At 38.5% G+C, this 144,179-nt stretch overlaps 2 protein-coding genes across 3 annotated transcripts in view; both read right to left on the bottom strand.

Moving 5' to 3' along the window:
* Positions 1–12,077, bottom strand: part of PPP1R17 (protein phosphatase 1 regulatory subunit 17) — a 21,247-nt gene extending 9,170 nt beyond the window's left edge. The window contains exons 1-4 of the mRNA XM_009203144.4: positions 11,972–12,077; positions 6,753–6,859; positions 3,634–3,786; positions 2,138–2,290 (exon numbers count right to left, since the gene is read on the bottom strand). Coding sequence (XP_009201408.1) covers positions 2,138–2,290; positions 3,634–3,786; positions 6,753–6,834 — 388 coding nt within the window. The 5' untranslated portion in view covers positions 6,835–6,859; positions 11,972–12,077. The remainder of the gene's footprint in view (positions 1–2,137; positions 2,291–3,633; positions 3,787–6,752; positions 6,860–11,971) is intronic.
* Positions 12,078–47,045: 34,968 nt separating this feature from the next.
* On the bottom strand, positions 47,046–140,197 carry ITPRID1 (ITPR interacting domain containing 1). Of its 2 annotated transcripts, XM_021935921.2 has the most exons (13): positions 135,803–135,987; positions 134,462–134,510; positions 134,082–134,125; positions 119,317–119,368; positions 116,977–117,063; positions 114,441–114,643; positions 110,733–111,304; positions 105,929–105,986; positions 58,819–58,901; positions 57,085–58,389; positions 49,332–49,459; positions 48,468–48,579; positions 47,046–48,000 (listed from the first exon to the last, which is right to left on the bottom strand). In XM_021935921.2, the coding sequence occupies exons 1-13, from the start codon at positions 135,963–135,965 to the stop codon at positions 47,689–47,691; spliced, it is 3,168 nt and encodes a 1,055-aa protein (XP_021791613.2). In that variant the 5' UTR covers positions 135,966–135,987; the 3' UTR covers positions 47,046–47,688. The 2 variants fall into 2 exon arrangements, 1 of the variants encoding a protein (XP_021791613.2); XR_004183243.1 differs by lacking the exons at positions 47,046–48,000; positions 48,468–48,579; positions 49,332–49,459; ... (5 more) ...; positions 116,977–117,063; positions 119,317–119,368 and adding an exon at positions 124,272–129,190 and having other exon boundaries at positions 134,462–140,197.
* Between the last annotated feature and the right edge of the window lie 3,982 nt (positions 140,198–144,179).

The raw sequence follows: 144,179 nt of genomic DNA, 5'->3' as shown, positions 1-144,179 counted from the left end.
ATGAGGTAATGACTGATGCAGGATGTTACTGAGGGCCAACAGATCCTGCCCAGGGAAATAATGAAGGCAGACCTCACAACCTTTCCTCTTTCTGAGCGAGTCATCTTCTGGTGTCCAATTTGCCTGACTGTGAGTTTTAGAGAAACCTCTTTTTCCTGCTTTAGCACCAAATATTTAATTATCTCTCCCACCTAGAATATAAACACCATGAGAGCAAGGACTTTATCTTTGGGGTTTGTTTTCCAGTGTATGCCCAGTACTTCAGCTATGCCTGGCACACAGTAGACACTCAATAAACATTGCCTGAGCAAAAGCCAAAGACATCACTGCCTTAGGACTCTTGGATTTATCTTTCCTGTCTCAAATACTCTGCTCAGTTACCCCCACGGCACACCCACATTTTCCTGAGGTCTCTGCTTAAATATCCCTTCCTCAGAAAAGGTTTCTCTGTGCACCTTGGAAATCTAAAGAAGCAATTTCTATCTCCCATTCTTCATCTAACTAACTTTATTTTCTTCACAGCATTTATTCCTAGAAGACTTTCTATCACGTATTTATCTATATGGTTATTGACTTTCTTCCAGTACCACTGCCTAGAACAGAGCCCAGGACATGACAAGTACTCAGTAAATATTTGTTAAAAGAAAGAAGACAGTTTGAAGATTAGACTTCTGCATGTCCTAAACTCCTTGTATTTTTAGCACATGTGCATGATCTCAGAAGCTTGCATGTAGTCAGTGCTTAGAAAAGCTGGTACGTAGAAATGTGTGTGTGTGAAAGAGATAGAGAGAGAGTTGTCCCTGGCATGACTAGGTGGGGTCATAAACCCACCATTCATCTTGGTATACAGGTAAGTAGTGAACACGAAGGGATGGATAGAGGTAAATGGATGTGGGAAGAGAAGAAGAGGTGGAGGAACAAGGACAGAAGTGCAGAGAACACAAATCCCATTGAGCATAGAACCAGAGCCTCTAATGTAGCTGGGGATCTCAAGCCCCTGACTGTTTTTGTCGTGATGTCTTCTTCTGAGCTGTTTTTTCAATTTTTTTCTTTATTAAATGAAACAGTGGGGAAATAGTTTTATAACAACAGCCAAATTTTATCTTCTCCCCAGAGTGTTTCTTCTATTCCTATAATGCTAAAATTCCAAACTACAGTGCAGATCAGTGAAAAACTGCCCGAAGATGAGATAGACCTGGGTTTGAGCCCCAATTCTGCCACATTTTAGGGTTTGATCTTGATCATAATTTTATCTCTTCATTTATCCATCTAGTCATCTCATCTGTGATCCAACCAATTAGCCAATTAGTCATCTATCAATTTTATCCACATAAGACTTTAAAGCAGATGAGTAAGTTAATTAAATTCTCTCAGTTTCTTAATCTGTAAAACGAGATAATAGCCTCTCTATTACATTAGTTAATTTATAAAAATCCATGAGACATGACAAACTGAGTGCCTAACATTTAGTAGAAACTCAATAAACATTAGCATATTTTCCCCTCTGTCACTCCCCCAATACAACCATCTGTATAAAATGCACACACACACACAGAGTCATACTCTAGTCATGAATGTACATGTCTTATTCCCCAACTTGCACTTGTCAAGGACAAGGACTATATCTCACAGAGCAGCTCCTTTACAGACTGGGGCTGTACTCATAGTTCAGTATAATTCTTTTTTGTTTGTTTGATTTGACACATATTAAGATAGCTATCCATATTTCTGCATCTCTTTTTCTGTCTCTCATTTTGAGGATTTGGCCAATTAGTCCAAGTATCTCAGGAGAACCAGTCATAAGACCCAAAATCTGTGGAAGCCTTGGGAGGAGGGCATTCCAGCTCTTCTCAAGGACCCACTGACATTTCTATTCCGTTGGCTCAGTGAATTCAGCCAGCTCTGCTGAGGCATGAGTAATGCTCTGACCCTTTCCCATCCCCAGATCAGCCCCTGGGGAGCTACTAGTGGAGATAAACCTAAAAGGTAGCAGTGAGTGTGGCTTCTCCCCAGAGCACTTCAGCACAATGCAGCTTGCTGGGCCAGGACAATGGCCAGGCCTTGGGGACCTCCAGATGGTAAGGCTCTTGACCTGTCCCTGTCACCCCCTGCAAATGCCCTGCACCAGCTTTTTTACCTGCCGCAAAGGGGGACATGTGCAGGGCAGGTGTGTCTTTTCTCTTTGGCTTTTTCTGTTCCAGGTCAGTGTTATGAAGAGCAGGAATCATTTTGCCCTTTGGATGTCTCTCTTGAACATCGTATCTTTTAATTAAATGTTCTGAAAACACACCTGCATGGTTAGGGGAACACAGAGAGAAACAGGGTCAAATACATATATCCTAATATATGAGGACTATGCATATTTATAGACATCTGGTGAAGACAGTCAATATAGCTTTCCAAACTTACTTTAATAAAGCAAGTCTTTTTAATAAGAAGCATTAGTATTTATTGAGGCTCCACTAGGAACGTTGTCCATACAAAAGGTTTCGCATGCTTGATTTTATTTTAGCCTCACAAAAACCCTGAGGAATTTAGTATTATGGCCACCATCACATAGCTGAGGGAAGTGAGGCAAAGAAATGTGCCCAGGGTATTACAGCTCATAGGTGTCCGACAGCAGTTGAGCCCAAGTTTTTCTGCCTCCAAATCCCATCCTCTTCAGTCAGAGAGGTTCATTTGATGTACTGCAAACTGTGTCTGCACACTTATGCCCTGATACCTCCACCCTCCTGCTTTCTCACCTCTACGCTACAGTGAAATTTTTCTCCGTCATTGAGTAACTCTCTAAAAACAGCCTCTTGCATAAAATTTTCCACAAATCACTACCCACACTGAGCCCCAATGGTCCTTTTTAAGAACTTCCTTATGATGTCACTTCTTACTGCATATTTCAGCTATTATGTGCTGTTGTTATTTCTTAGAAAACTGAAAGATCATTCCCAGAAAGATCTATGTTTCATTTGCTTTGCAACCCTCAAGGTGTGCTGTGAACAGAGATGACAGTAAATTAGTGACCAAGAGGGAGGGAGAAAAGAAAGCAAAGCAAGGCAAAACTTTTGAGAATAAGAGAATGTCATGCATCACATCCAAGGGTGTTACAGAGACATGTTAGCTGTTTGCCAGACTGCTTTGCTTTTCTCTTGAGCATTGAGCTGGACCCCTTTCCCGATTTTCCTCATTGTCAGGTGAGGCCTAGTGACTGATGAAGGCCTGGTTCATGTAAATCTCCCTGCCAGTCCTCCACTCTGTCTACCTCCCATGCCTGCTGGACGTTGGTACTCATCGTGACTGTGGAAGCTCGTGGTGACTTTGCTCACCATGTGTTTATGATGTCAAAACACATCAGACTGGTTCCCTGAATGACTCTTTGGAGCAGAGCTTGCCTTCATACCCCATGATTTCACTATTGGTAGGTAAAAAAATAAACTTTTATTGTATTAAGCCCCTAATATTTTAGAATGTATCTGTTATAGCAGCTTGCTATATTGTAACTAACACAGAGATACAGAGGTGGCTAGTGCACAAATTACTTTAAAATACCTGAATGTTTAAGGAAAAATGTGTACGACCAATGCAACCTAGTTGCAAGTGGCTCTCCTTTAGAGCTGTGCAGATGACTTTGTCCATTACCTGGTATGAAAGGCGGGATGTGCAGCGCCGGTGTATCTTTCCTCCTTGGTTTTTTTTGGTCTGACTCAACATTCTGGGTGGCCTGTACATTTTTTCCCTTTCTAGGCTTCTTTTTGAGATCACAGTCCTTAATGAACTGGTCTGAAAGATCATCTAATTTTGACAGGATACAAAGAAATAAAGAATATAACATGACTAAGGATCCAGTCACAAACTGTTTGGTTCCTAATTATAATTGATGATGGTGCAGAGGTGATTTGGCCTGAAAAGGAAAAGTGTTTATTTATTATGGCCTATTCTACAAAGGACTTTATTGGCCTTGCATACATTCGTATAACAAAATCGAAAACTAGAATTCTGTAAAACTCCAGATTAAGGGAACTCAAATGGATGGATCACTGAGGCAAAGAAAACTTAAAAAATATGGTCCAGCAAGCCACACAGTGGGTTTGAGTTAACTTTCTGATGGGAGAATAGGCTCTCTCTGCTGAACGTGCCTCCATTCTTTTTGCTCAAGACTTGCTGTCTTTAGAGACCCCAAGGGCCAGTACGAAACCTAAATTTCCCTCGATCTTGGAAAGGTTCCCTCGGTCCTCAGTGAATTTCTCACTTGACTTCATCATTGTGCCAGCTCCATTCGCCTGATGATCCAGGCCTCAGTTTTCATATTTGTCTTTTCACTGTTCCTGGCTTTGTAACCCTCCTATTTGCCCATCCTAACTCAAGATCCTACTGTCTTCTAACTCATTTCTTTACTTTTCTCAATCCTCTGCATTACCCCACCAGAACTTTGAAGACTGGCTTTTACATCGAGTCCATCAGAAGTCGTTATGGGTAATGAATCCAATCTGATCATGCCCTGCCCATTCAAGTCTCTCCTCTGCTCCCTCTTACTCCTCTGTCCTTTGTGTTGTTCTGTTTTGGGCTTCGCTGTCATTGTTTCAGCAATGGTTCACTGTTCCATAATGGTTTACCCCCTGCTCCAGACACAGCCTTTCTGGAGATTAAGGATTACAGTCTTTTTGTAATTTTATTCTTAATTGCCTCTCCCTCCATTAAATGGATGTTGAATGGTTAAGTGGGGTCAAGTTGATCTGAGTTCAAACATGGACTCTTGTCATTTTCTAGTTCTGAGAACTTGGACCTTCATTTCTAGAAACTTTAATGTTCTCTCAATATTTAGAGTGGGGATAATACTAATATTAAATCAGTGTGTGTATGTGTGTGTGTGTGTTTGTGTGTATGTGTGTGTGTGTTAAGAGACAGAGCTAAATTTGTTAATGTTTGTAAAGCATCTGATACATTTGATATATTTCAGATGTCCCAAAATATTCACTCTGGCCATTGCTCACCCTCTATCCTTCCTCTAAATTTAGGGGAAAGCTTCCCATCTTCATAAATCTATCTGTACTAACTCCAGTCCTGAAGGTTTGTTCTCATTTTCTTAATATTCACGGCATTTTTGTTCAAGTAACATATTTAAAAGATGATCTAGTTATTATTTCTGCATGTCTTCTCTGACCTCTTTACTGACAGGTGCCTTATCTTCTAACACTTCAGCAGCAATTAATAAATATTTGTTGAATGAGTGCTCGAATGAATAAACTGGAATATATTTTGTATAAGGAAACATTCTGTTAGGATTCAAAGAAGCCACAAGACAGTGAAGCTTTTTGTCTTCTTTGGAAACTCTAACTATGGCCTGGATATAGTCTGGAGAGATCTACAGATATGAATAAATATGGAGAAATTTTAAAAGAGTAATTGGATATTTCAGTTCCTTCCCTTCCCCTTCATTTCCTTCTCTTCCTTCTCTCTTTTTTATTTAAAAAGTATTCAGGTAAATTTCTCTCTTTCCTTCTCTCTTTCTTATTTAAAAATTATTTGGGTAAATTTCCTTAAAATGTTGAGGATTAAATGTGTTAAACTTTGGTGGGTCTAGATGCAACTCTGTTATTCATTCATTTATTACCCCTTTTCTGATTTTTCAATGCCTATGCTTCATCAGTTGTTAAATATGTACACCATGCCTGAACATATGATTTCATTGAGTTCTCCTGCTAAGTCTACAAGGGTGTTATACTCTTTTCTCCATGTTGAAGATGAGGAAACTGAGGCTCAGAAAGCCAAGTAAAAAGCTGAGGGGTACACTGCGGGCAGGTTATAGTATCAAGATTAAACCCAGCCTCTTGGGACTATGTATCCTAATGCCCGGCGGCAAACACAATTTTAAAAGTTTATTGCCACATAGCACAGCTAATCTTTCCCCAATATTTTACATGCCGTAGTCATCTGTTGAATAAATGAATGCTGCTCTGAATGGATACTGCCCTGCTGTGGGTCTCTGGAGGTACAAACCTGTCATGGGCGACAATTCAACCCCAGGATGCTGCTCAGTGCACAGCCATTTGCTTTAATTTTGACTTTTACTTCAATTGCACTTTTCCCCATTTTTGGAGAAATCTTGAACATAAAATATCTTGATGGCAAACGGGGAGAGGGGAGAGGAGGGGGGAGTCATAACCAGGCGAGGCATAGACAAAGACTATGAATATGCAAAAGGCCCATCCATCAAAAGTCTGAGTGTCTCATTTTTAGAAATGGGTAGAGGCAGAAATGTTTCTGGTATTTTCATTACAAAGGTTATGCAAAAAGTCAGTTCTGGAAAGGAAACAGATTGACAATAAAGCAGAAAAAGGCTATTTAGAATTCTGTCTTGATAGGCAAAGAGAGATATTTGAAATATTTTATTGGCGCTGCACATGGGGTAAAAGTGTGTCAGGAAATACTGGAAACAAGCTATACTGACGCATTCCATTTATTGCCTCAAAAATGCTATGCCTGGGACTCTGTCAGACCCAGAAAAAGAGGACGATATTTCCTCTCTCTCTCTTTCTCTCTCTCTAATGAACTTCTCACTGGTACTTCAGCTAATATTTACATGGCAGACTCCACAGACCCATGGCTATTTGCCTGCCCATCTGGTGTTGGCTGTCACCAGAAGGCACAGACTATCAGGTTTCAGGGGGGCCTCTCTCTGACTTGCCTGCAAACCTAATGGCTGAGACACCTCTGCTCTGACTTCCATCACTGACATTCACAATCAATCATTTGTTTACCTAAGTGGCTGCAACGAGGGTCTAGCTTGTCCAGTCTGTCTTCTGAGAGTTCCAGTGGCTGCATTTGCTCAGTGGACATCATCAAATGAGGGTGGGTGGATATATTTCTTCTCCAGCAGTAAGGAAGGATAAAAACAGTGAATAAATATGGCTCTGTTTATTCATTCATTCATTCATTCATTTACTAAGTAAATATATTTGTTGAGCACTTGCTATTGTGTTCCCAGTTCAATCCTGTTTCTTTATGTATGCTTCTTAAACTTCCCTATTAGAAACTCTAAACTTGGGACTTAAGCCAAAATAAAATGAACCCTCCCACCCTCACACTGACAGATTTATCGGTAATTGTCATGTATCAAATGTCCAATATTTGCCCTCTCTCAGAGACACTTTTAGAGTTTCAGAATGAGCAATTGTCAAGTCTGAATGAGAAGTGAGTTAGCTGAGAGTCACAGAAAATCATGGTTAAACCTTGCCTATGTTTTTCTGTTGAGTTCTGCAAAGTAGGATTATGTCTACTTCACAGAAGAGGAGACAGAGGCTCAGAAAGTTTAATTAATTTAATCACATGTCTATTAAATAGCTAAGCCTATATCCAGGTCCAGTCCTGCTGACTTCCATTAGACACCCGAGTCTCTTAAAAATAAAATGAGTCCTTTGAACCCGAATTGAATAAGGCTTCTGTTGTGGGGTTTTTGTTTTGTTTTGTTTTGTTTTGTTTTATCATTACATTCTATAACTATTGTATAAAGTAAGGAGACTACCTCCCATCCACATTATGATGGTGGTAGAAACATGGTAGGAGAAAATCTGGGTTTTGGATAGATCTTTATTTTCTCCCTCGGGATTCCAGACATGAGAACAAATCTGTCTCCCTCCCCACCCTCCATTTTTCCTGGAAAGTTCATTGAACTTTCCAGAGCTATCAGTTATAGCCATTGCCCAGGAGCAGTGGAAATCCAGAATGGATATGTGTCAGGCCTGAAGGAGATATGCATTAGCTGAGATTTATAGAAAATCTTCATTAGAGCCTGGCTAGATTCTGTATCTTGAGTTCTTTTTAGATAATTTATTACTCTTGTCCTACCATAGCAAGAGAGGTGGGGGAGGAATGAATAAGATTAAAATCACCCAACCAATTCTTTTCTTTTGAGATTACTTGACAACCAGCATGCAGATGAACACACAGCCAGTTGTGCTAATGTTTCAAGCTCATAAAATGAGTTCAACTCTGTTGTCTTTTGAGGAATAAACCGGTTTTCTCTGCAAAGGCGGAAGAGTCTCTTCCTTTATGTGCTGAGATCACTGGATAGCAGATGGAGCTATTAACTGATCACTTGAGCACGGCTTTTAGTGTCACTCTGTGCAGACTGATTGTACTGAGTGACTTCAGTAGAAATCAATTCAGACCATTGTTTTCAGTGTTTGTATAGAGATTGTCAACTCCCTGCGACCATCAGGAAGTACGCTGTTAGCTTGGATGGGCCATGGGAACATCACTCAGGATGAGTGCTGAGGTCTCAAGGCAGCATCAAATATGGTCTTACGCACGTATTTAACCAATGTTCTTCCACTTCAGGCAAAGTCACAGGCCCAGTCATACACATTATGTTGAAAATTATCCCATAGAGGATCCGGTGAAAATATTCATTCCTCAGAAGAAGAAACTGAGGCTCAAAAATCTTGAAATGACCTACCATTAGTAAAACACTTAGGATCAGAGTCATCATTTGAAGCTAGGCACTTACTGTCTACTGCAGGTCCTATCTGGTATTAGTACCTTTCTCCTTCTCCCCAACCCTTGAAAGGTAAGGTGTTTTTTAACTTGGATCCTATGGCTGTTCTTATGTGCCTAATAGCAGATTATTTATTTTGAATCTGGACTCTTGAGTCAAATAGACCTAGGTTAAATCTCAGCTCTTAAACTGAAAAGCCATACGACTTTGATGAAGTTGCTAAATCTTAAAGATGTAGTGAGAGTAAATGGAGCCTAATGCAATAGCATCATTTTTGCCCCCTCTCCCCACAAGCTAAGGCTGCTACAATAAAATTTGCAAAAGCTAACATCTTTGTGGTGCCCACACAGTCTGGCACCCAGAAACATATGTCCCTCTCTGTCCCCTGAGCTTACCCTGAGTTTCCTCATCTGAAAAATAGAGATAATAATACCTACTGGGCGGAGTAACTGTGAAAATGAAATAGCATAGCTGCATGCTGAGCACATTGTAGGCACAATTCAACTGGCAGCTATTTTTATGTAGTGTTGTCTATCTACCATGCTAGATTTTTGGCTAAGGAAGACCTGTTGTATAATGAAAAGATTCTAAAAAGCAATTGAACTTTTCTTTCAGATGCTAAGCCATGGGAGGTCCAGCCCTCCTCTGAGCAAAGCAGCTATGGCAGCACCAGACTAGAAAAAGAAAGCCTGCCTCTGGCCAATGAATTAAATAATCAAACATGTCAGAGGCCCCTGGACAAGGCGAGGGAAACTAGTGATTCATCACAAAACTGACACATGCTTCCTCCACAGCATAGCTCATCTTGTCTATGGGAGAAACAACACTATTTTAAATCAGTGTGATTTAAAGAATGATGGTGGTGAACCAGCAAGACTGTTTGCTAAGGGGCTGAGAGACAATTTCCAGATCTGGGATTTTTACATTACAAAAATATCCCATGCTGGGCAGGGATATGTTTTGCTCATGGGATTAGAAGATACTTTTATCATGAATGATGTCATTACGGACTTCTTGGAAGAAAATTTTCACACAAAGAAAAGAACAAGTAGGTAGACAGGAAAGACATTTGGAGTTTAGTATTGGCTTATTGATAATTGTCATAGCCTGTTAGTATAATGGCCCCATTTCCCAACTCACTCTCCATTTCCATCCTCAGTGAGAAGAGGTGCTCTTTATGAGTGAGCTGTTGTAAGACATGAGCCGGTCTAATTCTTGACATAGGAAATGGAATATTTCCATTTCCTATTCCTGACTCTGCCCACGCCTTTCTCTCTTTAATTCAGTCTCTACCCCAAGCAGGTGTCATAAAGGGATGCTGTACCTGTTGGGCTGCCCAGGGAAGGTTTCATCATCTTGCTGTAATTTGGGAACTTTCTAAGCCAACAGCTCTTTCTTTCATGCCTAAATAGTTGGTCCTCTGGGTCTTCAGATTTCAACCAAAAGGCTAGGGCCTCCAGAGAGGCTTGTTGTCTAATACTTCACATATGGGGGTGTTTCATAAACTGTGTCTACTACAAAGACTTGTGACTTTTTAACATCCTGGTGCCACTTATTGGTTCAGTGTAGGCTCTGAATTCTAACACTCACACAGAGACGTGGATTGCCACTGTCATTGCAGTATCAGCCACCCACCCTTATGACAAGCCTGGAGCCAAATGTGCTGTGGAAATCAGCACTCTTTAAATTATATAACAGCTCTAAAGGTGTCTCCAGGAGCACCAGCAATCACATCCATTATTTCTGCAGCCAAACTATGAATATTCACACTAAGCGACATAAAAGACAAACCACAAAAAATTCACATTCTTTCAGGTCAGGCTTTGCTACCAAATGAGTTTGTGTTGAACTTAACAACAAACCTTTTGGTTTTCAAAATGTTTCAGATTTCTTAATTAGAGAATGAAAGATTATTGATCTGAATTATTCTTCTGGTGGTGGTTGCTTGACAGAATGTGGGTAGTCAGTGTAGCATGCAAGATACCAAGAGATATGATTTCAGGATTTGAGAAAGGATTTCAGGACTTCAGATTTTAAACTCTTGTGACTTGCTCTTACTAATCCTTACCTCCCTTTTCACAAGGGACAAAACCTTTCTTTTCACAGAGAGACACTTGTAAATGCAAATACCACTAAGAGCAGCAATATGTAAATTGCTGTCACAATACACAGGGATTGTTAATGACAAAGGTCACCTTCTCTTTTGAGAACAGGACCTGAAAGGGGGAAGAAACTGGGTGCTAGAAAAGGGACCCCACTATATTGCAGAAAGGCAGGCACACCAGCAGAGCTGAAACACATTAGTTGGTTCAGTGTGTGGTCAAAAGCTGGTCTGGACATTTTGTCTTTTCTCTTATCATTGAGCAATTTTCTCAGTTGGATGTGAGAATATGTGTTTTAACTTATGGGAAGAAATTTCCTCTCACCTGTAAGATTGGATGCTGTGAGTCAATATAAAGTAGAAGCCAAGGTTTGGCTGCTTGTACCACTCTCTAGCTGGGTGAACTTGGGACAGTTACCTGTTCTCTCCAAAATTTAGTTTTCAAATCTGTTAAATGGGAAAGATAGTGGCTCTTCTCCAGGGTTGTTGAAAGTATTAACCATAGAATGTGCATGCATGGAGCCCCAAGCCCAGGTCCTGCACACACATTTTCCTGAGTGTAAGGGGCCTTCTTAGATCTTTCAGTCCTCCGTTTGTGATTATATGTCTATCTAAATTGATCCACCAGAATTATCTCCTTAACCCATCTCTGGCCTTCTCTGAAGCTGGCAATGAGATGAGAATAGTTCAAGACAAAAACCAACCACAGAATACCCATTTCTAAGTCTTGGGAACATAATAAAACTGATTCTCAGAAGCAAGTTGACACTTAGCTTACCCTACGATATTCTAAAGAATATGCCCCAAAGTAATCAGGTCTTGATTCACTTGATGGAATTAAAAGGTAGAAGGTTGTATCCAGCCTATGTGGTGTCTCGTTAACGCACCCTCTGGCTATGTAAAATACATTTTCATTGTCAAACCTCTTTTTAACCAGAGGATTGAATTCAGGTCAAAAAGTACCATCTTTTAAAATCAGATTTGTTCATTTAGGAAACCTAAATTGGCAGTATTCCTGGAGGAGAGTCTGACTTAAAGTAGGGCATGGAGATGTGCTTTGAGACGCATACTTTCTGTACTTTCCCCAGCCTTGGAAGATAAACCTCTCTATCCTGTGTGAATATGCAGATACACCAACTTCATCTTGAAACTTTGCAAATGAGTTTGTGAGGACTCAGGCTTTTACAAAACACAGTTCCCTCCCTTGGAAGAATGACTTGAAAGTGGTAACTTTTTCTGCTCTCCACTCAACCCCAGCTTAGCCTTGCTCCCTGAAGCACAACCCCGTGCCACCAGCTACAGCCTTCTTTGTCCCAGTAACTTACTGGAAACTTGCTTTTCTCACCACAAAAGTTCTTGGAGTAAAAATCTGAAGCACTTACCAATCAGTGCAGATGCAGGGAAGAGAAGGCGAGAGACAGGGAGGGCGTGTGTGCTCACCGAAGCTGGGCCTGGCTCCTCTGCGGCAGTGGCTGCTGCTGGCCGGCTCCAGCTCCTCTTATCTAGGGACCAGCTGCTGCTGTTGCCATGGGGATGCTCTGTTTCACAGGCGCCAGGGCAAGGGGGATGGAGAAGGAAAGAGGACTAACATCTCCATCGCTGCTCTCCACAGCAATAATTGTATGTTACAAAAGTACAATATAGAGTCGTGCTTTGAGTTTCCAGTGTGCACACCAGAGAAATTCAGACAAACCAGCTACATCATTAAATTCCCATGCAATAGATTTTTTGGCCTGATTTTGTAAATATGGAAACTGAGGCACAAAGAAGTTAAGTGATGTGCCCAAGAGAGATCACAGCTAATTTTGACTCTCAAACCTGTTTGAGTTTAAATCCAGAGTACTTTCAATAACCACTGCTCCTTCTCAAAGTACTATCATGAGGAGGAAGAGAAGGGTAGCTACTGCCAACATTTATTTAAGGCTACCAACATGCCAGACACTCTTCTAGAGACTTCACACATATCGACATACTTAACCCTCATGCTAGCCTTGTGAAATGAGCTACTGTCATCATCCCATTTTATTGATGAGGAAGCTGGGGCTCAGAGTTACCAAATCATATGCCCGAGGTCTCCCCACAAGGTGAAGCTAGGGTTTGAATGGGGTAATGAAATGCTAGGGTCCACGCTCATAATCACTTTGCAATACCTCTCACCAAAGAGAGCATTTGAAACAGCACATAGCAAAGAAAGCAGCCCCCAACTTTATAGGTTATGGTGTGCAGGTCAGAAAAACTTTCCTCCTTCAAAGGAACAAAGCCAAGTGTGCCAATATTAGGAATACATAGGCACTCATGAGTGGATGTTTAAGCAAGGTGGGGGAGAGGGGTGACATGCTGTCTTCTGGAGAGGAAGGGTCTGTTTTGGGTCTGCTCACTGAAAGAGAGCCCACCCGGGTTTGGAGGAGCAGCAGTTTGGACTCCAAAGCAGGAAGGTCAGTCTGGGAGATCAGGTAGGCATCAGGACCCACTGGAAGGACTCCAGACCCCCTGATGGCAGCCAGTGGACCACCCAGTGATGCCCAAGAAATATGTTCTCACAGAAGATACATGAGCACCATCCACACATCCACATTTTTTCCAGCCTTTTCCGAGGCTCCCTGCAGTGCAGGTCCCTGGCAATTCCTTGTTGGTTTCAACTGCCTGCTTGCCACTGGCAATGTGTTTTGGTTGGTGCCTCCCTCCCACTTGCCAGAATCCCAAATAACAGGGCTAGAACCATAGTAAACTCACCAAAAGGTTGACTCCTAGGATTAGAATTTTGCCGTGGTAACAGAGAAGTAGAGAATGGACTTCTTTGCCTGTTCCATTTTGTCGTGATCCTTCTTGGGACCTCCTGGAAAGAGATGAGGGCTGCTGAAAGGTGATGCTCTTGGCTAGGAAGGGAAGGCCCTAGATGTTGAGAGACAGTGCCTAGAAGCAGGTCTGTGTTCCAAACTGCCTGCTTTATCTTCTTCATTTTTTAAATTTTATTTTATTTTAAGTTCTGGGATACATGTGCAGGACGTGCAGGTTTGTTACATAGGTAAACGTGTGCCATAGTGGTTTGCTGGACCCATCACTAGGCATTACACCTTGCATTACTTTATCTTTTTAACAACAGCCTTGTTGGCCAATGAGTTAGCATCTTCATTCCTAACCTGAGTGGAAAAGACATACTTTGCTTCCGAAATCCTTACATTCTTCTTTTGAATTATACTATTTTGAGATAATAGATCTACATGCAGTTGTGAGGGATAATACAGGGAGATCCCCTATACGTAAGCAGTTACAACTAATGGTAACATCTTATGAAACTATCCTACAATGTCAAAACCAGTACGTTGATATTTACATGATTATATACAGAACGTTTCCATCACCACAAGCCTCCCTTATCTTGCGGTTATATAGCCACACACACCCCCGCCCTTCCTTCTTACCCTCCTGCTCCCAATCACTTTTTAACCTCAGCAACCACTAATCTATTCTCCATTTCTATAATTTTGTCAATGCAAGAATGTTTTAATAATGGAATCATACAGTAGGCAGCCTTTTGGGTTTGGCTTTTTTTTTTTTTCCACTCAGCATTATTCCCTAGAGATCCATTCAGGTTGTTGTGTGCATCAATAATTCGTTCTTTGTTATTGCTGAATAGTATTCCATAGAATGGACCACAGTTTGTGTGACATCTTATATATACTCCTGGATTGTTACCAATGTTTGGCTATTACAAATAAAGCTGCTATGAACATTCGTATAGACAGGCTTTTGCATGAACATATTTTTTAATTTCTCTGGGATAATGCCCAGAAGAGCAATTACTGACAATTGCATGTTTCCTTTTACAATAACACCAAAGCCGCTGTAGCATTTCCCATTCCCACCAGCAATGTACAAAGAGTCCAGTTTCTTTGTATCTTAACCAGCATTTGGTGTTGCCAATATTTTTAAAAAGCCATTCTCAGAGGTAGGTTCAGTAGTCATATCTCATCGTGGTTTTAATTTGCATTCTGTGCATGACTAATTATGCTAAACATTTTTTTCATGTGCTTATTTGTCATCCATATATTTTCTCTGGTGAAATGTTACTTCATGTCTCTTGTCCACCTTCTTATGTGACTTTTTATATTACTGTTGAGTTTTGAACTGGATCCTAGATAGTTCAGATACTAGTTCTTTATTAGAAATATGGTTTGCAAATATTTTCTCCCAGTTTGCAGTTTGTATTTTTAATCTTTTCATGTAGTCTTTCACAAAGCATAGCTTTTAAATTTTTATAAAGTCCAATTCATCATTAATGAATTTTAAAATATATAATTTAGATTTTTCTGAGGCTCTTTGGAGAAGCTTAATTGTGTTAAGCATATTCTAGCCTGTAGATTTTAACAAATCCTTTTGTCACTTAATTTCCACAGTTCAAAGGGAATATTTTCAAAGAGAGAAGAGTATGAATCCCTTATTTCCCCTTTGAATAGACATGTCTACTACTTCCAAGTTCAGGCTGTTGTTGCTGTTGTTGATTTTTCCCAGGGCTTTGTACTCTTTAATTGATTATGCCCCTCCCCCTTTTAAGGCAGATGTAAACAGCAACTGACAGGGCAGATGGTAATGTAAATCTATACCTTGGAGAGTTCTAAATAACAACCACATATGTGCAGTGCTGAAGTCATAGACCCTCAGCCTACAGCGCTCCCAGCGTAAGTGCAAGGAGCCGTTGTGTCCACGGCATGATTTGTAGTCCAAGAGCCCTTTGATGTATGGCTGAATTCACTTGTGCCTTCATTCCTGATGGATGCCTAATGGTAACTAGCTTTAAATGAATATATTTTCACTTTAATCACAAATATCCCATCTTTATGAATAAGAATGTTTTATAAAATGATTGAACATTTCCAGACAACTTATTTTAGTCAATAATCTATAAAATGTTCTTGTAAAAGATTTGCCTTTCATAGCCAATCTAGGGGTAGTTTCTGTGTTGATGAGTGATGAGGCTCTACCTTCTCAATCCAGGGAGGGGGAAAGAGAGAGGGAGAGAGAGCACTGAATATTTATAGGCCTGTTTTATCCCAGAGATCTTGCTGGATCTCTTTGGTTGTCTCCATCAGCCTCTTAGAGAGGAGAGTGAGCTGTCTCAGATCAATATCCTCTGGTAAGTAAGCACACTGTCTTTACTCTGGGCAGTTTTGAACACATGTCAGGTCCTGATAATAGGGAACTCTTTAATCTATAAGAAAATCTGATGTCATTTATTGTCATTTCACTGAAAAAATTTAGAACATATTTAATCTTTCAGATATGAATTGTCATATTAAACAATAAATTCCTACTAAAATAAGAGGCAAGGTGAATGGTTGTCTTTTCCTATTTTATTTTAATTGGCATTTTAATTGAGATAATTGTAGATTCACATGTAGTTTTGAGAAATAATACAGAGAGATAGATCCCTTGTATATTGTGCACAGTTTCCCCCAATGGTGACGTTTTGTAAAACTACAGCACAATATCACAGTATCTCAAAGACAATATTGATATTGGTACAATCCACCTATCTTCAGATTTCCCTAGTTCTATGTGTGTGTACTGAGTTCTATACAATTTTATCATTTGTGTAAGTTCTTGTATCCAGCACCAGTGAAGATACTAAACATTTCCAACACCGCAGAGATCTCTCCTATTGCTCTTTTACAGCCATGCCCCCTCCCTTTACCATCCCAGACCCCATAGTGGTCCCTGACAACCACTAATCTGTCCTCCATCTCTATCATTTTATTGTTTCAGGAATGTTATATAAATTAAATCATACAGTATATATAACATATAACCACTGTTATTGTTTTTTTCACTTAGCATAATTCTCTGAAGATTCATTCAGGTGGTTTCATGTATCAGTAGTTCGTTCCTTTTTATTGCTGAAGAATATTCCATGTTATGGATGTACCACAATTTATCTAACCCACTCATCTGTCAAAAGACATCTGAGCTGATTGCAGTTTCATCTATTGCAAAGGAAGCTGCTGTGAACAATTGTGTACTTGTTTTTGTGTGCACATAAGTTTTAATTTCTCTAGGGCAAATAATCAAGAGTGCAATTGCTGGCCCATATGGTAGTTGCATGTTTAATTTTATAAGAAACTGCCAAACGGTTTTACAGAGCAGCCTGGCCATTTTTCACTTCCACCAGCAATGTGGGAGGATCCAGCCCCTTTGCATCCTCACCAGCTCTGATGCTGTTACTATTTTTTATTTTACCCATTCTGATAGGTGTGAAGTGATATCTCACCAAGTTCTTAATTTGCATTTTTGATGGCTAATGATTTTGAACATGTTTTCATATACTTATTTGCCATCTGTATATCCTCTTCTGCAAAATGTCTCTTCATTCCATTTGCCCATTTTCTGTAATATTTTGTCCAGACCAGAAGTTCTCTCTTTTCCTTTCCTATATTTAACAAAGGGCAAATTGTCAACAAAAATGTTTGGTACTTAAGTGGTTACTACATGCCAGACACTGTTCTAAGCACTTATTACCTATTTGTTTAATTTTCACCACAATCCTATGAGGTAGATACTATTCTTATCATCAACTTCTTATGGATGAAGAAAGTGAGGCCCAAGGAGGTTAAGCAAACAGCTAAGAATTGGTAGAGACAAGATGCAATCCAAGAGTGTCTGACTCCTGCATCTGTGCTCTAAACCACTGACCAGACTCCAAATCTAAAGCTGCTTGAGAGTGAGAGAATACATACAGTTCAGGGAGACTCACTTTCAAAAAGACACAAGAGGACATTTTGCTAAAATTTTAACTTGTTATGGTTACTGGTGCTGACTTCCTTGGTGAATTTCATCAGAAGATACCAATGTGTAGACTTATCTCCCAGGCCTTAAAACATCTGCTGTGGGCCAATAAAGCAGCAGCCAATTTTTGGCATCCAAGAACTGAAAGGGAGGTCTTCTCACACAAGAGGAATAATTTTATTCAATTATCATTCACTGAAGGTTCACTTGGTGTTGTTCCTGCTGTTAGGGAGTAAATATGAATAAGAGACAGCACAGATCTTTTAAGAGCCCATAATCTGATGGAAATAAGAGACAAATGCAGAAAAACCACAAGAAGGTGCGTTGAGTGCTCTACCAGAGATATGAGCCAAGTGCTCTGACAGCCCAGAGCAAGAAGCAAGAATCTGCTTCTGAGGAAATAAGTTAGGGTGGCTGAAGAAAGGAGAGATGGTTTTGAATAAAAGGAATGAAAAAGATAATCTAGGCAGAGAAATAATAGCATATTCTTCCATCCATCCAACCATCCGTCCATCCATCCATCCAACCATCCATCCATCCATCCATCTTTTCATCTATCCATCCATCCATCCATCCATCCATCCATCCATCCATCCATCCATCCATCCAACTGAACTGTGAGAAATTTCGTGTGGGTGGTATGTTAGGTACTGAGATTCAATGGTGAATAAAGTACAGTACCACCAAAATTTCAAAGTCCTTTGTGTGGATTGAGGCAGGGAAGGTGGCCAAGTACAGTCAAATTCTGAATGTTGGAAGAATGCAGTAGCCATTTACCTACCCCTCTCAAAAAGAACAAAAAATTCCAAAATATCTGTAGGAACAGTGTCATATGGTTTCAAGAACTACCAAATTTTAAGTAAACCATTAAATTATTTCTGATGTTTTGGCCTCAATGATAGCATTTCCCCCGGGAATGTGGGTGAATCACATTAAGTGGCTAGGCTAGTCTCTACTTCCTCAGGTCAGTTGGCTGGCCTGAATATCTCTGAGGATGCACCACTCACTTTTCAGGACCAGGCGTCAGAGCTTTCTGATGCTTGACTGGGAATCTGATCTGCAATTTGTCCCCTTTTTCCACACCTACCTTATCCTTTGTGCCACCTCGTTGCCCTTACACTCATTTTTTGCAGCTGACTCACTTCTAGGGTTTGGCCTATCCAGGTGTATTTATTGTCCAGTCTCTGGGTCCTGGCCTATACTGGTTTGTCTTGTCGAATGGAGACTCAGATCCATGAGGTCCTTAAGTATCATTGTGACCAAAGGGGCCATAGTCACACTGACATCGGGAACCATTCTGATCCAAGGGACCACAGTTACTCTGACCCAACTACCTTCCATTAAATTCCCACTATGATCTCCTAACTATATTCTGGCTAATGCTCATCACAACCTCATGAGGTATATGTTCTCACTTTATGTTACAGGTATAAAACCTGATTTTCAGAGACCAAGGTCCCTTGCCAATGCCACATAGCTAGTAAGAGCAAAGGAGTAGCTAGAACAGAGCTCCCTCTTCGAGTCAGTATTCTTTCTTCCACTTCACTCCATAAAAGGCTTGATGCCTTCCCCAGTTGGCTCTGCATTGATGGTCTTCATGCCCTTCTATTCTCCTGCATCAATGAAATGGGTAGATCTGACTCATCATTTACTCGCTCATGAAAACCAAGCTGATTTTATTCTTTTTGAGTATCATGTTCTCAAAGCTGGACATCTGGCAATTGTATGAAACAGTGATCACCACTCAGCTGAACAGCAAGGGAGCCATGTGGCTTTTATTCGGTTACTAATCCAAAACTTTGCTTGAATATTAATTTGATCACGGCTTCTCTGATGCTCAAATTAAGTAAGTGTACTAAAGATGAGACACATGCTGAAAATATGCTGACTAATGCAGCTCCTGGTTATTAAAGGGCACCCAGACACTCTTTGGTTCTGGTTACCACCTGCAGCACATGGGAATGTATAGGTCTGCAGAGAACTAATTCATTGCCCTCTTCCCTCGCTTGCTTTCTTCCAGCTAAGCTATTAGAATTTTTCAAATCTGAGAATTGCCCGGATTCTGAGAAATCTCCACCAGAGAGGCAGCACAATAAAGGAACCAAGCCTAATCCCCACTGTGTCGCCAAAGCCTGTCAAACATTACCTCAAGCATTCATATAAGGCTGCCTTGTTGGAGGAAATTGGCGAGGGAATTGATGTCAGCTACCAGATGGTAATAACGGCAGACACAACGCACTGTTTATGGGGGCTTCTGAACACAGAGGGAACAAACACATATATTTTCCCAAAGGGCACATAGAATTTTAAGGTATGTGCAATGTAAAGCTTTGTTGCTCAGACAGAAGTGCTTAGATATGAGTGGATATCACATTTGAATTGTAGCTGCAAAAATATTAATAAGTAAGTTCATTAACTCTCTATGAACATAAGGAAAAGTGTTGACTAAGGTTTTTATGATGTGGAAAAAATCTTTTAAAGTTTTGGGACTTTGCCTCTTTGGTTTCAACTGCATGAAAAATGACACACAATTTAGGAATATGCGAAAGCAAATTTTAAACCCAGCATGTATTCAAAATAGCGGCTATAACTTCTGCACTTGATTTCAAGAAAATTACATGCCTCATATTACTATACTCATAAAGCCCAGTGGGAAACTCTCTTGCCTTTTGCCAATGAGAAGGTCAGCTACCCAGTTTCTGGCAAGGGTATCTGTGCAGAGTTTTGGCTTTCTTTTCCCATCTGTCCAGAATACCCTGGCCTGGAAGTGGCAGCTCTGGATTGCCTACATAGGAGCAGCCCAGGGATGCATTCTGGTCGGAAAACGAGGTTAGAGGATCTGCCTCCGAGCTGTATTTACAAAGTAAGCATGTAGTTTTTACTAAATTGCATGTTCATTTGGATTTGGATTGGTGGCATAGACTAAGTCAACCTTGCTTTATTTCTGCCAGTGCTTTCAGGGAAACTTTTCTTACATCTACATCACAATCCAAGAAATTGTAATAATTCCTTTTGCTTTTGAGGTCAGTTTTGAATAACTATAACAAGAATCAAGGTTCACTTGACCTAATCCTATCTTACCTCTTCGACCTGGCTGCCCACTACTCCCTGAACTATTTCCTCCCTGATCTCCATACATACTCTTGTCTCACATATACTGGAAAAGAAAGCACAAGATTTGAAGTCATAGAGAACTGGGCTTAAATCCTGTCTTTTCTATTTATACTCTTGGTGACCACAGAAAATGTAATCTCTTAGACTTCATATCTCAACTATGAAATGGGAATAATAATACGTGTCTTACAGAACTGTGATGAGTATTGAGATAATACTATCAAAGTACCTGATACAGTGCTTGGCTCCATAGTAGGTACCTAATAAATACTCATTGTCTTCCCTTTCCTTTGTCTCGTCATTTATTCTTACATTCCCATGAATGGTAAACTTAAGTTTAAAAGTTTACTCTCTTCCCTCACCCTATTGATTTGAGATGTCATCTTTATCGTATACTTAATTTCTATTTGCAATTGAGTCTACCTCTGAATTTTCTATTCTGTTCCATTGCTCTGTTTTACCTAGTCAAGCACTAACACTACACTGATTTTATACCGGGTTTATGATATGATCTACTATCTGGAAAGACTATCCCCTTCTTTCATTGTTCGTATTTTTCTGGGTTTTCTGCTATTCTTGCTTGTTTATTTATTTTAAAGAATGTTACCTCCAGAAAAATGGTGTTTTTATTTGAATTCAATTAAATTCATAAGTTTATAAATCAAGTAGGGAAGAACTGACGTCACCCCTTTATGAGCTTCAAATCTACTTTTTTGTTCTTCAGGACTGATTTTTAGTCTTTCTCATAGAGCTTTAGAATATTTTTTATTAAGTTTATGTATATATTTGTGAGTTTATTTCATCTTTGCTATTATAGTTGGGACCTTTTATTGTATCTTCAAACTAGTTTTTATTTATACATGTAAAATCTATTACTTTTTACATATTGATTTTACAATCTACTATCTTATCAAATGATCCTGTGATTTTTAGCAATTTTTCCATTGATTCTTTGAGTTTCCCACATATAAAATTATCTCATATGTAAATAGAGATAATTCCATCTCTTTCTTTTCACTTCATATATCTCTAAGTTTTCTCTTTATGATAGCATTGTCTGATACAATATGATAATAACGCTTAATTGCTGAGGAAATTCCATAGCTGGCATTTCTATCTTGTTCCTGACGTTAGAGAAAAAGTCTAGAAGTTTTCTAATACATAGGGTACTATATTTGCTATTGCACTGAGTCATTTGGAAAGTATATAATAATTCTTATAGTTTATTGAGTTTTTTTCTTACATTAATGAGTTTTGAATTTTATCAAATACTTCTGCACCTGGGGAGAAAAAAATATGATCTTTCTCCTTAGCTTGATTAGTATGATGAATTACGTTCAAAGACTTTCTAATATTTAACAAACTTTATATGTCTGGGAAGAGGAATCACTTAAGTTGCAGTATTTTTTAATTTTGTCATTATAGTCTATTGGTTGATAGTCTAAGGTTTTTGCATGGATAGCCATAAGTGAGACTGGTTTATAGTTCTCTTTTTGGTGTAATGCTTTTCAAGTTTTGGTGTCAATTGTCTCCCTTCACAAAATAAATTTGGAAATTTGTCTTCTTTTCTGTGCTTTGGAATAGTGTAGGTAACATTAGTATTATCTGATCTTTAAAACTTTGGTAGAATTCCCCAAAAAACTGAGATCTGATCCCAGCGCTTATTTTGTGAGGAATCCACAAAACTCTTTCCTCTTTGTCTTCTAGGGAGATTGGCCTGTTTAGACTTCTGTCTCTGCTTTGGATAATTTTGCTGCTACACATTTTTTAATACATTATTCATTTCAATTTAGGTTTTCAAATTTATATATAGACTTGTGTACAGTTAAGGTGAGCATAGAAATTATTTTCCAAATCAGGACATTCTTGAGAGCTACAGAGTGCGGTTGTTGGATGGAATGCTGGGAGCATAGGCAGCCACTGCTCTGTGGAGTGGGACTAATGGTCACTCAAAGCCAAAGTCGTTTCTTCAGATTTGTTGAAAGTCCCTGATTGAGGTTATTTCTCCTTAATCATTTCCCCACCATGACTTTTTTTTTCTTTCATTAGGCTGGCTAATGAATTGTCTATTTAAATTTTATTCAAAGAAACAATTTTTGTGTTTGTCTACTAATTCTAGTATTTTTGTTTTCTAACCCATTAAATTCTGCTTTTGTCTTACTAGTTCCTTCCTTTGGCTTTTTAAATTTTGCTTTGTTTTCTTCTAGCTTTTGGAGTTAGGAATTAATTATACACACACACACACAAGCACACATATATGTGTATTCTTTATATAGCATATATTTTTCCCTTTCAGTGCTTCAGCTGTACGTCTGATATGCAATGTTTTCATTTTTTTTTGTTTTTAAGAAATTCTCAATTTTGTTTAGTATTTCCCTTTTGACCTAGGAGCTGTGTGTGTGTGTGTGTGTGTGTGTGTGTATGTCTGTGTGTGTGTGTGTGTGTAATTTTTAAAACTATTATTATTTTTAATTCATTGTTAATTTTATTTCACTGGTGTCAGAGAATGCTCTTAGTATTATTACTATTCTTGGGAATCTATTGAGGTTTTCTTTCTGATCTAAAATATGGACAATTTTCCTGAATGTTCTGTGTGCCCTTGTAAAGAAAATGTAGTTTATATTGCCAGGATTTAGGATTGCGCTGGGTATATCTTAGACTCTGGTTGACATTATCTAGTCCCACCATTTTGTTCTGACCGTTGCGGACACCCTTGGCTTGGCTGCACTGGCATATCTCTTGCTTTCTATCCTGGGCTTCTCGGCCATTGCCATGTGGAGCATCTGCAGGGGCCTACTTAGTCACTCTGGAGCATGTACAAAGCTGAAAGCATCACAGTATTAACAAGGCATTAACATGTTTGAAGGCAACTCTGGGAGATGGGAGCCAATGGTTACATACTCTCTTCCATGTCTCAGGTGGTAGATTCTGAGATATATTACACCCAGATCTTCAGGTGGATACCTTATCACCTGCTTTGCTGTAGATGCTGTCAGTGGGCTTAGATTGTGCTAATCTGTTGCCTATTTCCTTTCTTTCTCTTTTAGAAGTGGCTAACTTAGTGATAGTCAAAAATTATATTTTCATTGCTGAAATTTTCCAACAGCTTTTCTTTATAAATTTAGCACACATTTTTAGCCCTAACCAATGTATTATTTTACATAATATTATTTATTTATTATATTTATTGCATTCATATGAATGCAATTAGATTGTTGGTATTCTGCTGCCATTGCCTTTCTTTTTCAGATTTCTATGATTCATTCCCAGTGATGTTTGCGGTTGGGTGTATCAGTAAAGGAGCAGCCAGAGAAACAGAAACCATTCTGCATATGAGACAAAAGAAATTTAATACAGGATGTTGGTGGCATGGAAGATGAAAGATCTGAGAAGCCCAGTGGGGGATGTTGGGGCAAGCCAGCTATTAGCAACAACACAAAGCCACCACCAACACTAAAGCTTGGGTGATTTCAAAGAGGGAGTTAATTCTGATGAAATCTACATTAGCCTCCAGGAGTAGGCTCTAGGTTGAGCCTCCAGAAATGACTCCCAGAAATCATAGAACTGACCTTTGCACAAATCTGGAAGAAGGGAATCAAAAGGCCAAGACTGCAACTATTGAATTCAAGGATGTACCACTGTAGCTATGATCCAAGATCAGGAAATCATGATTGCAAATTGGCTGCAGCCACCAAATCAACAACATCTTGACAGCTCTGAAGTTGGTGACCAAAGCCTGGCACAGAGCCCAGCTACTGCTGCCAGTGCACCAGTGCAACTGCCCCCTCCACCACTCAGGCAGGTGGGCAACCAGTGGGGCTCTCCATTGTCTTGCTTGATGCAGAAAACAGCCCAAAGTAGCAAGCTTAAGCCTTTTTGCCACCTTCTAAATCCCATGTAAGTATACCTAAAAGATGAGATCTAATTTGTATCAACATCCTTAGCTGCTGGGATGGTTGGAATTTTGTTTGTTTATTTGTTTGATTTTTGAGATCTCTGATCTTTTGGGAGACATATCAGAAGAAAGTGGAAATGGATTCTGAACATCAGTCAACTACATCTAGCACATTTTCTAAAACTTTCACAGGTTTGCCCTCCCATTTAAATCTTTAAGTCATCTGGCATTTACACTGTTAGAAAAGAATATTATTTTATTTTATTTTTCCATGTAGACAACTAATTGTACAAGTATCATTTCTTAAAAAGTCCATTCTTTCCCCACTGATCTGCAATGCTCTTTCTGTCATAAGTAAAGTGTCTGCATACATGTAGGTCTATTTCTGTATTCTCTATTCTGTTCCACTGTCCAATTTTTCTATCTCTGTATCAACACATTGCATGGATTTATATATTTTTATATCTTTCTTGATATCTAGCAAGATATATTTCCTGATCACGATCTTCTTCAGAAGTGTTTTAGCTCTTTGTTGGAATTTTTCTTTTCTTTTCTCATTTCTAACATTTTATTATGTAAATTTCCAAGCATATAGAAAAGTTGAAAGCATTTTACAAGAAATAGTCAAATACCTACTACTCAGGTTTTATCACGGCATTATATGTACTTTCTTTATTGCATATCTATCTCTTTATACATTCTTCTATCCTTCCATCAAAGCATATTATTTTTCAAGCATTTCAAAGCAGTTTGTAGATGACAACAGACAAAGCAAATGTATGATGATGAAAAAAAATCAAAACAGTGATTGCCTCTGTAGGGTGGGCAGGGCTGATTGCGAAAGAACATGAAAGAACTTCTAAGGTAACTATAATGTTCCATATCTTGATAGTTTAAGTTGCACAGGTATATGCATTTGTGCGAAGTCACTGAATGGTTTATTTAAGATTTGTGCATTTTACTGTATATTTAAGACCAGAAAAAGTACACACATATTAAGCTTTTGTGAATGAAATGCATGCCCCAGCAAGTTTTTCTGAATTTTCTTTTCACTGCCCATGATGATGTTTACTACCTGCCCTTCTCCAGTTGGACTCCAATCATTTAAGGATCTGAAAGGCATTTTATCAGTTTAGAGTTTAATTAAAATTCACTCTCTGATATTACAATTTCATCAAAATCAAAATTCTTACTGGAAAATCCCTTGCTAGGGAATGAATATGTTTACCAATCAGTGATGTTGAGACAACCGAGTATCAATTTGGATTTAAAAAAAAATTAGTTTCTACCTTATACCAGCATAAATTACAGATAGGTTAAAATAGGAAATGTAAAGAAAAAAGTAGCACCATAAAATTACCACAGGAAAATACAGGTGAATATTTTAAATCTTTCAGTGTAAAAAAGAAATCTAATTAACTGAAATAGAGGTCATAAAAATGATAGCTTCTATAAAATTTTAAAACACATTAGAAAAATTCAAAACTTAGGATCAGTTTGCAATGTACAAAACAAATACAGAATCCCCTTAATCTATACTTAATATCTCAAATATTAAAGAGAGAGAGGCACACATCTTTCCCCTTCTAAGAGTCTGAAAATACAAACAGACAATGACCAGACCACATATAAAAAGAATTCTGACCCTCAACTTCTGCAGCAATCGAGCTTGGTCCAAATGGTAAGGACTTGGTCATGTCGGCTTCTCTAATTACACGTTCAACTTCATAAATCAACCAGAATCTTCATCTATAAATCATATAAAATCCCCTCCTTGTAGTTAGTCAGCCTCCAGCTTCCCTATGCCAACAGTTTGCAATTAGGGCATACCGAAACCTACTTTTTTTCCCCACTGTATTAGTCCATTCACTGCTATGAAGAAATACCTGAGACTGTATAATTTATGAAGGAAAGAGGTTTAATTGACTCACAGTTCTGTGTGGCAGGGGAGGCCTCAGGAAACTTACATTCATGGTGCAAGGTGAAAGGAAAACAGGCACTTCGTTCACAGGGAAGCAGGAGAGGAAGAAGGGGGAGGCACAAGACACTTATCAAACAACCAGATATCATAAAAACTCACTCAGTATCACAAGAACAGCAAGGGGAAAATACTCCCCCATGATCCAGTTGCTTCCCACCAGGTCTCTCCGTCAACACGTGGGAATCATAATTTGAGATGAGATTTGAGTGGGGACACAGAGCCAAACCATATCACCCTCACTGTAAAGCTTTCCCATTCCCTTTACTGCCCTTGAGTCTCTGACAAACAGGAGTGATGATGGCTGACGGCCTTGCTATGGCAAGCTCTGAATGGAAAGTCTCAGCTTCTTTTCATTTGAATGGTCTTTATTTATTTCTACACTTCCCAAAATATACTTAATAGAAAAATGGGCAAATAATTTGAATATACAATTAAAAAATAAAAAAGGAAAAAGAAGTCAGAGAAGGTCAAAAATGTATAACCTCATTACCATTCAGATAAATGCAAAACAAATTGATCAGATTTGCAAAGATTTAAATAAATGATAATGACTTAACATGGAAGGGCCGGGCGCGGTGGCTCAAGCCTGTAATCCCAGCACTTTGGGAGGCCGAGGTGGGTGGATCACGAGGTCAGGAGATCGAGACCACCCTGGCTAACACAGTGACACCCCATCTCTACTAAAAATACAAAAAATTAGTCGGGCGTCGTGGCAGTCGCCTGCCTGTAGTCCCAGCTACTCGGGAGGCTGAGCCAGGAGAATGGCGTGAACCTGGGAGGCGGAGCTTGCAGTGAGCTGAGATCAAGCCACTACACTCCAGCCTGGGCGACAGAGCAAGACTCCGCCTAAAAAAAAAAAAAAAAAAAAAAAACATGGAGAGGGTATGGAGTAAGGTTGTTGTAGGTGAGGTTTTCTTTTATATGTATATTGAGAGGTGATATTTTAGTAACAGGAGAAGTTATTTATATATCAATATGGGCGATCAGCAGGATAGGAACACAATTTATAAGAATACAATACAGCCATGAAACAACCTCCATAATAATGTTTTGAAAGGCCATATGAGGTATTTTCTCTTTTTGGTAAAGTTACTTTCATCCATCTTGCCAAGCAGTTTTTCTGACATTCAGACTTGGCCGAGAGTCTGAGACTTTTGGCTCCAGGAAAGGGGAAGATGGACAGTGCTGAGAACAAAAAGTCATAGTTCAGCTTTGAGCATTTTAAAGTCCCTATTAAGACAAAAATCATAAAAACAGGGCTTTAGGAAAGAAAAATAATAGTTTTCTAGAAAATTCCCAAATGGGGTTTTCACAAATCAGGATCAATTGTTGAAGCCTGAAAGAACAGAAGTTATGCCAGAAGGGACATTTCCATTACACAAAAGACCTTGTGGGGCTAAGGGTAGGAAAAGCTAGGTGAGAGAGGAGGAAAAATTAATCTCATTTTTAGTGTAGGCTTTGTGCCCTGTTTCCGGTGTTCTATTAGATCTCTGGGATTCCCTGAGAGGTTTGACAATCCCAGAGCTCAGGGAATTTACAGCTTGCTTTCCATATGAGATTCTGGTTGATCATCTAGCAAAGTGTCTTGTGGCTATGTGGAATGGGCACAGCAGGAATGCCAGCATGGTGGACTTATGTGGCGAGGGCCTGAGACAGGGTCCCATGATTCCCCCTAGTCTGAGCACGGTGTAGAAGATAGCCAGACATTCCAGTGTACCCAGTTTGGAGGGGTGTGGTGGGGTGGGACGTGCACAGCAGGTGACTGACAGCGAGAGCTAGTGGACCTATCAGGCTACTACCATGGCATAAAGCAATGAGTGATCACGGTGAGGTGCAATGTTACTTGGCAACAGGTGGTAATGAAGCAGGAAATTACCCTGACCCTTTCACAGGTGGGAACTGGAGTGCACAGGCACTGGCCTGGGCAAACTTCACTCACTCAGACTTGCTGTGCTCAACCCCTTGTGGGAGGGAGCACACAGGTAAGCCAAGGTGAGCACTTTTGGGTGCCATCAGGAATGAATCTGTGCTGGCCCTGTGGCATCACCTATAGGGATGCCTGCAACGCCTGAAGCACCAGAAGGAGTGTTCTAGTCAGTGCTCTTTTAGTTTTGCTGTCCATGGATGGCTTAAGTGTTAACAGCTCAGTGAAGGGTCAGTGTGACAGCCTTTTGCAGCCGCACTCAAGTTCCTGTCCAGTGTCCAGGAGGAATTAGGTTGCATGAACAAATTGGAGATGGCAAATGCAGGGGATTTTATTGCCAATGAAAGTGGCTCTCAGTGGGAAAGGGAGCTGAAAAGGGGATACAGTGGAAAGGTAACCTTTCCCCGGAATCCGGCTGTACCCAGCCAGACTCCTCTTTGAAGCTATCCCATCAAACTGTCCCTCTGAAGTCAAGCTGCTTCTCTCTGACATTCAACCGTAGTCTCTGACCTCCAGCTGCTTCTCCTGTCTGCTGCCAGTGGATCCTGTAGTTTTTATGGGCACAGGATGGGAGGCAGAGTGGGCCATGGATGGTTTTGGAAAAGGCAACATTCAAGTGGGAAAATAGGAATGTATGTTCTCACTTTGGGCTGTAGTTCCAACCTTGAGGGTTGGGCCCTTACCAGGAACCTACTCTCTTCTGCCCAGAATTTCCCTGTCTCCTGTCCCTATCAGTAAGATAGTGTCATACCAGTTCAGAGACAGGACTTGAGCTTAAAGTTCTAAAGCTACCTGCAAATCTACTTTAATGCATACTTCAACCTTTTTAGAATCCAAGCTATAATTGGGACAGGAATGAACAGTTAAAGGGATTAGGGGCACAACAAACTTCACAAGAGGATGCACAGCATTATGAAGGGTAGAACCTGGAAGAAAATTGCACTGAGACAGGAGCAGATTTAGAATTGATTAACAGGATCTGTAACCAGTGTGGGGGGGGGGGGGGGATGGCTCAGTTTTATAGAGAAATGAACATGTGGTACAGTGGCATCTCCAATTTGAAAGTCTAAAATCCCAAATGCTCCAAAATCCTAAACTTTTTGAGTGCCGGCATAGAGGTTAGAGGACATGCTCATTGGAGGACTTCGGGTTTCGGATTTTCACATTAGGGATTCTCAATTGGCATAATGCAAATGTTCCCAAATCCAAACAAACAAAAAATCTGAAATACTGAAATACTTCTGGTCCCAAGTATTTCAGATAAGGGATACTCAGCCTGTATATGAATGTTTGGGGCTGACTGAAAGACAAGGTGTCAAATCACTCTTACTTTCAAGGTTGATTGGCTCCTGATATAGAAATATCTGGGGCATCTGGAGAGATACCTTGGGACCTGTCACGGGATAGAAGGAAGGCTGGAGGAGTCCCAGATGAGAGTCAGACATTCCAAGGTTGAGCACAGTTCCCTGATATGCAAACCTCCTCTCTATTAGATAAACTGACAAACTCAAAGGGTAGGGGTTAGAGAAAATAAGGGGTATTTTGTCCTTTTTTACTTTTAAATTATATTTGATAATCAAAATGTCTGTAGGCAGCAATTTAGCCCTGGGGAAAGTGCCCATTGAAAATTGTGTTGAATAGCAGACTTCAAATCTCATTACATGAGTAATGGTCTAACAAAGCCTGCCTATTCTCTGCCACCCACTTTAGTTTGCACAAAGCAAATAACCCCTTGGGCAAGAAGAGTCTGATGTAAATTCTGTTTTTCTGCAGATGTCTTATTGTTCCTGTTCCAAATTTAGAACTGATGAATGTAGTTTATGATGAAGAAAACCCATTTTGTTGCTGTGAGCCAGGGAATTAGTGTGGAAAGAATTGTCAGAGACACAAAAAGTGGCCCATATTTTACCTTGACAGTGCTTTTTGAAGGGAAAAGTGAATTTAGATGCTAAATTGGGATAATACTTCCTTTATAAATACTATTTATATAAGAGTAGCTTAAACTTTTCAGTATTAACAGATTATTTTTTGTATATCTTGTTTAGGGTAGTAAAGATTAACAGTGGGTCAAATATTTTGGCTAGTGTCTTGTCCTGGGATGGCTCATGAGAACCGTTCTACTAAATATAAGGTGACCTTGCTTTTTGCTTATGAAAAAGAAAAAAGAGAAGAAAAAAAATCTACAGCATTTCTGAGTCTTACCCAAATTACTGCAATGGCTACTAGCTGGTCTTACTGCATCCTTTCATGCCCCCAGAGTAAATACCCACAAGGTAGCCAGACTACTCTTAAAATGCGTCACATCGTGTCACTATCTTACAAACTCTCCAGTGACTTCTCATCACATTCCAAATAAAATTCAAACTCCTGGCCATGCCTTAACAGACTTAGGCTGAACTGGCCCCTACTTCCTTCTCCTTCCTCAACTAACTTCAGCCTTACTGACATCCTCTCTGTTCCAAACATAAAGCAAATTCATTTCCACCTCAGGCGCTCAGACTTGCAGTTCTCTCTCTGGAAATGCCTTGCCCCTCAGGTGTTTGCATGTTGGTCTCAATTTTTTTTAATAGTTCATTGAGATATAATTTATAAACAATACAATTAAAGGGAACAATGTACTGGTTTTTAGTGTATTTACAGAATTGTGCAACCATCACCATAATCTAATTCATAATATTTTCATCATCCCCCAAAGAAACCTCCTATCCAGTCATAGTCACTCCCATTCTCCCTTCTCATTCTCCAGCCCTAGACAACCACTAAGCCACTTTCTGTCTCTATTAATTTGGCTATTCTGAACATTTTACACAAATGGGATCATAAAATACATTATTTTTTGTGGTTGGTTTCTTTCACTCAGTATGTTTATGAGGTTTATCCACATTGTTGTAGTAGACATCAGTATTTCATTTTTTTTATTGCTGAAGAATACTCCTTTGCATGGATAGACTGCATCTTGTGTATCCATTCATCAGCTGATGAAAATTTGTGATGTTATTTCTACTCTTTGATTATTATGAATATCGCTTCTGTGAACATTCATGTACAAGTCTTCATGTGAACACACACATTTATTTTCTTGGGTAGACAGAAGTGGAATTGCTGGGTCAAATGGCAGCTCTATGCTTAGCATTTTGAGCAACTGACAAATTATTTTCTGAAGTGGCTACAACCACTTTACTTTCCCACTAGCAATGTAAGAGAGTTCCAGTTTTGCTACAGCCTCGCCAATACTTGTTAATATCTTTTTGGATTTATAATAAAGTCACACAAAAGCCTAATCTCCTCTATTCCCTCTTTTCACATATTTACTTTATGTTATATAAAATGTAAATTTACTGAGCAGGGATAATATATAGTCCAGTTTTTCTCTGGTCCCCCTTTTCACATGTAAAAATGCAGATTTACTGAGGCTAATCAGAGCCTCACAAGAAAGTGAGGCTTCCTCATTGCCTGTCCTCCCTCTCTTTTTATTTTCCCCTCCTGCTTGCCCTTTGAATACTGAAGTTCCCCAAATCCCCTTTGGAAAAAGCACTGGTCACAGATCCTCCTGTGGCTTTAATTTTTTTCCCTAGATGAATCCTCCACCTCAGCTAATGAAAACCTCTATTGACTGAGACCTGCCTCAGTCATGTTTCAGCTTACAACCCCAATGGCAGAGCCATCCTAGCTCGATGAGCCAGTACAATATGACCCCTGCCATTGTGATCCTATCTTCTATTGATTATATAAAAGCACTTCACCATTATTTGAAATTTCATTTCTTTGCATATTTGTTTACTTGTCTATTCATACTCTGTCCTCCCTCACTAGAACATGAACCATATGAAAGCAAGACCTGTCTCTCTTGCTTTGCCTGTTGTGACCCTACTCTACAATGGTGCCCAGCATAGCGTATGTGTCAACAGCTATTTAGTGAATAAACCAGTAAATACGGTTTCACTATATTTAAACTATATTCTGACTATGTTGTTCTGCATCCAAATTAGCAAAGCAACGTATAATTATCAAAGCAAGTTTAGAAGAAAGTCCTTGAAATGCACAGTCACATAGGATAATGATTCCTCCTTTGATATAGTCTGTGGAATTCCACAGGATGGAGTCCTCCTAACTTTTTAAGCTAGGGTTAAAGACTCCTTCCCAAGGATCCACTGTCACCCCAGATTCTGGGCCTGAACCTAGTCAGTCACAAGAAAGGGGTATTCCGAAAGCTATAGGCCAGTAGGTCAGTCAGACATCAGTCACCATCTGCTTCTAGTGTGACCACCCTTGTGCCCCCATCTTCTGTCACCTCAGCTTACTCCTGTAACTGGCTTCCACCTGAGACCCCTGCCCAGTATCCATGTCCCTAATGCTTAGCCCAGATGGTCTTCCTGACTTCGTGTCTCCTATCCCTAATAGAACAGGGGTCTTCCTTCTCTGTTGTTTCAATGAATGGTACCTACTCCAACCCTAGCCCTCATGCCTAGACTCCTACAACCCACTGCTGGACTTTTGTCATGACAGTTTCTCTATAAAAGACACTATTAAATGATAGTCTATATACTCGGAGAAAATATTTGGTAAACAACATATATCTGGTAAAGAACTTGTATTCAAAAACACAGGACCAAAACCAAAACAAAACAAAACAACAAAAAAAGGGGACTAGATTTAAAACTGAGTATTGACAACAAAAAGGGGCATAAGGGGACATTTGGGGTGATAGAAATATTCTATATCTTGCTTTGTGGTGATAGTATATGACTAAATGTATTTGTCAAAATTTGTAGAACTGTACACCATAAAGGATGAATTTACTGTACGTGACTTACACCTCAATAACCTGACTTTAAAAAGCAACTAATTTCCTTCCTAAGAAACTAAGCAGATTTACATGCCAGATTTATTTTCCTTTTAGTATAATCAAACCTATTCATACAAATTACAGTATTAAGTTAATTGTGTAAAATGTATAATTTTCCAAATGATTTTAGAAAATAGTTTTATTTAGATACATAATAATTGTCCAAATGTTACTAAACTCATTAATGAGGGAACTAGCAAGATAATAAATCTAATTTAAAGGACAGCATGAGAAAGGTTTGTTTTATGATGAGTGAAAGACAAATGTTTGATAAAATTGCTACTTTACATAAAAGACCAGTTAATTTCTCACAGGCCAATAAGGTATACTTTAACTTTTTCAGTTTTCTTCATTGGGTTAATATTACTTGCATTTGTGATTAGATAAAAAGTCATTTGTATTTTATCAGGTTTCTACTAGCTAATATCCAACTTTGCGGAGTTGTTAAATACCTTGACTCTCACCAATAACAAGTCAAGCAAGTGTAATTTCCACTGAAGCATCAGATGACCCTGATGTCAATTTATAAAGCAGGTCCCCGGTCTTAGGACAAAGAAGTTTCTAACAACAAAAACGGGGCACCCAGCTAAAGTGGTTTCTCCCTAATCTTTAGGTTTTTCCATCAGAAGCAATAGTGCAGGTGGCAGGGAAGGAATCTTATCTGGGTCTTCCAATTTGCCTGAGTCCTGCACAGAGGTAAACTATTAATCAATGTCCACTTTTCCTAATGTTCAACCCCTTGGAATTGCAGATAATATATTATCTATATACATCAAAGGAAAGAGCTTCTTGAGTGGGAGTTTGTTCCTTTTAGAAGTTTCCCCTGAGGGCGGCCCTCCCCTGAGAACTTGCCCCTATCGAGCTATTCACCAAAAGGGTAGAAGAAGTATGACTGGATGCCCAGAAGTCCAGTTTGCAACAGGAGAGGTCAAGGTACTAGCAGGAGAGGACATAGTTTTCCTCGCCAAACTAAAAATTCCTTGTTGGATTGAACTGCCTTGTTTGTGCATAGAGATTGTTTATTAGTGTTAATATATTGATTAATTAATATTAATTAAGTATCTTATGAAATCCTTTGTGAACTTACTATGTACCAGGAAGTGCTTTAGGCCTGGGGATAAAATGTGGAAAGAAGAGAGACAAGTTTCTCTTCCATAAGGCTTACATTTCAGTAGGAGAGAGAGCTAATAAAGAAATAAAAATACAAATAATACATGCTATGAAAGAAACAAAATAGGGTCAATGGATATAGACTGTGCAGAGATGTGTGTAGGAAGAGCCTTGTTTTGGATATAATTGTCAACGAAGTCTTTTTGAAGAGGTGACACTTGAACAGAGATCTGAATGAGAAGGTACCAGCAATGTGAATATCTGGGAAAAGTAGAAAAGCAAATGCAAAGAGGCAAAAGCCCCTGGCATGAAAATGAGCTTTAATACATTCAGAAAATAGAACACCCATGAAGTCACGATGTTGCAACATAGTGAGAGAAAGGAGGAAGAAAATCGTATGAAATTAGGTCAGAGAGCTATGCAAGGTCGGGTCATGTAGCACTTTGCAGATCTTACAAGGAGTTGAGATTCCATTTTAAATGTGGATTTAAAGAGCCTTTGGAGATTCTTAAGTAGGTGGCCAATGTTCCTGATTTATGTTTATAAAAGGCCACTCTGGCTGTTGAGTGGCAAGTGAATAAAGGAAAGAATGAGTTAAATATTATTATGATACCACATTTATGAGCATGAATGTCTTGATCAGGTGAGGCAGATTGAGTTTCCCAAGCCACAGAATGGAAAATGTCCCTTCCAGCCATTTATCAGGGATATCTTCATGATCTGAAAAGACTCAATTAATCTCTTTAAAGGGAAAGGTTCCTTTGAGAGGCTATTCCTGTTGGATGAGGTCCTGTGCTGTTGGCAAAAGTTTATAAAGCACCTTTCCTTCAAGCCATCTCAAACGTGATGATCCAGGAGGATTCAGGTACTGCATCTTAATTGTTGTCATCATAAACAGTTGCATCTGGTTGTTGGGAGAGCCAGACATGTGAGTCTGTGTCCCATTCTTATGGCAACTGGAACATCATTTTCTATTATGTTCTATTTTGTTCTGACAGACAAATGATTAATTAGCACAATCATCATCTCTCCTTGAAAATGGCCATGGATCAGTGTGTCCCCCTCCATCATGTAATTGAATCAGGGCCCACACACCTGTTTCCACTTCCTTTAAACAAACACCTGCCCAATAACTAACACAAAGCAATATTAAATCTCAACTGACACTGTGCGTAAGTACATCTTTCAACTTGACCTAATCAATGCTGAAAGCTAGAACAACATGGGTTTCAGAGCAGACTGCTGCCTACTCCTCACCTGTAATTGGAATGTCGGTGGCTCTGGCCTAACTTGGGCTGCATGACAGAGCTGGCCACGGTTATACTGGACAGTGGTTCAGAGTTTGGTTCTGGAGTCAGACCAACCTGGGATCATACCTGGTTTTCTAGTTGTGTGACACTGAGCAAATCACTTAATCTCTGTAAGCTTCTGTTTCCTCATCTTTAAAATGAGGATGATCCTATTTACCAGAAATGTTTGTTATTCTAAAAAAAAGTTTGATAAGAAAATGAACAGAGACTCAAAGAACTGGGGGGTAATATCAGAAGTTATTACATTTGAGCTACTGTCATCCTGGAAAAAGAAGACAAAGAAATACGTGCAGAAATATATTTGAAGAAATAATGGTTGAAAATTTCCCAAATATGGTAGGTAAATTATGCATATAAAGAACTTAGCACAGTATTAGCACATGGTAAGCAAGTGTCAGCAATTTTTACTATAATAAGAATCTTAAATACAATTAGGTTGGGCAAATTTCATTTCTGATTATGACAGCATAAGTACATGCTATCTTTTCCACTAAGCACCATGAAAAGTCCTCAGAATATATGAAGCTGAGAACTCTGAAAAGTAAATAATAGCAGGTCAACTGGAGGAGAGAATTTAAAAACTCAAAGAAAAACAACTATGGAAACATTTCTGCTTTTTTATTTCCTCCAATATTTTCTGGCATAAATTCTAGAGCAGTCTGAATCTTGAAACTGTGCAAAAGGTGCTAACAGAAAAAGCTGCAAGACAAACTCTCTCTCGGGCCAGAGGATTGGGAAAGAAGCCCCTGGAAAGCAGAAATCTTTTGCTATCACAGTCCTACTCCCGACATGCATCGGTAACGAATGGCATTACAACGCGGTGGCAAGGGCAGCAGCAGTGGTGGAACTGGGGATAGCAGCTACAGCAGTAGAGGCTCTGCAGACTGCCTTGTCTTGCCACTTTGCCCTGAGGTAGACCCAACTGCAGGAAGCTCATGACAATGCAGGGAATCCAAAGCCACAGTTTTCTAGCCAGAGCCAGGAAAAGGAGCCCATGAGAATTGGAGAGTATGAAGAGGACTCACAAACAGGCAATAGCTGGATAGAGGACTGAGGAGCACAGCAGTGTCCCGCACTGGGAGTTATAAGTGGCATACAGGGTTTGAAGAGGAATTTGTACGGGATAAAACCACATAGGGGTGGGATCATGGGGATTTGTAGGACAAGGAAGAGTTAAGACTATATCCCGCATGCAATGAGAACTCATTGAAGACTTTTATGTTAGAGAATAGCACAATCAGATTTTTGGTTCTTTTGGTATAAATATGGATCAGAGGATAAATATTAGAGAAAAGAAATCACCTAGAGGAATTTGGAAATCATCTAGCTGTGGGATAAAAATGGCATCATCAAGGCAGTAGAAGTAGGAATGGGAAGAGAATTAAGGGTTTTATATAATTTTCTTACCGACTGTGGAAGGATTCAAAGATAATTCTCGGAATTCTGGATAAGGTAACTAGCATTTTAGGTTATTTACACACTTATAGGACAAAATCCAGCACACATACATGCATAAAGTCACACAGAGTCACATACATCTACACAACACAGACACATACACACACTCAGACACAAAAACACTATGAGTTCCTAATTGGCCCAGGTTCCAAATTCTTATTGAAAGTGCAGTGCCCACACAGGTGGGAACAAATACAGCCTACTGGGATATTTTTTCCAGGTATTGAGCTTCTTGTTGGGACACACAGTTAGAGATGCTTCTGTCTGTGGAGAATAGAGTCTTCCAGATCTAAGAATCAGCCAAATTTTTGCTTCATTTCATTTTTTTCTACTCAGGAGTAACCTCATCACTTTAGAATAATCTTTACTAAAATCTCTGCAAGTTCATTTAAGGAAATTTTAGTAGATATTGGGTTCTTCTGGTCCTTACTCAAAATTAGTGCCAGCAGGACCATATTCCCTTCCAGGGTAGATAAATAGAGGCAATGTCTGGGTGCCCTTGAACAATATCACTTTTCCAGCTCACTAGGGTTCCAGAAGGACTGGCACCCTACAAAAGTAAAAGTGATGACAGTATTACCTGATACAGGTAGCATAGGTCACATAGAGCTGGTTTAGAGAAGGAAATGATGACTCCAATAACCATAACCATTTGGAACGGACAGCAGAAGTCTTAGTTAGATGTATGCATATGTGAGCCATCTGCACTTGGAGAATCAAAGGTGGAAATGCGATTGCTCAGGAAAAATAGGAAAAGAAGAGATTCAAGGAGAGAGACTTAGGGAATATCAACTGAAGGGAGTAGGCAGAGGGAAAGGAATTAATGAAGTAATGAAGAAAGATGGCAAGTGTGATGGGAGTACTGAATTTTACTTAGAAGAATTAACAGAAACAACGGTATTTCCAATATTATTATAATTATTTTTTGAGAAGGAATTTTGCTCTTGTCGCCCCAGACTGAAATGCCATGGCAGGATCTCGCTCACTGCAACCTCTGCCTCACAGGTTCAAGCGATTCTCCTACCTCAGCCTCCCAAGTAGCTGGGATTACAAGCACGTGCCACAATGCCTGGCTAATTTTTGTATTATTAGTAGAGATCGGGATTCACCATGTTGCCCAAGCTGGTCTCAAACTCCTGACCTCAGGTGATCCGCCCACCTCGGGCTCCCAAAGTGCTGGGATTACAGGCGGTGACCCACCGCACCCGGCCCAATATTCCCAATTATGTAAGTTTTCTTCCAAAGACTATCTTTCCCTGTGGAGTCAGTGATTCTCAGGTGAATCAAGCACAGAAGGTAGCAGTCAATAGTTTTGCAATGTCTTAACATTTTCTTTATTATATCCTAGATATAGTGATATCATGCATCCTAGGTAGAAACACACTTTCTAATTAACATTGCTTTATAAACTACAGCAGCTTATTGGATGCTCAGAATAGGCAGCAGGCTATCATATTCATCAACGTGACTCTGAATGTGGAAAACTGACTGATATAGACTTTTTAACAATCACATACCTCTCTTCTGGTACTGAATTTCTATTTGTGGCTTTTACTGATATTACCTTTTCTTGAACTTATCTCTACCCTGTTCAACAAATCTGATTCCCTTGCAACCAGGAACTTCATCACATTTCTTTTTATCATCAACATTATTTCTGTTTCTGTTTTTTGTTTTTGTTTTTGTTTTGTTTTGTTTTTGTTTGTTTTTTGAGACGGAGTCTTGCTCTATTGCCCAGGCTGGAGTGCAGTGGCATGATCTTGGCTCACTGCAACCTCTGCCTCCTGGGTTCAAGCGATTCTCCTGCCTCAGCCTCCCAAGTAGCTGGGACTACAGGCGTGTGCCATCACACCCAGCTAATTTTTTTGTATTTTTAGTAGAGACGGGGTTTCATCCTGTTAGCCAGGATGGTCTCGATCTCCTGACCTCGTGATCTGCCCACCTTGGCCTCCCAAAGTGCTGGGATTGCAGGCGTGAGCCACCACACCCAGCCATCACCAACATTATTTCTAAGTGTTTTATTTGTAATTGAAACACTATATATCGACATATATATGTGTGTGTATATGTATGTATATACACACATATACACATACATATATGTGTATATTATATATAATATGTATTGCATGATTGACTTTCTAATGGTGATACTGGTGGTTAGTTTTCTCTAGATATGTATTTTCATCGTTAAATGAATATGTATGTGGTATTAATTGGCTTGTATAATGACCTGTGAAAGAGATCTGAGGTGGTTTACAGAAAGGAAAATAAAAAACACCATGGTGGAAAAAGATGAAGATATCAGAAGAATGGAAAAATAAGGGCTGACAAATAAGATAAAGTCAGAAATAATAATTCTTCAAAAAATTTTGTGCTCCTTTTATGTACAGTAGCCAGAGGTGGGCTACAAAACAGTCTTGGATTTCCTTAACCAAACCAAAACAGAAAAACAAACAGACAAAAAAATGGGGGAGGAACAAAATCAATTTTCAGAATGAATAAATCAGTTGCTCCGAAACAATCTAACCTTTTTTGGTAGTGATTTAAAAGAATTTCTATTATGTGTCTTTATAAAGGGAATGTTACATGATATAGTAGACCATGGCTTTACATAGATATATGTTTATATGTTTAGGTATTTCTCTTTGATCATAAACAAAGGAAATCCCCAAACATTGTTTTATACACAGAAAAGCAGTTTTTGGAAATTATTTTAATAAGCATTTATAGAAAAGTGACAATGGGCTAGTGTATTAGTCCGTTCTCAGGCTGCTAATAAAGACATAGCCAAGACTGGGTAATTTATAAAGGAAAGAGGTTTAATTGACTCACAGTTCAGCAAGACCAGAGAGGCCTCACGAAACTTACAATCACAGTGGAAGGCGAAGCAAACATGTCCTTCTTCATATGGCGGCAGCAAGGAGAAGTACCAAACAAAAGGGGGAAATGCCCCTTATAAAACCATAATGAGATTTCATGAGAACTCACTCACTATCATGAGAACAACATGAGGACATCCACACCCATGATTAAATTAAACTCCCACCGGGTCCCTCCATGACACGTGGGGATTATGGGAACTACAATTCAAGATGAGATTTGGATGGGGACACAGCCAAACTATATCCGCTAGGTACTGTTATTATCAGACGTTATGAAAGCTAAAAAGGTGAGTAAAATAGAGTTGGAAGTTTCTGCTATAGCTCTACATGATTTGAGTGTTTTGCAGAAGGCCACACAAAGTTTTCTTGCAATATAGAGCTTTTCAGAAGCAGACCACCAAACTACAAGAAAAGAAACTGAAGTTTCAAGGAACACCCCTATTTTAATAAGGAGTTTTCAGAGAAAGCAAATGTATGGCTCTACATTTATTCAGATTAAATGGAGAGTAGGGAATTGTTTTCTGAAACAAGATACAAAAGTCTACACATATAGTGACCAAGTGACAAACAAATAGCCTAGTCTACCCCTTGCACTATCTGGCCCTGAAGCCTCCAATGGGGGCAGAAGAAGAAGCACAGAGGCTGGTGGAGTTTGGGGCTGTGTGGAACAGACAGGGAAAGAGTGAGGCTGAGCAGGAATCAGAGTGCTGCTGCTGCCCCAGGCAGGAAATCTCACCTTCCAGTGTATTAGTGTCAATGTACTCCTCAAAACAATATGAAGTTCACAAGTTTCAACAGCTTTCAGCACAGCATATAACACAAAATGTAAGTAAATTATTCATTTTATTCATAGGAGTTGCTAACAAAGCAATGCATTTGACAAATGCCTATCCATGTCCATAGAAGGATATAAATTATCCAAAGTAGAAACAAGTGACTTTAAATATATATATATATACACACATACATACATACACACACACACACACACACACTTGGTTTTGGGGATAGAGAATACAGGAAACATCATTTCTTAAATCCTATCAACTACACAGTCATAAAATATCCCCAAATACTTTCAGTTTTTAAAAAGAAAAATATAGATATCTTGTGACTTTGGTAGATTGCCGTGAGCAAACAAGCAATTACTAGATGATCATGGGAATAAAGAAAGCGTTGGTACACTGAGGACATGGTTTCTTTCATTTTCCTTGTGAATGAATAAGATAAGGTTTGGCTCTGAGTTTTGGAGGGGATTAGCAGCATTGGATGGCATTGAGTTCTTAAAGTACTCAAAAACGAAAAATCTTCAATTGATTCTTATGATCTGAAATCGTTCTTGATGTGAAGGGTTCTTTCTTTTCTTAATTGGGGACAGATTCTGAGAGGAAGCACCCCGTACCAACCTCTGATCTACCAGTGTTTTAAGATTAGGCAATTAGAGGCTGAGTTTGGGTTAGAGAAGGGTGCCATCCATATTTTGGCTTCTGTTCCTGTTCTCTCAATTTTCAAGAAAAACAATTTAACAAGGCTTTTAATAACCTACAATTCTTGTACATCATGAACTATTTGTTGTTTTAAATTGCAATTTGAACTTATATATGCAATTCACCATTCCACATGAAAATACTCTGAAATTTTTCTTCTCAAAGGGATACCACTTCGATCCTCTAACCTCTTTACAAATGTTCTATTTGTTTGACTTGTGTTACACCCTGAAAACTGATTATTTTCCCAACAAAGAAAAAACAATTACAACAGACCAGAGTCTTGTGTCTTCAAAAAGTCTTTTGATTTTATTTTTCATCTTTAGCAGAATTATTCGCTTTTGAAGAAAAAATAAAAGGGCTCCAGCTCTGCAGAGAGTAATTCACTTATAAGAGAATATCTGCTAAATAAACAAAACCTAATGGACATTTTTCTGAGGAATATTTTTCTGTGGCCTAAAAAACGAATCTACATGGCCTATGCATACACTGTGGTTCAGAGCAAGCTTCAAGGTTTTATCTTTTTGTCTCCACGATGCAACTTGGGTCTTCACTCGTGCGTAACGAAATCAAGGAAAAGATGTGACTTGAGTTTCCAAGTATTGTTTCTCAAATTGATCCTACCTATTCAACGCTTTTGGCTCTGAATACTGAAATGGAATCTGGATGGAATGAAATTAATACAGGGTAGGACCCTGTGCTTTAATGTAGAAGGGGCCACATTTTCCCTTGGCTAATTTCTAAATTTGAAAATAATCACATAGTGTGACTTTACTTTGTCTTCTTTTTCATTTCCATTTAAATGAGATGACTCCAAACTTGAGTTTGGTCTCATAATTAAAAGGTTTGCTATGTTAACTTTCTGCAAATATTTAGTACAATGATACCATTTATTTTCAAATATGTGATCTGGATTTTCCTGAATATAGTCATCTTGAATATGGTCAATGCATAAGACAAAAAAGGGAATACAGGATCTTGGGACTTCATAATGGAACAGTAAGATTACAGAACTGCAGAAGGACTCTTGCCATTATTCTTGGCAGTGGGCAAGTAGTAGTAAGCTAAGAGTTGCTAGGATGATGGTTTAAAAGGATTCCTATGTGGCGGAACTCATCTCCTTGTATGAAAACAACTCAGAACCGATACCTGACTGCAAGCATCAGATGCAATTAGCACAGTGCAGTATTTTTCAAACTTTTCTATAGCAATGAGATCTTTTTTTTTTTTTAAATAAATTTCTGCTAATGTTCAATGTATAATGCAGACAGAAGCAGGACTCCTCTGGTTGACTTGGGCCTAGCAGTAGGCACCACATAAGCCCCAAAACTTGGCAGAGCCATGACAAACCACTGATTTAACAAATCAAGAAATCAGAGAGTCACCTCAATCCCTTAATAGTTGCCAGAGCTTAGACAACTTACAGTCTTTTTGAATGAGTGTGCGTGTATGTATGTGTGAGTGTATGTGTGGGTAGATTAATTCCCACTTTTCAGGATTATTGTGAAGATAAGTGATAATGCAAATAAGGCACTTAGCCCTGTCCCTTGCCTGAAGGTAGACATTCAAGAAATTGTTACTACTCTTGTTACTATCATCACCATCCTAACCATCACAGTACTACCATTTGCTAAGCACTAACCATGTTCCAGGCTTGCTGTAAAGGGCTCTGTATACATTAACTCTGTTAAATTACAGATGATGACACTGAGGCTTAGGGAAGTTACATACTTTATCCAAGACAAATAATAAGTAATAGAGTTGGATTTAAGCCCCAAATCCTGAATTTAACCCCAGAGCTCAGTTGCTTCTTATTAGTAATAAACTGCAGGACTCAGTATGTATTTTTGTAGGATAGTCTCCCTATATCTTAGCTCTTCCTTACTGTATTAGTCAGAGTTTCCCAGGGAAACAGAACCAGTAGGTTTTGTGTGTGTGTGTGTGTGCATGTGTGTGCCTGCACATAGAGATATATACACATACATATTTATATGTGTATGCATATATATGTGTGTGTGTATATGTATATATATGTGTGTGTGTATATATATGTATATAGTGTGTGTACACACACATTTATTACACAAATCAGGAAAGCCAGTGGTGTAATTCAGTCTGAGCATGAAGGCCTGAGAATCGGGGGTGGTATTTGGATGCAGCATCAGCAAACATTGTTCATCATGCACTGAAGATAGCAAAGGTCCTGGGTGGGATAGAGCAGCCTCTCTACATTTTGATTTCCCTTCTGTGCTCTTTTTTGGAGAATTAGGAGAGTAAAACAGGAAATACCATGAAATGTTTGGAGACCTTTGTTCCATTTGCTACTCTTCATCAGAAGATAATAAATGGTCTTTTCCCTCCTCCATCACATATGAAGTCATCTTTCTGACATCAAAACCATCCATAAATAAGTCCCTTTTTACAATCTAAACTCAGTTCCTTCTACAACATACAACCGTGCTTCTACCATAGCCAATTCATTCTCTTCATTGTCTCCTGAGACTGATAATTTATCCTCATCTCATTCATTCATCAAGCAGTAGGTAATATTCTTTGTGCACAAAGTACTTCGCTAACAGAGTTCTTTTCAACAGAAGGAAGACAGTAATTACAGTTAGCATTTATTGAGTTATTGGTACGTGCACTTGTAATAACAGCCAACATGCATTGAGCACTTACTATGCGATGGGCATTGGATTAAATACTGCACGGGATTCACTGTATTTATTCTGTCCAACAACTCTATGTTGTTTTTCTTCTCCCTATTTCACAGAGGAAGAAACTAGGGTAAAGAGAGCAAGTGCCCGAGATCACACATGATAAAGAAAGGAGTGTGTACTTTCATCCAGACAGTCTCTCTTAAACACAGGGTATTGGGTGCTACACAGTCCTCAAGTAGCTTTAAGTTTACTGGAGAAGATATGACCTACACGGATAATGGTAACACAAGACAGGAGGTTTTCAGTGTCCTAACAAAAAAGCAAAGTGATATAGGAGTTTCAAAAAATAAGGATCGCTTCTGCCACAGATCATCAAGGAAAGCCTGTGCAGGAGATGGGGTCTGCCCTAGAGCTTACTGGTGAGATACTTCATTTGTTTCAGCAAAGGAGAGGGAGCAGGAACACACGAGGTGGTTTAGGGGAATAGAATCGGAGATTCATCTGAGGGCAGAGCAGGAAATGAGACTGGTAAAGCAGATGGCTGCCAGGTGAGGGACATCCTAGAGCCAGGTGTTCCTTTTCATTCCGTAGGCATTACAGGGAAGGAGCAAGGGATAAAGTGCATGAGAGCTTGGAGTTTACGTGGAGAAGGGGAGGTCAAAAGCCAGATCTGGGTAAAGAGTAAAAAGCTTAGGAGTTTAGCAAGGGAAACGATTTGGAGGCAGAAACGCAATGCATCAGGAGTCAATTTGGCTGGAAGCTGAGCCATGACATAGGAGCCAAGATGGGGATGTGGCAAAAAGGAATGAGGCAGTGAAGGGCGAGGAGAGGGGCATAATAACTCCAGGGCCTGGACTTTCATTTCTGGTGGAAGGCTGCTCTGGGAAGTATGATCCTGTGATTTCTCTCTCATTCTCTGGGATATTCTAAAAGTACTTTCTGGGTATTCACTGTAGGTCCGGGAAATATGACCCACTTGGTGGCTAAGGGAGCCCAATCTGGCAGAGGCCAGTGCAGTTTGGAGAGAAAGCGGCTGGAGGCTGTTAGGCGGCACCTATGTTGCGCTGTCGCCAGGTAATTGGTTCTGAGGGGACTTCTGGGAGGTATTTTTTGGTAGTACACTCAGCACTGGCGTGGTCATTGACCAACTGAGCAGGGCAGGGTAGAGGGGCAGGAGACCATGCACACTGTGGCACTGAGCCTGCACCAAGGAGAAAGGCTGTGCCACTTACGGAGAGGATCAGGAAGATGAACTGAGTCAGGGCAATGACCAGGTCAGCTTTAGCTACGAGTGAGACATACAGCCAAGTCTTCCACGTCAAAATGTCATGTGGACAGTAGGGAATGCTGGGCTGGCATACTGGAGAGAGCTGGGAATCAGGCTCATAGATGCTTGGAGAGTCTGTGTGTACGCTGAGGACAGAGGAATGGAGAAAGAAAAGAGAATTCAGGACAGAACAGGGATGTCCACACTCTGAGGATGTAAGTCCATGGGTAAAATAGTGTGGTGTCCCAAGGATAGGAAGGCCCCACTGAGTCAAAGACTTTCCAAAAAGCAAGGAAGAGGAAGAGTGCAAACAGGACGTGAGATGGTTTTGAGTAGTGGGTGGTTTCAATAGAATTAGTTTCTGAGGTTACTTGCTAGGAAGTGACCTCTCCTTTGACCATCTTTTCATACAAATTATAAACTTCCCTCATGGCATTACTTTTCCCGGCAACTTTTCCTGACTATTCCATTCTGCATCTATTCCCCATTCCTTAGAGACCCAGTGCCTCTGGCCTTTGTGTGCCATTCCCTGCATTTCCACTGGGGTGGGAGCCTCACAAACTTCCAAGGCTGGATAGAAGCAACTTGAGGACATTTGCTTCTCACCTCGGGGATGACAGCAACAGCCTCCTAGCTGGGCACTCTGCCTCGCTTTAGGCCCCCAGGGATGCTTTCTCCATAAAGCAGCCAGCATGACTTTAAAACATAAATCAGATTATATGATGACCCTGCTGAAAACCTACAGTGGCTTTCCATTACCCTTGGAAAAAGGATTCAGGTGCAAAGACTTGGCCATGGCCTAGAGTCTGCCCGGCCCCCTCTCAGTCTTTCCCTCCCTCCATCCCCATGCCCCACCACACTCAGCAGCACTGGCTGTCTCTACATCTGGTGGCCCGTTAACTTTCCATTGCTTCTGCTTTGAATGTTCTTTTGCAAAATTGCACTTGGCTTCCATTTCCTCACCATTCAGATCTTACCCAAAAAGCCTCCCCTTCCACAAGCACCCTGACAAATGCAGTACAGTTTCACGCCACATCTCCCTTTGCAATATTATCACACTGTCTTCTGAGGCTCTTTTCAGGATTGTAATTATTTGCTTGTTGGATTTTGTTTGTTTGTTTGTTGTTTTCGGTCTTACTCTTCATCCAACTCTTTCTGAGTAGAAAGTCCATCTGTCTTATTTATGACTATCTCCAGCACTAGAAAAGTGGTCTGCACACAGTAGGTGCTTCATCGGTACTCCCACCGGCTGCCTGACTGGAGGGTTTTGGACAGTCTGGTACCTCTGAGGCCTGGATCCTCCTTCCTTCTTCTGTTGTTACTTCCTCAACCAGGACTGTCTGAACATTAATCTAAATCAGGCTCCCTTCTGTGTTCTCTTTCATAAAACCTTGTTATTTCCTTCAGAGTTTTTAATAATAAATGTATGTACATGTTATATTCTGTGAAAGGAAAATAAACCTCAGGACCCCAAATTATGAAGTAAAAGGGAAAAGTCAAGCTGGGAGCTGCATCAGGCAACCTGCCTCCCATTTTATTTCTAAATGAGATAGCTACAAAGATTTTTTTAAAAGCTACATACCTCCCTCACAATTTGCCCACTGGGAAACTCCTTGTGGGCCCTAAAATCTTTAGTCTAAAACAGTTCTGTTGAATTTTATCCTGACAAAGTACATTGATAGCTTCTCTTCACAGGTGCAGGACAAAGAACAGGACTCAAAGCCATCCCTCTGCTCCCCCGAAACAAATGCATATCCGATTGCTTCCTCTGCCCTATGTTTATTTTACCTTCTGTAAAATCGCAGATCCACTGAGCTAGATGAATGCGTAAGTGACTGTTCCTCTTCCCCCTCTCGCATAGAGAAAAGCTGATCAGACCCAAAAGAAGGCGACTGTTTGCCTCTTACGTACCCACACCTTTTAAAAATGTCTTCCTCTTTCCCCATTAGCAGCTCTTTCCCCGCTAAATGCTGAAGTCCTCAAAATCATCTTTGGAGAAAGGCACAGACCTGTCTTCTGGATGTATATTCTTAACCTTGGCAAAATAAACTTCTGTATTGACTGAGATCTGTCTCAGATACTTTTTGTTTGCAATTCTGTCTCCCCCACCACACTGTAAGTTCCAGCAGGGCAGAGACTGTATACTATTTAGTCACTGCTGCATACTCTGTGCCAGGGACAGACTAGGTGATCAGTTATTCTATATTGAATGAATATTAAAGCATTCTAAACTCCTCTTGGGTTTAATCATAGGGTAGAATATGAAAGCTATAGCTGACAATGGGTTGGCAGACCCTTCTCCTTGGGGAAAATTGAAATTTCCTTGCTACATCGATTCTGGACCTTTACATTTTGTGTGAAGGTTATCAAACCTGCTCTGATCTAGAGGAAGACATCTGTATCGTTTTCTCCCACAGGACAATTTGACAAAGGGGTTGGACCTAACTTTGCACAAGCTGATGATGAAGGAGACATCCTGGTGCTGTTCTCCAAGGTGGGTGGAGTGAAGGCAGCCAACTGGGTCCCACCTGAACAGGGAGCCTGCTGGCCATCACTGGGAGGAAAGACAGTCCTTGGGACCATGCCTGGGTGGATTTTAGAAGATGAAGTCTGGCCATTGCTTTCTTCTATCCAGTTATATTGATGCAGATTTGAGTAGTGTTCAGGTGGCTCTGCTGTGAGAACCTCCAGCTGCTAAAAGGAAAACAAGAGGGAAAAGAATAAACAGCACATCCCATTGGCACCAAACAGCTTACTTAAACTTGCGAGCTAGGCATTATGAGGTGGTCAGTTCTCTAGAATGGGCTCTTCGAGCCAGCAGCAGATTCTGATAGTGACTTAGCTTATATTGGCTCCAAAGATGAGCTTCACTGTGCCTGTGATTCTTATTCTTATTTGGAAAATGGGCTAATAAGACTTCTGTATGATGCACAGGGCAGGGGGAAGATTGGCATGACAGGTGAACTGAATTCTGATGCAGAATCACCATCAGCTGGCTGTGGACCCTTGAGCAAACCAAAGTACTTCTCTGTATACTTAAAATGAAGGCGTTGGCATGTAAACCTAGATTCTGAAATGATTGCACAATTGGGTTTCTCATTTAATGCACCTCTCCTGTGGTAGGCTGGATACAGTCAAACTCCACACCCCATCACCCATACCAGTAAAATCCCTTCTCTGATTTGCTGAGCCCGGTCTCCTAACTGAAATTCCAACTCTGCCACCTGCTGCCTCAGGGCCTCACGTAACGTTTGCAGTTGCTCGGCCTCCTCCCTGCAAGTAAATAATAGAAAACAACCAAATTTAACAATCCTTCCCAGGTGCACTCTTCCATTGTCTCCTCATAATATAGGTTCTTCCTTTGCAGTTTCTTAAAAGAGAATGTCATCTTTATTTGTGTCAGTTGCAGACATTACTAAGGTTGTCTTCTTTAAAAAATAAATAAATAAATAAAAATAAACTCTATTGCAGTATAACATAGTTCCCTTGTTTTAAGAGCACAATTTAATAATTTTTAATAAATTTACCAAATTGTGTAATCATCACCACTATCCAGTTTTAAAACACTTCTATTTCCCCAAGAAGAACCTGTATGCCCCTCCCTTTACAGTTAAACCCGATTTCCATCCCCAGCCCCAGGCAATGAATGACGAATCTACTTTTGGGACGTGTTTTCAATCTATGTGAAAATAATGCAGATTTTTGAAACTCTTCTAACTCCTCACATTTGCATTTGCACGAGCCCCATCCCATTGATTAAAGACATCCTGCTGGCAATGTCCCTGACTGCCTGCCTTTTGACCTTCTCAATAGCCCTTGACTTAAGGAATAAGTATTGCTATCTAGCAAATGGCTCTCACAGACTCCCACAGAGAAAGCAAGAACAAGACCATGAAAGCAAAGGAAAAGCTGGCCGGTTTCTCATTAGCTCTGCTCCAGGGTGCTCATCTGTCCTGCCCTGATTACCTTCCTTGCTCCAGGTGTGTGGGCTGGTACTTACTTTTATGGCTCCCTTAGGTAATTACCTTTCCTCCTCTGACATGTCCCTGGAAAAGAGGGCCTGCTGTCCCATAAGGTGCTGTTCAATTTCCTCTAAATACTCCCGGAAACTCTGGCATATCGTCTTCACGGCTTCCATCTCATGGACTGTGCACTGAGAACAATGAGAAAGAACTGAGAAGAAAGTCTTTTCCGATCTTCTGCAAGAGCTCACCATGGTGGAGCCTGTCTTCCCATTTGAGCTCACTTTTTTCGCAAACAGGTCCTACTGCTAATTTAAGGGGATGGGAATAGGAAAAGCCCAATATTTGGGTTCACAAAACAACTAGTGACAGTACTCATCTGGGACAGAAGGGCAGCTGTTGTTGGGTGGCCTTTGGGTGACAATCGTTGTGTCCCAGAGGCTGGAAGGCATTCTGGAGGCCTAGGTGATGTAGGGATGCAAGGATGTAGGTAGAAGAGAGGAGGGGAAGGGCCAGCATAAGGGTTTGTGAGAAGTTGAGTCTGTTTAATCTTGTTTAACTTTGGTGCTGGCTACTGCCTCACTCTGAGTATCAATAACATTGAACACATCTGTTCAGCTGGTATGTATTTGATTAAAGAAAATCTGCTTAGAATAATTTTTATTAGTCTTAGTCCTGCTTAGTCACAGTCCTGGATGTTGGAATCTGCAGGATCAGCTTCATCCACTGAACAAGCCCACCCTGAGGAAGGCAGGCAAAGGTTGGGCATCCTGTCATCTCCAGGAGTTGGAGTCTAGAATTGAACTCCGTCTACCCTTTTAATCCTTCCCATTGCTGCCGACATAGTCATCCTTTAAATCTGACTTTCTCTCTCAGGCTGTGCCTTTGCCTTGGTTTTCTAATTTAAATATATTCCTGCAGCCCCTGAGAACTTCGGAACTCTCCACTAACAGACTTGACCACCCTCCAGTCTGGCTCCAGCAGACCAGGGCTGTGTCCCTGGGATGACCTCAGCCTCCCCATTCCCCATGAAAAAGCCTGCCTGAGAAATCTGAAGGCTGCCAGGAAAATTTACTGTTTGCTTTTGCCAACATCTGACATAGGCCCTTTCTGAGAGGATTTATTAAAAGTTGATTATAATTGTAAATATGTATTTCTTACAACTCACAAGCGTCTCTCTCAAGGACCTGAGAGCCATTCCTTTGAAATGTAATCATCTGGAAGGTTTGGGCCTCTGTCCCCAGTCTCTTGGAGGGCAGAATCCTGACTTCAGTTACTGCTGGCTCACAAACACAGCTGGTCTAATGGCATTGACATGGACCAATTCTTTGTGATTTTTCACTTTTCTGGCTCTACTGAGTCCCTGCTCTCCACCCTCCCTTATTCTCTCTTTAGAATACCCAAATCACCTCTGCACAAATTGAAGTGGAGCTCAGCTCTTTCCCCTACTGTCAGTAGTTACTGAACACAATCTGTTTTCATGGCTTTAACTAAAGCTATTTACCTTTGGCACCTCCAAGCCCAGTCCATTTGCTGGCACTCTGATGACTTGCTGAGTTCTTACCAGCTATCCCCTTTGTTTTGCATCCTGGGTTGGGTCATGCTTTGAAATCCATGACCCAGAACTCCAGGGCCACTAACCAAACTGAATTTGGGTAATATTAATGCTTGTTGGGCCCTAAAGCCATCTCTGTCCGACCCACAGGCTTGGACCCCTTCCCAAAATCAGCTCAGCAGAGGCTGCTAGTTGACTATTCACAATCTTTTCCTTTATTCTTGTTAACAAGAATACTTTAGAGGCAGCCATGTGTCTAGCTAAAAAAATATATATTTCCCAGCATTCCTTGCAGAGACAATGGCCAATGAGATGGGAACAGAGAACATGCTGTGGGGCTTCTGTGACGTTCTTTAAAGGAAACTGATTTTGCAGCCTGGCTCTTTTTAACCTTCTCTTCTTCCTCGTTCCATGGAGACCAACCTTACAGCTAGGTGGACTCCTCTAGCCCTGTTTCTAGGAAGTCCCAGATTTCTTACCTTTCCTCTCTAAACCACATGGCCAACATCCTGGCAGCCTGATGGCTATTTTTACCAGAATTGTCATAATGAAAATACTTTCCTAAGAGTAATGTTTTTATATTGAAAACTCTCCATAGTTTGTTTTGGGAGTTTGGTTTTGATTCTATCCTCTAATTTTTATACTGAATAACATATTTTGCATAGTAAAGCTCCCCAATTACTCTTGCATCAGTGTGAGTGAATTTGAACCAGTTAGGGGATCTCTGAAGCGATACTGATGTTGGCAGGAATGCTAGATTATGGCTCTTAAGACCAGAAAAGATCTTGGAGACCACGAAGGGCATCTGTTATAGATACATGTTCTGACATAGAATGGCTAGTTAACTTGTCTGTGGTCAAAAAGTAGCACTTAGATTTCAAACCCAAGTCTCTTGGTTCATTTCTTTTCTTCTAAGATCTGAGTCACAGCAGGGACCACAGTATAGTTGAACACAAGGATAAGTTGCTTGTCCCTTAGTGGCAGGCTGTTTGAGTGGTTCTAGTAGCTTCCTATCAGGTAACCAAGACTTCCCAACTGGCTCAAATTCACTTCAAAGTTCTAGGGACAGTGACGCCAGGGTCATGGAAGTGTGGTGCTCAAATAGGCTGAACATCATAAACACTGAATTTTATGCTCATCTAGTTATTTTGGGGCAGCCTTTTGTGATTGAAAGGCATAAGATTGGGGTGCTTGGGTTTGGGAATAACTGATGGAGTGTTTGTTCTCTGAGAAGGGAGGGATGCGGAAGATTCTGAAACAGTGCCATCTTCTGGTCATTTGGAAATATCGAAAAAAACATTTTAGCCCTAGAATAAGTATAGAAATGATTTCATAATAAAGAAAACTGTAGGTAAGAAAAATAAATAAATAAAACTCCTCAAAAACAGAATGTTTTGAATGTTTCCTCCCCCTCCTCCTCCTCCTCCTCCTCTTCCTCCTCCTCCCTCTTCTTCTTCTTTTTTCTTTTTCTTACAATATAAAGGCTTGATTATAACCTAAATGCCAAATGCAAGTTCTGCTGTACTGACCCAAACCCATTGAAACAAACTTTAACTTCAATGGTAAGAGCACCATCACCAAAAGACAATGAATTTTCACTTCCAATATGCTCATATTACTTTTCCTTATTTGTATACCTTTATTTTTCTCTAAAACTAAATCATAAACATATGGAAGTACTTCTAAAATTCAGAAATCTTATTTCTGATAGATCTCATTTTATTTTCTGGAATTTTTTTTGAATTAACACTTTTTAAAATTAACAAATTATCCTGAAGAATTTACCTATATATAACAATTTAGTTATACCAAAAAACCATTTTTTTAAATTAACAAATTATTGTAAAGAACTCACTTATATGTGAAAATTTAATTATATCAACATCAACAAATCATTACCCTAGAAAACCCAAAGAGGCCAGAAAAATGGTATTTATCAATTAGTCAAATGTTTCTCTACAGTGTTATATATTGCTATTGCTATATTAGGGGGGTAAGATAAGGATGTTTTTGAGTCTTCAAGTCCTTTACGTAAAATTGCTCTTACTTTCAACATCTGCTCAGAACTCCCATTGTCTTCTTCTTCATCCTTTTTTTTTTTTTTTTTTTTTTGAGAAGGAGACTCACTCTGTTGCCCAGGCTGGAGTGCAGTGGCATGATCTTGCCTCACTGCAGCCTCTGCCTCATGGGTTCAAGTAATTCTCTTGCCTCAGCCTTCTGAGTAGCTGGGATTATAGGCACACACCACCACACCCAGCTATTTTTTTTTTTTTTTTTTGTATTTTTAATGGAGATGGGGTTTGCCATGTTGGCTAGGCTGTTCTTGAAGTCCTAACCTCAGGTGATCCACCCACCTCAGTCCCCCAAAGTGTTGGGATTACAGGTGTGAGCCAACATGCCTGGCCTCCCATTGTCTTCTAAGAGAGGTCCATCTCTGCTTATAACCTTCACTTGGTTCAAGAGCTATTTCCTGTTAATATTTTCATAAATAAATTTTCTAGCCATGTCTAGCACTTGGCATCTAATTTAAAGCCAATTTTCTTCGGAACATTTTTCAGGCCTTACAAACCCAGGCTCACTCATAGTAGATGCTGCTGCATGCAATATCTTGTTCTCTTTGTGCTTTAAATGTCTTTAAGCGGTCTCCTCTTAAGGAGGAATGCAATCCCCTATTTCTACTTGCTTTCCAGCACATCTGTCTGTGCACATATGGATGCCTGCATAGAAGTATAAATATGCACACGTATACGCATGTATGTTTGAATTGTTTCCTTTGAGTGTATTTTTCTGTTTCTTTGGATGTAAATAAAGGGAAATTCATTGTCATTTGGTAAAACCTTATATAGCATCCATTTCAGCAGGTGTATGATGCCAAATCAACTGGATATAAAAGTACCTTTTTTTGTATAATTGCAAATTCTAAGAGGAAAGAAGGTGAACGCAATAGGAGACAAGGCATTAGAAGCCTTTGGATGGTGGCCCTCACACCCATTCAAACTCCTACTTGTTTAAAATCTACCCACGTCTGAGGATAGTTACTGAGCATAAAGGGTCACAAAAACCTCCCTGTTTTCTGCAGAAGTGTTGATATGCCAAAGTGTCAAATCAGGAGGAACATCTATTTCCAGCTGCCAAATCTCTCCACACAGCTGGGGCTACTCACACCCAAAGCCCTCTTTTGACACTAGGCAGGAGGAATAAGAAGAGCTGGGTCCACACTTGGTCACCCTGGAGCTGGCCCAAGTTTAATCTTCTGCTCCTATTCTAAATAATGTCCTTACCATGATGAATCTGGCTGTAGCTTCCTGTGCCTGTTTCCCCAGGGCCACCTCTTACTCTTTCCAGCCTACCTTCCTCTGAGAAGCTGCAATCCTTCTACCTGCGAATCTGCTCCCAGGTGCTAGATGCCCACTCACACTTTCAATCCCCAGAACCGTGCTTCTGCAAATTCATCAGGACACCCCCAATACCTCACAGACTCTCAAACCTTTTACACTAATGGTCTTACTGGGCTGTGCTACTGACCAGTCATGGTCTCTGGATGCTGTGGTTTGCCTGATAGATTACACACCCTCTGGCACCTATAGTCAGAACCACTTTTAAGCCACTCTCAACCCTGGTACCTCTTTTATTTGCACTGATTTGTCCCAGGCACCCCAGCTATATGAAAGAACCTCATTAGGTAGGTCGTGTTTTCAGTTTGTGTCATGGGAGGCTGTGTTAGCCATTTTTCTTTTTTCAAGATATAGCTTTTATTGTTCAAGATACAGCTGTTGCCATAGATACCTAATTATAATTCTAAGGAATAAATTAAGTGATAGTACATCCCAAAGACAATTTGATGCAATAGATGTCTCACTTCTTAGTCTATGAATATATGTTTGTTATTTGTCTTCTGAACACAATCAATAAATTATTTATATTGTTTTTAAGAGTGGTGATGTAAACAAAATGTAGATAGTATCTTATTGTGGAATAAACATCTATAGCATTTACACTAAAAGAATGAAATTGGATATGTCTAGAAGAACCATTTCTTCTGGAGTTTTGAACACAATTTTGTTATTTTTAACAAAATATAAAACTAAATATGACTTAAAATCTTTGTAATGCTTGTCTTAAATGTAAATTAGAAAAATAATCTTTCTTCAGGATATGCATTCCTATGTTAGACCAACAACTAGTCTTTCTTTGTGGAAACTGGAGTACCTAATTCTAGGATTTAATATTTTTCCCCATACGGCCTCTCAAAATGTCACCTTCTCCAGCTCTCTTTCATCCCTAACATTTTTCCCTTACAAACTATGTGATCGAGTAAATGTTTATTCTCTTAGAGCTGAGTTTTGCAGCCTTGACACTATTGACATTTTGGGCCAAAGAATTCATTGTTGTGGTGGCTGTTCTGTGTATTTTAGGATGTTTTTCAGCATTCCTGGCCTCTACCCGCTCGTTGCCAGTAGCAACCATCCGCCTCCCATTGTGGCAACTAAAAATGTTTCAAAACATCGTGAAATGTCATCTGGGAGTTCAGGGGTGGGAAATTATCCCCAGTTGAAAACCACTTACTTAGGGCATTTAAAATCCCCTCAACAAATGATGTAAATAATGACGATAATAATGATGATGGTGGTGGTGGGTGGTGGTGGTGATAGTTATGGTGATGACGACCCTACTGTTATCCAGGACTTGAACCAAGGTCTTTTGATACTCAAGAAGGACCCAGCATACATTAGGTTTTGTTCTTTTCTTCCACTGAACTTTTGGAGAATATACCTAGTACTGAGCACTATGCCTAAATGAAGCTTTCTCTTACCTGTTCAACTCTGACTAATATTAGGTTCATATAAAAATATTCCAAATGCCTGGGAGTCTTGCAATTAAAAAATGATCTGATAAATTATTTAAACTTTCCTGTAATCATTTTCTTTATATCACATTTATGTAAGGCAATTTTCATACGTTGAAAGACCAAGTAGTAATTTGTTTTATCTTTCAAATAATCACTTTGTAATGTTAATTTTACACTTATATAGATTTAGATATTTTAAAGTCACTTCTTTGCTTGGACTGTAGCGTCAAGCAATTTACTGTTACTCAAATTGAATTTGAATTTGGACTTCCCACTTAGTCATTAGGAGGCATTGAGACAATTATTTAAACTCTCTCAGTTCTAGTTTTCTTGTCTGTAAAAGAAGAAGGACCTGGCATATATTAGGAGCCCAACAAATATTTATGGAATGGATTAAAATGAAGATTAAATGACATTGGAAAATGGTCAGCATAGGCACTCACTGAATATTTGTGGAATTAAGAGAATGGAAAGGTAACTGCAGGCACCAAACAGTAGGTGCTCGGTAAATCATGGTTCCACTTCACCCTGCTCTACCTACGTTCTCTGTGCGAGCCCCCTCACCTTTTCAACTCACTATACAAGTGGTTTTATGTGCAATAGTCTTAATTTTTTAATCAATGGCTGGCCTTGAAAGCCTAGATCATCTCTTGCCTTGAAAACTTGCTAAAAAGGAGAAACTGGAAGGGCTCATTAAACACTTACTGATGAATCAAGGGCTAGAGAAGGCTGGAGCCATTTAGTCCTCAGTAACCGTAGGGTCCACCTTTCAATAGATTGAGCAAAGGTGACCAAAAGCCTCTCTATTTGACATGAGAAGCTCTAAGTTCAAGACCTGAACAATGCAAAACAGTCACAAAAATTGATTATAAGAGTAACATACCCACACAATTAACATTACCTAGAGCTTTCCATGTGCCACATGCTGAGCTGAGTGGTTTACAGGGTTCATCTTATTTAATCCTAAAACAATCCTGTGTCAGTTTTACAAAAATATTTTTACAAAATATTTTACAAAAATATTAAATGGCTTGTGCAAGATTATACAGGTAAACAAATTTAAGACACAGAACTTCTCAGCTAGAACTGGAGATGAGTTACAGATGTATTAATGCTTATAACCTTAGACATATGAATGTATGGTTTTACTCCTCAGTTTTCCCGCCTGTAAAATGAAGACTAATAATAAAATTTGCTTTGCTTATTTCTAAAGGTGATTGATTGGAAGTATCAAGAAGAAATGTGTGATACTGTATCATAAACAATAAAGCGCTCTACAAATGTTATTCATGATTTAAAATAGAAACGTTTGCCCTGAGATCTTGCATTCAGCAAGGAAATATGAACATTATCCCTGAGGTGTTTATCATGGGTGCATTTGCCTCTCCATCTTTGCAAGTGTGAACACTTACGGAACATAGCTCCCTCACTGTAGTGTCCTGAAGGGCTTTCAAAGTCGTCATGAACTGGGCTTCCCGGTGACCAGTGAGTGAGCAGAGGGAGTGCCTACAGACTGAGGGTTCAAGGCCAGGGCTTTGCCTCTCCCAGTGGCAGTGGGAGTGGTGATGACAGCAGATGCAGCAGTGGGCGGGTATAGCATGGCAGGTGCCCAATGGGCAGATACTAGGGAAGCCTGAGTCTAGAGAGACGGATTTGGTGAGGGGCTGGGGCCCATGTGTCAAGGCCTTGTTGCTTGGAACTGAACAGAAATGCCACGGCCTGGGCTCACATACAAAAGTCTGAATGGAAGCATCATTGTACTGTCTTGCTTCTGTCCCTAGTCTTGGTTCTGTTGTGGTAACAGGATCACATATAGTGCATTCTAAAGATGTTCCTCTGGGACCAGTCCCCAAGGACACAGCACCCTGAGCAGCCGACACCAGGTTGGAGGACATCTGGGTCATTACAGACCTGGAGTTGCCAGTATTTAGAGGAAGGTTTTCCATCTCAGCTTCTGGCCTAGGTAGTATCTGACCCAAAGTACAAGACCTTGACTTCACCTGGGCAGGATCTCCAGGCAGTTTATGGAGGTGGAGAATGGGCTTTTCAGATGTTTGAGCAAGGTCAGTTGCATAAGGTATGATTTCACTGTGCTTGGGGACACACTGTGATGAGCTTTCTGGTGCCAGTAAGCTGTGGTTGGTGTCAGGACAGAGTCCACTGCTTTCCTCTTCTCTTGGGGCCTCAGAGTCAACATGGAGGAACTTGTCTTGAGTATGATCATTTCCAGGTGATCTTTGAGACTCATAGTGGTGGCTTTGCACTTCGCCAGCCCCCTCAGGCCTCAGAAAACTATCCTGCATTTCTGTGATGTGGGTTATCATAAACCCCAGAGGATGATCATATTTGGAAGTGGCTGTGGATCCGGTAACCTCATATTCATTGTGGGACATTGGCAGAAGCTGCTGCAGATGGCTGTCTTTCCTTGGGTGTTCTCCCCTCATGGTGGTCTTGGCACAGGCCATGTCTGGGATATACAGCTCTGGTGGCTCCTCCGTGGCCTCAAGCAGAAACTCTTCCTCCACCACAGATGCTGAGGCCTTTTCTTCCAAGGCACTCGTGTCTTGGCTTGAAAAAGATGCGCTCACCCTACTCTTGGAATCTGGCCCATCTGACTGTAGTTGACAGTCCTGGGATGATCCTACGCTGTGACTCTGATCTTTTGGTTTTCTACCACCATTCTCAGCAGGACTCTGGCTGCTTGGCAAGGAAGGCATCTGTAGAGGAAACCAGGACAAAGGGAAACAGGTCAGGAAGTGGAGGAGGCAACAGGTTTAAGGTGAGATTTTCTTCTTGTCATTGCCATTGACTTAGGAGTCAGGAGATAAGGGTTGCAACATTAGGTTTTGCATCTGTTTACCACTTTACCAAGGTCCTCCTCTCTAGGGGGCTCAGCTTCCTTGCTTACAAAAATCAAAAGGAAAGGAAGGCCACACTTTCTGGAACCTTGTCTAATATGACTCCATCTTCCCCTGCCCCTTGGGTGCAGGTGGTTTGTGCCTTCTCAAGCTTTCCAGCTGTGGCTTGATTTAAAACACCCCTCTTTCTGAGTTAGCTGTGAGTGAGGTTTGGGTGGCAGCCTGGTTGATAGGGCTGAAGTGGGATGTGAGGGATGAGCAACATGGCCCTGTTCCAAACCCTCCTACCTGGAGGGGCAGCGGTTCCAGCGGCTCCTCCAGGAACCCACTGCTGTCAGACTGGCAGCTATTTGCTCTATCCACCCTGGCACCTGCAGAAGGAAAAAGGTCTTTAGGTTATTAAAGGGAAAACATGCGGCCAGCAGGACTGGGATCAACCCCTCTAGGTGCCTGACACACCATGGATCCTGCAGAAATGCCCACTGTGTGGAAGAAAAAATAAATGAAGGAATTCCAAGGATGTTTTTTTTCTCAATTGTCAGAGAGCTCACATAAAATTGCATCACTGGTTTCCTGATACAAAGAATAAAACATGAAACGAAGGAAGAGAAACTAATGTCTCTCAAAACCAAAGAACAATATGGTTGTGAGATGAATCTTTACTAAGGGAAAGAAAATCCAGAAGGAAACACATATGCCTTAAATGCCACACTAATAAAATAATAAAAGACCACATTTTATATATTTGTGTGTGTGTATATATATATATTCTTGTTCTTTTTACTAAAATTTGGATAAGGACCCTTTGCTAGCTGCAGCTGTACTATTTCTATGACTACAAGTTTGTGCTTGTGTTTTAGATCACTGCTCGTGTCACCAGGAGAGGCTGGGACATGCAGAGAAAGGGCAAAGTCACATGTGGGCAGGTTATGACTTTGTAAACAGGAGCATCCATGAAATGTTAAATCTATCTGTAGATTCTTATGTAAATATTAAGTTATATATTGTGGGGGAAATAGTTGGCTACCAGAGTGTCTCCATGCTAAAGATTAAATTATGGAATTTTTTTTTCTTTTCTTTAATGAGAAATGCTTTCAGTTATAACACAGTATAGGCTCTAATAGGCAGTCTCTCAGGAGGAGGGGGGTTGCAAGGTGGCCTCCTCAGAATACAAGGAGCAGAGGGAGGAGCCTTGTCTGTCCCGAGAGAAGATTGGTTATGTGTTTGGGAAGTGAATTAAAAGGAAACAGTTCATTGTCCTTAGATATAATGCTTGAGTATTTGGTACCTAAGTGATAAATAGGGGATTTGCCTTTGCTTGAACAACTGCTGAAGAAGAGTTCAAGGGAGGGAAATGATCCTAGCCTCTGCTTAGATCTCTGCTGGACCTCACCTTGAAGGACAGTTCCACTCACAAGAGCAGCATCATTCTTCTCCCTTTGGGCAACAATCCCCAAGATCCTTAACGGTCCATGTGTCTGAGCAAAGACAGCAAGTGGAGACAGTCCCACAGGTGGCCGACCCAGCCCAAACCCCAGCTAGCTCAGCCTGAGGCCAAAGTCAAGAGAAAGTAACAGCTCAATTTTGTATAATTAAACATTATAAAGTCCATATTCTTTAATTCAGCCTCAAACCTAACTAAAAGCTAAAAATCAGAGGGCATGCATTTTAAAATAGCTCAATCCTAGAGAGATTGAGAAACTTTGAGCAAAATTTTGAGAATGCTTATCTTTGGCCTCACCATTGCCTCTTGTTACATAGTTAAGGGTAAAAAAATAGAAAATATTTGCAAGTCATAGATCTAAATGAGACTTCTGCTTCTGGAAAGCTGTAGTAATAGGGACTAGATTTTTCCTCCTACCCGAACCAACTGAAAAACTAGACAAGATATGTTATCAAGACAGTGGACCTCAGACAGTTATAGATAGCAGTCCTTGAGAGACAGGAATAAGTGATGTGATGTAAACCCTATAGTTACCCAGCTTAGTGCTTTGAGAGAGTTTACAGGTCTTGGCATGAGAAGGGGGAACCCAGGCAGAGCCTGGCAGACACATGAAGCTGAGGAAACAGAGCTAGGAGTCCAAAAAGACTGAGCCAGCTAGAGTTCAAATGGCACATAGAGGAGAAGAAGGAGCTGCACACAGAGAGAACTCTAAGAGAGTCTCCCTTGAGTATTCAGCTGAGTACTGATGAGCTCATGCATGTGAAAAACCACCAAAAGCTGGGAAGAGAACCACCAGAAAGGATCAGGGGAAACACTGCCCAGTACTCATCCAGAGCCTGGAATAGGGAATGCGCCCACCAGCCAGATGCAAAACCTTCTATTTCACAGGACATTGAGGGGTAGAATACTCAGAAGTGTTTTGCTTCAGGAGTAAGAAATAATTAGCCTTAGAATGACCACTGCTCTGGTCCCACCCAAAGAGCCTTAAAAGCAAGACCTGAAAGAATTAAACTGTTTCCAAGTAACTTAATTGTGTCCAAGATATAAGCAAAAGAATATTTATGGGAATATAGTACTATCTACCACCTATATGGTCTAACATATTTTACCTATATGGTAAAATCCAAATGTCTGGCATACATTAAAAAATATCAAGTGTGCAAAGAAGCTGGAACATATGATCCATTATGAGGAGAAAAAATCAATCAATTGAAACCACCCTATTACTAATGCAGATCTTAGAATTATCAATTGAGAAAGAGCATTAAAACATTTATTAAAACTATATCCCATATGTTCAAGAAGCTAGAGAAAGATGACCTATGTTAAGTGGAGATATGCAAGATATTTAAAAAAAAAAACCCAAATTGAACTTCTAGAGATGAAAACAACAAAGTCTCCAGTAAAATTTATAATGGATATATGTAGCAGATTAGAGATTGCAGAAGAAAAGATTAGTAATATTTCAAAGAAAAGTTTGTTTCACAAAGTCCAACTAACTCCAAGCACCAGAAACATGAAGAAAACTACACTAAAGCACATAAAAATCAAGTTACTAGCCAGGCGCAGTGGCTCACTCTTGTAATCTCAGCACTTCGGGAGGCCAAGGCAGGCAGATGACCTGAGGTCAGGAGTTCAAGGTCAGCCTGGCCAACATGGTGAAACCCCGTCTCTACTAAAAATACAAAAATTAGCCGGCATGGTGGTGCATGCCTGTAATCCCAGCTACTTGGGAGGCTGAGGCAAGAGAATCGCTTGAACCCAGGAGGTGGAGGTTGCAGTAAGCTGAGATTGTGTCACTCCACTCCAGCCTGGGTGACAGAGCAAGTCTCTGTCTCAAAAACACAAACAAACAAAAAACAAAAACAAAAGAAAGAAAAATTACCCAATGCCAATTACTTTTTATAAAAATCCTTAAAATCAACCAGAGAAAAGGAACATTAAATATAGAGTTAAAAAAGATAAGGATGGCAGATTTCTCCTTGGAAATAATCCAAGTAAGAAGACAGTTGAGTAACATCTTTAGGGTATTGAAAGAAAAAAATCATGTGGGTAAGCATTGAATATTTTATTTATTTATTATCTACATCTTTAAAAAAGATAATTGACTATTTAAACAAAAAAATTAACAATGTTGTGTGGGATTTATAACAAAGACCTAGAAGAGTCTACAAACATAAACACCTGTTACTATAAAACTGAATAATGTGTAGAAAAGGTGCTGCCTGAGAGATTTTCCTTTAACTCTGATGTGTGACTTTTACAGAGCCTTTAACCTGAGTAATAGAACAGCTGTTCACTGTTGTCAGAGGAAATAGCATATACTCACTATATATTTATTATAAGAAATTTACTAGTGTAATATTTAAGACTTCACCGCCGTTGTTATAATTAGTTCAATCCATATTAAAACTTTTCAATTTCCTTTAGGATTAGCAAAAATACCACCCGTTTTCTCCTTATATCAACTGTGGGTACAAAATTCATGATTCTTGTAGTAACCTTTCAAAAGCTCAATGCAGAACTTTAAATGTTTTTTCAGTACTATGCAAACGGCCCTGCACACTTTGATGGGAGCCCCTCTGCTTAATAACCTGTTGAGTGGGCAGCCCATCCTGAAGAATTTTCCACACAAACTTCCTGTTAAACGCTCCCTTTCTGTGCTTCTGGGCCCACAGCCTGTTAGTACTCCCGAGGTCTCTGCAGTAGACAAACTATGGGATAGGACAGCATGAGATAGGACTAACTTCCACTCCTCATTCCCACTCCTAGACTATAGAGGCATTAGGGGAACCAAAGATATTCAGCAGAAGAGGTTGAACCTTGGTGAAAGATGGACAAGACAGACTTTGGAACCTCTAGCTGTTTCTATATGTTTTGATGCAAGATTTGCAAAACAAACTGTGAAGCACTCTCCATGCATCATTATTGTTATTTCAAATTTTCAAAAAATTTCTAAGCAGTTACTATTCTTGAATATAAGCTTCATATGCAATGGTTGCTATTCCCCCTTTTACAATGCATGGATGAAATTTTACATTAGAACACTAGGACAGAGTGATATGTTAGAGCCCATTTGTCCATGTGCTGGCTGGTTTATACCAATCTGGTTGATATGGTATAGCTATGTCCCCACCCAAATCTCATCTTGAATTGTAGTTGACATAATCCTCACATGTCATGGGAAGGACCTGGTGGGAGGTAATTGAATTATGGGGGCGGTTCCCCCACCCATGCTGTTCTTGTGACAGTGAGTGAGTTCTCATGAGATCTGATGGTTTTATAAGCATCTGGCATTTCTCCTACTGGCTCTCATTCTCTCCCCTGCTGCCCTGTGAAGAGGTGCCTTCTGCCATGATTGTAAGTTTCCTGAGGCCTCCCCAGCCATGCAGAACTGTGAGTTAATTAAACCTCTTTTCTTTTTTAAAAAATTATTTTAAGTTCCAGGGTACATGTGCAGGATGTGCAGGTTTGTTACATATGTAAACGTGTGCCATGGTGGTTTGCTGCACATATTGACCAATCACCTAGGTATTAAACCTACAATGCATTAGGTATTTTTCCTGTTGCTCTCCCCTGACCCCCGCCCTCCCCTGACAAGCCCCAATGTGTGGTGTTCCCCTCCCTGTGTCCATGTGTTCTCATTTAAACCTCTTTTTTATATATATATAAATTACCCAGTCTCAGGTATTTCTTCATAGCAGCATGAGAATGGCCTAATACACTGGTCCAAATGAAAATAAACAACCACAAACAAAGGGTCCCTAAAAGGTAGAAAGAGTAATTTCCTCCAAAAGAGGTATACTTGTGATATAACTGTTGCCTTTCATTAACTGTACTTGTGTAAAGCACAAAAAACAAACCAATCTCTGAAACTCACTTAAGCAGTAAAAAATCAGACATTGAGAACCTCACTTAGATGATGGATCAAATGGTGGAATTGGGCATAGTTCTCCCAGGTGAATAGGCTTATTTATCTTGTGTTTGTTTTAGAAGTGAAATGCATGCATCTCAATCATTTTGAGAGATTCACCAAGCAAAATGTGGGCCAGGTTACTGATGGTTTAGTTTCTTCAAGAGGCTAAAAATCCTTTCTCCATATAGAGTACCTTTCCAACAACTAGACTATGTGCATCTAGATATAGGATTTCCAAATTCTAAATATTCCCGTAGGGTCATAGAAATTAAATGAGGCAAAGGATGAGAAATCACCTAGCTCAGAATGGCCATGATGGATTATTAAATAAACAGACAAATACAAATGTACATCGTTTATCACTCCCACACCCTCACACCTAATATGTAATACAATATATCACACCTAATATGTAATACATTGCCTCTGGGGGAGGCAATATGGCATCTGGCAAGAGTAATAGAAGTGGTACCAGCACGCCTGGCCAACCCCACCCAGTTCCTTCAGCTAGCTAAGCCAAGACTGGGGGAACTTGAGATGTCTCATTACCTCTAGTGATATTTTCCCTAGGCACTCAATATGCTTACTCCGCTCCAGTGGGGCCTTGACCTCCCACCTGGCACCTACCAGTCCTTTCCCTCCAGCTAGATCTTATCACCTAAGCGTTCTACTGCTGGCTGAATCCTTTTCCAAAACAGTTGTGTAAATGGAATCCTTCACCACCACCAAGCCCTGCACAATTTTTTTCATGTCTCCTTAGACTGCTGGTTCCCCCATCCTGCCTATCCCATAGCTCAAGGGGGTCCACTTCTGTACACCGAATGCTATTGAAATCTAGTTAGGCTCCATGCTGAGTCATCTAGAAAAGTCGAAGCCTGCTCTACTGGGGTCCGATTCTGACTCTCTTACTTAGAGGCTGTGTGATCTGGAACTTGTCACGTACTCTCTCTGAGTCTGTCTCCTCATAGGGAAAATAATGAATATGGTAATACTATGTTACTTGTGGGGTTGCAATAAGGATAATATCCAATAATGTATTTCTAATAATATATAGGCTATATAATGTTATATGTAAATTTTTGCTGCAGGACATCATTAATATCTATTATAACTCAATCTTCATATCATTACTAATAATCATGGTTAATATTAATATTAATTAGAAATTACCTTTTTCAGCACACAACTGTCTTCGTGGAGATAAATTTTTACCCTCCCAATTAGGGGGACCCTGCTTGGGACAGGACTACTCTACTGACTTGTGAGGGGGAAACATTTCTGCCTAGGAGACAGATGCCTCAGGCACTTTGATGAAATAATCACCAGATGGCAGCATTACACCAACCACACAGTGGAAGACCCTGGTCCCTGCCAAAGGACCTTTGGAATGGCTAAAATTAGTAAGAAAAGTCAACCTGCTTTTCTGGGCTGGGCTGGTAACAAAAGCTTCTGAATTCTAGGTGGAAAGTTCATGTTTAAAATAGTCTGAGTTCATAGAAGCCAGGAAATTGAAAGATACATAGGAAGAGGGAGAAAAAGCAAAGAGGTGACAGGGTGTGAAGCGTGATAAAGTTGTGTACAGCAAGAGAAATGTTTCAACCTCAGACTGTTTGAAGTTAACTGTCTTCCTCAATCAATTCTACTTTACCTATCTCATCGTCAAGTTCCTATCTCTTCTGTCCTCCAATGGCACAAAATTCTGTGACAGCTCTGTGGTGAAGCTGAGTCACCAAGCAAGTTAGCCTAGAGTTGGAATGGACATTAGATATTAGGCCAAAACCAATGCTTTTAGGAGCTGGGAGGTGGCATAAGTATGTGGAACAGCTAGGCTTCAGGACAATGGGCGGTAGTGTGAATTGTTTGGACCAGAGAGCAGTTGTTCCTTTGAAGGCATTTTACAAAATTAATTTTCAATGTTTCGTAGAACAAACAAAACCTCTCTATGTTCCCCAGGTTGGAAGACAGGATGGTGCCACCTCCCTTCCAGAACATTCCTTATAGATGGTTGTTTAGCTAGTGCTTACTTTTGGTGACAAGCAATGACTCCTATCTGGTCAGAGCGCATCATACTTTTTAGGAAATTTGTCTTTGTATTGGCCACCCCTACCTTAGCATTTTACATTTGTCGGTCATAGCTCTGTTCCTTGGAGTAGTGCAGAACGTGTCAAACTCCTTTCCCAAAGACAGCTCACTTGGACTCTCCAGGCCTTTCTCCTCAGCGTACATCTCCCCAGACCCTGCCGGTCGCAGTGGCTCACGCCTGTAATCCTAGCACTTTGGGAGGTTGAGGCAGGCGGATCACGAGGTCAGAAGATAGAGACCATCCTGGTCAACATGGTGAAACCCCGTCTCTACTAAAAATATAAAAATTAGCTGGGCATGGTGGCGCCCGCCTGTAATCCCAGTTACTAGGGAGGCTGAGGCACGAGAATCGCTTGAACCAGGGAGTCGGAGGTTGCAGTGAGCCAAGATCGCGCCACAGCACTCCGGACTGGTGACAGAGGGAGACTCCATCTCAAACAAATAAATACATAGAAATAAAAATCTCCCCAGACCCTTTAAATCAGCCCTCACAGGGCAGGCTTTTCAGGCTGTTTGTGTCTTGTACTTTTGAATAGGCTCTTACTTAATGCTTGCTGTAAAACTGTCACCCAGCTGGGCTTCAGTAGTAGGGATCATGGTCTGGCCAACACGGAAAGGAGGGGGACTGCGCTCTTTTCCTACTTCTAGATTTCACTTCCATACACACAGCCTAAGGCTGTGTTAGTTAGTCAGAAGTTGTGTTCCCAGTGTTGGGTTACACTGATAACAGTCTCTATTTTGAAATCAATAAATAAATATTTTGAAACCTAAGTGAATGATTTAGTTTATATCCTTGTGAAATTTGATCTAGCTTGTTTGGGAACATGGTTCCATCCTGTCATGGATAATTTTTATTTTTATTTATTTATTTATTTATTTTGAGAAGGAGTCTCGCTCTGTTGCCCAGGCTGGAGTGCAGTGGCGTGATCTCGGCTCATTGCAACCTCTGCCTCCCGGGTTCAAGTGATTCTCCTGTTTCAGCCTCACAAGTAGCTGGGACTACAGGCGCCAGCCACCACACCTGGCTAACTCTTTGTATTTTTAGTAGAGATGGGGTTTCACCATGTTAGCCAGGAGGGTCTCGATCTCCTGACCTCATGATCCACCTGCCTCAGCCACCCAAAGTGCTGGGATTACAGGTGTGAGCTACCATGCCCAGCCTCTGTCAAGGATAATTTTAACCTTCATTCTGAAATTGATTTGTGGATTTGTGTTGTCTATGACATTAAAAAACATTCTTGCTGTAGGACAAGTCACTGTTAATATTCTGAAGAGAATAAGCCACAGAGAAAGAGCATGGTGGAACCTTCTACTGGAAACCTTCATTCCTAGCAAGTGGTCACTGGGACCCGCAAGGTCCTACACTGTGCTAGATACTGGTCAGCCAGTGTCAACAAAGGTACCTGCCATCATGGAGCTTATATTTATCTTGACTCTCATCCTAAAGCTGAAGAAAGACTGAAAATATTAGTAATTATGGAAAATAATCCTGAGACAAGTTAATTCTTTTTCTATACCAAAAGTCTTGGGCAGAAGGGTCTCTATCCTATGAAGATTTCTACATAATATTTTAATAACTTCTATTAGCACTCTCCTGAAGTTTTGGTTTCAAGGTCTTACAGCCTAGGGATTCTTCCCTTCCTCTCTTCCTCCCTTCTTTCCTTCCTTCCATTGCTCCAGGTCTAGCAGTCCCTTTGTTCTTCAGTCAAAATAACCTTCCTTCATCATTTAAAAAAAAATCTGCTTCTCTAAAATTAACTTATCTTTGGCTCAATACTCTTGCTTTTCAGTATTATAGAAGTAATACAAGGTGGTAAAGAAAATTTGGAAAAATAAAAAATCATAAATAAAAAATAAAGATCATTATAACTTAACCATGTAAGAAAATGACTAAAATATTTCTATGTATTTTCTATGTATTTTGATTTAGGACATTTTGTTTGTGCACATTTATATGTCTGTGTTTTGTAAAATAATAATCCTAATACACATTTTGTATCTTGTTTCTTTTAATATAATGTGAATTTTTCTTATCAAAAATTATGATTTGTGTGTCTGTGTGTGCCGCACATGTGTGTGTTTGTGAGCACATGCCTTTTTCCCCAGATTTTGGTAGCATAATTGTGCCACTTCCGTAAAAAACAATTGATAGGTTTCTCTTTTTTTTTCTCTGCTCTTCAACAGCTTCTTGGAAGTCTTAGATAGTATTATTTTCCTATAATGTTAAAAGAGCTTAGCCATAAAACTGCTGACAATTGTATACCTTAAAAGATGAAACTCTTTAAAAACTTTTAATTTCTTCAATAGTTATTGATATTTCGGGATACCTACTTCTTGAGTTAATAACTTGTTTTTCTAATGTCACCAACTGAACAATTTATGTTCATTCTATATTCTCTAAAAAGACTGTTTCTACCTCTCATCATAGCTTTGACCTTACTTTATACATTTTTGTGTGTGTGTGTATATATATATATATATACTTTTTAAATTTAGCATTATCTAATAATGTTGTAATTCCTGTTTTCTTTTTGTTATCATTGATATACTTTTTGGTATATTTTGCCCATTCATTTTGCTTTTAACGTCTCTTTGATTCCTTATTTTAAATGTGGATAAAATTTCTTAATGACTTTTTGAGTCTTTTTCTTTGTAGGTTCATTTATTCCATCTATAACTGTTTTCATAAGCTATGTATTTATTCTTATTGTTTGTAATTTTACATGTATTTTTATAACTGATTGGTAGAGTAAATATGTGATATACTCGATGCAAATCTTCCCTCTTGTTCTGAAAGTAGGCATCACTAATAATCCATAATCCAGTCTTTTCTGCTGAGCTGAAATTCAGCCTCGGAATCTTTATTAGTTCAACATTACTAATAGCTAATACTAATCAATGAGAATTGGGACACAAGTTTTAATCTATTTGTCATCCTACTGGTGTATTAATAAAGACAGAGTATAACTTCACATTTAAGTAGACTGGATTTTGAACTATATCATAAATTGTTATCTCAGAGACTTAAATGAGGATTAAAGGAGATAATGTAAAACACTTAGCATAGTGCCTGGCACTCAATATTTGTTGGTATTACTAATATGATTAATTTTCAACGTTTATTCTTTTGCCAAGTAGACTATATTTTCTTTGATGGCCTTTTTTCCTCTGGTAATGTAGAACACATATAACAAATACCATGTTTTTAAATTTAATTAGTAGTAACATCAAAAATTCAAACATATTTCAAATACCAAGAATTAAACAAGTACCTATTGACTCCCCAATTAATCAGTATTTATTGATAATTTCATTTTCTTCTGTCATTCAGCTTTCTCTGTTATAATCTAGGATTTTAGATCTAGCAATTTTGTGTGTGTGTGTTTCTTCTCTTTTAAGAATATTCATGATATTTACATTATGTTTGTATATTTTACAATTCTTTAGACTTTGCCTAACTGTCCTTTTAAGCAAGACTTCCTAATTCAGTAGGCTGGTGTACATCTTTGACATTTCTTTTTCAGGAAGAATATATGGATGTTCTATTTCCTGAGGCCTTTCTTATCTGAAGTGTTCCTTCTTATGACAACTTGAAAGGTACACAATTTGTAAGTTGCAAAATTTCTACTTTAAAATGCAACTATGCACCTCCACTATCTTCTGGCATCTAATATGAGGATGCTTTTTGAGAGGAGAGTGATCTAGGAAAACACTCTCTATTGGACCCATGGTCTGACCATTGTATTTTGAAAGATAAAATTCACACTGCTTCCTCTGGCATCTTTTCATACCATTTTCTTAAAAACTGTCATATCAAAATACTACCATAAAAATTGTTGAAAAATGTCCTTTAGAGTAATATGTTCAGAGTGCGCAACCTAATGATAACTGTTCCTATTCCTCCTGCCTATAAGCTGTTTCTGCTCAGGGGAAGGAAAACAGGCCATTGTGCCTGGAGCTTCGTGGCATGGAGTAATCTGTGGTTTGGTCATGCAGGGACTTGTAATGAAGCAAGTTAGAATCTTAATCCAATTAAATATTTCTGAAACAGAACACTTACATGAATCTATAAAGATTGTATCGTTTAAACACACATGTCTTCTTTGTCTACATAGATACTTATTAGATATTCCTGAGACAAAAAGGAGGACAGATCTGATTTTGAATAGCAAATGTGCATACAATGTCCTGGAAGAATGCAATGACAAATTTTAATTTAGATCCAGTGCTTACTCATAAATTTTACAGAAAAGAAGGATAGAAGCTTCCAGGGCTGAATGAACAATGTCCCATGACCACTTGAGACAATAGATAGGTTTCAAATTTTGTAATGCCAATTTTTTTTTTGAGACTTTAATTTTTCTACTGATTCAAGTGCCATAGTTCTAGTGATAACCAGTTTAAATGTTTTTGTTTTTGTTTTTTCCTTTTGTGAAGCTGGCTGGGAGCAAACATTGTCCTTGTTGAGTTCACTGGTTGATTGGCAGAGATTACATCAAATGTTCAGACAGTAAGAAGAAATAGTCCTTTTACACAGTAGCCCAATTCCTCAAGTTTTGTTGTTACCAAGCTGAAGAACTAAAGTTTCCATCAAGAATTGCACTTATGCTTCTCTTCCTAGCTGCATTCTGGGGGACAGATGTGGGACTCCTGGGTCCATCAGAGTCAGAAGGCATTCTTAGGGAGACCAGTTATTTGTTTGCTATTCTCCGTTTGTCCTTCCTTACCCCTGTTATCTTCTATTCTGATCGTTCTCTGCCCTGCCTGTGCTCCAGGCTTTCTCTTGTGTTCCATCAATGGGAGGCACCAGTAGGAGTAGGAGATTGAAGGGCAGAAGAAAGAGCATAGATTATTTATTGACCACTCCCTCTTTCAGGGCACTTTTTGAAAATGACTGCCATCCTTTATTGTGAGAGCTCCTTTTGAGAAGTCTCTCTTCTCAGGCTCCAACTTTCACAGGCTCCAGTAGCTGGCTCCCTCTGCTTTTTTAGTCCTGGGGTGACAATGACTTTCTGCTCTTATTAACCTTAAGGTGCTTCCACATTTCCTGTTGGTTCCTTGAATCCCACCCACTTCAGTAAATAGCCCCTTTCTAAAACTCTCTTCAGTTAAACCCTTTTGGATATGCTCTTTCCTACCTGAATGATACTCATAGTACAATAACCAGACAACTTAACTTAGTATTCACTTAATATTGTATCTTTTCATTTTAATTCCAATTAATCTCCTTTTTAATAAAAAGGAAGTTTTTGTTTTTAGGGACATCAACCACCCAAGCTTGGAAGAAAGATGTGCAGAGGATTGAGACACTGCTTTCCATCTCTGTCAAGTTTAGTCACTTTCATTTGTGACCTGTTTACCTGCATTTTTTTTTTTTTTTTTTTTGAGACAGCGTCTTGCTCTGTTGCTCAGGCTGGAGTACAGTGGCATGATCACAGCTCACTGCACAGCGTTGACTTCCTGGGCTCAAGCAATCCTCCTGCCTCAACCTCCTGAGACGCTGGGACTACAGGTGTGCACCACCCCATTGGACTAATTTTTTATTTCTTTGTAGAGATGGGGTATTGGCATGTTGCCCAGGCTGGTCTTGAACTCCTGTGCTCCAGTGATCCTCCTGCCTTGACCTCCCAAAGGGCTGGGATTATAGGCATGAGCCACCATGTCTGGTCTTCACTTGCATTTTGATGATTCTCTAAAGAATATCTTCCATGATGTCACTCTTTTTTGTTTGCATCACCAGTATTACTTTTTACTGATTCCAACCCATTTTAAATTTTGATAAAATTATTTGATATAGTCTCACTTATTCATGTAACAATCATTTACTGATTGGCTGCTCTGTGCCAGGCACTGCATGGACAACGGGGAATACTGAAAGACACAGCCCAGCCATTGAGGAGCTTCTCCAGCGGACAAAATCAAAATAAGGATAAAACAAACAGTAATAGAAAACACTAGGAGTGCTTTGGAATTGTATTTGACAGTAATAAAAAATACTCCAGAACACCTTCCTCAACATATGTGTTTTAGACATACATAATTCATAAGGCATACCGCCTAAGCATTGAAATAAAATAAATAATCTTCAAGCTGGGTGACCATCCACTTTCTAGAAGAAAGCTTGCTATATTTATTTGTTTATCCCACAAATATTTTTCTGTTGGGTGCTTACTGTGTGTTAGGCAATGTGCTAGATTAAGGAATACAATGGAGACTAAGACTGTGCCTCTGTTCTTTCAAAGTTTATAGTCTAATGTTCTGAGAATGAACTCTGAGCATGTGTAGTAGCCCTTACAAAGATGAAAACTGCCACAACAAGAGTTTTGGGGGCACATTTAAAACTGAGTCCATTTGGGGATCCAGGAGCACTGACTCCTCCTTTAGAGCATGGTTTCACCAACATGTCAAAAACTGTTTTGATTCAAATGCTAAAAACTATTCAGAAAAGAAATTCTGAATAACTACTGCAGGAAAAAATATCAAATTAAACCTTTGTATCCATCTTTGGGATATTCATTACAGCAAAGGGAAGCATAATACAGAAAGGAAATAGTAAAATGCAAACAGAAATATAGTAGAAAAACTTACTTCTAAGTAGCACCAGATTAATGATAATTTTAAAAGTTATCAGTGACACTTCTTAGAACATAAGGTTACACACCCAAAGTTAAAGCATGATTATGGTCACTAGGTGACTTATTTCCAATGAACTGTTCAAAAGGAGTTACACAGTTGGCCTAATTTTAAACAAGACATTTTAATATCTTTAGTCACATAAAGTATATTTCATTACTTTATGTGATGCTCTGATTCTTTTTAAAAGAACTTTGCTTTTACAAAAAGAAAACCCAAAGATGCATACACATAGTCACAGATTTTTAGATGGGATTCGTTTTCCTTTTTTCTTAACAAAACATGTTTTCGCCAAGTTTACAACCCACTTGAACTTCTGTCTGTTCTTTGATTTTAGAATCAACTTGGACTCCTTTTAACACTGGAAAAATCACAGAGTTAGTCATAAAGTTTTTTTTTAAGTCTTAGCAAAGTTTACTGAAGATTTTTATTATCACCAAATTATCTGTAAATAAAAACCCTTCTTACTAACATTCAGTGTACCTGTATCTGAAATACAGTGTTTCAATTTTAGATGAGATCACTTTATTTTAAGCATTTATAAAATAACTTTATAAAGAAAAAAAATTTTTTAAAAAGACATTCTAAGAAAAGCTTATTCTAATTCTTTACCTTTCAAAAGAACACTCTTTACAAACTTGACCATTGATTTCCTCAGCATACATGAGGTAAATTTTGGAGACTGAAAATAAATCAGATGTTATTCTTATCAAAATGCTATGATACAGTAACTTTACCTGCTTTAAGCTTAGCTCTACACATATGGTTTAAACAAAGAATAAGTTAGGAACACGTTACACAGAAAAGTAATTAATTGCAAAATAATAAGAATTGAAAGTTCATCACTGAGGGTTCGGGGTCTGGATTTGCCACCAATCATTGTTGGTGCCTAGAACAAATCACTAACTTGATGGACCTTTCTTTCCTCATATGTAAATTATAAGAGTTTACCTAGAAATCTAGTCATTACGCCTTCCATTTTACAATGACAAAAATGTGATCACCTGAAAACAGACATAGAAAGGACACCTTGCCTGTACTTACAAAGAAAAGGAAGAGAACAAAAATTGCTTTTGAAAGACTAATAAAATGTTGTGATTAACATACACAGATTAAAGGTAATGTCACCACGCTTTAGAAATTGGAAGAAGACAAAGGTCAATATGGAATTAGGGAAGAGAGCAGAGAGGGATTTCCTCTCTCAGACACACTGTAAGGGGATGAAGAATCAGGTCTTCCACAGTGAATCCTAGAATGCTTTGAGTCACCTACTCTCTTGACACATGTGATAAACCATTTTATCCGCTTTGGCTTCTTATAACATGCAATCTGCACAGCAAAGTATACTTTATAATAAAGTGACATCCACAACTTATATTTGCAGCATAGAATTTGGGCAGGGCATGCCACTTGGAGTTAGAGGGACCTGGGTTTCATCCTGATGCCAACACTTGCCAGCTGGGTGAACTTGAGCAAGTTGCTTAGCCTTTAAGAGCCTTTGTTTCCTCACTCATAAGCTAAAAATAATTATTGGTAAGCCCTAATACTCAACTATAATGATGGGGTTCTACATTGTGACCCCATTAATATAGGGGAGTTTATGAAATCTGCTTTTTGGCCTTTCTGGACTCCATTTTGGTTTCAAAGCCTTTCCTAACATCATCTCTACCTTTTCTGAGAAGAAGGGGCCCCTGGAGGCATTTTGTCTTGGGATTAGGCTTTGGATCAGGAAAGAAATATTTCCTTTCTTGACCAAAAGATTCATGAAACTTGGGTGTCAAGAATTGGCAACGGCCAGATGCCTCTTCTTCAGTAGCCTAATTAGTAGTGGTGTGCATTAGCGGGAAAGGACAGGGTAGGAACCTCCCAAAGAACAATGTGAATTTGCTCCCTTTGGATTTTCTCATGACAATCCTAATTATTTGTTATGGGGTATTTGTTGTATTGTTTAGGGAGAAGTGAGGGGGCACAAATTGGGTGGTGGCTGGGGAAGGCATACATGAAGTGAAAAGGCTGATCTTAAGTTTGGGGAAATGGTCACACCTTTGATCTGGGTGACTTACGTCATAGTCTTTGCTCCTATCACAATCATGGGCACCAAGAGGGCTTTAAGGTTTCCTAAAAGTCTGTGAACCTGATAGGCTTCTGTCATCTCTCGGCTTCTTTAGGATCCCATGGAAGCCACAACTACTGGAAATGCTCTGATAGCATCAGTGGTTTCTCTAATGATAATAAATATGTGTGCTTCTAAAATTCATTCCCCACCATTTTCTTTACTACAAATAGAAAAGGGACTTTATTTTCTTTTCCTGTAATGATTTGTAGTGTTAGAAGTAAGTGTAAGTAACTTTCTTCTTAATCAGTCAAATGTTTTCTTCTGAAATTTAAATATTCTTCAAATATTTTATCTTCATTTTAATTTTATCTTTATTATCTTCAATTTCAGCCAAACTCATTGAACTCATTTTAGGTAGAGTAGTATCCTTAAAGTAGTGTGGGGGTGGGAGGGAGCATGAGTATAAACCAGAAAATGACAAGAGTATGGTGGGTTTTTGTTTTTTTTTTTCTTTAAAAGATGGAGCATTAAATCATTTAGAAGGTAAAAGTTGTCTCTAAAGAGCTGCTGTTATGGAAGAGACTAATCAGGATGTATTTTCTCTGAAATAATTTTGTCTGAAGTCTTATCTCCACTCACAGTGAAGTTGTTTTTTGTTTGTTTGTTTTTTACAAAAAGCAGAATAGTTTTGATTTTTATACTGATTCACATTTTCTTTTAATTAAACTGTTGGGGAGATTTGGTTATTATTTCAATGGCTCTCTTGCCTACCTCAGAAATGTTTAATACTACATAGAGGTATGATATCTTTGGCAATCTAAAATTTAACACTTATTCTTTAATAGCTTATCAATGAAATACTTGTTATTGAGAAACCCATTTATATTAATCATCCCCCTTGCAAAGATCTGTCATTTTAAAATTGTTGTTATCTCCATTCTAATTAGAACAGTGCCTCAAACCTACTGAGGTTATAGAAGAAATAATAGGATCTTCCCTTCTCCAGGCTTTCCTTCCTGAAAGATGCCAAATGCTTCAAAAACTGAACAAGTTGATAGATAAATTATACTGGGAGGAGCTCACCCACCACTGAAGTGCAACCATCTTTGGGGTAGCTCCCTCCAGCTGTTACCACCATGCAGTGGCGCCTAGGAGCAGTTTGTCATAAAGAAAAGAAGAATGCACTTGGAATATAAGCAACAGGGAGTTTGCAGAAGAGAAGATATAATTATCTAGATTGGAATATGACCAGGACAACTACACCATTCCCACAAACCACCAAGAAGGCAAAAAGTAAGCAAGAGAGGTTTGGGCATCTGACACTTGTTTGAATCACAATCACAATGTTTTTATGCTACCAAAAAATGAAATTTAGAAACCTTTTTGGTCTTGTATCTTGTTGTCTCATTCACGGGTACATAATCCTTATGCTGCTTCCTACTGTGGCCACAGAGGAAATCAGAAAAAGGCCATTGAAAACTACTCTTTAAGCTATCTGGGGAATTTACCATACGATCTAAGATACCATCTATTTCTAAAGTTGAAATAACATTGTGCCTGTGGAATCAATGAGATGATTAAAAAAATAAAAAGACTTAGTCAGCGGGTGGAGGGATGTGTTGATGGGCAGATTACTTCCTTCTCCTCAGGGTCCCACTCCCCTACTGTACTTCCTTAGAAAGCATCTTAATACATCACTTTAACACAAACTCTCCCTGAGGTCCATTTCTGGGGAATCCAACCTAAGACAGGTGGTAGGGATGATTCAGAACAAAACTCCAAGACCTACACATTTTAAAATCTAATTATTGAAATCAATAGGACCCAATATGCATATGTTCACTACTAGACCCTGAAGGGATAACCATAAATACAATAATTTTTTAGAGAGATAAATTAGCAATGGCTTACATTTAAATTAATAAAAAAGAGGCACAATTAAAAACCATGGTCAATTTAAGATGTTATTAATATATTTATAACAAATCACAATTCTTGAAAACTGCAAGAATTCCAATAATTTATATTTTTGCATGTACAGTAGGAACCTTGCAACATTGTCAAAGCATTGCATAGCAGCCAGGCCTTTTAACAGAAAACAGAATTAGAATTCTCAGTAAACTGTAACACACTACTGGTATTAGCCTTTAATTAGTCACTTAGATATGATCTTGGTCATGTCTAAGAATGAAAGACTATGTAATTACACAACCATTGTTCATAATACTCAAAGAATCTCCATTTTTAAACATCGCTTCATGTCTTATTTTGCTTGAGAGAGTACCAAGAACTATACATTGATAATCACTCACTTCTTCACATCTTTGTCCACAGAAATAGCATGAGAGAATTTGCAAATGACTTCAAGATGCATCCATAGTACTAATAGCTGCCATTTACTGCTTGCCATTATTGTTCATGGTATTCTGAACACATTGTCTGCAATCCTTACAACTGCCAAGCTGGGTAGATTTTATTATGCCCATCATGAAGATGGTAACATTGAAGTATGAGGGCCTCTAATAACTTACCATAGGTTACACAAGTAATACTTATGACCTGATCCTATCTTCATGTTTTTTCTATTAAAGCATGCATGTCAAATCTTTGATATTTCACTAGTCAGTCCTATATCCATGTCCAAAGAATAAATGGGAAAATATCTACAGTATTTGTTCAGCAAACCTACATCACCCTTTTTCCTAAGGGCTAAGTTCTGGATTACATAACTTTTAGAATTTTGCTAATTACTATACACTTTCTAGAAGTCACCTTTATTCTTTTTAAGAAAATTACTGTAAAATTAAACTGAAACTAAATTACATTCTCAAGGCTACAGCCTACAGCTTAAAAATAAATTAATCCCTTGACTAATGGTGATGGAAAACACTAGCAATGGACCCTCAGTGAGGTGTGGTGTTCATTCTTGCCATACCCTAGGGAGCAACAAAGGACATTCTAGGTTTCCTTGTGACCAAAAATATAAATGGGGCCCCCGAATCAGGAGTTTTCTCAGTGGCTGTTTGTGAAGTACATTTCATAAAAATGATCAATGGCTGTTCTCAAACCAGATAATGATGTTCAATGCTCTCTCCTCAGAGAACCTTTCCTGGCCACCCACTACAATGCAGCTCCCTGCGCCACAACGCTCTACACTCTACTAACCCATTTTGTTTTTTATAACCTTTAAAAACATGTGAAATTATCTCAGTTAATCAATTAATTCCATAATATTTATTGAGCATCCAGGAACTGTTCTTAGGATACTCAGGAACTGTTCTAAGGATCTGGGTATACGGTATTAAATAAAACAGGAGAAATTTACTGCATTCATGCAGTATATACACCTATTAAGTGTCTCTCATATCTTCCTTTTGTAGAGGCTTTTTCTGTCTTACTTCAAGCCTTGGACACATAATGGGTACTCAATAAATATTTGTTTAATTACTAGAATAAGTGTAAATCTGAAACTGCATGGAGAGTTTTTTTTTTTTTTTAACAAGTTATTGAGCTAAAGTTCAGCCTTGCCCTCATTTTTACTCCCATAATCTGACCAAAGTAAAAGGAACTAAATTTAGCCTTCCCGTGTAAAGCATAATTTTATTGGAAAGCATTTATGAAGTTACTTCTTCACCTGCCCTTATTCTAGACACACAAGAAGGTATTGGATACTGTATAGGTTATTTTAAGCATTGGATGGTTTGGACTAAATGACAATCTAAGACTCCATAATATCTGGGGTAAAGAATGTTGTGTGGCAGAGGGAAGGGGTCCCTAAACTTTGATATACCTGATCTGGATTCAATTCCCAACCTTGGTGCCTACCAACTGGTTGTTTGTGGCAAGTCACTTTACTCCTCTGAGCCAAAGTTCAGCATCTGAAAAATGTGGATAATCCTGACTGCTTAAGGTACTTCACAGGGAATATGGAATATTTCCATAAGGAACTTCCCTCCCCCTACACATGCACTAGCAAATATTGAAGTTCTCATCAATGGCAAGAATAACACGAATGTAACAATGTCATTATGCTGTGCAAAGGGCAAAAAGAATTCAAAAGGAGATCTGCATCGCTGAGAAGCCACCTTGCAAATTCAGAAAGGCCCAGAGTGCTGTTGGTTATTTAACATAAATATAGACATAGCCACTGGATTTGGCTTTAGATAGAAACAAAACAAACTGCTGATCACATGGGAATTTAAAGGAAAAAATGGCCTTAAACAAGAATGTCTTTCTTTCGTTTTGTCTTCCTACCTGATATTCTACTACTAGAAAAATTGAAATTCATTGTTACTGACTAACAGAGCAAATAAAGACTCTGACTAAAATGGTAGAATGAAAATTTTTTTTTCTTTTCAAAAATCCCACAGAAACTACAGTAAGCAAATTGATTTTATTAAAAAGACAAAGAGAGGGCAGTATTTCTGAGGTAGTGGAAATAGAACCTCCAAAACCTCATTCCTACATAAAAACAAGAACACTGGCAAAACCTGTCAAAATTAACTTTTTCAAAACCCTAGAAATTAACCAAAGGCTTTAAATAATCTGAGGAGCATTTATACAAGAAAAAAAGAGTTGAATATCAATAAGAACAGTGAACTTCGTGGCACTTTAACCTATCCTATTTCCATTCCCCTCTCCCCAACTCTTCATTAGCCTTAAAACAATCAGCCTTGGAATCATGGTAGCTGTGAAAAACAGCATACCATCAGTTAGAGGAAGCAGAAAGGGTGTGGATTCTCAAACAAAAAGTCCCATTTCTGGAGAATTATCACTATTAGGCCTATCTGGCAGCTCTCTGGCAAAGCCCATTCAGTAGGGGTGTCTTTATTTGACCTAGTCATACCAGCAGGATATATGTTTAAAACAATTAATGGTGATTGTTTAATATTATAGCTGCCTGAGATGGTGATACCAACTGGGGCAAAATAATAAGCTTGGCTAATAGTAGACTTTGAAAATCTCTGACATATTCATGTGGATCTGTAAGGCTGGCTGTGCACATGTGCAGGGCTGTGTTCATGCCCAAGAAAGATCTGAGAAGACCCTAATTTCTCACATCTGGAAGACCTCGAAGTTGCACAAACAAGAAGGGAAGACTAACACTGAGTTGCAAATAGGTGGAGCATTGAAGGCATGCTCCAACAAAAACACAAAGATCTTCAGAAAAGGGTGGTAGACATATTTGTTCAAGTCACTTAAAAAATTCTCTGTCCAGTCATTAACTAGGCTATTCAAGTAGGAACTTCAGTGCTACACTTGACAAAATCATAGGCTTTATAAAATTAGTCCAGGAAAGTCTCTTTAAAACAAACAAACCAGAAACAACAACAAACCACCACCACAACAAAACCTAGGAGTATATCTAAGTTCAAGAGTTTTCATATTATCATATTATTTTAAATGCCCAGTTTACAACAAAACATCACAAGACACACAAAGAAATGAGAAAGAATGGTCCACACACAGAAAAACAAAACAAAACAAAAGCCAATCAATAATAACTGTCCTTGAGGAAATGCAAATGTTGTTCTCACTAGACAAAAACAAAATATGAGCTATTATATATATGCTCAAAATAACTAAAGGAGTGTATGAGAAAGAATGTCTCATCGAATACATTATACAGTATTATACATTATACAGTATTATAAAGAGGTAAATATTATAAAAGGACCAAGTAAGAGTTTAGAGTTGCAAAATATGGTAATGTAAATAAAAAATTTAGTACAGGACCTCAACATCAGATTTGAGATGGCAGAAGAAAGAATCAGCAACCTTGAAAATAAGCCAGTTGAAATTATCCAGCTGAAAAAAACAAAAAACAAAAAAATGAAGAAAAATGAGCAGAGCCTCAGAGACCTGTGAAACACCATCAAATATACCATCACACATAATGGGAGTCCCAGAAAGAGAAGAGAAAAGAAATAGGCATAAAGAATATTTCAATAAATAATGGCCCCAAACTCCTCAATTTTGATGAGAAACAATGTACAGAACCAAAAAGCTCAATGAACTCCAGATAGGAAAAATTCAAAGAAATGCACACTCAGACACATGATAATAAAACTCAAAAGACAAAATATCTTGTAAGCAGTGAGATAAAAATGACTCATCACATACAAGGGATACTTAAAAAGATTAACAACTGACTTCTTAGCAGAAACCATGCAGGCCTGAAGGCTGTGGGATGACATTCAAAGTATTGAAAGGATAAAGGAATGCCAATATCAGGAATTCTATATTCAGCAAAACTATCCTTCAAAAATAAGAGACAATGTAAGACATTCTCAGATAAACAAAAACAGAATTCATCACTTGAAGAACTGCAATATAAGAAAAACTCATTAAAGTGCTTCAGGTGGAAGTGAAAAAACACTAGACAATAACTCAGATTCAAATGAAGAAATAAACAGCACTCATTAAAATAACTACATAGGTAAATATGAAGATGATAAAAATGTATTTTTGCTTGTAATTCTTTTATTCTCTTATCTTATTTAAAAGACAATTTAATAAAGCAATAATTATAAAATGGAATTGATATAATCATAATGTATAAAAGTGTAATGTGTATGACAATAATACCACAAAGGAGGGAGGAGGAAATAGAACTATATCGGAGCAAATTTTTAATATGCTATTGAAATTGTTGGTACTAATCCTATCTAGATTTTTTTAAGTTAAGATATGGGAATTTCCAGGGCAACACCTAGAAAAGTAACTTTAAAAATATAATAAAATAAATAAGAAGATATTTTAAATTGCATACTAGAAAATACCCATTTAACTCAAAAATGCAGTAATGGTGGAATAGAGGAATAAAAAGACATAAGACATTTAAAACATATAGTGAAATGACAGACATAAATCCTGCCTTATCAATAATTACATTAAATCTAAACAGATTAAATATTCTAATCAAAAGAGATTGGCAGCATGGATAAAAATAAAACATGATCCAACTACATGCGATCCACAAGAGAAATACTTTAAATTCAAAAAACACATCGGTTCCAAGTAAAATAATGAAAAAGATATATTATCCAACTAGTAACCAAAATGTAGCTGGAATGGCTATATTTTTATACATTATATCATATTATATTACATATTATATAGACAATAAGATAAAAATTGCTAATAAAGACAAAAACATTTTATAATGAGAAAAAAGTCAATCTATTAGGAAGACATAACAATTAAAAACACACGTAGACCTGAAGACAGAGTCCCAAAACACATTAAACAAATGGACAGAAATGAAGAGAAAAACAGATAATTCAACAACAATCATTGAATACTTTAAAACTCCACTTTCAGTAATGGATAAAACAATTAGAAGACCAACAACAAAATAGAAGACTTGAGCAATAATAATACATTGAAATGTTTAATCTATTTAGACTGAATGTAATTATTGATTAGATAGGATTTATTAGATAGGATGCCATTATACTATGTGTTATATGTCATATCTTTTTATGCTTTTACTCCTGCATTACTGCATTTTTTGAATTAAATAGGTATTTTCTATTATGTCATTTAAAATAAATCACGTAGTGATTTGTAATAGACATCTGTAAAAGACACCACCCAAAAAAACAATATCTATGAGAAGAATACTTACTTTCTCAAGTGTACATGGACTATTCTATGATAGTCCACAAAACAAGCTTCAATAATTTTAAAGAATTGAAATAATACAAAACAACATTTCTGACTGCAGCAGAATGAAATCAGAAATCAATAGAAGAAGAAAATTTAGGCAGTTCACAAATATGTAACAATTTTTTAAAACACTCCTAAGTAACGGGTCAAAGAAGACATCACAGGGAAATAGAATATATTTCAAGATGAGTGAAAACCAAAACAAAACATATCAAAACGTATGAAATGCAGCAAAAGCAGTGCTTTGAGGGGAATTTTTAGCTATAAATGTCTATATTTAAAAAGAAATAGAATCTCAAAAATCAATTACCTAACCTCTTACCTTAAACTACAAAAACAGCAAACTAAATGCAAAGCAAGCAGAATGAAGAAAATAATAAAGTTTGGAGCAGAGATAAGTAAAATACACAATGGGAAAACAATATAAAGAATTATTAAAAAGAAGTTTTTCTTTGAAAAGATCACCAAAACTGACAAATCTTTAGCTAGAGGGATAAAGAAAAAAGTCAGAAGATTTCAATTAATAAATGAAATAAAAATTCAATTCAATAAATAAATAAAATTATGAATGAAAGAGAAGATGTTACTACTAATTTTCTAGAAATAAAAAACAATTAAATGAATACTGTGAATGATAAATTAGATGACTCAGGTGAGATGGATACATTTCTAGAAAGGTACAAGGTATTGAAACTTATTCTAGCAGAAACAGAAAATTTTAATAGACCTGTAAAATATAAAGTTATTTAATTAGAAATTTTAAAACATTCCACAAAGAAAATTTCAGGCCCAGATGGCTTTGCTGGTATATTCTACCAAATGTTTAAATAAACATTAACAATACTTCACAAACTCTTCCAAAATATATAAGATGAGAGGACACATCCCAGCTTATTCTCTGGGGCCAGTATTACTTTGATACCAAATCTAGACAAAGGTATTACCAGAAATGTCCTTGTGAATATAGATGTAAAAATCCTAAACAAAATACTAGCAAACTGAATCTGGAAACATAAAAAATGGATTATATACCATGATTATGTGGGACCCATCTCAGGAATGCAAGGCTATTTTAACATCTGAAAATCAGTGAATGTAATACACAATGTGAAAAGAATAAAAGAAAAAAACCACATGGTCACCTTAATTGATGCCAAAAAGTATTTGACAAAATTTAACACAACGTTATGATATGAAACCCAACAAACTAGGAAGAGAACTGAATATCCTCTACCTATAAAAGATGTCTACAAAAAGGCCATTGCTAACATCATACATAATGGTAAGATACTAAAATTTTTCCCTATAAGATTAAGAAGAAAATAAGGATGTCCACTATCTCCACTTCTATTTCCAGGATACTAAGGCAAAAAGAAAAAAGAAAAAAAATTCATAATCAAAGGAAGAAGTAAAACTATCTCTACTTGCAGATAATATGATCTTACATATAAAAATCCACCATAGAATTATTAGAACTAATAAATGAATTCAGCAAAGTCACAGGATATAAGATCAATATACAAAAAATAATTTCATTTTCTATATACTAGCAATGAGCAGTCCAAAATTAAATTTACAAGAAAAATTTCATTCACAATAACATTAAAAAGAATGAAATATTTAGAATAAACTGAACCAAACAACTACAAGACATATACATGTAAAACTACAAAATGCTGTTGAAAGAAATTAAAGATCAAATAAATGGAAAGATATCCCATGTTATGAATCAGAAGACTTAATGTTGTTAAGATGGCAATAGTCTCCAAGTTTATTTAAAGATAGAATACAATTTGTATCAAAATCTCAGATACCTTTTTATATGGAAATTGAGAAGCTGACCCTAAAATTCTTATGGAAATGCAAAGGACATAAAGTAGTCAAAATAATCATGAAAAAGAAGAACGAAGGTGAAGGATGTATTTCCTTATTTAAAACTTACTACAAAGGTACAATAATGAAGACAGTGTGTTAGTAGTATACAGACAGACATATAAATTAATAGAATAGAACTTAGATTAGAAATAAGATTGTATACTTATAGCCAACTGATTTTCAACCAAGGTACTAGGGTAATTCAATGGAGGAACAAATGATGTTGGGATAACTAAATATCATTATGAAACAGAAACTATGCAGTGAGAAGAAAACTTTACAGATACATACATAAATATGTGCATATATACACAGAAATTATCACTGATCTTTTCAAAGAGATAAGAGGAAGCATTGCAACCATGACCAAAAAAAAATAGGATGCTATGGGAGAAAACATTCTGAGAACATAAACTTCATAAGGTTAAATACATAAAAACAGAAATAAATTTAATTAAACTCTGGAAGATAAACTGAGAAAGTCTTCCAAAAATTAGGCTAAAAAATAAAGAAATGAAAAAACAGGGGAGAAAATTTGAGAAAGAGGACTAATTCATGAGTGCCAGTATTCACATTGTAGATTTTCCTGAAAAAGAAAATTAGTGCTTAAAATCATTGACAGATAATTTAAAACTGAAGGGCATGGGGTTGTGATTGAAATGGACCCTGAGAACCCAACCTAATGGATGAAAACAGATCAACACATATTATTATAAAATTTCAGAGCAGTAGAGTCAAAACGAAAATCTATAAGCTTCTGGAGAAAGAGAGAAACAGAACACAGTTCACTGTAGCTTTAGACTTCTCAACAGTACAACACAAGAAGACAATGGAGCAAGGCCTTCAGAATTCTGAAGGAAATAATTTAGGACCAAGATATTGATGCTGAGCCAACATATTTATCAGGTGGATTAAACATTTTCAGATACACGAAGTCTCAAAAATCTTGCCTCCTTTCCACATTTCTTAGGAAGTTACTCAGACAGTCTGGCATCAAAGTGAAAGCATCAGTCAAGAGAAGGAAGTGGCCCCAAAATGGGAGATCCAACAAGGATCCAAACAAGAGAATCTCCAAATTAATTTTGCTAAGATATCCTAGAATGACAACTGTACATCAGGCACTAAGAGCAACCGTCTTGCAGGTGGGAAAGCACACTGAGGACAGAGTTTTGTTTTCTGATTCTACATTCTTTGAATCTAATAAAATTGTTGGAGCATGTTTCAAAAATAGAAAAAAAGGACTATCCAAAGAAAGAAAGACATGAGCTCTAGGAAAGAGAGAATCAAACTCAAGAAAAAGGCAAAGAGAAATCCAAAGATGATAGCTTCATTGCAGTCTTGGAAAACATCTTATCCAGGAGTAAAAATAATAAAAATGACCAGAAGAGTAGATACCAAGAGTAAGTTAAAATTATTAGATTTATTAGATTACCCGAAATAAAAATTTACCTTGTGAAAAAAATATATTGAGAAGATATTGAAAGGCATAGAAAGAGTTGCCAATATGCACAAAGGAAAATAACCAGAAAGAAAACAATTTCTTTGCTGGAAATACCTTGGTTCATATATCTTTTTTCAACATCTCCATGTAAATTTTTGGTTTCCTCTTCAATTTTCCTAATGAAAACCCTAGTTGATATAATATTTGATATTGATATTTGAAAGAAATTGTCTAATGGACATAAGAATTTTTAAAAATTTCTCTAAGCACAAAGTTCTTTCTCCATATCAAGTCAGATCAAAAGCAATCTATGGTACTGGACTACACACCTTTGCAGTTTTACCTAAGTGGCATTTGTTTTATTTAAACATCTAGGGTTTAACCATCATGAGTTATCTTTTCCTTTTTTTTTTTCTCTCTCTCTCTCTCAAGTTTTCTTTTCTGTGTCACTTCACTATGAAGATATTTAGTGAAGGATTTGACTTTGTTGACTTTTTATCATAGATACAAATACAGCCCCTGAGAAATCTTTGTTGATCCTATTCACCTACTGAACAAACATTTATTGAGCTTCTAGGTGGTGTCAGGTCCTACACATGGGATTAACAGGGTATGCATGTCAGGATTTTTGGACCCCTAGGAAATCATAGCTTGTTCAATCATAGTTAACAGAGAGCAAATACTGTTTTTTTAAATAGTCCTATTTCTCACAAGGCAAGAATTTATACTATTAATTTATCTATTAATAGAGTAAGAATCATTATGATAAACACATAATTTTGAAACTCCCTTAGACCAACTCTACACATTTTTAGTGAAAGTTATTTAATGAACACAGAATATCTACATGTTCATATTATGTTTTATAAAATAAATTTCAAAACCTATTGGTTAGTGCATCAGTCCGTGATCAAGGTTCCACCCGTGAGACTGCCATGCAGGTGGGCAAATTGCACATGCTAAAGGAAATAGACCATGTCAGATATCATTGAGGTCTGTATGGGCACCAGAAGCCAGCTAGAGTTGGCAACAGAAGAAACCAATCAAAATCTCAGCTGCTCTGGCACTGAGCTGCTTTCCAGCCTCTCTTCCCAGAAAGAAGAATCAGCCTCACCTCTGGCTTCAACTTTCCCAGGAAGACGAGAAGGGGGAAATGCCAACTCTTTTTCCTAAAGCAAGAATGGCCAAGATAAGATCAGTTATGAGAGGAAGAACCCTAATACCCAAAGCCTCTTCTATTACCAGTTCCTTTTAACTGGTATGCCTTATTTGCTCAACCTTTTCTAAAGCCTCATGCTCATCATAAAGGATGATGTTTGCTACAGGAGACAAGAACTTAGATCTTCCTTCCAATATGTCCCTGAAAAGGAGGTGGGAAGCTATGATGTTTCCCTTGCTTGCTCCCAAGCCATTGATCTTTAATTTCATACTACCTGAGAATTTTAGCACAACACAAACTCCTTAGTGAATGGCTTACGTTTTTTGATGCAATATTCACCTTGAATTGTTTTATACTAGCACTTGGGCAGTAATTAAAGGCACCTAGAAAGAAGAAGGGGAATTGTGGAGGTGAGCTGGGGAAAGAATAGGGAATAAGAGTAAGACGAAGAGCACCTGAAATACATCAGCTTTGCCTCCCCTTCCTTCTGCCTTGAAGGCTTCTCTCAACTACCTTGGCTACACCCTCCCTTCCTACCATAATCACCTCTCCAGATTCAAAAAGCCCTGTGAAAGATTTATTTTCTTTCTTTTTTTTGAGATGGAGTCTCCCTCTGTCACCCAGGCTGGAGTGCAGTGGCACGATTTCGGTTCACTGCAACCTCCACCTCCCAGGTTCATGGGATTCTCCTGCCTCAGCCTCCCAAGTAGCTGGGATTACAGGTGCCCGCCACCACGCCCAGCTAATTTTTTTGTGTGTTTTTAGTTGAGATGAGGTTTCACCATATTGGCTAGGCTGGTCTTGAACTCCTGACCTCAGGTGATCCTCCCGCCTCAACCTCTCAAAGTGTTGGGATTACAGGCGTGAGGCACCCTGCCCGGCTGAGAGATTTATTTTCTAACCTCCTTCCAAAATACCACCAGGCTAAAATAAAAGGGTTCTCGATTTCCTATCTGACATAAGCTACCCATTGAAAAAACTGAGAAACACATCTCTTGTTAAACTTGTTAAATGTAATTTTTATAAGAAGCATAGAAAAACATGCTCTTTTCTATCTTCATATCTAGCATAGTCCTAGGGGTGAGTGGTAGTGGTTTAGGCTTCTTATTCCTAAGCTTGAACTTAAATCAACTCAACCCCTAGTTAAATCTTAAATTTGGTTTGTTGCCCTGTTTGGTGTGGAGCATTTCAACCATACCTTGATTTTAATACTCCCTTAGAACAGAAGTGTTTTCTCTGTTGAACTGTATATCTAGTTCTACCAACATTTTTACATTAGGATGATACCTTAACTATACACACATAGCAACATTACATTTTTTGCTAGAGAAATAAAGGGATGTCTTAGTAAGGATAAAATATTTGTAATCACATAGATCTGTGAATACTAGCTCAGTTACACCCTTGCTGAATTACTTTGATCCAATGACTTACCCTCTCTGAGCTATGGTTCCCTCATCTGTAAAATGGGAGTAAAATCCACTTGCTCCCATGGTGGTTTTGAGGATGAATTAAGAATGTAAAGTGCTTTATGTAGTGCCTGTCACACAGAATGCTCAAAAAAGGGCTACTTCCATTCCTTACAGCCCCACATGCTAACCCCTGTGTAGATGCCACAGCAGCCCTTAGCTGAGGCATGGCTACAAAGATGCATGCAAAGGATCCTTACGAGGAGTAACAATTTAGTTAGGTACATATGTTTTGTACACAGCTAATTATAATACAAGGCAAAATGTATTAAGGCCTATGGTAAAGGCACGTATCAACAACATTTACGGGAGCACTGAAGGAGGAATATGTCTAGGGAGCAGGGTTCTTGGAGGAGATGATAGAAGAGGTAATCACCACACTAAGACCTTGAAAGATGGATGACTTTTGACATGTGGAAAAGGAGACTGGAAGTGAAGTCTGTGAAAAAAGGAGCAACGTAGCTACAGAGAAGCAAAATTGGGCAATTCTGGGGGACACTAAGCAATCCAACACACGCAGAGTCTGGGCTGTGGGAGAGGAAGTAAGGTGGTAAGAATGGGCTGAGACCAGAATAAGAAAGACCCTGAATTCTATTCTATGGGGATTCACGTTTGTTATTTAAACAATTAAGAGAAATCAAAGTTTAAAAATTGTGAATGAACACTACAGTGTCCCTGTGGAAGTAAAAATGCCCCAAACAAGTGTAGTGTGTTATATCTATAGAACTTAGCATCAAGCAACTGCCCCTTTCATTCGAGAGTGAATAATACCAGGCTTCACACTATTGGAACATACTCAGTCAATTAAGAAAAGTACTGATTGCCGGCTGCAAAATATCCCCATGGTGCCAAAGTGTCTGTGGAGTGGGTGGGGAGGGGGAGGGAAGGTGTGATAATTAAAAGAATTGTTACTTGCAATGTCACAGGAGCCAATGTGTTAACTCGGCATGCTGGGAAGCTAGAATGCTCCCAGCTGCCACGGGGAGGGAGGATGTGGTTTGATCCCTGGCACCACTCGTTGGGACAAGATGAATCACAAATGTGTTAATAGTGAGGTTCCATGTCATAATGTGCCAGATGGAGGTGGTTACATCTCTGATTGATTGCCTCCTGGCCAAGACAGGAGTTTTCCAGAAGGCAAACGTCTCTAAATTGGCATTCAAGCTCTAGGGATCAGCAGGTCTTTATCATGGTCAACATGGACCTGACATTCTCGACTTCATGAAGTGTGGCTACCCGCAAGACATGGGCAGCCAGAAACAGTATCTGGATGAGGAAAGATGTGATGAGGGAGTGATATATGGAAGAAACAGGTTGATGCCTGACAGAGCTCCTATGGCTAAGCGTGACTATTAACGAATCTATGAATGTACTGGAAATAAAGGGGAGGGGGTGGGGAGACACAGGGGGTACCCTGCTTGTGAACAAAATAAATAACCAAAGAGAGAAAAAGAAAGGTAAAAAAGAGAAGGAGCAGGATAGAAAATACTTCCCAGCCTCAGACACCAAATCCCCAAAGCAGATGAGTCTAGATGGCAGGCTGAGGCCACCGGGCAGGAATATAGAGCAGGGGACAGCAAGATGACTCTCCTGTCCGTTCCCTTCCACTCACCCCAACAGTGACTACCCAGCCCTTTGTTGTTGCTGCTTTTTTCCCCCAATGCAAGCTTCCAACTATAAACAGCCAACTACAAGGGCAATAACTGTAGTGTCCTACTGGGAACTAACGCAGCCTCTCGTGCAGGCGCTGGGTCCTAATACAGGACAGTGAATAAAGCTTCATTACAGAACAATGGAGTTAGCTGCCAGAGCCTACAGATTTGAATAAACAACAAATAAGCAACATCTGCTCCAGCATATGTGTATGGTAAAAAAAAGTCACAAAATAAAAGAATTTGTAAATGCCAAAAGCAACACTAAACTGCCAGTGCTACTGTAGAGTGAATTTTTAATTGCACATGCAAAGAGGCAGGCTGTGGGTATTAGTCTCACATATGTCTTGTTGCTGCCAACCTGGGAGTATAGATGAATTTAATTAAATAAGGATTATCCCTTCTCCCCAGTACAATTACTTATTTATAACAATGATAAAATTGCCTAATAAAAAAATTGTAATATTTTAAAAACAAGGCTAGAAAACACCCTGCTTTCTGTGTAAGTCGTTCAGGGCTGTTTGAGTTTGAGTGTGTCTTTTAAAATTAAGTCTATGCCTACTGCCAAGGAAGAAAAAAAAAACCCTTATCATAAAGCCTGCTGCAGTTAAACAGCCAGAGACTACATTATGGAGAAATATAAAGACGACACAGAGCAGCATGGGAATTGACTTTCATGGGTGTGTGGAAAATTAAGCAATTGGACTCAAATTGAGGCCAGGTGACTAAGCCAAGGGACAGGGCCACTGAGACTTGTTCTCTACCAGTGTTCTGGTCACTGGTGAGCAGTTCCCTTCATGTTGGCTATCCCTCTTCCATATGCACTAATTTGCTGAAAATGAACAGCACTACCCAAAACAAACCAACAACAAAATTGATGGGCACTCTTGTCCCTCTTCTCAGTGACGGCAGAGTCCCTTTTTACCTCCACATTAACAACCTGCATCATCACGGAGGCCAGTGGTAATAAACCAGGTATGAAACTAGAGATGGCAAAGTAGATTCATGTGTAGGATGTTACTACAGAAATCAGTATCTTCTGAGTCTCAGGATCTCGTTTCTTTCATCTTTGAGCAATTTTGTTATTTAATCAGTTTTCCTCACTAGGATTCAAGGCAAGTCAGAGCACTTGACCAGCGGCATTCTCTCAAGGTCAATTCAGAAGGCAACCAGAACCAAAAAACAGTCAAGGGCTCTAAGTATGTGGCCATGGGTAGTTACACAATCGTTCTACCTCAGTTTCCTTATCCGTACAGTGGCAGTGGTAAAAGCAGAATTCACCTTCAAGGAAAGTTTCCATGAATTAATAGGTGTGAAATGACTGAAGCCTCAGTAAGTACTCACTCAATAAACATTGCCAAGAATTTAAAAGGATGCTTTGTAAGACACCCAGATCTGTATCTGTCTCTTCCTGGATATTAGCAGCTTTCTATTTATCTATTGTTTTATTTCTTCCTGATACTTATCACAATGGTAATTAAATAATTAATTGATTTCTTCTGATACTTACAAATTCTATGAGACTAGGGTCTGTTTTCCTTCTATTTGTATCTTCATCATTCTCTTAAGGTCGAATCAGGGGGCAACCAGAATTAAAAGACAGTTAAAGTCTTACAGGTGGCTGGGCATGAGCAGGGCAGGAGAGGGCTCTCCCCCAACCCACTAGAAATGTTGGATGATGGTTTGGCAATTATTGCATTGCCTCTTTAAAAATGATAATTTGGCAACGCCAGGGAGAGGCCATTTCCTGATGATCTACATCTGTTAACATCAAACTAGTAATTGAATTCAAGCCCCAAGAAGAAGCAACTTCCTGGGCATGCATGTTGAGACAAAAATGGTGAAGTATGATCTTCCGGGTACACTCCACCAGAAAAGGGAAGAAAGCCTCGATGATTCCCATTGAGGAATAACTCTCTAAACAGACCAACTGTGGTCACTTCCCAAGGGTAAGGAGGGCTCTGCACATGCAGATAGCTCACCCCAAGGGAAGAATCATGGGAAACAGGCAGGCTTACAAAGTCCTAGGATCCCGGTTATGCAAGGCACTTGACTTTCTTTCTCTCTTTAACCTTTTTCTGTAGGAGCATACATTTTACTTTATGACTTGGTTTTGTCGCTAAACTATAGGCTTTTAAACCACTATGTCATGAAATACCAGTTGTGTTCTCATTTTTAATGACTGCATAATAGTCCACTTTATGCGTCATTTTTCAAATTTAAACATACCCCTTTATTGAATGTTTAGGGCAGTTCTAATTTTTCACACCTCTCATATAATTGCCTTAGAGCAACTTGCTAGAGGTTATACACAGGTGAAAAGGTAAATAGGGTTAAAGCTTTCTGACACATATTGTTATATTCCTTGCAGAAAGCAATGTGCTTCCTTGCCAACATTAGCTTATATGAACTCTTAAGCCTCCACCAATTTAATAACTCATTTGTCTATTTGACTATAACGTTAAGTTGTATGTTTTAGATTATAACTGAGGTTGAAAATTGCTTCATTTACATATTTCTTATTTAGTAAAATTTCTACTGTTTTTTGTTGTTGTTGTTGTTAAATCTTTTGTTAAGAAATATTTTGTGAAATATTTGGAAATATTTCGAACACACAGAAAATATAGAAAATAACCGGCCGGGCACAGTGGCTCATGCCTGTAATCCCAGCACTTTGTGAGGCTGAGGCGGGCGGATCACGAGGTCAGGAGATGGAGACCATCCTGGCTAATACGGTGAAACTATCTCTACTAAAAATACAAAAAATCAGCCGGCTGTGGTGGCGGGCGCCTGTAGTCCCAGCTACCCAGGAGGCTGGGGCAGGAGGGTGGAGTGAACCCGGGAGGTAGAGCTTGCAGTGAGCCGAGATCGCGCCACTGCACTCCAGCGTGGGCGACAGAGCAAGACTCGTCTCAAAAAAAAAAAAAAAAAAAAAAAAAAAGAAAAGAAAGAAAGAAAGAAATTCGCTATTTTAGCCACTAATATTTTGTTGTAGCTAAATTGCAAATTACCTTTTCCTACTTTGTGACTTGTCTTTGAACTTTATTCTGTCTTTGTTGAACCAATGTTGACAATTATGATGAAGTCATCTTATCAGTTTCGTTTTATAGTGTGTACTTTTTTGTGTCCTGTTTAAGAAACGGTTTGTTACCCTGAGGTCATAAACGTAGCCTTCTGTATTCTCTTTTGTAAGTACCAATGCCTTACTTTTTACACTTACACTCTTGCTATACTTGGAATTTATCTTTGCATATGGGTCAAGCCAAGGGTTTAATTTTCTATTTTTTTCTATATGGACAACCACCTTACTGTCTCAATTATATCTATCCTTTCTCCACTGATTTTGAAGTGTTCTAACTTACTGCTTTATATCAGGGAGTCTATTTCTGAGCTCTTTATTTCATTGGTTTATTATCCGTTTTTTAAAATATGGCACTTGTCTTAATTGCAATTTCTATATAATAAGTGTTGATTTCTAGCAGGGAAAATTTCTTCTCCATGATCTTTATAATAGTCTTAGCTTTCCTCGGCCCTTTACTGGTACATATGAATTTTAGGACAAGCTTGCAAGTCCTACAGAAAAATAAAACAAACTTATTAGCATTGTTATAGAAATTATGTTGCATTTTAGATTAATTCGGTGAGAGTTTATTTCTTTTTGATATGGAGTTTTCCCATTTATGAACATATCATACCTCTGCTTTTATTTAGTTCTCCTTTATAAGACATAGTAATATTTATAATCTTCCCAACAAATATTCTAAAAGTATTCATTTAAATATAAGGCACTTTAATAGGTTTATTGTTCTTGTTGAAGTTGTGAAAAGAATCTGTTGTTGTGGGTTTTTTTTTTTTTTACTTTAATGTGCTTCCAATTGGTTATTGCTGATGCATGGAGACTGATTTTTGCATTTTGCTCTCATAGCCAACAAACTTGTTAAACCTTATTACTAACACACCTGTCTGCTCTCAAGTTTTGTATGCAGACAGTTATTTTGTCAGCCAAAGTGAACATTTCTCTGGTTTATAAACTTCTTACCTTATTGAGTTGTTTTTCTGCTTTTACCTTTAGTTTAACGTTGAATAAAAGTAATGTGGGCAGGTTGTATTCCTGGTTTAATGGGATTTCTTCTGAGATTTTACTGTTGAGATTGAAATTGCTATCAAGATTTGATGGATGCCCCTAATTAGGTTAAGATATCTTTCTTTTATTTCTACTTGCAGAGTTTTTGTTTGTTCGTTTTGTTTTTTAATTATGATCAATTACATTTTGTTATTTCTTTTCTGCATCTTTTAACATTTTTTTCTTTTTAGAACTGTTAATGTAATGTGCTTTATAAAATAATTTTACTGATGTTGATCCATCCTCAAATTTATGAAAAACCATAGTTCTTGTTAGATGGTAATTTGTAAGAAATCTTTATGTACTTCTACTGTATTTTATCATTAACTGCTAAAATTTTAAGTTTTTTAAATATATGTTTTCAATTTTAGATAGTAAAAACTAATCAGCTTAATTGCTATTTTATGCTGAGCTTAAAAAACCGTTCTGTATTCCAAAATTATATAAATATTCATCTACATTTACTTCTGTTCTTTTTATATTTTGAGGGTGTTTTTACATTTAATAATTTATCTGAAATGTCATCTATCTTCAATTTCTGTTGGCAAAGAATGATAGGGAAATATTTTTTATGCCCACATCTTTTTCAAAATCTATCAAGGTGATGATGTCAAGTATTTCCTTTATCCTATGACTAGTTAAATTATATTAGTTTTTCAATTGTTAAAACATTTTTGATACCTTATACTAAAAGCTATTTGTTCAAGTATTAGCATTTTAAAATATTGTACTTAAATCACCATTAGTTTATTTATTTATTTAAACATTTTTGCATCTATTTTCATAAGTGGAATGTATCAATTTTCTGAGACATTTTAGTCAGAATTTCCTATCAGGTTTCTCTAAAATCTAAAAGATGCTTGGAAGATTTACAAATGTTTACATTATCTGAAAGATTACATAAGCAAAAAATTATCTCTTTCTTGAAAAATTGAAAGAACCAGTCATATAACAATTTTTTTCTCTTTGCTGTTCTCAGAAGTAATTTCTGATAAACTTAGTTTGTGTTTATTTATTTTTCCCCTATGGTATTAGTTTATTTATCTTTTCTATTATGTTACTTTATTAATTTTTGTTATATATATGATACAAATATTGGTAATATAGTATCAATATATAAATGAATGACATATGCAAAATATATTTATGTATCTAAATTTCCTTAAGTGGCATCAATAGTAATTATCTCTTGTTTTAATTACATTAGTTGTACTAGCATTCCTTTATAATTTTAAAATGGGTTTTGCATGTTAGGTCATTTATTTTCTATATCAGTGACTATACTTCTTTTCTTTAATTTTATTTTGATGTTCTAATTTTGTTTGTATGTATTTTCAGTTTTTTGAACTTTGTGGGTTTTTTCCTATAAAAATTTATTGCTTGGATTTTACATATCAAATAATTTGTTTCTTCTTTCCACATTACCAATTTCTACTTATCTTTATTAATGTCTAACTTCTAATTTTGTTTTATTGATTTAATGATGACTTCTTGAGGCAAATACCTAATTTATTTTAGTTTTTTCTGCTTTGATAATAAAAACAATCAATGCTCTGAATTTGCCTCATATTACTGCTTGTGGTAGAACTCTATGATTTTATATAAAATGTCTTTATTCAAGTGATCTGAATTTGTAATTTTAACTTATACTTTTCTATACCTTTGTTTAGGATGGAGGACCCAGCCCCCAAGTACTGGGTTTGTCATTTTGTTTTTTTTTGTTTGGGGTTAGAAAATGTTACTTTTTCTTCTATTATTGAATTCAAGTGTTACTGCACTGTATTTATATCTATAAAAATGTGGCTCATATTGTGCGTGTGTGTGTGTGTGTGTATGTGTGTAGTCTGGGCATGGTGGCTCAAGCCTGTAATCCCAGCACTTTGAGGGGCCAAGGTGGGTGGATCATCTGAGGTCAGGAGTTCAAGACCAGCCTGGCCAACATGGTGAAACCCCATCTCTACTAAATATACAAAAATTAGCTAGGCGTGGTGGCACATGCCTGTAATCCCAGCTACTCAGGAGGCTGAGGCAGGAGAACCACTTAAACCTGGGAGGCGGTTGCACACCAGCCTGGGTGACAGAGCAAGACTCTATCTCAAAAAAAAAAAAAGAAGAAAAAAGAAATCGTAAAAGAATCTTTGCATTTTCATGTTGTTAGATATTTTAATAAATATTCCAAGAACACTGGCAAATAGTATTCAATATTTTTCTATCGAGTACATATTATTAATACCTTTTTATTCTCTTATATTATTTTATGCTTGATCTGTAAAAGACTGAAAGGAATAGTAAAAGCCCTCCCCCCCTTTTTTTTTTGAGACAGAGTCTTGCTCTGTCACACAGGCTGGAGTGCAATGGCACGATCTTACCTCACTGCAACCTCTGCCTCCCGAATTTGAGTGATTCTCCTGCCTCAGCCTCCCGAGTAGCTGGGACCCACCACAGCCAGCTAATTTTTGTATTTTTAGTAGAGCCGGAGTTTCACCATGTTGGCCAGGCTGGCCTCAAACTCCTGACCTCAGGTGATCCACCAGCCTCAACCTTCCACAGTGCTAGGATTACAGGCGTGAGCCACCACACCCAGCTAAAAGCTCCCATTTTTATTGTATCCATTTCTGTGGATACGCCAGAATTATTTCTTGCGTAGTGTTTTGAAAATAACATATGAACATGGTAACAAAAGAAAATTAAAATATGCCAATTAATTTAAAACATATCAGTTTTCCTTTTATTAAGCTACCACCATTAACAGTTCCTTATACATTTCTACAGAAGCAATCTGTGCGTGCCTTTCCCCCAGTAGAAATATTATACAATCATCTGTCACTTAACATCTAACAACAGGGACACATTCTGAGAAATGCATGCTTAGTTGATTTTCTCATTGTTTGAATATCATAGAGTGGACTTAAACACAAACAGAAAGTATAGCCTACTGCACACTTAGACGAGATGGTATAGCCTATCCTCCCAGGCTGCAAACCTGTACAGTATGCTATTGTACTGAATATTGTAGGCAACTGTAACACAATGATAAGTATTTGGGTATCGCAACAGAAAAGGTACAGTTAAAATATGGTGTTATAATTTTATAGGACCACTGCTGTATATGTGGTCTGTCATTGACCAAAGCATCGTTATTCGGTAAGTAACCATAGATACACTCTTTTTAATACAAAGGAGTGTATAGATAAGACTCTTTTGCATGTAACTTTTTTCTCATTTAACAACTCTATGTCTCAGAGACCTTTCCATATAAACAGATATTAAAATCTTCCTGATTTTTTAAAATAATGACTGAATAGTTTTGATGTAAGGATATACTATAATTTTAAAAGTAGATTATTATTGTGGGCATTTAGCTTGTCTCTAGTTATTATGAACATTATATATATTACAGTAAAATTCTTTGTGTGTACATTTCAGTCTATTGGCAGGTCAAGTTACAGAACTGGAATAAATACATCAAAAGCTGCATCCATTTAAAATTATGAGATATAGCCAGGTCACATTTTAAAGTAATTATGAAAATTTAAATTCCAAACAACAGTGGGTGAGTGTCAGTTTCACATTTTTACTGTTACTCTGTATTTTTTAACTTTTAATTATTTGCTAATGTAATAAGTGAAAAGGTGAAGTCAATCTTGTTTGTGGAGCTTTTATATTTCTTCTTTGAACTGCCTATGTATTTCCATTCCCCATATCTAATAAGATCTTGTTTTTCTCACTGATTTGTAGGGGCTTCTTTACAAATTGATAAAGTCAGCCTTTATATATTAGATGTTAACTACTTGGTATGTAATGATTCATGATTGTTTTGTTTTTGTTTTTGTTTTTTTGAGGTACAGTCTGGCTCTGTCTCTCAGGCTGGAGTGCAGTGGTGGGATCTCAGCTCACTGCAACCCCACCTCCCAGGTTCAAGCAATTCTCCTGCCTCAGCCTCCCCAGTAGCTGGGATTACAGGCATGCACCACTATACCCAGCTAATTTTTGTATTTTTAGTAGAGATGGGCTTTCACCATGTTGGCCAGGCTGGTCTCGAACTCCTAACCTCAAGTGATCTGCCCACCTTAGCTTCCCAAAGTGTCAGGATTACAGGCGTAAGACACTGCACCCAGCGTGATTGTTAATTTTTAAATGAAATTTTGATAAGTTTTTAAAGGGCTTTATTAAAAATATTTTCTTTCATTTTAAAGTAAGCATTATTAGATTTTAGTATTATAACCCCGATTAATTTTTGTCTTTATTTCTTGCTTATTCTAGGTCCAACCTTTCCCAATTAACCTTTCTTGGTTTTATTACTTGAGTTCAACTTTTCCGTACCCTATTTTTATTAATACAGAGCAGGCTTCCCCAACCCCTGGCTTCGGTCCATGACTTGTTAGGCACTGGGCCATACACCAGGAGGTGAGCAGTGGATGGGCAAACAGGCTTTACCACCTAAGCTCTGCCTCCTGTCAGATCAGTGGTGGCATTAGATTCTCACAGGAGCACAAATTCGATTAGAACTACACATGCAAAGAATCTAGGTTGTGCGTCCTTATGATGATCTGAGGTGGATTAGTTTCATCATGGAACCACCCACTTGCCTTGGTCCGTGGAAAAATTGCTTTTAATGAAACTGGTCCCTGGTTCCAAAAAGGTTAGGGACCGCTGTTCCAGAGTACTTTATTTTGGGTAACATCTTAATCAACTTGAATGGTAGTAAAAAGAGTTGATACATAAATAAGGGATTTACATGTATTAGGCCAATCTTTTTAACAATCCCATGAGATAGATGCTGTTATTATGCTTATGTTTATTTTCTTTAGATGAGGACACAGAAACACAGAGATTGAGTAATTTGTCTAAAGTCACGCAGTTGGTAGTTGCTAGAGTGTGGGATTGGAATCCAGGCAAGCTGGCTCCAAAATTCATGCTCCAACCATGGTCTCACTTACTTGAGGGCATTGTCCTGGAAAGGTAGTGGATGATATACCTGGGGAGTCCTGTTATCTTTGAGGGTGGCATTATACTGCCCTCGTGCATAAAAAGAGTAGGGCTGGGTATAAAATTGTTGGTTCACATTTTCTTCCCCTTCTAAATTGTATGTGTATTAATTTATTCCCATCTGCCATGTTATGTTGCTAATGAGATATTTGAAATTTTTTCTCTTTGTAAGTAATCTGCATTTTTTTGGTCCAGAAATGTGTGAGTTAACTCTCATCCCACTGTATCCTTCTACTTTATACATTTTACTGTCATATTTAGATGTTTTCATTTCATTGATGTACCTGAATTTAGTAAAAACCATTTTTGTTGCAATAGTTATTTATTTATTTATTAAATCAAAGTATAATATATACATTAAAAAAATCAAATAGTGCCAAAATACTGTGTCATGGAAAGAAAATTCCCCAAAGACAACTGCTTTTAACCCTTCGCATATGGGATCCTAAGAGTGGCAATGTCGCCATGATGTTTCCAGACCTAGGATTTGGCACCATTCATTGTTGGTTTTGCTAAAACTTGCTCCTGCTTCCGTGAACACCACTCATGGTTACCCAGTTTGAGCATGCCATCTATTTTTCTCTTTGGAAGAAAGTCCCTACCCTTTTCACCAGTTTTTCTTCACAATTCTCATCAACCACTTCTCAACAGCTACATTTTTATCTTCAAAATACTCAGTTTGCTAATATTTCTAATTTGCTATGTGACCAGAATTGTCTCCCTATTTGTCTCATTGTTGATTGTCAAAGCAGAAAGCCAGTGAAGAGTGTTTACGTTGTTATGGCTGCATACATGTGTCTCATAGCCAGGCCAGTAGTTTCATCAGATGACGTTACATTTTCCATACGTCCACTGTCATCGAATATTAGATACCATCAGGTTTAAGACTCTCATTATTTTATAATGAGAAAAAAATAACTCTCTAGCAATTAAACTAAGACCTGTCATCAATTATAACATGTATCTTGATTGCAAGGATGACAAATTGGGAAAAATCACTCATCTTATAATTGATGAAATACTGGGGTCAACACCTCTCTTGCTCACTAGAGTTCTTGACCTGGAGGCACAGCCCATTCCACAGTCAGTGTTGATGTTCTCATGCATGAGCCATGTGTCTCTCAGATGCAAGGGACTCATTTTCCAGATGCATAGCACAGCATTCAAGAGTGTAGACTCTGGAGCTAGACAGGCTGAATTTGAAACCTGGCACCACTTTGAACTCTATGAGAAACTGAGGCACATTATTTAACCTCTCCGTGCTTGTTTCTTCATCTAATACACGGAAATAGTAATACTGCTTACTTTAAAGGTTTATTTTAAGGATTAAATTAAGTAAAGCATATGAAACATTTAGAACAGTACCTATCACAGTGTGTCTGTATTTGTTAAATGTAATGACACTGCTCTGTGAGTAATCTCCTTGCAGGCTTCTTACTGCTTAGGAGTGAAATTTAGTGTCCTCAATCTTCCTCCAAAGAAGGAATGAGGATACCCGGCAGGGAAACAGTGTTCTCCAATGAAATATCTTCATCCATTTTTTTCTTCTCTCTGCAACTTGTCCCCTCTTTATATTCATGATGGCTGAAAGGTTCAATGTTGTGGAACTGATTCCTACAAATTCCTTAGAAAACTACATACATATGCTTGTCACATATTGACTTTGTATCTGATATATATCTTTTTTAGAACCCCAGTCGAAATTTAAGACATTAAGAGTCCAACTGCAACCACTTCTTACATCTATGTACTATTTCTTGGATCCGTCTTCTTTGACATTTTGTTTATTATATTCATTCCTTTTTCTTTTCCCACTTAGTTCTTAAGTAATTTCTCAAACATCTCCTAGTTTTTTCAGTCATTTTTATATATGTACCAGTCTGTCTCTTACTAATTCTATTGTATTTTAAAAATTATATTTTAATTTTAAAAAAGTAGCTGGGCATAGTGGCGTGTGCCTACGATCCCAGCTACTTGGTAGGCTGAGGCAGGAGGATCTCTTGACACTAGGAGTTCAAGGTTGCAGTGATTGATTTAGGATTGTACCACTGCACTTCAACCTGGGCTACAGAGTGAGATCTCCATCTCAAAAAACAAACTACATATATATATATATATATATATACACACACACACACACACACACACACACACACGCACACACATATGTATATAAATTTTTATTAGCATTTTGCTGTACCTCTCATTTTTTGTCTCTTTTACATCCTTATTTTTTCAGTCTACTTAAAGTTATATTGTACCACTTCATGTAAAATGTAGAAATCTTGTAGGTATCTTTGTTCATTTACCAATTCCCCCATCCTGTATGCTATAAATTGTCAAGTACAATATCAACATATGGTATACAACACCACGATACCCTGCCCTTTAGCAATGCTTAAAGAACTTCCTTTAGCAATGCTTACAGTACATGGGTGCTGGTGATGAGTTATTTTTGTTTGTTTGTCTGAAATTTTATCTTTATTTTTGAAGGATATTTTTGCTGCATGTAGATTTCTGGCTCATAGTTACTGTCTTCTGGTCTCTCTTGTTTTTAATGAGAAATCTTCTGTCATTCAAATCTTTATTCCCCTGTATTCAATATGTCATTTTTGTGTGCCTGCTTTAAACATTTTCTTTTATCTTTGATTTCTATCAGTTTGATCCTAGTATTATTTAGGTGTAGTTTTCTTTGTAATTTCTTTGTAATTATCCCACTTAGAGTTTGCTGGCTTTTTGAATCTGTAAATGTAAATCTTTGAGCAAAATTAGAAGATTTCCCACCATTATTTCTCCAAATATTTTTTCCCTGTACAGTTTTCTCTGTCCTTTCCTTCTCAGACTGTAACTACATGTATATTTGACCTTTGATATTGCTTCACAGGCTTCTGAAACTCAGATAAGTATTTTCTATAATTTTCAAATCTTTTTCCTGATCTTTAGATTGTTGGATAATGTCTATAGATATATTAAAATCCACCAAGTCTTTCTTTCATTGTTTCTGATGTAATGTTAAATGAATATTGAATTTCAGAAATTATAGTTTTTATTTACAGAATTTCCATTTTATTATTTATTATAATTCTATTTTTTTAGATTTTCTATCTTTTCATTCATTGTGAGCGTATTTTCCTCTATATCCTTCAGCATAATTATAATAATCTCCCTATCTGCTGATTAGAACATCTGGGCTTTCTCATGGTTTGTCTCCATTAATTGCCATTTTTCTTGCATATGAGTTATATTTTCTCATTTCTTCATGTGTCTAGTATAATTTTATTGTTCCTGAATATTGTGAATGGTATGTTGTTTAAGGAGGCAAGGAACTTGTCTGGAATCAAACTCCAAATGAAAATCTCAGTTCACATCTTTTAGTCTTAACAGATTCTTTAAGTCCTTTCCATGTGTGTTTGGTTCAACAATTGGCTAGAGATTTGAAAAGATTGAATTCCTAGAATTTGAAGATTTTCCTCCTTGGTTCTCTCCTTTCTGTGATTTTCCCCCTTCTCTTTTCAGCTATTATCATTTCCTCAAATTTTATATTCTGATTTTTTTTTTTTAACTAGTAAGACTGCTACTTTTTATTTTATTTTTTTTGAGATGGAGTATCACTCTGTTGCCCAGGCTGGAGTGCAGCTGACACAATCAAGGCTCACCACAACCTCTGCCTCCCAGGTTCAAGCAATTCTCCTGCCTCAGCCTCCAGTAGCTGGAATTATAGGCACCCACCACCATGCCTGGCTAATTTTTGTATTTTTAGTAGAGACAGAGTTTCACCATTTGGCCAGGCTGGTATAGAAATCCTGACCTCAAGTGATCCACTCACCTCAGCCTCCCAAAGTGCTGGAATTACAGGCATGAGCCACTATACGTGGCCAATACTGCTACTTTCTATTAGAGTTTTAGGACAATGTCAACTGGAGCCTTCCCTGAAGCTAAAAAGCTTTTAAAAAACAGGACACTCACCCAATGCCATTCCTTCCTTCTATGTGTTGAAACCCCCTCCACTCTCTGTTCACTTTTGGTCACTCTTCAGTGCCTTTATGCAGGAGTTTTAAAAATATTTTGTCCAGAGTTTATGATTATTCTCTGTGGGAGGGTTGGCTCGTTAGGAATTACTTAGCATCAGAAACAGAATCAAGCTTTGTATGTTTTATCTGAAAGGAATCTACTCATTGGAGATGCTTCTCTTACATAGATGCCATGTCCTCATACAACTCACTGAGAATAGTAATTCCTGATGATTTGTCATGTTTCTTTGTAATCATTTTTTTAGTGGACATTTATTCTGAATAACTTCTGATTTTTGAACTGCTAAATCTTATAATTTTGCTTGGTTTGATGATTTTATAAGGTGGCAGGGAAGGCATATCTTATCCAAGTTGATAACTAAGTGAGATTCTCTTGGAAATTTTTACCTTATCATGTTAGTATAGTCCTGCAGTAGACTCATCTTTTTAATCCTTAGGTGGGCTCTTTACCTAGAATTGTCTGCAACTTCGTCCACAATAAATCCCACACAAAGTCCTAGTCTTATAGAATATGAATGATAGACTTCTCCTCCTCTTCTTCCTTTTAAGTAGCACTATTACATATTTCCTTTTTTTCCTTATATTCCCCTGTCATTTAAGTGACATTTTATTTTTAGGGGACTCAGGGAGGATAGTATATTTGTGGCCTTGGGTCCCAATTTTCTATATAAAGTCAATTTGTTCACATTCAATTAGGAAATGCTTAAATATAATCTTTCTGCTAGTATGCACAGTCTTGCACATGAGCAGAGGCCATACAGTCTTAATACTGGTTTTTAACACATTTTAAAGGTATTTGAAGAGTTCATCATGTACCTTCACCTATGTGTTTAAAACAACAATTTGCTATCTCCTGATTCTGTGGGCTGGCCAGCTCAGTGTGGCTTTCTCTTGGATTCTCTCATGTAGTTGCATCAGATGGCACCTGGGCTAGAGTCATCTGAAAGTTGGGGCCGGACATCAAAGATGGTATTCACGTGGAGCTCATGCAGCACTGTCCACCAGAGAGTCCATGCGTGGCTTCCTCATGTCACTTGGGCTTCGCACAACATACGGGCTGCATTCCCAGAGAGAATGTTCCAAGAGGAAATATCTCAAGAGCCGGGAAGCAGCTGAGTGAGTGGCGCTGAAACTAGCACAGCATCACTACTGCTATAATATTTTGGTCAAAATAGTCCATGTGCTTTCATCTTTAAAATGAAGTAATTGTTTTATACTTTGAGAAAAAAAAATGCGTGTATACAATATCTCAAAGTGATTACACATACAGTTATCACATACATATGATAATTTCCTTTTCCCATTAATTGAACGAATTTTACATATTTATTCTGAGTCTTATGTTTGTTTTGGTTAACAACACTATTTTCGAAAGTAACAAAATCACATTTGCTGTACTATAATTCAGATTTTATCCATTAGGCTCTCCTTCACCTACCTTACTTTGTTCTCTCAATTCGAGATGAAATGTAGATTAGTAATTTTTGTCTAACTTCCCAAATAATTTTTTGGAATGATTGGGGCGACTTACATGGTATTAATTGACCTCTTAATAGAATGTCAAAGGAGGCAATTCCTGTTGGCAAGGGGACCTCCAACTTCATTGAGAAGCATTCAATTAGATGGAAAACAGATGCTTATTTTTGTCTTATAAGCCTCAATGCAGGTTATGTGGTAATTACTTCGAAGAGCAGGATAACAATTTATGTAATCAGCAGGACCCTATAATTACTAATGCATAATTTCTAAACAGCATTTAGCAAAATGAGGCCCATACATACACTTTGTAATGAAAAAGATGTGTTTGACACAGCACTAAATTAAATTAAAAATTTGCATATTTTCTTCCAGGAAATGCATGAGCTTCGTCTGCTGTATTTTGCTGGACTAATTGTGCCTACTTCTAACTGCCTTATAGGGCCATGGAAATGCTGAATCACAGTGACAACTGAATGGGGGAATAAAAACCAGGAATAGAGAAAGGTTTCCTTCTCTCTTGTTTAGGATGTTAAAGCATCATTCTGAGAGAAAACTTGCAAAGCTACATCTAGGGAACCTCTGTCCACTGAGAGTTTAACATTAAGATTATACAAAATGCAGAATTCAAGGGCTAGCAGAGAACTTAAAATTATCTGCACTTATTTCTTTATTTCAGATGGAAAAACTGAGACCCAGTTAAATGAAACGGTGTGTACACTATGAAGCAGTTGGTGGAAGGAGTGAAAAAGTACCTGCCTCCCCACAGTCAGGCTCAGTCCCATGAAATTCATTCCACTATGGTAGTCAGATCGTATAGAGTTAGTGTCAGACAAGCCACACATACCATTAGCCCCAGGGATATTGAATGTTTCTGTGGTCTTTTAAAATTTACATGTACATTTGCATTGCCAGTAGTTTTTTGTTTTGTTTTGTTTTGTTTTTTGAGATGGAGTTTTGCTCTTGTTGCCCAGGCTAGAGTGCAGTGGTATGATTTCAGCTCACTGCAACCTCCGTCTCCCGGGTTCAAGCAATTCTTCTGCCTCAGCCTCTCAAATAGCTGGGATTACAGGTGCACACCACTGTGCCAGCTAATTTTTTTGTATTTTTAGTAGAGGTGGGGTTTTGCCATGTTGGCCAGGCTGGCCTTGAACTCCCGACCTCAGGCGATTCCCACGTCTCGGCCTCCAAAGTGCTGAGATTACAGGCATGACCCACCACGCCTGGCCTACCAGTAGTCTTTTAATATCTCAGAAGATGCATGAATGTAGAGTATCTTCTACAGGTAATTTAAACTCTGTACACGTTAAGAAATTTAAATACCAGTTATTTACGTTCTGAAAGACCACTAATGAGATCACACACCTTGATGAATTCTTACCTACAGTTCCTGAAGTCATGTCAAGAGGATTACCAGTCTCTTCTTCAAAGCTCTGGACCTAAGATATCAAAATGCATCAATGTCATTAGAAATTTTGTCAAATAAATTCACTTATTTTAATCAATATGTAATGAGACTGGCAACTGATAAGAGGGATAAACATGAGATCCTGAACTGAAATAACTTACAGTCTGCTGGGAGGAGGTAGCGGGGACAAGGTACCCGTGATAAAGACTCAAAGAATTAAAGAAGTTGAGGAAACGGGAAGATCACATCCGGATGGGATGATCAATGCTTCTGGAAGTTGTACATTTGAAAGACATTTAACTAATAATATTTCTATTCTAGATTGTTTTTGCCTTCCAAAGAACTTTAAGTGTATTTGGAGAAAGCTAATTAGGGCTTGATAAATTTATGGAAAGTAATTCAGAAAATTTAGTTGCTATATAATGCTTAGACATTTTTTAAAATTTTAGTTTCCAAATTGCTAGAACAAAATTTATTTTTGAAATTTTTAAAGAAATTAATGAATATTTCTGTATTGATGAAAATAAAGTTATCATTAAACAAAATAATGCATATTACTTCTAAAATAGCAATACAGCTAATTACAGAAACATGATACATAGAAAAAGAAGGTAAAAAAAACAGGGCTGGGCTTGATAGCTCATGCCTGTAATCTCAACAATTTGGGAGGTCAAGGTGGGAGAATCACTTGAAGCCAGGTGGTTAAAACCAGCCTGGGCAATATAGTGAGACCCCATCTCTCCAAAAAATAAAAAGAAGATAAGAAAACAGTTACTGTTACTCCAAAAACATTTTGGAGTATTTCTTTGAAAGTTTTCTTTTATATACATTTATTCTGGATATTGTCATGTAGTCAAATTTTTCGCTCAAAAATTTGAAGCAGGAATTTTTATTCCACATCATAAAATTTCTCTGAAAACATATTTAATGACAGGACAAGAGGCTGTTCTCAGGAAGTACATTAGTTTACTTAACAATTCTCCCACTCTTGAAATGTTTTCTAAATTTTGCAATTAGAAATAATGATGAGGTGAATATTCTTGTTCATAAATCTGTATCTACATGTCATATTACTTATTTGGAATTGATATTTGAATACTGAAAGCTGAATCAAAGAACATAAACATTTTAAACACTGTGGTACATATGGCCAAAAATGACTCTAACCCAGGAATAGACTGGAGACCATGAGGATATAATGCAACTGTAATAAGAAAAAATTTTTAATCTCTCTTTTTAATCCTTCATATCTTTTTTTCAAATAAGTTACTTTATACTTGTAATCTATTAGACATACTCTTAGCATTATTTTCACTAGTGTTGGTAACTCAAATCAGTGAGTGTCATATGCGTTTTCAAATGTAATAAAAAGTTTTGGCTATGACCATTATCATGGAGAAAAATCCACTTAGGGCAATGTGAAGCACATGTTTGTCTTTTGAAAAAAAAAAGGAAAAGCCCCATTCATTTCAAATGAAAGCCATGTGTATTCCTGGGTTATTCCACCTGAGCCAAACCTATTAATTAATAAAAAATAAAATAAAGAAATAGTTATAGCTTTTGAAATATTCCCCACCTAATCAAGATGTTGACTGGGATTGTTTAATAATATGATTAATGTTCTCACATGTGACTTTTAGAGAATAGGATGCTTATATGCAAACAGGAGGGAAAGCTAAAAATTATTTATTATGAATATGAAGAAGCATCCTACCTTGAGTTTACATTGCACAAATTTTACAAGTATCAAATTCACTTAATGTATTTGGGAATTTAAAAAGAGAGGGGCTGACTTAATTTTACTAAGTAAAATTAAACAAAAAAATGTTGATTTTTCCATTAAAAAATCTATGCACAATTTTGTTGAAATTATACTTTTGAGAAGTGAGACAAACATTGCCAAATTCAGCTCTTAGTACAACTTTAGGGAAAGCATCATTGGTTGATCTGGAGGCAAAATTTGGCCAATCGTACTTGAAATTCTGATAGCTAGATATTTAAGTACATTGGCTCTTGTTTTAAATGCCATGAAAATCTGCCAATTTCACACATATTTTTCATTTCTTATAATTGGATTTTAAAATTTGACATTGAAAAATAAATATTAAATCTGGCATTGGTTTCTGTTTAAGATACAATCTACCCAAGCTTCATTTACTCATGCACTGGTATTGAGTGAAACAAGTATTTTTTTCCCCAGTGAGAATGTAATATTTTATATGCACTTTTTATTAAAAATGAAATTCAAGTAGTGTGTTTCTTTTTTATCATTTTTAGGACTATCTCTGCCTTACATACACACACAGTCTCTCACACACACAAATCGTAGAACATAAAAACACCAAGATGGCTGTGAAATTTGACAGAATATTTTGTTTTCCTATGAAAGTCATCCTTACATTAAATCAATATTGTCAAATTCTTTGGATGTTTACTCAATTAACAAATATTTACTAAGTACCTACTACGTGCCAAAGAAACATGTGAATTTGCTTTCTTTATTTTGGTGTTGAGTGTGTTTCTACTCTCTTCCCAAATATATACTAATATGTAGTATTTTCTTGAATAATCGTAAGTTAAAAATTCTTGAAAGTATACCAATCAAGGACTAACATTCTTTTCTTATTTATTTATATAAAATTTATCAAATTTGATAAATTTGATGTTTGTCTATTCCTTTCCTCTGAAATTTCAATGGCATACTAGGAATATTATTTTTCTCTAAATCAGTCTAGTTTGAAGCAGAAGAACCTTCAGGGACAATAGAGTCTGATGAGGCTTGACAATGGGTTGGAGTTTGGTGACACTTTTTGTTTGGATCCTAGCTAATAGCAGGTTGACTTGACATTCTTTTACCTTTTATTTATTTTTTATTTTTATTTTTATTTTTATTTTTTTGAGACAGAGTTTCACTCTTGTCCAGGCTGGAGTGAAGTGTTGCCATCTCAGCTCACTGCAACCTCCGCTTCCCAGGTTCAAGTGATTCTCCTGCCTCAGCCTCCCGAGTAGCTGGAATTACAGGCACCCTCCACCATGCCCACCTAGTTTTTGTTTTTGTATTTTTGGTAGAGACAGGGTTTCACCATGTTGGCCAGGCTGGTCTCAAATTCCTGACCTTAGGTGATCCACCTGCCTCTGCCTCCCAAACTGTTGGTATTATAGGCGTGAGCCACAGCTCCTGGCTGACTTGACATTCTTTATAGTAATTTAACTATTGGCTTGGTAATTAAATAATCTTTGCAAGATTAAGTTTTAAAAAATTCTTTTTTTAGTGCCTTCTCAGTTTATCCTCAAATCAGGGCATTTGACCAAAGGTATTTCTTTTCCTCCTTTTATTATTGTTATTCATTTCAATGCTACTACTTAAATTCAGTTTAACATTTTAAGGTTCTTTAATTTTTATACAAGGCATATATGTACACAAACATACATACACATACATAGATATTAGGAACCTTGACATCTACTTATTTTAAAATAATTTTTATATCTTTGTGGGATGCAGCTATGCCAATAGGCATATTCACCTGACTCCATCCTATTCTTCTTAATCACAATTTTAAATTGTGATTAAGCCTTACTTTCTACAAATTTCTTTATCCTCTCAGCCCCAGGCTGGCTAAGAATGCCTTTACTTGCTCCTGGAATACCCGACAATATGTCTGTGTAGTGATGTAAAGTGTATCGGTAGTGCTGTCTCTGTGCCTACCATCTTATGGTGTCAGTGCCCATCCCTGCCACTTCTCTGTAGCTCCCTTTTCAAGGCAGATTCTGTTACCGTTTCTGTGCCTGGCACATAGAGGGCTCAACAGAGAAGTAAGCCCACTTTGGAATTGGCATGTAAATATCCTGCCCTACTTTTAGATAATTTAGATGAAAGGAGAGAAAAGCCTTGTTCCTCCTTTGTAACGACTTATTTGTAATTATACTAAATAACAGAGTTAACAACAAGTGAACTCCCAATCCTAGCTGCCATTATGAATAGACAGATAAGCAGACATGTATATGTATTTTTTTGGGGGGGAAAAAAAAACAACTCTGAGATGTACAAGTGAGAATGTCATCTAAGTGAAGATAAAAACTAGTGTAAATGAATGAAGGTAGGGATGGATGAGCAAAGAACGTGTGTGAAATGAAGGTCAAGCTATGTGAAAATCAATACATCCCAAAGCAAACAAATAAACATCATACTAATACCCTAAAATCAAGACCATACCCAAGTCCATACTGCTTTGTCTGAGGCCCTGTGTTAGGCATTGTGGGGGAAATTATTTCCAACACACATCCCCGGCCCTAAAGGAGCTGAGAGTTTTTTGGGGAGACAGCACTGACACACACTCAATCTCTGACATAACGAGCTCACACTGCTAAAGCCATGAGAACACAGAGAAGAAGTGGTCAAGGTAAGTTCCACTGAGTGGGAAGTAGTTGAACTGATCCTTGAAGAAGATAAAACATGAAAAGTCAGAGAGTAGATAAAAAGCACACATACAGGTACATAAAACAATTAAGCAAAAGCAAAGTCAGAAATGACCTATGGATTCAACTGTGAGCAAGAAAAAGGAAAGACATTGGAGCAAGCAAAGGCTGGTTTCCTACTAGTTTATTTCCAACAAAAGCAACTAGAATGACTTTAAATCACTAAACTGACTCAGAACACTAAGATGTAATGCTGAGGGATTAAAAGATGAAGTGGTGAAATGAAGTCTGGAAAACAAGGGTGCCATAGTGAAGGTTATTTCCCTTAGGAGGTTGGGCACGTTGGTGCAACACTGACCTCTTCCATTTCAAACGAGTCTGGTCCTTTACCCGCAAGACGAGAGAAGCACTTGAGCTTGTTAGTCTGAAATAAGTTCTCCTTCTGAGTTTTGCCCTTGACTGACCCCTCAGACACACAGGAAGGAGCAATCTGCTTGGCTGGCATAGATGAGCAAGGCCATTGCTTGCCCAGAAGATCGCGGGGAGGATAAGGTAGCAAATCATCACAGGCTTGGAGAGACTGATGTTCTACTGACAGAGACAAATGATTTTGCTTGTGCTTGATTGAGGTTGCTGCTAGCTCTGCTCCACACTCCCATGGTTTTGTAAAGGGGATAAAAACTTCATCTTTCATCTTGAAGGACTCTGATGCCTCTGGGTAACAATCCCTCCTGATGTTCTGTTTTGAAGCTCTCCTTATAAGTTTACCCATCCTTCTTCGATGCTCTTTGGTGGCACTCACTGAGGTTCTTTGCACACTCTCTCCTCCAGCTTTCTTTTCAGCTCTGTTTGGCAGGATGCTGACATCATTCAGCAAAGATGAGAAGGCATGGGTCACATGGTCCAGGATTTCCAGCTGTCGGAAACGGCCTGCACAACACAAGAAACAAGAAAGTTTTAGACTGGGTCTTTTTGCTGAAACTGTATTCATGTAGTAAAAACTGAAGACTCAGTTAAAATGAAATTTTCAAGATAGGAAGGACATTAGGCTCTTGAAACTGAAGTTTTTCTCAGTATATGCCATTACTATTATGGAGATGATTTCCCTATGCAATAAGATTTTGCTGTGTTGTGGGGAAAGTGAACAGCTTTTATATTTAGTTGAAGACACATAATTATATAGATTCATATATGCCTATAGTTTTTATGTTAGGTATTAAAAACTGTAGGCATTGGTGAATCTGTATACTAACATATATTAAAGAGTGAACCCAGTGCTATCAACATGAGGCTACCTGAATATTCCTCCATGACTCTATGTGATGTATATTCCTACCATCACTTACATCATCCCTATCCAAACTGTCACCTGAGAGTGTGGAAAGATCATGGCATATAGAGTTGGAAGGCCTGGATCCAAATCCCAGGTCAACCATTCACTGGATGTTTGAGCTCAGAATAAAATAACTAAGAGCTAAACAGTGCTAGAGCCATGCCAGGCACATAGTAAATGGCCAGTCTTTTCATCTCTCATGTATTTTTCACATCTGTCGTGGTCACTAAAGCAAAACTGTGAAGACACAATGCCATGTAAGTATCAGTTGTTAAAATAATGATTATAAATGAGCAAGACTTAGGAAGGGAATATATTCTCCTCAGTCTTTCCAGAGAAGATAGTCATTAATGTAAAAACCCATTTGCCCTTCAAAACAAACCAGCTCATCAACTTGTTAAGCCTTTCTGGATGATCTGGGCCATATGCAAGTACAGTATTGACTTAATTAGCATGTGGAAGAGACCTAATGCAGCAGGGCTAAAGTGAGAACATATTGCCAGTTTGAAAAAAAAAAAAAACATGGAAAATATTTTTGGTATCTCAAGATAATAAAACCATTGTAATACAAATGGAATATTTTGTTTTTATTACCCAGCCTCCTCTTAATCACAGTGATAGCATGTAAGGTTGCATAACTCAGCGAAGGTCAAGGACCACATAGGTAGGCAAGGATGTTGTCTTTTGTTGTGTTTGCACCATCACAGCAATGTCCCTGACCCTCATGAGCCAGTGCCTACCTGTTTCTTTTACCTAAAAGAAGTATTGACTAATCATCCTTCTACTCCAAAAAGAAGTGACAGATTTCTCCCAGAGGACTGTGATATTTTTCCAAGACCTATAGGAACTGTGGGGTTCGTATGTTTTAGGATAATTCTGATTACATGAAGCTGTAGTTGAAACTAAATCTCTTTTGTGATCCAGAGGGTACAACTGAATGATAATTCAACTTTTATGATTGCTTTACATCCGTCCATGGTGGGTTTTTATATTTAGACTAAGACAAAAACCTACCAATTTAATTGGTTAAGTCAATTCAGAGAACACAATAGTCTGAAGCGTCAGATAAGTGTTTCCTTTTATTTTTGCCTTTGGGTAAATTGAACAACGGACTAATTGATTCTCATTTCCCAAGTTTAAACGTTTGTGTTGACTTTGAATGAGATACAATTTTCCATTCTATCTGCCAACTAGCTTTATTATTGGTTGTTTTATATTTGACCTTCTCTTTTTCCCTGAATCAAAGGTTATGTTGTAGAAATAAGAGTGCACCAGAGATCACAGAGTCAGGGACCAACTCCTAATTTCTCTGTAATCCATATCTCAATTTCTTTTGTGAAATATTTACTTCATAGCAGCTCAGATGCTATTCAAATATTGGTAAATGACGTTGTTCTCCTGAAATAAAGGAATGATCAAAGAATTTGCATCTCTGTGCTGCTTGCAAGAGGAGATACAAAGAACAACATTAATTGTGTCTAAAAAGTAAAGAAATACTGCATTTCAACACCTTCGGCTTTACATACTCATTTAAAAGAAAATATCATTCCTGAAGTTTGGGACCATTTTACCCATATGAAAATGGGAGAAACAGGAGCTAAAATGAGAACTCCAAGTAAAGTCCCTCTTCCAGATCATTGCTTGAGAAAAACACTTTGTCTCTCATGACTTTCCTCTTAGTGAATTTATTTATTTAAAATAATTTATTTGATAATCAGAATTTTGTCAGTTCCCCCCTCTGGAATTCCTCAAACTCTGTACTATAGACAAGGTCTTCCTCAATGCTTCTCCAAGATGCCTTTTGTATTTATGTGGGAAGGTCTTCCTCAATGCTTCTCCAAGAGGTCTTTTGTATTTAAGTGGTTTTGAAATGCTGCACTGCATCCCATCTAGGAGACTGAAAGTGCACCTTAGCATATTAAATCAATCCTGCAGTAAATAAACCTATTGAGCTGCAAAGCATCTTTCCCCCAAACTGAGCACAGTACAGACACCCCCAAGAACATCCTTGGTAATGTCCTAGAGAAAAGGATTATACGATTACATTGATCACCAGCTGAAGAAATATAGCAACATGCCTGATTAACTATAAGGTTTAGACACAGTAAATCAGGAGGCACGGCAGATTAATAACTATCACTTACAGCTCAAGGTATGAACGATAGTGTTCTAAATCTCATAAATGAAGAAATTAGGGTTTCACCTAATCATTCATGGTAATCCTTGTCAGATTCCAGTTTCTCTGCCTCCTGGGTGTGTGGCTATGGTACATATTAGTGCTTCCCACCATTACTACCAGCTTTCCTCCTTCTGGGCAATTGTTAGGGTTGTACATTCCCACTCACTTGGAGTTAGGTGTGGCCATGTGACTTATTTTGGCCAATGAAGTGTGAACAAGACCTGCTGTGTGTAAGTTAGGACCAGAAGATTGAAGAGCTGAGTATCATTTTCCATTTCTACCTTTCCTTATTATTGCAACTAGTGAGGTTCCAGATTAGAGGCCGTATTCCTGAGTGAGGACAACATGGAGCAAATAGATACTCCTTTCTCCCGAACATACACACCAACTCCCACTGGACATATAGGATGACCAAGAAATTCATCTTTTGTGTGTGAAGTCACTGTAATAGAGGATTTGCGTGCTACTTCACACAATCTCCTCGCCTACACTGTGGCCCACCTGCCCACTCATTGCCAATGCTGAGATGCAAATGCCACGGGGACCTCGCTTACCGTACAAGTTGGGGTTCTCAATGTCCATGCGCTGCTTTTGAGCTTCAAGAAAAACACGGATGTTGATCCCTCTGGCTGCTGAGCCACAACCAAGGAATCTGGCTGGGATTTGCGTGCAGATGTCTGGCTCATCGGCACCAAACCCCAGATCCAAGAGAATCTCCACTGGATCTTTCTCCCAAAATTCCAGCCATTCAGGAATGCTGTGGTAAAAATATGAATATCTTTATCCAAAACCAGTTAACCCCACACCATTTTTTTCTGGTCACCTCACCCACCCGATCTCCCAGATGTTGCATGAAAGAGGATCCTAAATAGACAAATGGTGCATTCACTAGCGTTCCTATATGCTTAAAGGACTGACTGCACCCCCACTCAGGGACCACTTGCCTGTACTTTACATCCAACACTGTGAGTTTACTTAACTGGCTTCCCATTCCACAACAGGCACATGGGAAATTAGATAGGGCAGGGAGACTGCAGGACAGACGCCAGCCAGAGGCAGTGCACTGACAACCACAAAGGAGTGGTCACTGAAGGCAAGAAATGAAACAGAAAAAAAACCAAAAACAAACAAACAAAAAACTGTAAACAGTAGACTCAAAGAAGGCTATTTTAAAAGAGCAACAGTCTGCAGCATCCTGAGCAACACAGATCTGTCCAGGATATCACTAAAGGCAGACTACAAGAACTGATGTTTACAAATAATGATTATAAGTCCCTAGGTAGAATTAAAATGTGTTCTGTATGATTTTTGTACTTGGCTAAGAAACAAAAAATGCTTTTATCAACTTGATCTAGTCCACTTTGGCACTTTAAATGGTAAACATCAATTAGTTGAAAATTATATTTATAATTTTTACTAAAATTATATATTTAATTTGATTTATATGTATAAATATCTAAATTATTTAATTTTATTATAATTATATACATATTACAATTCTATATTTAATTGTTCTATTTATAAATATAAATGGTTATATTATGTAAGCCAGCACGTCTGAACTTTGCCTAAGTTACTAAGCTAACCCAGGAGACTACAGGAGTCTTTCATGGATTCCATGGGAATCAGACCTTTTGACAAGATTTTACCAGGTTTGCTCAGCTCTTTTGTTGAAGTTTTTGTTTGCCTTTTCTTTACACGCAACACTAATGAGCCTATTTGGGAGAGTTTAGATAATTTTACTTCAGTGACTTCATAACTGAAATCGGATTAACTACAATTCATTTACTTAGCCATTTACACATTCAACAACAGGTAACTATCTCACTGGGGATGCCCACTTACCAGATACAACCAGCATCATGTTCACACTTTTTTTCCCTCTTTAATTATTTTGTGTCTCTTTTTAAAAATACTTATTTATTTTTAATTGATAAATAATAATTGTGTGCATTTATGGAGTACAGTGTGATGTTTCGATCTATGTATATGTTGTAGAAATAGTCAATCGAGCCAATTAAAACACCCACTACCTCACTTGTGGTGAGCACATCTGAAGTAATATTCTTTTAGCATTTTTGAAATACACAATAAGTTAATATTAACTGTGGTCACCATGCAGTGCAATTGATTACTGAAACTTATAATGTGAAGTGGAGATGGCTCCATTTGGGTATCTTAATCATGGGATTAACAGGGGAATCAGGAATGCCAATCACTTGATTACACTGACACAGACACCTGAATATAAAAGAGGTTCAAGAAAGAAAAAAGTTCTGGTGAGAAATCTAAAATTGAATGAAAGATTTAATCTGTTATCATATTGACTTCACTGTACAAATGTTTATCCTACCCATTTATACATATATTTATTGAATATCTGTCATGTTCTAGGTTCTGTGCTAGGTACACACGGCACAAAAATGAACATAGTTCCTGCTTTCCAAAGGCTTCAGTCTCTTGACCAAGAATATAAGTATCAATTGGTCATTAAACATATTTTCATATCATCGTGAAAATATCATTAACTTTTTAAGTAACATTTAATGGTGGAAGAAATTAGATATACTGACTTTGTTAAAAAAAATTTTAATAGTACACATAATGCTCTCACTCCCCTCAGCTATTACCACCACCAGTCCTGACCCTCTTCCAGTTAAACCCATGTGTATCCTTCCAGACATTTTCCTATGCAGTGACATACATGTTTTACGGTTTTCACTTGTTTGCTTTATGTATTGTAACATACTGTATGTATCTTCCTGCATCTTGCTTTTTTTAATCTTAAAAAATATGGCATATAGATCTTTCTAAGCCAGTATGTGTATGTCTACCTATTCTTTTTATCACTATATGGAATTCTGTAAAATGAACTGGCCAATCACTTATTTGTCCATTTCCCCACTGACAGATATTTAGTCTGTTTCCAATTTTACTAACTCTTTTATATTGTTATTGCAAGATGGGGTTTGAAAATCTTTTATTCATTCTCTCATCCATTCATTCAACAAGTGCCTATTTATAATTTCATGAAATCCATTGTTGCACAGAATGATTTCTCTGGATGAAAAGCACCTGGAAATTACATACCTTTGTGGTACACTTGCAGTAGAATAGCAAGAGTTGAAACTGGTCCCTCTGGATAGAGTGGGAGTTTCTGAAAACTGATGCAAAGATCTACAGTTGGGAAAATACCAACAATCAGATGTATTGATTTAGATAGTCTCCTGGGAGGTCATTGTGAATCTTTTCCTTCCAGAGCAAACATTTGCATTTCCTCTTAGTCTCTAGTAATCCCATAATGGCCACACCTTTGCAGAAGAGAGCTTGCAGTGGAGGAGCTGCTCCTGTTTTCAAGAGTGTTGTATTACAGAAGATGTGAGAATTTAAGCGTTAGGTGCCCGCTAGTGCTCATTATGAAGGTGACACAATGTCTCACTTTTGACAGATGGCATATCATTGGGGAACCTTTCAGGAACACAGCTTTGCTAGGCACCAACTTTCAGGACGAAGTTAAAATTATATGCTGAAAGAAGTACAGCCAGCCGTCACTGAAGTGACTCTACATTAATTCTCATACTAGTGAAGGATTTCATATCGCATGGCTAACACTCTGTAAGTGCTATCTCCAGTGCTCCTGTAGCCATCCATATGCATTTCTAACAAACTCCTTTACTATGGAAAAAAAATGAACATCACTATCCAATAGGCCTGCTTTGCAGATCATTTGAAAGTGCTTCCAAAGAGAGTGGAATCCTGTCATAATATAGTTCAGTTTTATATACATAGCTCAGCTATACCATGGATCACATCTAGCCCCATCAAATATAATAGCCAGTTGGCATATATCTAGAATTTATTTAAAATACAACGCAGATATCAATGTTTCCGAGAAGAACAAGTTATCCTACTTGGGTTGCTGATTTTGTTCTAGCTACATTTGCTAAGAATAGCTGGGCCAGGCACGGTGGCCACACCTGTAATCCCAGCACTTTGGGAGGCCAAGATGGGTGGTTCACGAGGTCAGGAGTTCAAGACCAGCCTGGCCAAGATGGTAAAACCCCATCTCTACTAAAAATACAAAAATTAGTCAGGCATGGTGGTGGGTGCCGGTAATCCCAGCTACTTGGGAGGCTGAGGCAGGGAATTGCTTGAACCCGGGAGGCGGAGATTGCAGTGAGCCGAGATCGCGCCACTGCACTCTAGCCTGGGTGACAGAGAGCGACTCTGTCTCAAAAAAAAAAAAAAAAAAGAATGCCCTTTACTTGATTCCGTTCTGTAAAGTTGAGAAAGCATGTTTTTCTGGCAGTTGAGCTCCTTGAGTCTCAAGGAGAGGCAGAAGATACCCTTTCACTTACTGCCCCACCTCAGTTTTCATTAGGCCTGCCATAATTTCTTTTTCCCTCTTTGTTTGAGGGCCACACTTTATTCTGTAAGGTGCAGCAGAGCAACCCAGAAGCAGCCTGCCCTTGGATCCAAGGAGAACCAACACAGGGTCACTGTTGTAATAAAGCTTGGAAACATGAGTTGATCACAGAACCTGGCTCTCATTTTCCTCTTCAACAAAACGAGAGTTGCCTGAGAGATTTCTGTGGTCTCTTATAGCTCTATGATTCTATGAGTAGCAAAAACAACCAATCCTGCAAGGAGAAAAATCTATGACAAATAGCATCTTAGGTGTGAATTGGTAGCAGCAGGGGGATGCAGTACTGCAGATTTGGTTTACAACTAGTTGGAATTATCCTGAAAATGCGAGGGTGTACAAAAGCACAGGAAGCAGAGTTCCTAACCTGAAAGAGCTCATAGTGTATTCTAGTGGTTTGTAAAAGAGTGTGGCTGAAAAAGTCATCTGAAGAACATGCACAAATACAGATTTCTGGATCCTACCTCCAAATGATCTGGTTCAGTAGGTCTAGGGTGGGGACTGGGAATTTGCATTTTGATGAAGTTCTCCCATAATGTTAATGCTGGTGTTCTGGGCACCACACCTGAGACCTAGTGTTTTCTCCAATGAAGAGACTCTCACTGCTTTCTACCTAACATTGGAAATTGTATATGTTATTGTCCAGTAAATAGAATAATAATCAATTACTTCAGCAAAATGAAAATATTGAATGTAACTGTTTTATAAACAGGTCCTTATGAACAGTTGCAGTACAGTAGAATGTCATTTATGCATATGTTCTAATTAAATTTCCCCCCACATCAACATTTGTTGATTTCATTTGCTCACAATTTTATGATTTTTAAAGAACCTCTATTTCTTTCAAAGCTGATGTAAACATTCTAGGCACTTGCGACTAAACCAGTGAACTGTCACGAGATCCCAAGAGCCATGGCAATATTAAGAAAACTTCCCTACTTCTATTTTATTCAGCAAAGGTGTGGCGTAAAATATTGGCATGAAGTAACACTGATTCTGCTACCTACCTCATGTAGTCTTTCACAGTCATTTGAACCATCCCTTGTTCACACAAAGAAACTGCAACAACAACAAAAAGTAGAGGGGAACTTTATTTTGTTTTATCTTGTGGAAGATTTTCTCAACCCCAAATGAAACCAAGGTAGAATTGAATTTCCATATCCAAGGTTATATAGGCATGAAATACAAGGCATCTCTGTAGTGAATAGACAGAATGAAATCAATGACCACATTGTATGACAAACACGTGAAGAAATGTACTGGCTCAATGGAGAGGGAAGTCAGTGCTAAATGGAGTATTCAGCAAAGGTTTAATGGAGGAAGTGGTACTTGTCTTGGATTTTTAATAATGGGAGAATTTGATGGCTGGAAAAGAGGCATTGCCCTTAAAAGAGGTATCGCCCTTAAAGAGAAAAAATGTCTATAGCAAGTGCAAAGCAGAGTGCTAGGGGTAATCTGATTAGCTCATAGGGCATTTCGGGATGCTCTCTCATGGTACAGGAAGTTGTGAAGCAAGTGTGGGGACAGGCAAAAAATAATACACAAAGGGCCCAGCATGTATTAAGCATATTCCCTTCATTTGTATCATCGAATCCTTCCAATAGCCTTATAATTAGAACCTATCCTCATTTTTCAGATTAGAAACTGAGATTCACAGAAGTTTAGTAATGAGCCCATGGTCATACAGTCCAGTAGTGCATCTAGGAATTTATTCTTACCTTTATTCTTGATTGCAGCAATAACATTGGCTATTTATTTAGTACTAACTTAGTGCGAGGCGATGTGCTAAGCATATTACACACACAATCTCTTGTAATTCTCACAGCAAATCCCTGAAATAGATATTATTGATCTCCACTTAACACAGAGGAAAACTGAGGCTGAGAGAGATTAAATAAATTTCTCATGGCTAGTAGGATGCTGCAACTTATTTTAGCTTGTTGTTGTTGTTTCTGTAACACCACACTGCCAACAGAGCATTTTATAGCTTATTTGAAAGACAGAAAGAGGAGTCTATATGTATGTATCAGGACATCAAAACCACAAAAGGTTTTTGAGCAAACAAGTAAATGTGAGAAAGATGATGCTGAATGTTCATTTGCCTGATAGTGGTGCTGAAGACAGAATAGAGGAAATAAATATTGGTTATCAGAGAGGCTTATTCAGGAGACTTTGCAAGATTCAGACCCTGTATCATGATATAACATGTAGCTGACACCTGCAGAAGAAAATGCTTAGAATATGGGCAAATTCCTCAGAAAGTTCACCAGTGTTCTTATTTCTATTTACTTGTTGCTCTCCTGGGTGCAAATGTGTGACATGTGTGAAACTGGGAAGTGTTGCCATGCTGTATTTCTATGAGAACATAAAGATTTTTACCATAAGAAAGATAATAGAGGTTAGGAGAAATTTTGGAAAAGCAATCCTGAATGATTTAAACATATGAAATAATACTGAAGAGAATAAAGGGCTAGGGTTCTTGTCTGAGTAGAGGGTCTATGAATAGACCACAAGTATCTGTGAATTTGTCTCTAAATGCCAAGTTTTGGGGGTGGAGATAAGAATACCCATCGTTTTCAGAAGATTTTCAAAAGGCTTAGTGACCCTGTTAAATGGAAAAAGAAGATTGGTCTAGAAGGATAAAGACTGGAGATGTATTGCTGACTTGCAAGTAAATAGTGATTTTTTTTTTTTTTCAGACAGTTTGCTCTGTCACCCAGACTGAAGTGTAGTGGCACAATTTCAGCTCACTGCAACCTCCGCCTCTCGGGTTCAAGTGATTCTCGTGCTTCAGCCTCCTAAGTAGCTGGGATTACAGCCGTGTACCACTATGTCCGGCTAATTTTTTGTATCTTAGTGGAGATGGGGTTTCACAATGTTAGCCAGGCTGGTCTGAAACTCCTGGCCTCAAGCGATCCACCCGCCTCCATCTCCCAAAGTGCTGGGACTACAGGCCTGAGCCACCACACCTGGCAATAGTGGATTCTTAACTAAGCTCAGAATACAGGACTACAATCTAAAGAAGTAGTGAGAAAGTAGATACAGTAATATCTCTGCTCTACAAAACAAATGTAACTCTCTCTCATCACAAGAGTCAGGCAGGGTGAGAAATAGAATCGATTTTAAAGGTTTAAATAGTGAGTGGGAATCTATACGGCCTCTGTGCTATCACTCCCAATGCTACTCCCATGGCAGACATCATTACCAATCTTGTCACTTTCTTATCCCTTCTTCAGGAAAACCACTATCAACTGATTGGAATTATCACATAAGATTGAGTTATTTACTATCCTTTCTTTAGAATAAATTTCATTAGTGGGTTTTTTTGGGGAAAAAAAAAAACAGGGTAAGCTGAGGTATGTATAAACTTGAGAAGCTGAAAACAAAGAGAATATATAAATGCTCATATAAAACATTCTGGGGAGCCACTATCAAGGATGGAATATCAGAGTGAATGACCATTATTGGGAAACAAGTGTGATGTTTCAAAAATTTTCCATGTGACATTTGGTGACAAATATTTATGTAAGTTACAATAGAATATTTGACTCAAACTTATGCACCAAGTCAGAAATGAACTTAGAACACCAGTCTTTTTTTTTCCCATTACCTTCATAGTTTTAAAACAGTAGGTTTTATCATAGGAATTCCACAATCATATAAAATCTTTTGCAAAATTCTAATAATTTAAATAAACTTAAAAAGAGCTGTTCTAAATGTAGTGCTCTTCCACTTAGCTCTTCCCTCACCCATGAGGCACCTCCAGGAGCCAGAGTTTGAAAACTATCAAGTCAATACCCAATTCAGCTAATCAGGCATGGCTAATCCATTGTAGCATTCTTGCTCACTGCACCCAACTCCGTCTCAGAGCTTCTGAAACTCATAAAACCACTGCCAATTGATTGAAGCTGTCAGATGACAGAAAGCCCATTTGCTACCTTATTAATCATGTCACAGATGCAAGCACAGTGTAATTTTTAGGTGATCATATTGTAATAACTTGATGCCACAACGAATTAAATAATAAGTTGCCTAAATGGAAGACAAAATATTTCAAGCAATTTTTAAAAAATTTATTCCTGCCCCCTTCCTACCAGCAGCACTTCTATCTACTACTTTGCATGTAACTCACAAAGTAAGGCCTCCATTTGTGCCTGGTTTAGCTCATCTAGATAATTCCGGAGAGTTTTTGAACACCCATTTTCACCTAAAACATTCCATGGTTCTAGGACATTTGGCTGCATATTCTGCTAGCACTGACATTCTTGCCACTGCTTTGGTCTTTTTTGTTTGCCTGCTATTGCTCTGGGTTTCCTAGAATGTGTGAATAAACATGTACATCAGGCCAGGGATCTGGCCTTGTAGCCACAGTGCGTTGCACAAACTGTCAGAGAGGAAATGATCCATTTTCAGATATTGATGAGAAGAGTTAGCTCAGCCTTGCTGAGTTTTCAAAAACCCTAGCCCTGCAGAAAATCGAGTCATCCAGAAAACCCAGTCATCCAAATGTGGAACCCTTCACCCAGGGCTTCTTGAAGGGATTCTAGCGCCCACACAGATCTAGAGGATACACTCCATGGACCAAACCCTGTGTCCTGTCGCCTGATCAGGAACAATCTGGTTGCTAGGGAGCCAAGGGCACTCTCCAAGAGAAAAAGTCCCTAACGGTAACACGTTTGCTAGGGAATGTGCAAAGTAGACCCGTTTGGGTCACAGTGTGGTGTTTTCTGGTCTGATGACACATATGAAAGCCTTACACAGTTTTAGAACCAGCTGAGGGAAGGACTTTCTTGCCTTCCACAGTACACCTAGCATCCTGTGGGGGGCCCAGCAGTCACCAATAAATAGAGGATGTCATGTCAGGTGTCTGACTCCCCTTACTGGAATCTCACCCTTCTATATGTACAAATACAGTTACCAGACTCCTGTACTTTTTTTTTTTTTTTGAGACGGAGTCTTGCTCTGTCTCCCAAGCTGGAGTGCAATGGCGTGATCTCAGCTCACTGCAACCTCTGCTTCCCGGGTTCAAGAGATTCTCCTGCATCAGCCTCGCTAGTAGCTGAGAGTACAAGCATGTGCCACCAGGCCTAGCTAATGTTTTTGTATTTTTAGTAGAGACGGGGTTTCACTATGTTGGCCAGGCTGGTCTTGAACTCCTGACCTCAAGTTCTTTGCCCGCCTTGGCTTCCCAAAGTGCTGGGATTACAGATGTGATCCACCACAGCTGGGCTTTACTTTTTGTTCTTGATCTTGTTTCAAATGATACACATGTCTGTCTAAAGACAGCACATTCAGACACACAGCCTTTTCTCCTGCTGAGCTGAGACTTTGGAGAAAACCAAGGCAAGGGAAACTGAATATGATTTTTTAAACTCACAAGATGAACCTCATTTTTTAAATTGTTATAAAATTATTGAAGATTAGCTTTATTTTTTGATTTCCATTTTTTACGTTCCGGGCTCCCAGGGTCCCGGGAGACCAAGGGGTATTTTCACAGTGTTACCGTGAGTTTACTTCCTGATCATTGCGGAAACAGGGATAGCTTTTTCCAACATTTAGACTCAGGCAGTTGGGAGCCTTGCACAGGGCAATATGAAACTATTATTCATTGTATGTTGGGTGGTTGTTTTGTTTTGGTTTTCTTCATTTTGTTAATCTGTAAGGTAAATTTCCTGAGGCCTACGGTTGGGTTTGTCAGGGCCAGGAACTTGAATGGAGAAGTGCAAGCTGGTGGCTCACAATGTGCCAGTTTTCACAGGGATTGTGGTTGCTAGACTTTCCTTAAAACTTGGAAGCGCCAGCAGCCCCGGCCCAGGTGTCTTCAGGGCAGCAATCTGTTGAAGGCAACGTGCTCTCCAATTTTCTGCAGTCGCTATCCCACTTGTTTCTATCATTAGCAATTACCTGTCTGGCTCCAGGAAGCATTTGAGTCTGCTACCTCTGATCAGAGCAGGAAGCTCACGCCTAGGAAATGCCATCACAGGACAGACAAATTACTCCTGTTACCCGGATTTTCCCAGGTTTCTGCAGGCACCAGGCTTCAGACTGCCCCAGGTAGGACACATGTATACCTGTAGGCCCAACACAAGACCGCTCACTAGGCCTTCCTCAATTCTACACTTGCTTCTCTAGTTGCTTGGTTTTGATATTTTCTCTATTTTTTCCCCTCCAGGATACCCTTGTTAGGTTTTTTTAAACCAGATTTTACTCTCTAAGAGTGTTTGGGGAGGGAGAAACTAAAAAACAAACACTAAGTCCTACTATCCCCAAGTTTCCTACGGGTTGGTTTGGGGAAAAATTATAGTGAGAAAAATTTTTTTCCCACTCTATTGGATACATCTCCTTCCATGGGTTAAAATGTCAGTTTTAACTCACTTTTAGATACTTGAGTCTCCAGCCACCCTCCCCACTGTTAGGTGGACTTCTGCCATCTGAAGCAGCAGACACCGCACTTAACCCTGCAAAATGTATTACTGGAGAAGATGTAGTTAGATATGCAGAAGGCACTAATTAGCACCTTTATTGGCTTAGAAAGCATTTTTTATTTTGGTTTTCCTAAGCATTTCTGACTGATTCATGGAAGACATTTGGTTCTTTGGAATATCGTCCAATAGACTAATCAAATTACATGTTTGCAGGGCTCTAAAATAATAGCATTCTACAGCTTTCTGTAGATTTAACTCCTGCATGACTAGGACACTTAGTAGAGGCAGTCAGCAGCATTTGTCTCAGTTGTCAAATTATTAATCTATATTCTTATTTAAAAGAAAGTCTCTTACACTCCGCTGCCATTCATGCTCAATACCTTAAAGCCTATTGGAATACTTTGCTCTTTTTCACCCACTTATCTGTTTATTTCCAGATATCATTGACCCTTCCTCCCCATTCCACTGCCGCCCTCTATTGTAAACCCTCGTCACCTCAAGCCTGAGTTCATCATAACTTCTTCCCAATGTGTTCCCTCTCCCCACTGCCAGGATAAACACTGCCTCTGTCATTCCTCTCCTCACTACAGTGAGTTCAGGACTCACTATAATAGAGCTGGCAAATGTGTAACATGCTTGCTTCAACTCCCTCAACACCACACCTGTGACAGTTATCACTAATTTTTATCACAAATTATTCATGACCTTTTCAGGTAAACAAAGATACAGCGTCAAAATCCTGCTCAGCCCAGACCACAAGTACAACTACCTTTCTATTTGAACCAGAACCTGAGATGACACTCCAGTGTCATCTCAGCCCTAAGACGTCAAGTGTTATTCCCTCTTTCTGGATTTTAAAACATTTATAATGTGACCTCATCCTATCTAACAGAAAAATCTCTACCATTGCTCCCTAGCATGAAACCATTTCTTTCATCTGATCACCTTCCATGTGTTTTTCTGCACATATTTAGCTTTCTTCTCATTTCTGTGCCTTTGTTCAAACTCTATTGCTTCCAGCAAATTAATTTTCCTTGCTTTGCTTCTTTGTTTTTTAAAAACCATATCCCTCTTTCATTTACTAGTTTCAGTCTCACCTCTTTTGAGAAGACTTCCCAGCCTGACAATATCTTCATTATGTTTTATTGAGATCCTTTTGTCAACTAACTTTGGGGATCTCAGGTAATTTACAGATGATTCTGTCTCAGTGGGGTTTATAATTTTGTCAGTGAAATGGATGATATCCCTTACAATTTGAGGCAGCACTGGCCAAGAGCCACGTGGGTAGAACCCAAAACGCATGTTAGTGGTTTTCAGAAGAAAGATTCAATATCAGTGCAGAAGTCAGGAAGGGTCTTATAGAGAATATGGTACCTGGGTCAGGTCTCAAAAGAAGGAGAGGATAACACAACAGGAAAGACTTTAAGACAGGAGAAACTGGATGAAGAAAGATAAAGAACTAGGAATATAATGAGAAAGAATAAGACTAGAGGGTCTTGTAGAAAAGTTGGTGTAGGTTACATTTGAATTATAAAGATCCCGGACAGTTTGAGTGACATTCTGGAGAGCAAGAGTCATATATTTTACATCGTTGTTCCCTTTACCTAAAACAGATCATTGTTATGAATATTGTCACCTGACAAGCAGTATGGGAACATCTGTTATGTTTACTTGGATTTACTTTGACTTTTTCTTATAATACAGACCAGAAAATTTAGATTTTTTTATTTTATAAGTTCCTATTCTGAAACAAGTTCCTTTTGAAAAGAAATGAGTTTATTCTTCTGGGACCTCTCTGGGAATGGGAGAAGAAATAACTAAATATAAAATAGACAAACGAATTAACCACCTATCAAGTAGTAACTGGCACCAAGCATATCTTTGACAGAAACTGTCTTTTTGCTGTAGGAGTTACTTCTAGTCTTTTCACTCACAGTTATGCTTGGATGTGTTGTTAAACAAGTGCTAATTATATAAACCTACATGTTAAAATGTGCACTCATTGTATGTGTCTTATCCTTGCATTATAATGACAATGCACTCTCACTCGCATCATAATCCTGACATTATAATGACAATGCATATCTCAGCCAGATAGCACTGATGTTTAGTTCGTTTGCTGATGGTGGGAAAGAGTGCTATGAACCAGATACTCTCTCCAGGCTTTTTTCTTTTTCTTTTTTTTTTTTTTTAATACAAAGCTTTAATATGGAATCTGAGATTAAGAATGAATTTGCAGCCTGGGAAGAGGGACCTTAACATCCATAATCATGGGCTCTTTAACACCACTATTGACCTAAAAAAGACTCTGAATGTTCTATCTTGTGTTTGTGGTTATACGAAGGTCTGTGGATCCATATTCAGCCCAAACTGAAACTCAGATATGTTTGCTTGTGTAGTTGGTGACCACGAAGAAGAGTTAATCTGCCCACAGAGGTGGTGGTTCTTGGAAAGGGAAAAGAGAAAGAAGTTGAAGGATGCCCATGAGGCACTTCCCTGTAAGTCATCCAGGTGCCCTGAACAGACAACGCCCTGGAGATGAGACTGTCAGACCACTCAGCTAAGATGCCCTAACGTTTGCCAGAAGACAGAGCAGAAGATGAGAGTCCATCCTTTGGGAAGTGCTTCAGCGAGACTCAGAATGTAAGCAGCAAGGGCAGTTGTCCAACCTTTTGCAGTTATTGAAATTCATATAGAAAGAAGGGGCACAGGAAGGCATCTGTCATCGCTAAAGGGAGAAACTCAAATCATTTCTATCAGCAAATGAGCTTGGGTAAGCAATGTTTTATTGGAAGAGATTTCGATACCCCAAGAGGAGAAGTCTCAGAACAACAGGTCCAGTCTCTGCCCACAGCTTCAGGAAGGCCAGGGGAAGGTACCATATGCCTCAGTACATCTCAGCCAGCAATCATTCCCATCACACCTGGCTGCAACAGCTTCATCTCCTGAAGAGAAAATCTTCTCTGCCTTCACTTTTCTTTCAGTTGTTATTTCAATTAACCACTCCCTTTCACCTCTTAACTCCTCAAAGCAGTTTTCTGTTTTCTGTCTCCAATTCTTCTACTACCATTCCCACTTGAAAGCTATACAGTCTTCTTCCCACCTTTCCTCTGAAATAACTCTTCTCAAGGTTACGGTGTCATTCCTGCTCATACATAATCAATTAACAATAGCTGATAGGATTGATCGCTCCTACCGTGACACACTGATTTCACTTGCTTTCAGACTCTTCTCTTTTGGTTGTCTTCTTACCTCATTACCTATCTCTTCTCATTTGCTGGCTTCACATCTTCCTGGCCTCCTCTTTGTCTGTAGGTACTTGTGTGGTCTTCTGTCTCTAAATACATCTACCCATCAACTAGTCCCAAATGTATATATCTATTCCTGGACCTTTCCTCTGTACTCCAGATTTGTATTTCCAACTACCTACTCAATAGTATCTTCTTGGATATCTATTTGAATCACATTTGAATCACAACAAGCCTAAAATTGAATTTCCTATCTCCGAAGCAAAGCCCTACCCTTCTATTGTTTTTCCCATCCCAATAAATTGCCACTCATTCTTCCAGATGCTTGGGCAATATATTTTGCAGTCATCTTTGAGTTCTTTCTTTCTTTGATATCCCACATTCATTTCACCAGCACATGCTGCCCTATCTACATTTCAAACATAACCAGAATCCAACATTTCTACAACAATTGCTACTCGCCTCGTATAGCCCTATCCTCTCTCCTCTGGATTACTGTATTAGCCTCTGAATTGGGATCCCTGCTTCAACCCTTTCCAACCTCCTCCTCCCATAGCCAACTCTGTGAACAGCAGCTAAAGTTGTTCTTTTTTAAAGAACCAAGATAATACCACGTATTTGTAACACTTTGAAGGATTCCCTTGTGACACTGAATAAGAGTCAAAATACTTACAGGGATATACATAGCCCTAAATGATTTGGCTTCTGGATAATTCTTTGACCCCTAGCCCTCTACTCTCATCTTTTCTCACTTAACTGCAACCATTCAGGCACCCTTGCTATTCCCAGAACACAGAGGACATACTCCTGCCCCCTGGCTTTGCATATGCCATCTTATTTGCCTGAAACAGCTCATCCCCAGATAACAAATGTTCCCCTCCTTCACTTCTTTCAGGTAGCTGCTGAAAGGTAACCTTATTTGAGATGCCTTTCCTCATCATCCATCCTCCTAGCATATTACATTTGTATTTATTTGTATATTGCCTCTATCACCATTGCATCTATTTTCTTTAGCATTCTCAGTCCTAACTGAATGCCTCATTTATAGGAGGCAATCAACACATATTTGCTAAATACTGAAGAGAGGAATAAAAGGGGTTCTGTCAGAAATTTTGTGTTCCTGTGGGCAAGGAAATAGAACTGATGTCATGTTTGTTCTTCAGTCTCCAGTCTCCAGCCTAAGTCTAAGGCTCAAGGAGAGATATGGCCTGTAGGAAGAAGTTGAAAAATTACTTTCATCATGGGTTTTACGTGACATAAAATACTAGTAATGCTGCCTAAATCTCCAGATGATAGTCATGTAGTATAATGGACATGAGCATTTCTCTTTTTTTGAGACAGAGTGTCGCTCTGTTGCCCAGGTTGGAGTGCAGTAGCACAATCTCCACTCACTGCAACCTCTACTTCCAGGGTTCAAGCAATTCTCCTGCCTCAGCCTCCTGAGTAGCTGGGACTACAGGTGTGCACCACCATACCAGGCTAATTTTTTTTTGTATTTTTAGTAGAGACGGGTTTTTGCCATGTTGGCCAGGCTGGTTGCAAACTCCTAGCCTCAAGTGATCTGCCCACCTCGACTTCCCAAAGTGCTGGGATTACAGGCGTGGGTAACTGTCTGGCCATGGAATATGAGTGTTTCCATACAAATTCTGCAATAAATAGAGCACCATAAAAGCTCAAAGGCAATGATGGTGGTTCCCAGAGGAGCAGAAGAAGAACATGATGCTCAGAAAGTATTGAAATGACTTATCTATGTGGTGATACCAAGAGGATTCTATTGGAGTAGTAGCAGGGGCAGTGGAAAGGAGCTCATTTATGAAAATATTTGAGATAGCTAATAACTCCCAGAAATACTTATGGGGAGATATTTTGCAGATAGACCTTGTGTCACCAAGAAAGGGGCAATAATCCAGCAAATTTTAGGTACCAATGTTATTGTAACCGAATTTGTACCTACGGACTCGTGAAAATTGAGGCAAATTTTAGTTATAGGAGTTATTTATAGGTTAATTTCAGCATAGCTTTATACTTCTTTCTTACTACTATAACAGTTTCTTCGTAGTAATTTTTCTTTGAATTAAAATCTACTCTGTGTGCCTCTATATTTTAGTGGCATTAAAACCTTAAATTTAGAGAGCATTCTTTTCTGCCACCCAAAATTGGCTCACAGAAGTAAGGAAAAGTTAGAGATAAACTTAATGACAGTTGATTTACACCAGTGTACAGTCATTGGAGGTATGCTAGTTTCTGGTTAAAAGAGCAGGAACTTTTAAATCAGACAGACTTGAATTCAAATCATCTCTATCTTTTATTGGGGGTGAAAAATACCTCCTTTTGAGGTGAGAATATACTCAAGATCTAGTCTTTCAGACAATTTTCAGTACAAACTACATTATTCTAACATAGTCATCATGCTGTACTTAAGGTCTCTAGAACCTAGTCATCTTATAACTGCAAGTTTATACCCTTTGACCAACTTTATGTATCTTTTTAAAGCTATGAATATAGACACTTGACTGACATAAAAAAAAAAGTTGGTATTGTACCACATCAAAACAATTGAACTCCAGAGGACTGTGTTGTGGTCCCAAAGGGCTGATGCATAAGAATCAGAAGGCCTGGAGGGAGAAATGCCAGTGACTCACCCACATTGCCCATGCTTTGACTTTTTCAACAGGGATGTGTATACAGGGTGTCTTGTCTATTTTCTGCTGCTATAACACAATAGCGCAGACTGAGTAATTCATAAAGAAAACAAGTTTATTTGGCTCACAGCTGTGGAGGCTGGGAAGTCCAAGATCAAGTGGCTGCATCTGGTGAGGGCCTTCTTGCTGTGTAATTCCATGGTGGAAGGCAGAGGATAAGCAAGCACACAAGAGAGAGAAAATGGGGACCAAACCCATCCTTTTATCAGGAGCCCACTCCCATGATAATTAACCCAATACTGTGATAAATAACTCACTCCAGGATAAGGGCATTAACCCATTCATAAAGGCAGAGTCCTCACAACCTAATTACGTATCAAAAGTCTCACTTTTCAATACTGTCACAATGGTGATTAAGTTTCAACATGAGTTTTGGAGGGGACACTGAAACCACAGCACAGGGCTTTCCTCCCAGGTGTTTCCATGCATAACATGTGTAGTAAATGTCATTAGTCTCCTAGAGGGGAAGCATGACTGTACAGACAGAGAGATCTAAGTTGAAATCTCAACTCCCATACCTACTAACTGGATGGCTTTTATTAAGTTACTTTACCTTTCTGAGCCTCATTTTCCTCCATGTAATATTTACCTCAAAGGTGGTCTGGTAAGCAAGATAATATATGTATAGTATCTAGCATGTGCATCCTCAATATGCATTAATTTTCTTCCCCTCCCAGTTCTACTGATTAAGAGGCTGAAGTGCCAAGGGCTTTACCTGGCTTAATGGTGGCAAACAAGATACAAAATGGGCCAACCAGATTCCTGCTTAATAAAAATGAGATTTGAGATTTTAGGTAGCTGCAGATGAGCATGACAGCCAGAGAGTCACCATAAAAGGCCAAGCCCCATGTTGGCCATCACAGAACCCAGGAGGAAACCAGGAACAGGACCACTGAAGCCTTATCCCAACTATCTATGTCATTTGGGCCCAGGCCAAGGGCTGAAGACTCACTAGAATGCTTTCTATGGGAGGCATTGGGTCACCTGTAAGATGAAGACACTTAGATCTTGCTGCTACCTTAGTGTACAAAGCCTCAGAAGTGAGTAATAAGGAAACCAGCCTTAGAATGAATTCTAGTTAGTTGACTAGAGTCCCCTGGAATTTCATGTCCACCTGGAACCTCAGAATGTGCTGTTATTTGGAAATAGGGTCTTTGTGCATAGTTAATTAGTTAAGATGAGATCATACTGGATTACATCAGATCCTTAATCCAATGACTGGTGTCCTTATAAGAAGAGGAAAAGACACACAAAGAGAAGAGGCCATGTAGAGATGAAGTCATAGAAAGGAGTTATGTAGCTGCAAGCCAATGGACACTGAGGATTGCCAGAGGCCACCAGAAACTAGAAAGAAACCAGGAGGGATTCTTCCCTAGAACTTTCAGAGGGAGATCAGTCTTAGTGACACCTTGATTTTGGGCTTCCAGACTCAATAACTGTGAGAGAATACATTTCTGTTGTTAAAACAACAGAACTTGGTGCTTAAAAGCAACAAGGTTGTGATAATTTGTTACTGCTGCCCTAGGAAATTCATGTGTCACTCTATATCTTATCAGTATTTTATGAGTTTTGACAGGATTTTCCCTCCGATAGTGACTTCTTTTCTTCCTCGTCTTTGGGTCCTTTTCATCTCCACAGTTTTTCCCCCTTTCATCCTTGCCATGACCTTCGGGTCCCCAGTTTCTGGTACTGTTCTAGCATCCACCCTTCTCAGTGTGTCTCTCAGCTCCCCCAAGCTCAGTGCAGCTCTCTCATCATGGCTGAAGTCAGCACGCAGTGGGGCTGATATTAATAGAAGGCCAGGCCTCCATTCCTCCACCTGCCTCTAACCAGCTGTGACCAACAATCACGGCACTTGACCACTCTGTGCCCCAAATTCCTCATCTGCAAAAAACAAAAAGACAAAACCAACCATGCTACCACACGGGCCATGGAGTTTAAAATATGATCGATGAGAAAGGGCCTTGTACAAACAAAGGCTCAATTAAACGTGTAAGAAGCTATTCCATTATTATTAAAAAGCTTGCTGAAGATAAAGGACCTGGCAAATAGAGACTGTGTTTCTGATCTCAGAGCCGTATCACTATCCCAATTTTCCTCCAGGTCTTTACTTCATGTCTGTGCCTTTCCAGTTCATTGACTTGGTTCAGAAGAGGAAGGGCTGTGATTTGTCCTTAATTTCTGGGAAGTGAAGCTTTTAGTATAGTTACTGATGACCCTAGTACCAGTGCCAGGCCTCTCACCACAACCGGGGCAAGAGAAAACACCAGGGGGATATGAAATGCTGGCTATATTTCTTAAGTTTTTGCTTTTCCTTGAGTCTGAACTATTATGAGCAGAGAGGTACTTACATTTGATTTATTGGCAAAAATCTTTACAGTATTTGGCATCATGAAACTTTTATATTAGAAAAAATAAAGACGGTTTGTGAAAGGGGAAATTTCAATGATACATATAGATTTTCTTTTAAAGGTAGTGAAAAATTCGAAATTTAAACTGATTTGTAGCCAATCATCAATCTTAATGTAAGACTGCAGTAGAGGAAGTGAAATAATTAAAACCAGCAAAGTAAGTGACTATTAGACTAATAATTTTTTCATCTAACCATTAAGTTCCTAATTTATGTCATTTTTTCACACAAATTCTTCATAATATTTTATCCATTTTGAAACATACTTTTTCACATTTTTAACAGCTGTGAAATCAAGACACGTCTTACAGTCAATATTGCCTTTTATTTGTAATTGCCAGGTTTTATTTTTTCCTAAAATATGAATGCATTTTATAATTGAAGGGTCTTAGATTCTATAAAATAAGGTATTGCATTTAATGAAGGTGGAAACTGTGAGTCCTGTAATTAAATTTCTTTTTCTTTTTATAATGCTTTTATCAAACCTCAGTGAAACAAGTGTGATACATTTTCTCCTTCAGAAATACTTGTACTGTTTGCTTTAGAATTCAGACATTTATTCTTCTCGCAAACAAGTGCATTATTAGAAAGAGGGAATGTAAGTGCAATTTTGAGACCAAAGAATAGAAAAAAAAACTAGATTCAGAAATAAAAGTATAATACAGGATGGGGAAAATGAAACAATTTCATTTTCATAATTACATCCTTGCAAATGTCTTCATAGAACCCAGTGAGTTTATGCTATCGTCTGAGCTGTCGATGATATGGCAAAGGCCTGGGTTCAGCCCTTAACCTGCTGCTGGGGAAGCACCTATCATTTTTGTCGCAGTTGTATGTCAAGTGAAGGGATTGAACTGGGTAGTTTTTGAGGGCCGATCATTTCTAGAAGCTCCTGATAATTCTCATTTTAAGAAGATTTATTCACATAGATATTTTAATATATCTCCTACTCAGCTTCGCAAAGCATAACTGCTTCTCTTGTCTTACCAGTGCGGTCAATGACTCGTTGAAAGTTTTCATTTGCAGAGACACTGTAAAGAAACAAAAGTATTGTGAGTCAAACAATGTGTGTAAATAAATTATACTAAATTACTTTTTAATTCAACAGATGAGAGCAAATGCAGAGTTAGGTTTTAGTAAGAGAGGACTTTCAGAAGCCAATAAGCAGTCGGGGACTAAAGTAGTATTTTATTTTGTAGTTTTAAACTGATACATAGTTTTGACAAGAATAGGGTAATACTTCAATTACAATTAAAATGAAAATCCCTACACATCCCCCACCTTGCCTAGGCAGAGTTACAGTCATTGTTTTCATGGATCTTTGCAAGATATAAGGCACACACACACACACACACACAAAAACTTACAAGAATCCAGAGTCCAGCCACTGCTGAATACTTTCTTGCTTGGAATCCTCTACAAGTAAGAAAGAACAGATCAGTTAGTCAAAGCACAACCAGCTAAAAGGACGCTACCCTGTTTACTCAGCCACCACTCAATTGCTCTATTTCCCACATATTTAGTCACATGTTTCCTTCCATAAGCATATTCATTTTTTTTCCTGAAGGCAAAACCTCCTGTTTTCCATGATCAGCCTTTCCTGAGAATGAAGTGTAAACTTGTCAAAAGACTGTAACTTAAAAAAAAGAAAGAAAATGTGAGAGAGAAGAAAAATAAACCACTGAAGAGCAAGAGATGTTAGAATAATTTTTAAAGTACCTGGTGTGAATACAAAGGGTAAGAAAGCATAAGAGACTTTTGTCTTTCTGTTGTTGGATAAAATCACCACAGAGCCTCTCCTTATTGAATCACGACATTTACCTAAGGCAGCCAGCCAGTGATGGTTATTTGCAAGGAGTTCTCTGCCAGGTTAGAAACCAAATTTGCATTCATTCCAGGGACAAATTGCACTAGAGTCCCTGGATTGCCAAAGGCACCCTGTGTTAAAAAGGCACTAGTCTTTTAAGGTGGATCTTTATGATTGGCTTAACAAATAGTCAACAGGCAAAAAGGAGTGGATGTAAAGCAGCATTTCCTGTTAAATATTTGTTCCCATTCTGCTTGGCAACTGTGTACTCTGGGCTAATTTTGTTTGACTTTATGCTGTCAAATAGTGAGGTGCCTGAATTATCCCCCTCACAAGGTATCAGGTGAACCATAAAAGCCAGGTGGACACAGGAGGTCCATATTGCTCTTCACTTGAACTGCTGTGAAGTTAGAATGAATTGGGTGATGGGCAAAGAAGAAAAACCATTCAACAGTTACATAATGGGGGCAGGGGGGTGCTGGAAGTATTTTCTTACTTATTACTCTTTAAATGATTAAAATTTTTGTCAATGCCTCCTGCAGGACCCAGCAGATCAGAGTTTTTCAATAAAATGTTTGATGACCTGAAAGAAGCCTCATGCCCAGACCCTAAACAACTTCAAAGTCCTGGGAACTTAAGATGAGGGATATTTGGAGTGGAAAGGAAGCAGAGTTCATTCATTAATTGGTCTACTTCTTTCAAGGAGGTCTGTGTTTTGAATGTCTATAGCAGAAGTCAGAAGTGCCCATTTCATAAATGTTTTTGGCATCATGCCGGGAACACTGGTATATTCAAAGCTAAATACTTTTGTTCCAAAATCACCTGCCCCTGGCCAAAAGCTCCCACATCCCTCACCACTCACAGAGGAATGCTTTCAAATAGGCCTGAGGGTCCTTCTCACCCAGCATGGGGATGGTGGGACCCTGGCTTTCCTCCTCAGGGTCAGGGGGTAGCCGCTCATCCAGTGGAGCCCACATGCTCTTGGTGCACTTCAGGATGTCTCTCTTGCTCTTTTCCTTGCCTTCTTGAAGGTTGTCAGATCCTTGTGATTTCTGTGCCATCATAGGAGAGTAATTCTGCAAACTAACTTAAAACACACACACACAAACAAATCAGACACAATGAGTTCAGCTTCTGGGCTTGGCTCAGTGAAAGGGAGAAAGAAGGCCAGAATGCCTGCAGTCAGATGAACGATCCAGCTTCACAGTCATACATGAACCTGGCTCACCCACCTGAGCCAAGCTCCCTGTCTCAGTTTGGTGAAATGCTTCCCTCTCCATGGCAAAGCAGCTGGGACGCAAGTGGCCATGTCAGTCATCAGACCACATGTACACTCTGCAGATTCGCTTTGATGGTCTGGGATGTGGATGGAGAGCAAAGAAATTAGACTTGAGGGCACACCCAGTAAATAGCCTTCAAATTTATCCAACAGTTATATCTACAAAATTATTTTTGAGACCCAAATATTGGAGAAAAATGAGGGCTTTGGCAACAGATTTGCTTGGCTCAGTCCTATTTCTGCAACTTGTGTGGCCTTACGTAAACTATAGAACCTTTCTGCATTCCCTTATTTCTGAACTGGGGATACACTCTACTGAATTTTAACAACTTAACCTCAGTGGAATACTTACTATGTGCTAGATTCTATGCTGAATTCTATACATTCATTATTTAATTCAATTGTCAATGAAGGAAGTAATATAGTAGTCACAATTTTATGGTAAATTGAAGACCAGAGAGATTAAGTTGCATGTCCAAAGCCAAACAGCCAGCCAGGACTCAAAGCCAGGCACTGGACCCCAAGTATGTTCCTATGAGTATACTACATACCCTATACGATGGCTGGGGCAATTAAAATATTTATGAGTATATTACACACCTGGCGCAAAAAGTATCAGCCGCCCCCATTATTTAACTTGACCTTCATGAACATCCTGTAAAACTAGCAGAGTAAGAGCAGGACACAGCAGCTTAGCGCAGCAACAGAAATTGTTCGGTCTCCACAGACTATAAGCACCATGAAAACAAGGGCCGTTCTCTTACTCATTTATGTATCTCTAGAATTTAACTGGATTTTTGGCACATAGTAGGTGGTGAATCAACAAATATAAAACTAAAATAGCAAAGTGAGGTTTCAAACCACACTTTCTGATGCAATTACTTCCATGACATATGCTTTAATTTGAATTTGTTTATTCTTCAGGTTTAGAGAAATGACCAAATAGCCAAACACTTACTTCAGTAGCATTTCTAGGATCCCTAAACTTATGCATAATCACTGATCACATGACATGTACATCATTTCTAATCTGTTTGCAAAAGGCAAACCGTTCAGATTTATTACAAATGTAAATATTTTCTTTCACGTATAGGTGAGCATTCTAGACGCTACTGGCAGCATAATTTTCTTACCTGCTTTATATATTCAAATTCTGTCAGGTATAAATATATACAGTTATTGTTGCAATTTTAAATTACTACAAAAATTAATAATAATGATGGCTGTCAATTTTATGTTAAAAACAAACCTTTCAATTACTTAAAAATTAAAGGAAAAAATAGTTAAATCTACATTAACAGTCAATATTTTAGCCAGTTAACTTTAGGAATATCCACTGGTAGCAAATTATAAAAATTTCAATAATAATACAAGACAAAATAACGCAGATTGAATTATATTCCTAACCTTTGGAGAATTGTTTGGTATACTAGAATTCATAACATTAAACAAAATAACATTTAAAAATCTCACTGAAATTGTACTTATTTAGCTTCACATAGGTTTTGGGTCTTTCAAGGAAACAAATAAGTCTCTTCAGCAGTGCCTTGTATCTTGTGAGCATGAATGATAATAACAGCATCAACACTGACAGTGCAAAATTTCACAAGAAGGAAAAACTCCAAAATTATGCTTAACAACATTCATGAAATATCAGATTCAATAAAGGACCAAAAGCTTTGAAGAAAACAATAACATATTACAGAAAACATGTTACAGAAAAATAAGATCCCCAAAATAATCTCACTCCTTCACTGACCTTGGCCGAAAGTGAGTTTCGTTTAGAATGGGAGAGTTTGCACTGTGGAGGAAACAAGAAGCTATCAAGTAGCTGATAGTACTCAAATTGCTGCTTCTGTATCATAATGACAAATTTTAAGTTAGGGACTGCTTTTTCAAATGTAACACTGGAGAAATTGTTGAATTTCTAGGTAAACGTGCTGCTTTATTTGTACGTCCCCAAACTTCCATCTTATAATGAATGACATACTTGACCTCAGCCTCCAGCCTTACACAATCAGTGAGGATATTCTCTCTGCCAGCTCTGTTGTACTTGGCCACAGAGCAGGAAAAAGGCTTGCCAAAGAAAATGGGAACCCTTGCTAAAAGCAAGGGTCAGGGACCAGTTCGTAAAGAAAACCTCTTTTGTTCCTTCTGTTTTAGTGGATGCCTTCCCAGCTGGTAAACAAATCTGCTTCTGGAAATGGATTTTCTGAAGCTTGTGTGGTCTTCCTTTGGCATTCACTCACTTGACCCACAGAGCAGCCCTTCGGAAAGGGACACAGATCAGGCAGCATCCTGGAATTGCTCAGTGGATAGTCAGGGCACAAGTTATGGCATGTGACTGCCTGCAGACTTCTCTAATTAGTCCATCCACCCCAAGGGCCTTTGGGAACCCAGTTCTTGCTAATTCTTTGACTTGGCCCCAAGAGGAGTCCTCATTCTGGATCATGTCATTCCATGCCTGGGGAATCCAGTACTTTCTCTCTCTTCAAATCCCTTCTACTCTGATTACTATGCTGTCATTTATCCTCATGTGTATACAAAACTTCTACTCATGTGGGAAATTGCATATAGTATCACATTTAACTAAAAAAAAAGAGGATGCAAAACTGTATATGCACTAAGAACTCAATTTTGTAAAACCAAAATAAACAAATGCCTTGTAAAAGGGGGGAAAAAAGTACCAAAATGTTATCAAGGTTTAAAAATTTTAAAAATAATCAAAATCAGAAAAAAAGGCTTTGTTACATTAATTCTACCTCACATTTTCTTAACTTGAGCAAATTCATCCATACATGCTCCTTTTCACTGTGAAGCTTTAGAGCCACAGTGAAATCATAAAACTTGGTGTTTTGACACTTAAAGCAGTGACAATGATTACATTCTTGCCCTCTAAGTTATTTCACTTTTTGTATCTTTATGCAAACAGGTTTTCTTGCCAAACAGGTTGTTCATACTAGGAGAATACAGATTGTGTTTTATTTAGTCTCTGTTCCCCACAGATCCCAACACCTTTGACCCAAGGTAACTAATCTTTATTAGTGAATTGTTTGGTTACTTGGGAAAGGAGCATTCAGTTGGCTTTGTCAGCTTTCTTAGTTCTTATCTGGTTAAAAGAGCAAGTGTTTTCAGGTCAGATAACACTAGGATTTTAATATCAGCTCTGCTGTTTTCTGATATCTTGGGAAATTTTCAAACTTTTCTGATATTCTATTTCCTCATATCTATAATGAGTATGAAATAAACACCTTATGGAATTGTTAGGAAAACTTAATGGAAAATATGTCCAAAACAATCATCACTCATATTAGTCAGTTTTCTTTCTTTTTCCTTCTCTTCTGTATGTTGCTTCTTGTCTTTATCCTGTCAGGAACTGTCAAGTAAAGAAGTATCACCAATCAATGCAATCACTTTTCTAATAGAAAACAAATTTGACCCTGTTAGTTTGTGGGTAACCTGTGTTGTCTTGAAATTACTTAGTTTGGATGATTGAGAAGTAGATGTATTTGGGAGAGTGAGAATAGAGTGTTTCTGTGACCATGAGAGTGTGGATTTCCCTGAGATGAGTTAGAGGTGCTTATCAGAGTCTTGAGATTCCTTCAATTATAGACTAAATTTTAAGGTTATAATTGTAGTCTGTAGCTCCAGCCTTGGCCACCATTTCTGATTAAACTCAGTGGCCAAGAAGAGAACTGCATAATGGGAGAACAGCCCGAGGCATTCTGCATCCAAATGGATCTCTAACACCGTGTCTGCATCTCATCCATGGATCCTCATTGTCATTGCCTCTGTTCAGGCCTTCCTAAGATCTCAAATAGTGTCCAGGCTTGCCTTGTTCACCTCCCTACTTAATATAGTGACTTCTCCAAGAGCAGCATTGAAGAGAAGTCTACATAGATCCATGTGTTCCATTAAGACCTTCCCCTGGCCGGGCGCGGTGGCTCAAGCCTGTAATCCCAGCACTTTGGGAGGCCGAGGCGGGTGGATCACGAGGTCAAGAGATCGAGACCATCCTGGCTAGCCACGGTGAAACCCGTCTCTACTAAAAAATACAAAAAGTAGCCTGGCTTGTTAAGTAGCCTGTGGTCGGCTACTGGGAGGCTGAGGCAGGAGAATGCGTAAACCTGGGGCTTAGACTTGCAGTGAGCTGAGATCACAGCCACTGCACTCCAACCCGTGGCAGACTCAGTCTCAAAAAAAAAAAAAAAAAAAAAAAAAAAAAAAAAAAAGACCTGCCCCTTTCCCAATCATGATGCCATTCATGGAAGTTTATAAAGGAAGCCTCCAGAACCCCTCCTGTTCTCAGAAAAATGACTACCACAAATCTCAGTACCACTTATATTACCTACACAAACTAAGAGACCAGTCCTGAGAGGCTGGCACTCTGAGAGAACCAACTCATCCTTCTTCCCCTGGAAGACCACAGGAGCAATCACATCATGCCGTTGGGCCATGCTCTTGTGGCAGTGAACATCACTTCATCTGGCCCAATCTTCCACCCTTCCTGGAGACTCTCCCAACACCTGTGCCCTCTGGAACTCATGCCCTGTCACCTACCAATACCCCTGCATCCTAACCTCTTCACTGAATATCCCTTCATCTTCTATCTCTAACTGAAACTGGGATATGGCTTCTCAAGCTATGGCCCTTTCATTTATTCCTTAAAAAATCTGCACTGTAGTCTTCAAGACAGTGTAAATTTCATCTATGATCTTTGTTGCTGCTTCCAAACCTTGTTTCCTCTGTCCTTTGAAGTATATGCCATCAGACTATGTAGTTATCAACATCTAGGGCATTCACCTTCATTTACTGAAAATTTTAGGATGTATTTCTGTAATCTTTCTGGAAGATTTCATTATCAATGTAGATGGCTTGCCAACACCAGGTTACTCAGTTCAATGACCTGTTCACTTTCCATAATCTTTCCCTCTGCTTGATTCCTATGGTTTTACTTCACTGTAAGAGAACACTCTCCAAAATCCTAATTTCAAACATCCCCCATCACCTCTATTCTACTCATAGACTTTGTTTGGGCACCGTTTTTGTCCTCCTTACTGGATCATTCCCTTTACTTTACAATATACTTTAATGTGACTCACCTTAAATGTATCTTCCATGTGACCACCTTGAATCCCTCTCCAGCTCCTACCTTAGTTTTTAATGAAACCAGTGATGATTCCCAAATTTTCATTTCCAAATCTGGTCCAGCCTGTGAGTTTACTTCATACCAGGGTATTCCCGCTTACTTAACATTTCCACTTGAATGTCTGTACACATTTTGTACCACACTGAATTGTTTATTCTTTCCTGGACTTCTTGACCCTCCCATGTACCTGCCTTTATTCTAGTGTGCTTCATCTCAGTAAACAGGGCCACTATTCAGGCAGTTGCTTATGCCAAGAACTTATAAGTCTTCCCTGATTCCTCTATTCCTTTCATTCCCACTTTAAACCACTAAAAAAAAGAAGGAGCTGATATGGTTTCGCTGTGTCCTCACCCCAATGTCATCTTGAATTATAGTTCCCATAATCCCCACATGTTGTGGGAGGGACCCAGTAGGAGGTAATTGAATCATGGAAGCAGTTACCTCCATGCTGTTCTCATGATAGTGAGTGAATTCTCACGAGATCTGTTGGTTTTTTAGGGGGCTTTTCAGGGGGTTTTTCCCCATTTTGCTCTGCACTTGTCCTTGCTGCCAGCATGGGAAGAAGGACGTGTTTGATTCCCATTCCACCATGAATGTAAGTTTCCTGAGGCCTCCCCAGCCCTGTGGAACTGTGAGTCAATTAAACCTCATTCCTTTATAAATTACCCAGTCTCGAGTATTTCTTCATAGCAGTGTGAGAACTGACTAATACAGGAGCCATTAAAATATATCTCAGACCAACCACCTCCAATGCTATCAACCAGCAGAACTCGCAGTCTCACTTGTATCACAGCAAAATGCTTTCATCTGTGCTACTATCCACACCTTTCCTGCTCTTTATAACCCACTTGAGTCAGTATGCTAGTGGTCAACTTTCACTTCTTATCATTTCAGAATTTTTGGCAGCATTTGATGTCATTAACCACATCATCTTAATGAAAATAATCATTTAACTTGGTTTTTAATATAAGCCTCTCTAAGATTTTCTCCTACCTCAAAGCTTTTTTCCTCAAGCTTTTTTGCTGATTTTCTTCTCTCCAACCTCTAAATTTTGAGTGAGCTATACCTCAGTCCTAACCCCCTTATCTTTTCTGTCTACATGCCTCCCTATATGAGTGGGGCTTTAAAGGCCCCTCTGTCATCCCGTAGTTCAGTGTAAATCACTGGTAAGGTACTTTCACATTTTTTTATAAGTCTGTTACACTGTGTTCCACTTATGTTTAACCATCATGGGATTTTCTTCAAGACAGAGATCTTAGCGTTTATATCATAATTGCATGGAAAATGTACTCAATGTATATTTGTTGAATGAATGACTATTTAAATGAATACCAACAAGGAATTGAGGAATACCAAAGCCAATCTGATTATAAAATAATTAAGGACTGTTTGGTATTTAGCAGTTAGGCAACTTATCAGAAAGTACACACTAACCAGAATCAGGTACACAGTATCAGAAAATATAGCATTGTAGATATGAATTAGAAAAAGTATGAGATTATACACACACAGACACATACATGCACAGACATAGACACACAGTCAAATGTACACACACACACACACACACACACATAATCTTTCTCTGTTTTGAAGCAAAATTTTCTGAGTTATCACTTGATGCCTGCTTATTCTGTCATTTTTACAAACATTAACTGAGTAAATACCTTCTTTTACCTTCTCTTATGTGCCTCCCAACAGCTAACAAGCAGATGAAAAATCTTAATCCATTGCCAAGGAAACAAAAAAAGTAATTTATTTTTAATTAATCAGTAAATAGTTATCAATTGGCTGCATGACATTGGGCATGCAGTTTCAAGTTCTCTTGGAATGTAATTTCCTTTTGCATAATTTGAGAGAATTAGACAACATGAGATAATTCCATAAGTTCATTATTCTGTTTCTAGCCTCCACATAGACTGTTTAATGTTTGGCCAATGGAGTTCACACTTTAAAGACATTTTAAAGTTGCAGTCATCAAAATAATAAAAATAATGATAATAAAATTCTCCTATTACTCAAAGGTTTGGAAGATCTCTCAAAAACTCAAGCAACAAAATCAAGCCAGGAATGTCCTTCTGCTCTCCCTCCCTATCCAAGTACTAAAGTCCCACAAACACTTGTAAAGATTTTCAAATGATTCAGTGAAGTAGAGGCAGATCCTGGGGAATACAGTGTTCTGTCAACACTCTGCTGGGAGGAACAAGCAGTCTGTGACGACTTGTTCTGTGGGTGGCTTCCTCCCACCACAAAATATGTGAAGGGTGCTCACTCCTGCCATTTAGGAGCAAGCTGGATTTAAAGACAAGGCAGTTGTGCCCAAGCTGGAACCCAAAATCAGACTTCCTGGAGTTGGAATATTCGTCTTTTACTGGTGAAAATAAGCAAAAGACTATTAATTTAAAGACTGTATATACTGCTTCCTGGAAACTTGAAATGACTTCAAGGCTGATAAAGTTGGATAAACTGATTCATCTACTGCTAGCCCTGTTTCAGTCCCTTTCCAACTTTAAAGAGATTTTTTTTTCTTCATGATTTCCCTCTTTATCCACCATTTCTCCTTTTGCCTTCTCAACATTTGCTTTGCTTCATTTTGGGGAGGGGGAGTGAAAGGTGAGAGGGCATCTGTGATTCACCTCTCATCTCCTATTCCAACATCCCGGCAATCTAAATTCCTTCATGGACACCATATTCTGGATGCACAGAATTACTTGTTCCAAGATGCATCATCGTCTTGACCCTACTAAATGCAGATCTTTCTATAAGCACTGACCTTGTCTTCACTAGATACTGTTTCATTAAGCTCAAATAGAACTTATTCTATAGAAACTTCTTTCTTTCTCACTCTTC

This window comes from Papio anubis, chromosome 4, assembly GCF_008728515.1.
Source record: "Papio anubis isolate 15944 chromosome 4, Panubis1.0, whole genome shotgun sequence".
NCBI lineage: Eukaryota > Metazoa > Chordata > Mammalia > Primates > Cercopithecidae > Papio > Papio anubis.
The sequence above is the reverse complement of the archived record's forward strand: the minus strand, read 5'-3'. Positions and strand labels throughout refer to the sequence as shown.

Coding starts and splice junctions, on each gene's coding strand:
- ITPRID1 (XM_021935921.2), bottom strand. CDS start 135,965: ATGATGGCACAGAAATCACAAGGATCTGACAACCTTCAAGAAGGCAAG. Junction 134,511..135,802: donor TCCCACCATCCCCATGCTGG/GTGAGAAGGACC, acceptor TCTTACTTGTAG/AGGATTCCAAGCAAGAAAGT. Junction 114,644..116,976: donor ACTGCAAGTGTACCACAAAG/GTATGTAATTTC, acceptor TTTTTACCACAG/CATTCCTGAATGGCTGGAAT.